Source organism: Ascaphus truei, chromosome 6 (assembly GCF_040206685.1).
Source record: "Ascaphus truei isolate aAscTru1 chromosome 6, aAscTru1.hap1, whole genome shotgun sequence".
Classification (NCBI taxonomy): Eukaryota; Metazoa; Chordata; class Amphibia; order Anura; family Ascaphidae; genus Ascaphus; species Ascaphus truei.
This window is the reverse complement of record NC_134488.1, coordinates 131,751,123-131,894,906: the sequence shown is the minus strand read 5'-3', so window position 1 is coordinate 131,894,906 and position 143,784 is coordinate 131,751,123. Positions and strand designations below refer to the sequence as shown.

Sequence of the window (143,784 nt, the reverse complement as noted above, 5' to 3'; positions counted from 1 at the left end):
GGGGGGGGGTGAAGGGCAGGGCCGGGGGGGGGGGCAGGGCCGGGGGGGGGGGGGGTGAAGGGCAGGGGGGGGGGGGGGGGTGAAGGGCAGGGGGGGGGGTGAAGGGCAGGATCCGTGCAGCTCCCGACAGAGACAGCTAGGCCTGAGAGCCGGAGCAGCGCGCGCGGGGATGGGGAGCTGGGGGCGCGGCCTCTAGGCCTGAAGGTGAGAGCGGCGACAGCGTGCTCTGGGGGGGGGAGCACCGGGGAGAGCGGGGTGAGCACCGGGAGAGAGGGTGCTCTGGGGGGGGAGGGAGGGTGCTCTGGGGGGGCGAGGGGGGGGAGGGAGGGAGCACCGGGGGAGCACCGGGAGAGAGGGTGCTCTGGGGGGGGGGGGGAGGGGGGGAGCACCGGGGGAGAGGGTGATGTTGAGGTCCCGCGAAGTGGTGTGTGTACACGTGTGTGTGTGTGTGTACACGTGTGTGTGTGTGTGTACACGTGTGTGTGTGTGTACACGTGCGTGTGTGTCTACGTATACGTGTGTGTACGTGTCTACGTGTGTCTACGTGTCTACGTGTGCCTGCGTGTCTACGTGTGCCTGCGTGTCTACGTGTGCCTGCGTGTCTACGTGTGCCTGCGTGTCTACGTGTGCCTGCGTGTCTACGTGTGCCTGCGTGTCTGCGTGTCTACGTGTGCCTGCGTGTCTGCGTGTCTACGTGTGCCTGCGTGTCTGCGTGTCTACGTGTGCCTGCGTGTCTACGTGTGCCTGCGTGTCTACGTGTGCCTGCGTGTCTACGTGTGCCTGCGTGTCTACGTGTGCAGGGCCGGGGGGGGGGGGGTGAAGGGCAGGGCCGGGGGGGGGGGGTGAAGGGCAGGGCCGGGGGGGGGGGGTGAAGGGCAGGGCCGGGGGGGGGGGGTGAAGGGCAGGGACGGAGGGGGGGGGGGTGAAGGGCAGGGACGGGGGGGGGTGAAGGGCAGGGCCGGGGGGGGGGGGTGAAGGGCAGGGCCGGGGGGGGGGGTGAAGGGCAGGGCATGGGGGGGGGGTGAAGGGCAGGGCCGGGGGGGGGGGTGAAGGGCAAGGCCGGGGGGGGGGGTGAAGGGCAGGGCCGGGGGGGGGGGGGGTGAAGGGCAGGGGCGGGGAGGGGGGGGGGGTGAAGGGCAGGGGCGGGGAGGGGGGGGGTGAAGGGCAGGGCCGGGGAGGGGGGGGTGAAGGGCAGGGACGGGGGGGGGGGTGAAGGGCAGGGCCGGGGGGGGGTGAAGGGCAGGGCCGGGGGGGGGGGGTGAAGGGCCGGGGGGGGGGGTGAAGGGCAGGGCCGGGGGGGGGGGTGAAGGGCAGGGCCGGGGGGGGGTGAAGGGCAGGGCCCGGGGGGGGGGGGTGAAGGGCAGGGGTGGGGGGCAGATCCAGAGGGGGTGAAGGGCAGGGGGGGGGGGGTGAAGGACAGGGCCGGGGGGAGGAGGGTGAAGGGCAGGGCCGGGGGGGGGTGAAGGGCAGGGGGGGGGTGAAGGGCAGGACCGGGGGGGGGGGGTGAAGGACAGGGCCGGGGGGGGAGGGTGAAGGGCAGGGCCGGGGGGGGGGCAGGGCCGGGGGGGGGTGAAGGGCAGGGGGGGGTGAAGGGCAGGACCGGGGGGGGGGGGGTGAAGGGCAGGACCGGGGGGGGGGGTGAAGGGCAGGGCCGGGGGGGGGGGATGGTGAAGGGCAGGGCCGGGGGGATGGTGAAGGGCAGGGCCGGGGGGGGGTGAAGGGCAGGGGGGGGGGGGTGAAGGGCAGGGGGGGGGTGAAGGGCAGGGCCGGGGGGGGGGGGCAGGGCCGGGGGGGGGGGTGAAGGGCAGGGGGGGGGGGTGAAGGGCAGGACCCGTGCAGCTCCCGACAGAGACAGCTAGGCCTGAGAGCCGGAGCAGCTCGCGCGGGGATGGGGAGCTGGGGGCGCGGCCTCTAGGCCTGAAGGTGAGAGCGGCGACAGCGTGCTCTGGGGGGGGGAGCACCGGGAGAGCGGGTGAGCACCGGGAGAGAGGGTGCTCTGGGGGGGGAGGGAGGGTGCTCTGGGGGGGGGAGGGGGGGAGGGAGGGAGCACCGGGGGAGCACCGGGAGAGAGGGTGCTCTGGGGGGGGGGGGAGGGGGGGGAGCACCGGGGGAGAGGGTGATGTTGAGGTCCCGCGAAGTGGTGATAGGGGGTAGTTCCGTTGTTGCGGGCCAGCGGCCAGGAAAGGGGGGGGGGGCGGACAGAGGGTGAGGAGGGGGGTGAGGGGCTCCGGAGCAGCATCGTGCGGTGGATGGTGGGGGGTGAGGGGCTCCGGAGGAGCATCGTGCGGTGGATGTATGGGTGAGGGTGGTGGGGTAGTTTTGGGTGTGCTCCGGGGAAGTTCGGGTGAGGGGGGGGGGGTGTGATGGAGCATCGTGCGTTGTATGTTTGGGTGAGGGGGGTTGGTGATGGGCTGCAGTAGCGGGAGAGCTGTGGCGTGCGTTTGTAGTGTGCATGAGGTTGGGGGGGGTGATGGTGGAGGGGGGTGCATGAGGTTGAGGGGGGTGGAGGGGGGTGCATGAGGTTGGGGGGGTGGTGGTGGAGGGGGGTGTTTGCAAGAGGCAGTGCGGTGAGTGTTAGGTGCTTAGAAGCATTCCCAAAGGTCACTGAGGGGTGGGACAATGTGGCAGTGGTGTTGGCCAAAGGCCAATGAGAGTCAGTGAGGGGTGGGACAGTGGGGTGAGGGGTGGGACAGTGTGGCAGTGGTGTTGGCCAAAGGCCAATGAGAGTCAGTGAGGGGTGGGACATTGGGGTGAGGGGTGGGACAGTGTGGCAGTGGTGTTGGCCGAAGGCCAATGAGAGTCAGTGAGGGGTGGGACAGTGTGGTGAGGGGTGGGACAGTGTTGAGGTGGAGTGACAGGCCAAAGGTGCAATGCGATTGGCCCTAGGGACACAGGGCATGCAGACAAACATACAGACATTTCAGAAATATATAGTAGATATACACACCACACATACATATATACACACCACACATTATATATATATATATATATACATACACATATATACATATATACACACACACACACACACACCACACATATATACACACACACCACACATATATACACACACACACACACCCTGCAGCCCGTTTTTCTCTCACACACACACACACACACACACACACACACACTGCAGCCCGTTTTTCACACACACACACACACACACACACACACACACACACAACACACACACACCCTGCAGCCCGTTTTTCACACACACCCTGCAGCCCGTTTTACACACACACACACACACACACACACACACACACTGCAGCCCGTTTTTCACACACACACACACACACACACACACACACACACACACACACACACACACACACACACACACACACACACACACACACACACACACACACACACCTTACACACACCTTACACACACACACACACACACCTTGGTGCTGTCTGGTGGCTCTGCAGTTGCAATGCCGGGCAGGCTGCAGCCCCATTGGATGGGAGCGGTCACGTGACCGCTCCTCTGCTTCCCCTCAGAGGTTTTTTTTTTTTTTTTTTAAATGAGCTAGCAGCCCTTGTTTCCCGCTGCTGGCGGCCCTGATCGCGGCGCCCCTCTAGCCAAGCCGCGGCGCACCAGGGCGCCGCGGCGCACAGTTTGGGAAACACTGCTGTACCTGATTCGGCAGTCTGTGGTAGCAGACGTGAAGGTTTTGATAGCTGTGAAGCGTGGCCCCAGAGCAGGTTGAGGATTAGAGGATTAGGTGTTGCAAAAGCAAAGCGTGAGGGGTGGGACAGTGTGGAAGTATTAGGGCATTGGTGTTGGACGCAGGCCAATGAGAGGTGTGCGGGGGCGGGCATTGGACGCAGGCAATGAGAGTTAGTGAGGGGTGGGACGCAGGCCAATGAGAGGTGTGCGGGGGGCGGGCATTGGACGCAGGCCAATGAGAGTCAGTGAGGGGTGGGACGCAGGCCAATGAGAGGTGTGCGGGGGCGGGCATTGGACGCAGGCCAATGAGAGTCAGTGAGGGGTGGGACGCAGGCCAATGAGAGGTGTGCGGGGGCGGGCATTGGACGCAGGCCAATGAGAGTCAGTGAGGGGTGGGACAGTGTGGCATTGGTGTTGGACGTAGGCCAATGAGAGGTGTGCGGGGGCGGGCATGGCCTGAGCAGGAGTGACAGGCCCAAGGTCCAATGCGATTGACCCTTGGGACGCAGACATACAGTGATTTCACAAATATATAGTAGATATGTATGTGTGATATATATATATATATATATATATATATATATATATATATGTGTGTGTGTGTGTGTGTGTGTGTGTATATATGTATGTGTGGTGTATATGGATGTGTGTGATGTGTGTGTGGTGTGTGTGTGTGAATATATTTATCAAAGTTGCACAATGTTAATAAATAATTTATTCTCACATGTCTTTTTTTTTTTTCATTTTTAAATATTATATTATGTACACACACACACACACACACACACACACACACACACACACACACACACACACACACACACACACACACACACACACACACACACACACACACACACACACACACACTGACAGCTACCAAGTGACAAACACACACACACACACTGACAGCTACCAAGTGACAAACACACACAGTGATACCCGCCTACCAAGCGCGCTTTCTGTCTCCTCTGCCAGGCAGCGCTGATTACAGATGCAGGGGCTTTGTGCATCTGTTCAGCCCGGCTCAGCGACGCTGAGAGAGGGAGGCCTGGCGCGCACGCTGGAGGAGCAGCACCGGGAGACTGAGAGAGAGAGTGAGGTCAGAGAGAGAGTGATGTCAGAGAGAGAGAGAGAGTGAGGTCAGAGAGAGAGAGAGTGAGGTCAGAGAGAGAGAGTGAGGTCAGAGAGAGAGAGAGAGGTCAGAGAGAGAGAGTGAGGTCAGAGAGAGAGAGAGAGAGTGAGGTCAGAGAGAGAGTGAGGTCAGAGAGAGAGAGTGAGGTCAGAGAGAGAGAGAGTGAGGTCAGAGAGAGAGTGAGGTCAGAGAGAGAGAGAGGGAGGTCAGAGAGAGTGTGAGGTCAGAGAGAGAGAGAGAGGTCTGAGAGAGAGTGAGAGAGAGAGTGAGGTCAGAGAGAGAGACAGTGAGGTCAGAGAGAGAGTGAGGTCAGAGAGAGTGAGGTCAGAGAGAGAGAGTGAGGTCAGAGAGAGTGAGAGTGTGTGAGGGAGACACCAACTGCGCACTGCAACTGTTAGGTATGTATATACACCTTTGTTTTTACTTTGGGCGCCGCGTAAAAATCCTGATCGCCTTGGGGAGCCTTGAAAAAATTCTGATTGCCTTGGGGAGCCTTGAACCGAAAAAGTTTGGGAACCACTGAGGTACAGAATCTACACACAACGCACAAACAGAGCACACACACACATTCACACAACACCAAACACTGCAGACTGCCTCTTCAAACCCCCCCTCCCCTCCACGCCACACATCTCCCTCCCGCAACCGGACCGCGAGGCCGCGGCCTCCACTCACACACCATGGCAACGATGTCCCTCCCCCTATCCCGCTACCTCACACAGTGTAGCTCCCGCGAACCGCACAGCACGCCACATCTCCTGCACCTCACACAGCTCCCTACCGCAACCGGACCGCGAGGCCCCCTACCCCGCTACACCATGCCACCAATGTCCCTCCCCCTATCCCGCTACCTCACACAGTGTAGCTCCCGCGGACCGCACAGCACGCCTCACATCTCCTGCACCTCACACATCTCCCTCCGCAACCGGACCGCGAGGCCCCCTACCCCGCTACACCATGCCACCAATGTCCCTCCCCCTATCCCGCTACCTCACACAGTGTAGCTCCCGCGGACCGCACAGCACGCCTCACATCTCCTGCACCTCACACATCTCCCTCCGCAACCGGACCGCGAGGCCCCCTACCCCGCTACACCATGCCACCAATGTCCCTCCCCCTATCCCGCTACCTCACACAGTGTAGTTCCCGCGGACCGCACAGCACGCCTCACATCTCCTGCACCTCACACATCTCCCTCCGCAACCGGACCGCGAGGCCCCCTACCCCGCTACACCATGCCACCAATGTCCCTCCCCCTATCCCGCTACCTCACACAGTGTAGCTCCCGCGAACCGCACAGCACGCCTCACATCTCCTGCACCTCACACATCTCCCTACCGCAACCGGACCGCGAGGCCCCCTACCCCGCTACACCATGCCACCAATGTCCCTATCCCGCTACCTCACACAGTGTAGCTCCTGCGGACCGCACAGCACGCCTCACATCTCCTGCACCTCACACATCTCCCTCCGCAACCGGACCGCGAGGCCCCCTACCCCGCTACACCATGCCACCAATGTCCCTCCCCCTATCCCGCTACCTCACACAGTGTAGCTCCCGCGGACCGCACAGCACGCCTCACATCTCCTGCACCTCACACATCTCCCTACCGCAACCGGACCGCGAGGCCCCCTACCCCGCTACACCATGCCACCAATGTCCCTCCCCCTATCCCGCTACCTCACACAGTGTAGCTCCCGCGGACCGCACAGCACGCCTCACATCTCCTGCACCTCACACATCTCCCTCCGCAACCGGACCGCGAGGCCCCCTACCCCGCTACACCATGCCACCAATGTCCCTCCCCCTATCCCGCTACCTCACACAGTGTAGCTCCCGCGGACCGCACAGCACGCCTCACATCTCCTGCACCTCACACATCTCCCTCCGCAACCGGACCGCGAGGCCCCCTACCCCGCTACACCATGCCACCAATGTCCCTCCCCCTATCCCGCTACCTCACACAGTGTAGCTCCCGCGGACCGCACAGCACGCCTCACATCTCCTGCACCTCACACATCTCCCTCCGCAACCGGACCGCGAGGCCCCCTACCCCGCTACACCATGCCACCAATGTCCCTCCCCCTATCCCGCTACCTCACACAGTGTAGTTCCCGCGGACCGCACAGCACGCCTCACATCTCCTGCACCTCACACATCTCCCTCCGCAACCGGACCGCGAGGCCCCCTACCCCGCTACACCATGCCACCAATGTCCCTCCCCCTATCCCGCTACCTCACACAGTGTAGCTCCCGCGAACCGCACAGCACGCCTCACATCTCCTGCACCTCACACATCTCCCTACCGCAACCGGACCGCGAGGCCCCCTACCCCGCTACACCATGCCACCAATGTCCCTATCCCGCTACCTCACACAGTGTAGCTCCCGCGGACCGCACAGCACGCCTCACATCTCCTGCACCTCACACATCTCCCTCCGCAACCGGACCGCGAGGCCCCCTACCCCGCTACACCATGCCACCAATGTCCCTCCCCCTATCCCGCTACCTCACACAGTGTAGCTCCCGCGGACCGCACAGCACGCCTCACATCTCCTGCACCTCACACATCTCCCTACCGCAACCGGACCGCGAGGCCCCCTACCCCGCTACACCATGCCACCAATGTCCCTCCCCCTATCCCGCTACCTCACACAGTGTAGCTCCCGCGGACCGCACAGCACGCCTCACATCTCCTGCACCTCACACATCTCCCTCCGCAACCGGACCGCGAGGCCCCCTACCCCGCTACACCATGCCACCAATGTCCCTCCCCCTATCCCGCTAGCTCACACAGTGTAGCTCCCGCGAACCGCACAGCACGCCTCACATCTCCTGCACCTCACACATCTCCCTACCGCAACCGGACCGCGAGGCCCCCTACCCCGCTACACCATGCCACCAATGTCCCTCCCCCTATCCCGCTACCTCACACAGTGTAGCTCCCGCGGACCGCACAGCACGCCTCACATCTCCTGCACCTCACACATCTCCCTCCGCAACCGGACCGCGAGGCCCCCTACCCCGCTACACCATGCCACCAATGTCCCTCCCCCTATCCCGCTACCTCACACAGTGTAGCTCCCGCGAACCGCACAGCACGCCTCACATCTCCTGCACCTCACACATCTCCCTACCGCAACCGGACCGCGAGGCCCCCTACCCCGCTACACCATGCCACCAATGTCCCTCCCCCTATCCCGCTACCTCACACAGTGTAGCTCCCGCGGACCGCACAGCACGCCTCACATCTCCTGCACCTCACACATCTCCCTCCGCAACCGGACCGCGAGGCCCCCTACCCCGCTACACCATGCCACCAATGTCCCTCCCCCTATCCCGCTACCTCACACAGTGTAGCTCCCGCGAACCGCACAGCACGCCTCATCTCCTGCACCTCACACAGCTCCCTACCGCAACCAGACCGCGACGCCGCGGACTACAGTCAAACAGCATGCCACCAATGTCACTCCCGCTACCTCACACACTGTATGACAACACCTACCACTGAAACTCAGCTGTTCCTTACAATAAAATATGTTTTCCTAACAATTTCACTGTCTGTATAATTTATTCTAAAACACTTCTCACACCACCACTCACACACAACACTCACCCACACAAAACCCCCTCATACACACACACACACACACGCAAACATCCTGTCATTCTATGCCACACATAACAACAAATCACACCTCACCTTCACCCTCATAATACACACACTACACTCAAAAACATGCAATTTACAACATGTCTATGACCAACAACACGCACTCACACACGTCACACACACAACATGCGTCATACACACACACATGCCATCACACACGCCACATACACACATGCTCTCACACACACCACACACCATCACACACAACACACACACAAATACACAAACACATGCACACACACACGCACTCAGCAACGCCACACGCACTCAGCAACGCCACACGCCCTCAACCACGCAACACACGTACTCACACACACACACCAACCTCCTCTGCTGATACAACACACAAAACAACACTTCAACATAACCTTAACTACCACACACAACACAACCACCACTAAACAAACACACACACCCAACCCACTGTTCCAATTACCTACCCTTCACATACACACTACACTGAATACAATGCACATTTACACGTCTCACCACCCACTCCCATTGCACATCAACATCCCACCACACACAAACATTAACAACAACACAACACCTCCGCTACTAACACACCTAGCACAATAAATCACCTCTTCCTTTCAATAACATATTTTACACAAAACATTACTATTTACACATCTGTCTAATTTATTGCACACAAACACTCAACTAACCAACACTGACACACACACTCACACACCACACACTCACTATCACATCACACACTCACTCATCCACACACACACCCCACACAATCAACAATCACACACAATAATTACATACACACACTATTCTGCCACACACACAGCCAACATTAACACAAAACAAAAACACACACAACATTTCAACACCTACACAAACGCACACCAAACACAAATAAATACCCCTCACCTCACACAGTGTAGCTCCCGCGAACCGCACAGCACGCCTCACATCTCCTGCACCTCACACATCTCCCTACCGCAACCGGACCGCGAGGCCCCCTACCCCGCTACACCATGCCACCAATGTCCCTCCCCCTATCCCGCTACCTCACATGAGTGAAGATATACTTCACAAAGCACAGAGACACAACCCATCACTCAATGTTACCTTTTCACCTGACATTTTCAACGAGGTACTCATATTGTTAGAAGATACATGTCTCTCTATCAATAACAAAACACTACTTCAATTAGGTCTAGAAGCTCCCCAACGTCATCATCACGATGTACTCAATACAGACCTTATGCGAGAGAAACAATACAATATTTCCATACTACAAGAATATGTTGCCACAAGAAAACCAATGTTAATTCCACAACAACTTAACACCTATGACAACATCATGCAGCACATAAACAACGAACAAGGTGCAATCCTGTTTCTTGATGCTCCAGGTGGAACTGGCAAAACATTTCTCATAAATTTACTCCTTGCAGAAATAAGAATGCACAATCATGTTGCACTTGCACTTGCATCATCTGGCATTGCAGCCACTCTTATGGATGGAGGAAGAACTGTGCACTCAGCTCTTAAATTACCACTAAACATTGCTCATGAAGAAAACCCAACATGTAATATTACCAAGACATCTGGCCAAGCCCTTGTTCTTCAAATTTGCAAACTTACACTGGCGACACATTTAATTGCACTGCGGCCAGATCCGCAAGCCGGGAGATTTCCCGGCTTGCTAGTGGCCGCCCCTCGGCGTGCCGCGCGTCATAGACGCGCGGTCACGCGTCTTCGGGAGCGTGCGCCCCCTGCACGCACGTCCAGGGGCTCCCCGAGGGAGCCCTGGTGTCCCGCGATCGCGGGACAGCGGCAGGGGGTTCCGGGGGACCCGGCGGACCCGGCAGCGGGAGGGAGAGCGCCCCGATCGGAGGGCGCTCTTCCGCTGCTTCGGCGCGCGCCCGTCACACTCGGGCGCGCGCCAGGCTACTGCTGCGGCACAGAACGGGCAAATGCTCGAATAAACTGTGCCGCAGCAGTATTGTTTGGGATGAGTGTACCATGGCGCATAAAAAAGCACTTCAAGCCCTTAATAGAACCTTGCAAGACTTGCGTAACAATAAACAAATAATGGGTGGTGCTGTCATTCTTTTAGCTGGTGATTTCAGACAAACACTTCCAGTCATACCACGATCCACACCAGCAGACGAACTTCATGCATGCCTTAAATCCTCTATTTTATGGCGACATGTCAAACATTTTCCATTAACAACCAATATGCGAGTCCAACTTCTCGGCCACTCAAATGAACAACTTTTTGCACACACACTTCTTAAAATAGGTGAAGGCACTTTACCTACTGACTTAACATCAGGTGAAATTGCTTTTCCCACACATTTTTGTCACATGATGACATCACTTGAAGATCTCATACATCACGTCTATCCAAATCTCTTACACAATTACACAAACCACCAGTGGCTCTGTGAAAGAGCCATCCTTGCTGCCAAAAATACTTCTGTCAATGACATCAATCATCAAATTCAAGACATTATTCCAAACACAATTACTCAATACAACTCAATCGATACAGTTGTGGATTGCGATGAAGCCGTTAACTATCCACCTGAATTCCTACACTCCCTCGAACCATCAGGGATGCCACCACATCATCTTCGCCTCAAAGTTGGAGCACCCATCATGCTACTTCGCAACCTACACACACCTAACCTTTGTAATGGAACCAGACTGTGCATAAAAACATTGATGCCCAACCTAATTGAAGCTACTATCTTAACTGGCAACGCCAAAGGCCAAGATGTCTTCATCCCCCGCATTCCACTCATTCCTACAGACATGCCTTTTACTTTCAAACGGCTACAGTTCCCCATCAAACTAGCTTTTGCTATCACCATTAACAAAGCACAAGGACAATCTATAAAGTGCACTGGTATCAACTTAGAATCACCATGTTTCTCCCACGGCCAGTTATATGTTGCGTGCTCTAGAGTTGGATCCCCCCAACAATTGTACATCTTTGCTCCAACTGGAACTACCAAAAATGTCGTTTACAAACAAGCATTACAATGAACATTGACTTTCCTCAATTTCCATGAACTCTACATATTGCCATAAGAAATTACAAAAAAATGAAAGACACTCAATACACTACTGTCATCTTTTATTACAACATTATTTTACAACACACACTTTAACATTACATCAAATACACTCCTCTCAACAATGGACATTCACATCTTTCAAGAAGCATTTCCAACAATAACATTTTCAAAAATAACTACCGTAACAACTAACATACACTTCAAACATTTGCTCTCATATACATGTGCTTTCTACTACTGTTGATTTACAAACACAATTCTAACTAATATTACATAACATTGGCATCACATTACAACTTTCACATACAACATTTACACATACTTATTCACACTTCACATCCCGGGCAACGCCGGGTTTCTCAGCTAGTATACTATATTATAAAATACTGCAATATGTATTTAATACTTGGCCTTTGTAAAGCAAAAGAAGTGCATGTAATTTTACACTTAATTTGTGCAAATAATGTTATTACAGATCAATACTGATACAATAATCTAATACAATAATGTATAACAGCATCAAATAGAAATGTAATCGCTGGGAAACAGGAATCCCAGCTGTAAGCTCAGATTCCCACTAATCATTAGAGATGTGCGAATGTCTTCAATTTTACTTTGCAAACTGTGTAGGATTTTGTTTTCATTTTGCATTTATGAAAAATGTTATGTTAGTTCACATTGCTCAGAATTTAACCAATATCACAAATGTTTTCATATTTTGCCAATGCCATAAAATTTTGCCACTTCTCACCAGAATATGGCAGTGAAAGGCAGGATATAAAAGACCCTGTGACCTCACTCATTAAACTTTAATACTTGGGGATTCTTTGCAATGATTGTCATTTTTGCACATTTTGTACAAAAAATAAACTGCAAATTATGCAGAAATGTTACCTATATCTGTACTAACCAAGCTCATCCTCTGTGATTATCATAATTCCTACAGTATCTCCAAGTACAGAAAAGTCACCGTGTATTCAAGTGCGTCCTGTGGGAAAATGAGTTTGTCGCTGCGTGGCCAGGGGGGGACCTGTACAGAACAACTGGGGTTGTCATCTGTCTCTAACCAGAAATTGTGTTTGCACAATCAGTCAAGCAAAATATAAACTATTTATCCTGATTTTTGCCATCTAATCTGTAAATGGCAATCATGATAAATACACTGCTTCAGCACAAACCAGGGCAGCAAGACCGGGCAGGGAACTGGGTTACATTACAGGTCCCGGGGTATCCATACCTCTCTCACCAGCTATAAGGTGAAGAGAGTTATAGGGTTTTTTAAGTTAACATGTAGAGTGTCAGCTCTGCAGCCCGGTATTGGCTGCAGTGCTGTAAATGTATTATAATTTGTCTATGTGTGTCCCGCTAGGTATAAGGGGACCACATTAATACCCTGAGTGAAATTGTATAAGTGTTGTAACAAGTAATGTATCAGTTATGTGTGTGCATTGAAAAAGTGTTTCGCTGCCAACCACAGAAAGAAAAAAAAGTTTTTAAAACACGGCAGCCTGCTGCATAGCATATAAGCAGTGAGCTAACTTTGGCTGGGAACATCCTAGAGCGCTGGGTTTTGGAGGTGAGCGCTGCTGAGGTAAAACCATTAAAAATTTTATCACTCAATTTTTAAAAAGCCTTATAAAAAATTGATGAATTAAAGTTAAAACATACAAGACACCTACAATCTCATATTGAACTACCAAAGTAACCACAACATATATATAAGCATATAAGTGTCACAGAGGAGTGCTACTGAGCACGGCAATATATATTTAAAATCAGAGACAGAACACGAAACACAGACAGAGCTCAGCGCACATCCAATGAAACATATACACGGTACAGTGCATAAACATATATGTACAGATATCTTTTGAATAAAATGGTCTTTTAGTTTAACATTTTGGCCAAAGTGTTGTAAGCCCTTGAGCCACTACACTGCAGACCACATCTCTAGGGTCCCTACACTAATATAGATTCTTAATAACCTGTGCATTGCCAGGAAGAATGATTTATAATAAATCTGTCAATATTAATTGCAAAAGTTCTAAGTCTAATTGAAGCTCTTATTAACCTGTACATTACCAGGAAAAACACTCTGTATTAGATTTGTCACAATCAAACTGCAAGCAAGCAAGTTCCCCTGAGAGTGGGAGATGCAATGGAGTGAGCTTTTAACCATTTAAAAGTGGGAGGGGGTGAGCTTCAAACTAGGAAGGAGGAGCCGCCCTCCAATCAGCTAAGACCAGCTGAACAAGAATTGTAAAATATACAGGACACCTACAAGCTCATATTGAACCCCCAAAATAACCACAACATATATAAGCATATAAGGGTCACAGAGGAGTGCTACTGAGCATGGCAATATATTTTTAAAACCAGAAACAGAACACGAAACACAGACAGAGCTCAGCGCATATCCAATGAAACTTATACACGGTACAGTGCCTATAGCTGCATAGCGTATAAGCAGTGAGCTAACTTTGGCTGGGAACATCCTAGAGCGCTGAGTTTTGGAGGTGAGCGCTGCTGAGGTAAAACCATTTAAATGGTTATCACTTAATTTTTATAAAGCCTTATAAAAAATTGATGAATTAAAGTTACCCTAGTTTAACTGTTTTAACATTATAGACATAAGGGGATTTTCCTTCATGTGTCCAGAACAGGAGGTAACACTTAAGGTGTTAGTAATATGCTTTAAAATGCATGGAGGGAAATCCCAGTGAGTAAGCAATGCATAATTTAGACTCAAGCTTCAAAGGTCATCCAGAACATAGAGGTGTTGAACCTTTTGTTAGCAAAGAGGGGTGAAGGAAGAGAAGTTCAATAAGCCATCCTGGCAAATGGCTACTCGGTCCAGACTCTCGCGCGCTGAGCCGGAAGGGGGTCTCGCGTGACAAGTGGGGGAAGATGGCGGTTCGCACATGCTCAGTTGCTATACTGAAGCTCTCTGCCAGGTTCTGTAAGAGACTGGCAAAACCTGACGACAGGTAGCTTATTTAGTTCCCACGCAGCGGTTGGCTGCAGACTGTACAGATAGGGATTTGGAAGGTTTAAAAATATGTGCAGCCCTCAGTTAACAGTTCCATCATGTAACAAGTTCCATCTGAGATTTACATAAGATCCATCTAAGATTCATCATGCGGTAAAGAGTTCCATCTAAGATCTTTCCTGTAACCAGATTTAACATCATAACTAGAAAGTGTATTTTCATGGTATTTTGTAAATCAAGCTGTGTGTGTTCATTGTGTAAATAAATTACCATTTATTTTATCTTCTGCTTTGCTCAGTCAAAGGATCCGGGCAGTTAGGTGTTAAAAGCATTGGTCTACCGTGACATCCATTCCCCCATGATGGTACATATGAGAGACTCAGTGATGAAATCCTTCACACTGGTTTTGGCCCTAAGATAGGCCTAAGCATGTCTTGCTTGAGCCAATCATGCCTATTCTCCTCTATCGTCTGCATGATTGGTTCAGGTACATATGGGAAATTGTACCCATGAGACTGACAGTACCTGTTCTTAATTGCTCGGTCAGCTCTGCTAAGCCTTATTATCTTGCGGCTGGCTCCTGGTCAGTGAAGACCCAAAATGTAGGTTCATTTGGGTCCACCTCCTGGTATAGAATGATGGGGCCCTTAGGGACTCTTACTCCCAAATTTATTTCTCCTAGCTGGTGACGTATGGCCTCATCTGTATCCTCTATGGAATAACGGCCTTCTCTTCACCAGTGATCCACTATGGGACCACCTACCAGCAATTATCTGGTTCTATCCATGCTGGTACATAGCCATGGAACATAGGGTTCCACCACTTAAGGGGTTCCCCAGACTTAGGTTCAGGCCTTGGGCTACTTGGTCTGGTACACACCTGGGATGATACTCCAGAGGTATTAGACTGCTGAGATTGTGATCTTGACGATTACCTTAAAGATCTGAAAGATCCCCTAGACATAGACCTTTTTATAAAACGTGACTTACGTATATCACCCTCAGATTCATCAGAGTTACTATCCCCCTTTCCAAAAGACCAACCCCGTATATCAGGGGATAACCCAGGGGCCACAGTATCATCTTGGAACCTGGATAGCACAAATGTGGAGGTGGTAGGGTCAATGGTAGTGGCCTGGGCAGGAACAGGAGTGGGCAGGGCCAGTTACTGGGGCTTACCACTGTCTATGAGCTGTCCATGTATTGTGGGCATGCCGCTACGCCATGGAGATGGTATTGGGGTGGGCTCAGGGGTCTGGTGACCCCTTCCCTTGCATTCGGCCACATAGCAGGGGGCATCGGCAGGTAACAGTCCTGGACTCATCACTGTCAAAGCCAGCAGTGACTCAGTAGGTATAGTAAGTTCCGCGGACGCCATCTTGATGATGTCAGTCATATGCAACAGTCTCGCAAGACCACCGGGCTGGCTCGAGTTCGGTGGTGATGATGACGTCACATCCGGTTGAACCGGACGTTCGTCACCCTGCGGCAGACTGACCAAGGCCCGAGAAGCCAAGAAGAAGTAGGAGATGGGAACCTCACCTGTCTGAAGGTAAGAGATGTATTTCGTCAATGTGGAGCAATTTCTCCAAAGTCACAGATATTGGTCATTTGGTATAGCTTTAATAATGTGACTAAAATGATGGCTGTCGGCCCACAATAGACTATTTGTCGCTGTACTTTTACAGACCTGGAAATCTATACTAGTCATATAGAATTATGGGTAAGGTTCATTGACGACATCCTAGTGTTATGGAGGGGTACTCAAGGACTTTTGTGAATTTATTGAAAAGTTTAATTTCAACACATATAATCTAAAACTCACACATACTGTCAGTGAAACCAGTATTGACTTCTTGGATATTACCATTTTTAAGAGCCCTAGTGGGAGACTAGATACCACAATATTCCGTAAAAGTACAGCGACTAATAGTCATTGCATATATTGCATCGCCCGGGCATTAAGTCCTGGCGGAGGTGTCCCCCCTTGCCCCAGAAAAAGATGAACCGGATGGGACCTGCGGAGAAGAACCCATCACTTACCTGCCGTCCAAAGAAGAGTTCCGGCCTAGACGCATCCATCCTGGAGACATCGGAGGAGCTCCAGGCCTAAAGACGATGCCGGCGCTGCCAAGGATGAGCCTGTGGAGGAATCAGATGACAAACATCAATCAGAGGGAATGACAAATAGATTTCTGGAATGTGGGCTTTCCAAAAAAGATATTGGAACGGCATATAGCAGAGCGGCTATGCCAACAAGGACTGAATTACTAGCAAGTGGGACTCCGTTGGTACCCCGTTTAAGTAATAAGAAACCTATACGGTTTATAGGCACATTTAGTGATCAATGGGGGACAATATACTGGATTCTGAATAAACACTGGCATATTCTAATGAATGACTATGATCTTAGTAATGTTCTAAATCCATCTCCAAATCTTACCAGTAGACGGAGTAGCAACTTAAAGGATATTTTGGCACAAAGCCATTATTCGGCTAAAAGAACAAGGTCCTAGTTGGGGCCGATACCGATGGGCTCATACCCATGTGGCAGGTGCAAAGCCTGTAAATATGTGCCAAAGATGAAGGAGTTTGCTGATTCAACTCAAAAGCAAAAATGTAACATCCTTACATTTTATAAACTGTAACACCACAGTCATAATATATTTGATTGTGTGCGAATGTGGGAAATTATATATCAGAAAAACACATCGGCAGTTTAAAATCAGGGTACTGGAGCATTTAGGAATGATTCGGAATGCCTCCGGCACACCAGTAGCTCGGCATATAATTGAGGAACACAGCGTAGACAGTGATAAACTGGCCATCGAAAAGGCGATTGGGAAAGGAAGTTACTTCAGATGGAATGTGTATGTGGATTTATACTTTAAAAACACTTAGCCCTCAGGGCTTGAATGATGGATTCATTTTCTCCCCATATCTGTAAATGTTAGGAACTATAGATAACAGTATTTTTCATCATGAGGAGGGGACTCAGGAATACAATGTACACCTAGATTTCCGTTTTGACCTGAGGGGCGTACACAATAAGCTAGTACACTCCCATAAGTTAACATCTATATTATTTGGTCTGTAGTTCCATAACTATTTCTCATCCACCTTCTCCATTTGTACTCCACTCCATCCCAATTTAGCAGGTTGATATCCAATGTTAGAAACGATATCTATTTAGTATCCTTATTTTGGGGTCGGGCGTGTGCCAATGTAAAACCATCTGATATTGACAACATGTCACCATCTATAAGCGAGAGCCACCTTCACTTCTATTAATATATCTTAGTTGTAGGAGATGAGATACTGTTGAACTTAAACAGAGATAACAACAGCAGACCTTATTCTCCTTGATCACTTCTATGTGGAGGGGATCCAGGGATACAGTGTAAATTTAGATGTCCGTTTTGACCTGCGGGGCGGACAGAGTAGGTTAGCACACACCTACAAACTTTCACTGTATCTGCTTGGTCTGCTGTTGTTAGCCTGTGTTTGTATCTGATCTACCTCTATTTTCTGTCTATTTAATGATTTTCACCAATCATGCTGCGATCTGAGTCAGGCAACAATTTAACCTTTATATGTTACTGACTGCCTGTTTTTAGGTATACACAGTAAGTCATGTGCTGTGTTTAACACTCCTGCATAACACCATCCTTTATCAGTGTGCCTTTTAATTCTAATGGGACAGCATAGGGTTTACTATTGAATTCCCTGTTTACATGATCTTAAATTAAGACTGTCAGGCTTGTTCATTGGTGCACGTCCACTAGCTACTCCCTCGTTGGAGGTATAAAGGACGCTGACGATACACTGCAGTGGAAACAAAAAGAAAACAGCGCACAACGCCAAATAGTGAAGCAGGTAATAAATGTGTATTACAATATGTGAGGGGTATAAAATCTGCGTACATCAATTTGGAAAATCATAAGCATTTAGTGTGTATCACACTCAGTTACCACTCCATGGTTGTAGACAGGGGAGTCTGGTACTCAGCTTTCTCTACAGGAACCTCTGTGATGATATTCCTTAACAGCAGTCTGGCTCCACTGCAGGTTCAGGTACTCAGTGGAACCGAGTCTCAAGCGTCAATATGCCTCTTTCAGGGTTTTTTTTCCCCTTTTACAGTCCTTCGTTTCTCCTATGGAGATATCACCTTTTAGACAGCTGCTGCAGTAGCCGGGCAGTTCAGAGCCGGTGGAGAGGCTCAACAAACACTTCCGCAATTGTGTGCGCCTGCACAGCGTGCCACGATGCCGCTAGCTCACGTGATATGGCGGAGTGACGTCACAATTCCCGTGGCAATAGTGAAGGAGCAGGAGAAAAGTCCCTTAGAGTCTCTGAAGCGGCGCAAAAGCCGCTCGGTCAGCGCAATGACTCAAAAAATATATCATGGATTTAGTGCAGATCCAGGGAACAATAAAACAATATAGTGGCATAACCCTGAAAGAGGCATATTGACGCTTGAGACTCGGTTCCACTGAGTACCTGAACCTGCAGTGGAGCCAGACTGCTGTTAAGGAATATCATCACAGAGGTTCCTGTAGAGAAAGCTGAGTACCAGACTCCCCTGTCTACAACCATGGAGTGGTAACTGAGTGTGATACACACTAAATGCTTATGATTTTCCAAATTGATGTACGCAGATTTTATACCCCTCACATATTGTAATACACATTTATTACCTGCTTCACTATTTGGCGTTGTGCGCTGTTTTCTTTTTGTTTCCATTTCTTAGAGTGTGTGGGGTGCTGAGCCACCCCCAATGTTTATAGCAGCAGACGCCCTTATCTACCACACGGTTATGATATAATTTATTTAATCACTTAATCACTTGGTATTGTGGTTTATCCAGTACATGTATGGTTTAGTCACTGCACTTCATTTATTTATAAGTAGGAGTTAGATAGTAGCGCATAGTTTATTTTTGTGATACACTGCAGTGCCTCCTACCTTGACAAAGCGCCCATTCCTAGTGCGAAACGTTCATTGGTGGTCATGACTTCATCGCGTTGACATCTGCGGAGGAACGTGATGAACCGCCCCATCCCTCGTGGAACGGGTTGTATACCGCCGTGTTGCGATACTATGTGATACAATTGTTATTAGCTACTAAGTGTTTCCATCACGGAGGGTTACATATCCTTATATCTTACTTGTCTTAGTGTAGTTGGCTGATATTGCATAGACACCAGAGGTTATTGTTATGACGCTGCTGAGAGTATTTAACATTACTATGCATATGTTACGCTGCTGCAGCTAATCTGACTATCTTGCAGGATGCTCCAGGGCCAATACATACTATGCTATTATCCATATAGCTGTATGTGCATTATTATTGGTGTGGACTCTGGGCTGCGGTTATAGCTTCCTGCCTTCAAGTCATAGAGTCTAACTGCTATCCATGTGCACACTCTATAGGCATAACCTTTTTGAGGTAGTTATTACTATACACACAATTAAGATATAAGTTGGATATGAGGGCGAGTTGGGGTATCATGAGCTTTATTATCTGCTACTACACACTATCTAGTGTTTAATGACTCATTGATATCTCATTATCACTGTTTTTAACATATGGTATTTTTATTTACACTGTATATTAATACACACATTGCATCTTCATCTCACTATTTTTCATTAAAGAATGTATTATTTTCTAGCAATTATATGCTTTTAGTAGTGTCTGTCCTTCCACAATGATGAGAGCAGTTGCTATATGTGATTGATGCCTAATGATTACCTGACATGTTATAATTAGGACCACTGAGCCTCACCATTTATGTGCCAATACACCGTGTGCAGGAAATAGGGTACCTGGGGAGATGTCTGTTATCACCCCTCTTTTGTTGCATACCGGTACACTGTCACCTAGGTGAGACAGCATCAGGGCACATGGTTGGCCCCGTGGCATACAATTCGGGATAGGCCATACCATAGCGCTGGAGGGCCTGGCTGTCAGCAGAATTAGATACATGTGGCACAGGACCACTTGGGCAATCGGGCGCGATGGTCAGGTCACACGGCCCCACGAGGTCCGCGAAAGGAGAACTTGTAGTTGGTGTAGAGACTCTGGAGATGGGTACGAATAGAGCAGGTGGTTCGGGGCTGGCAGGAGGCATATAAAAGGCGGCACAGTGTTGGTACTGCGCTTCAAGACTGACATGACCTCCGGGTAACTGAAAGTCAGGGGAAGGGAAGAGAAGGGGGAAAGGGAAGGGATAAGGAAGGCTCCCGCATCAGCTAAAGTAGAGAAAGTAATAGATAAATCGTAAGGACCATATACAGGTGCAAAAGGGGACAGGGAATAATGCAAACAAACAAACAAACAAAAGATTCCCCCTTGAATGCACTCGGATAGATCAATGTGTAATGATAAGGTATATACTTATATTGTTATATTGTTTGCATTATGACCTCCGGGTAGCCGGCAGTGCGGACAAACGCACCGCAGGTGGGTCTGGCCATTCACCTGGATGATGTGGTAACCTCTTGGAAGGTTATAGTTGGTAACCTCCAAGTCATCAGAAGCTCTGCTGGTAGCTATTGAAAAAGGTTAGCAGAGAGGCTGTATAGTTGCTCTTCACTCAGCTCCTAGTGAATGAAGTGGATGCAGCAGGATGCCGACTCCTCCCAGAGCAGAGGCAGGCTCTGAGTGGCTTGTTGCTGGCTGCCCCTCCCATGGGTGGAACTTGAGGCAGGGCAGTGTGGATTGCAGGATGACATGGCTCTGGCTGAACCAGTCACTTTAGGGGGCGGTACCAGGCTTACTTGAGGTTTGCAAAAGCTTGCAACTTGACTGAGCATCAAATGCGGTCCCGATTCCAGTCAGTAGCGCCATTTTGGAAACACAAAACAGGCAGACAGGTGGTGGCCACCATTTTGAAAACCGTGACTGTGGCGGTGAAGGGGTCCCCTGGCCATAAATAAAGGTATTTGGCCTGGCTGGGTGCCCCTGAACCAGGTTGGGAATTGTAGAGTGTCAGCTCTGCAACCCAACTAGGTTAATAATACTGCAAATGTATTTCAACAACATATTCCAGCCTTCAAACCACCAACAGCCAAGTAATATCACTAAGGGCGATATTACTCTGACAAACCCCACCGACATTGCAAATGCATTCAATGATTACTTTGTGGGGTGTGCTACTAACCTATTAGCGAAACACAGCCCAAACCACAAACCTGAATCTCATCCTGGGAGTAACTCTATAGTCCCACCACCTCCCAACAGTGCCCACAATTTTCAATTTGGCCCAGTATCCGAAGAGGAGATTACACAAGCGCTCCTCAAATTAAAACTAAGCAGCCAATGTGGACTTGACTCACTACAATCTAGGTTCCTAAGACTTGGTGCCCCAGCAATTGCCAAACCAATTGCTTCCATAGTAAACTCTATCCTGTCTGCAGGCCATATCCCTAAGACCTGGCAAGCTGCCAGAGTTGTCCCAATCTTCAAAAGTGGGGACAAAAACACTGTCTCAAAATACAGGCCAATTTCCCTTCTCCCAATCCTATTCAAAGTCATGGAAAAATGTTTCCACTCCCAATTAAGCGATTACTATAACAAGACAAATTTCCCTAGCCAATTCCAATCTGGCTTTTGCCCCAAATACTCTACAGTAACTACCCTGCTAAAAGTTTGCAATGAAATCCAGTGTGGAATGGAATGGGGTCAATTCACTGGTGCAGTATTCCTAGATTTTGCAAAGGCTTTTGATACTGTTGATCATGCTATCCTGCTTAACAAACTCCAGAGCTCTGGAATAGGGAAACATGCTTTAAACTGGTTTCAGTCCTACCCATCAGGTAGATCCCTAAATGTGTCCATCTCTGGCTCTAACTTTAACCCCCTGGATATCACCTGTGGCATCCCGCAAGGCTCTGTTCTGGGGCCCCTACTCTTCTCAGTGTTCATCAATGATCTTCCCACAGCTTGTCAGGAAGCCTCAATACACATGTATGCAGATGACACAGTCCTATATGCACACAGCCATAGCCTCTCTGACCTTCAACACATACTTCAGTCTGACTTTTTGAGACTCGAAAACTGGATTTCCCAAAACAAACTGTTTTAAAACACTGACAAGACTGTAACAATGGTATTTGGGACCAAGACTAATTTTTTTAAGCTTCCAGCGACTGAGCACCAGATTAGAATCAACACTAACACCACCCTAACTCCTGTTACTAGTTTTAAATACCTGGGCATATGGTTTGACTCCCACTTAACATTCGGGATGCACATTGATACCCTGACAACCAAGACCTATGCCAAACTATGGGTACTTTACAGGAACAAATCCTCCCTAAGTCTCCTGGTCATAAAACGTATCGCACAGCAGATGCTAATGCCAATTATTGACTATGGAGATATAGTATATGGCTCGGCACCTCAAACCCACCTTAGCAAACTTGACACCCTCTACAATTCAATTAGTCATTTTGTTCTCCAATGCAACTATAACACACATCACTGCGAAATGCTCAAAGAACTAGATTGGTCATCACACAAGTATAGGCGCAAAGTTCACCTTTCCTGTCTTGCTTTCAAATTCTTTATGGGCAAGCTACCCAGCTACCTGAACAAGCGCCTCAGCCCTACCACATGCAGCACCTATCACCTGAGATCAGACTCCAAAAGACTGTTCATGGTCCCAAGGCTCAACAAAGTATCCGGCCGCTCCTCCTCTTACCGTGCACCCCAAAACTGGAACAACCTACCAGAGACTCTCACATCCACCACCAGTTTAAGTTCTTTCAAATCTAAGGCTATCACACATTTTAATCTGGCCTGTAACTGTTTCATACGCCCATAATATATATTATCTTTAACTGTGCATGCAATGTCTTGTATATAATGTATACCCTGTTCATTTATGTAACTGTATTTGTAACCATGTATTATTTGTCTTAACTCTGTGCCCAGGACATACTTGAAAACGAGAGGTAACTCTCAATGTATTACTTTCTGGTAAAATATTTTATAAATAAATTGAAATGCCTGTGTCTCTCCCCCAGGAATAAGGGGGCGAGATTAATACCATGTAACGACTGTATAAGCCATGTAGCAGGGTCCCCTGTGTCATATTATAAATGTGAAGTGTCAGCTCTGCAGCCCACTGCGAGTTGAGAGCCTTTACATGCATTAGAATTGTCTGTGTGCGTCCAGCTAGAGATAAGCGGACCACATGCGCTACATTGGCAGGCTGCTGTTATATTAAGATGTGATAATATTTCTAAAAGGCGCCCACTAGGAATAAGGGGCCTCTAGCCCTGTTTAAAGGGTTAATTGGATAAGCGTGCCTGTGGTTATGTGGTCGGGCCCGGCATTACAACACTGTATCACTGTGTAACCGCAGACAAGCAAGGGAAGCCTTAACCGCAAGCTAAATTGGTTAAGTGGTCTGTAGTCAGGAAAAGATGCAGGATTGCAACATTGTCTAATGTGGTTCATCATTCAATTAAGGTCAATTGGTAAAGTATGTCTGCGGTTATCGATTGAGGCCGGGCGTTGCAACATTGTATCCCGACCCCAAACCGCAGACCGGGGAAAAATTTAACCACAAACCACAAACCACATCATAGTCCTCACATAATTAAGCAGCTAACTTTGGATAGGAACGTCCTAGCTTTCTAATTTGTGGTATTCAGAGTGCTAGGGGCTAGACATGTAATCAGGTAAAGTTATGAAACTCTAACATTTATTTAAAGGCATAAATGAGAAGTAGCCCTGAGTTTAGAATTTTAACGTTACAGGGACTAGAACATTTACATTTCAGTCAGACAAGACAGCGGATACATTAAGCATACACTATTGTTATTTATGTTCAAACATCCCCAGAGATGAGTCATGCATAGTGTAAGTCCAGACTTCTGAGACTCCCTGTGGAGATGACTCCAGAGTGTCTGCAGAAGTCCAGGGCTTCAAAAAAGTACCGACCTGGTGAAAGTGTTAAATGTCAGGAAATGTGTATAAACAGTAGACTTTCTGCTACCGTGGAAGGGGGTTTGGTCAGGTATGCTAAGCGGGTTAAGTGTGAGGTTAGCGCATGACCCTTAGCATAAAGTACACCTATTTTGGCATAAGATTTGGATGTCAGGGTATCAATGTGCATCCCAAATGTTAAATGGGAATCAAACCATTTGCCCAAGTATTTAAAACTAGTAACAGGAGTTAGGATGGAATTAGCGTTGGTTCTGATCTGGAGCTCAGTCATTGGAAGCTTTAAAAAGTTAGCCTTGGTCCCAAATACCACTGTTACAGTTATGTCAGTGTTTAAAAACAGTTTGTTTTGGGAAATCCAATTTTCGTCACAAAAAGTCAGATTGAAGTATATGTTCAAGGTTGAAGAGGCTATGGCTGTGTGCATATAAGATTGTGTCATCTGCATACATGTGTATTGAAGCTCCCTTACAAGCTGTAAGAAGATGATTGGTGAACACTGAGAAGAGAAGGGGCCCCAGAACAGAGCTTTGTGGGACACCACAGGTGATACCCAAGAGGTTGGAGTTAAAACCTGAGATAGACACATGTTGGGATCTACCTGACAGGTAGGAATGGAACCAGATATGATCACGGGAGGCAGGGGGCTTAAAGTTAAAGTGCAGGAATTAAAGTAGGATGACGTGTAATATATTAATGTCCCCGGAAGCAAAACTGGGGAACAAAGTGTGGCAGAAATAGCAAATTAAATAATAAGAACTTGTTTTTTTTTTTTTATAAATCTGGTTCTCATTTTTGCCCCAATTTTACAGCCAGAAGACTTTAATACATAACCCCCCATGTGAAGTTCTGCACAAGATACTGACCCATACATGGGAAACAGCTGTTAGATAGATACGGGTCCATGCTTACAGTAGGAGATAGCTGTTAGATATGACAATGTCCATGTTTGGTTAAAGCAGTTATTATATCTCAGAATAAAATCACGTTGTCCTGTAGACCAATCAGAATCATTCACATAAAAAGTTCTCCCCTTGTGAGGATCATTGAAGCTTTCGGCTGCGGCTCTGAGAGACACAACAGAGCAAAGCCACAGAGGTCAGCAGGTCCCGCAGAGTTACCTGGTAAGGAGGGGTATGGAACCAGAGAGAAGTGCTCATGGGAAAGGGGAACTGCAGAGTAAGGGGGGGGGGGTCTCCTGTTATTCCATTTTAACAGTAAAGGGAACAGGTCTTCTAAGTTTGACTCTGTGGGTATGAGTGCGGGGATGCAGAGATTATTGGGAATCACTCACCTATCCTATCACTTGTATCTCCAGTTGGGAGTTTGCAGCCAGTATGTGAGTGTAGAGATACATAGCTTGTGACACGTAATGCTGCGTGACATAAGAGATATCCTCAATGTCCTGATCTGCAGTATAAACATGCTATGGTGTAATGAAGTACTGACAGTGTGCACCTCTAGGTAATAAATCCTCAGATACACAGGGGGTTATTTATTAAACTGCAATAGTGCCAATCAGGAATCGGGACACTATTGCATGGAAGGTACAATTGAGCTCAGTGGTAGGTTCCCTGTGTTAGTGCCACGATGGGCACTATTACAGTTAAATGAATAACCCCCTTTGAATCTTAATTTTTATTCAACCAAACAATGCTGCATATGGCCCTTCCCCAGAGATATTACATTGGAGGTTTCTGCATCACCCAACATGACAGAATAAGTGCTGCAGATATAAAGGTTTCAGTCTTTAATGCTGAAATCCTTATAACGCAGAGAAGTGGCACAAGAATAAAAGGATCTTCTTTCTATCGTCTCCCAGCTACAAAACTGGGGCAAAACCAGTGCAAAAAATAGCACCAGATTAACACAGAAAATACATTCATCTGAGAGTCGGAGTTTTACTTTTGATATATCGGGTACAGTTATTTCCCGCTGCTCATGCCCCAGTTTTGCCGCTGTGAGACTTTCATGTACAATAATAATAATAATAATAATAATAACCGGTTATTCTTGTATAGCGCTGCAAAGACATTTTGCAGACACAGCCCCTGTCCCTTGGAGCTTACAATCTATGTTTTGGTGCCTGAGGCACAGGGAGAAAAAGTGACTTGCCCAAGTTCACAAGGAGCTGACACTAGCATTTGAATCAGGTTCCCCTGCTTCACACTTAGTGCCAGAGTTGGTGTCTTTACTCACTGAGCTGCTCCTTCTCTCTGTTTTATCCATAAAGAGCCCAGAACGGTACGACTGACAGAATATGCCACGGGAACATGTAATATGGCTTAAAAATAACAATGTACACTGCTGATGTTTCCCCAGTCTGAGAGTAGGTAGGGTACATTCCTGTATCCCTCAATTATGAGTACAGTAGATCAAAGCCTGGCATCTCAGTAATGTTCGGTGAGGGGGGCACAGTGTGCGGATCCTGGTACCTTAATAGTAAGCATGAAATGAGAAGGGCACAAGAATGAGAGACCCAGCATTGCCAGTCTGTGCATTCAAGCATCTAATTATCGGTATCAGAAAGTCAGCTGTAATGGGGTTAGTTTTATACATGCCTAACAGGACAGAGTGCCAGCTCTTCAGGTTAATATCCCATATATAGAGGCCCTCTGATCTCAGGGAGGCGTATTAAACTTGTGTTACATGTACGTGCTGTTGTTCTTCTCATCTCGTGTTACCAACTATCTCTCAATCTAACATATAACTGCCCTTTCTTACCATAGTTTGCAGAGGAATGTGACAAACATCTCTTAGTCCCCTTTATTCCCCTAGGGCCCTATGGTCTAAATTCACTAATGATCTATAAATGAAAAATTGGCAATATTAGTGTTTAATGTCAATTTTATTTATTAACCTATTCACTAATTGTCGTGTTATCAACTATCTGTCAATCTAACATATAACTGTCCTTTCTTATCATACAGTACTTTGCTGAGGAATGTGATTTAGCTTTCAGCAAAACATCTCTTAATCCCCTTTATTCCCTAGGGCAATGTGGTCTAAATTCCCTAATGGTTGATAAATGGAAAATTGGGAATATCAATGTTTAACGCCAAGATTATTTATCAACCTATTCCCTAATTCTGTATCACCAGGGGTAAAGCAGTGAGAATGAGAATTTTACTGCTGCAATATTTTTTTAAATAGTGTATGCAAATGAGCACGCAAATTAGTTCAAATTTGTTACCTGTTCCCCCACAAATAAAAAATTATCTTTTATATAGTAACGATTTCATTTATTTGATGTGTTTTTCCGGCAGAAGGCAAATAGAATAAAGAAAACAGATACATACTTTTCCTGGCATCTCTACTGTGCCAAAAGTTTAATAATACAACATCCATTCAAAGTCCCCCCAGTTCTGTATTATAGATAACATTTTAGTTTCATAATATTAATCTCTGTATTTTCTTGCACATGACAGGACGCTGTTAGAAATGGAGACTTCTGTTCATCCTGTTCCCTTCACCGTCAGTAGCCCTGAGACCGATGTTCCAGAGGAGGATCTGGAGGATGAGATTCTGTCTGATTATATCGTGCACATGATGAAAGTAATATGCATAATTTGCTTCAGCATAACATTCATCCTAGGGATTATAGGGAATGGTTTGGTCATCTGGATTGCTGGTTTCAAGATGAAGAAGACGGTCAATACCATATGGTTTCTCAACCTGGGTGTGGCCGACTTTGTATTTGACATTTTCCTTCCACTTCAGATAACTGAGATTGCTATGGATGGTCACTGGCCCTTTGGTCAGATAATGTGCAAGGTCATCACTACTGCAATTCATCTAAACATGCTTGTCAGTGTCTCTTTCCTTATGGTCATCAGTGTTGATCGTTGCACCTCTGTCCTTTGCCCGGTATGGTCAAAAAATCATAGGACACCCAGGTTAGCTTCAATCATTTCAATAGTTATCTGGCTGTTGTGTCTGATTCTCAGTTCCCCGTACCTCGCTTTCAATGATACTGAGCATGACCCTTTTGAGAATATCTCCTACTGTTATACTGCATATGTATCTTGGAATAACGGGACTACATTTGACTATCACACATGGAATCTGAGGAATAATGCTATGTCCATCACCCAATTTGTGTCCATGTTCCTGATCCCCTTCATCATCATTCTGATCTGTTATGGTCTCATCGCACGCAGGCTGAGGAGAAGTAAAAGTCTTTCCAGGTCTTGGCGACCTTTCAAGGTTATGATTTCCATTGTACTTTGCTTCTTCTGCTGCTGGTTCCCGTTAAACCTCTGGCCTCTATTGGACATCATGGACATTGAACCTGGCTGGATTTTCAATTTCATTGTGTTTGACATTTCCAGTTGCCTGGCTTTCTTCAACAGCTGCCTCAATCCCCTACTCTATGTCTTTATCGGTCGTGACTTCAAGGAGACCTTAAAGAAGTCTATTCCATTTCTTCTGGAAAATACCTTTAGTGAGAGGTGTAACCATGATTTTGAGGGTCAAGATGATCAGACCAGGATTGAAACCGAACTGGAGACTTTCCAGCCATGAGTTCTTGTAGAGATCCCCCATCATGCTGGGCACTTCCACATTAGTCAGTGTGTTTAAACCTCGATGCACTGACTGTCCCGTGTGTGCTTTTTACTAAACAGAAATAAATAAATCAGGAATAACAATGAGAGGGAGATAACTATAAAACATCATTTAGTTTGTGTCAATCATTATCTGCTTTTAGTATTTAAGATGTTATTTTATTATGGGTATACTTTATATATAAAATAGTGCAATATGTATTTAATATGTAAGCAAAAGAAGTGCATGTAATTTTACACTTAATTTGTGTAAATAATGTTATTACAGATCAATACTGATACAATAATCTAATACAATAATGTATAAGAGCATCAAATAGAAATGTAATCGCTGGGAAACAGGAATCCCAGCTGTAAGATCAGATTCCCACTAATCATTAGAGATGTGCGAATGTCTTCAATTTTACTTTGCAAATTTTGATGGATTTTGTTTTCATTTTGCGTTAAAGTTCACATTGCTCAGAACTTCACCAATATCACCATATTTTGCCAATTCCATTGAATGTTGCCACTTCTCACCAGAATATGGCAGTGAAAGGCAGGATATAAAAGACACTGTGACCTCACTCGTTGAATTTTAATACTTGGGGATTTTTTGCAAAGATTGCCATTTGTGCACATTTTGTGCAAAAAATAAACTGCAAATGATGCACAAATGTTACCGATATCTGTACTAACCAAGCTAATCTTCTGTAATTATCATCATTCCTACAGCATCTCCAAGTACAGCAAAGTCACTGTGTATTCATGTGCGTCCTGTTGGGGAACATGAGTTTGTGCGCTGCTTGGCCAGGGGGGACCTGCACAGAACAACTGGGGTTGTCATCTAACTGTAACTAGAAATTGTGTTTGCACAATCAGTCACGCAAAATATAAACTATTTATCCTGATTTTTCCTTTGACTTTGCCGATGGGGATTAATAAATCAGCTGTTTGTATGAATAAAGTTCCTGGCGCCCATCGTTGCAGTACCAACGCCCGCCCTGCACGGATCCAGCACCCTGACAAGATAACCGGGGCCGCCAACATAAATCATGGGGCCCGGGACAAATGAAAGGAGTAGCCCCCCCCCCCTAACCCATTGCGCACCTACCACGGAAAAAAACATTTTAGCGCGCAACTTTAACTTAGCCCCCCAATACATATAAAAATACACCCCACCCCCCGATTACATATAAAAATATAGCCCACCAATACATATAAAAATACATAACCACCCTGGTGGTGGCTGCTACATGGAGGTGGGGGGTGGGTGCCGTGGCTGCTAATGGGCGGGGGGTGGTGGATGCTACATGGAGGTGGGGGGGGGGGTGCCGTGGCTGCTAATGGGCGGGGGGTGGTGGCTGCTACATGGAGGTGCGGGGTGGGTGCCGTGGCTGCTAATGGGCGGGGGGTGGTGGCTGCTACATGGAGGTGGGGGGTGGGTGCCGTGGCTGCTAATGGGCGGGGGGCGGTGGATGCTACATGGAGGTGGGGGGGGGGGGTGCCGTGGCTGCTAATGGGCGGGGGGTGGTGGCTGCTACATGGAGGTGGGGGGTGGGTGCCGTGGCTGCTAATGGGCGGGGGGTGGTGGATGCTACATGGAGGTGGGGGGGGGGTGCCGTGGCTGCTAATGGGCGGGGTGGTGGCTGCTACATGGAGGTGGGGGGTGGGTGCCGTGGCTGCTAATGGGCTGGGGGCGGTGGATGCTACATGGAGGTGTGGGGGGGGGGGGGTGCCGTGGCTGCTAATGGGGGGGTGCGGGGGCGGTGGCTGCTACTGACACATTTCCCAAGCACATTTCAATAAGAACTATATTGATAAGCTAAAGCACCATGTGAGGAGGGGTACTGGTGTCTGGCCCAACAGGATCTGAACTCACAACCTCTGCTATTCTGGGGAGCCACATATTCAGCAGTCATTTTTCAGTACGTGACCGTCCACGTGTGGATCTGATGTATGTAGAAAATCTGTGGATCGTATGTCTCTACATGGATCCCATGATCAACAGAAAGGATTATACAGATAACATTAAATAACTGTCACACCATATACGGTTAGAGAAGTTACTCTGTCTCAGAATGTGATCATCCTGTATTCTGAGTCACATCACATCAGCCAATCAGGATTATTAGCACAGAACTTTAATGCCCAATGTGATGAAGCTGTAATTATAACATTGCAGTTCTGTGAGAACAGAAACAGAGCCAGCCCAGAGGAGACCGCAGGTCCCAGCAGCCGGTCCTAGCAGCCTGTCCCAGCAGCCTGTCCCAGCAGCCGGTCCCAGCAGAGCGTCCCAGTAGACGGTCCCAGCAGCCGGTCCCAGCAGATCGTCCCAGCAGACCGTCCCAGCTGCCTGTCCCAGCAGACGGTCCCAGCAGACGGTCCCAGCAGCCTGTCCCAGCAGACGGTCCATGCAGTGGGTTCCAGCAGACTGTCCCAGCAGACGGTCCCAGAAGAGTGTCCCAGCAGACGGTCCCAGCAGACGGTCCATGCAGCCGGTCCCAGCAGCGGGTTCCAGCAGCGGGTTCCAGCAGCCTGTCTTAGCACTGTCCCAGCAAGGATTTTTGGTAGAGTCAACCAAGTTACAGGAGCAGAAAGGAGCTTGTTTCACAGAGTGGGATATCCACAGTGAGACGATCTGATCTCCTCAGCTGAAGGAGAAGAGGGGAACAGATCTAAATGAGAAGACACAAGGTATTCAAATTAATTTATTTTATATTTGGGGTGCGATAGAGATATTCAGTATTTGAGATCTACCCTATGTTGTGATTTGTAACATTCAGGACCGGGAAGCAATGCGGAGATGTGCAGGCTTTAGTAGATTGAACTGATTATTGTAATATGGTGAAAGGGTTAAAATAATGTGATTAATGGTTAAAAAACGTGCATAATTATTTTATCAGTCATTTTTTATAGCTTAACCTGTAAATGTTAATAAAAATAAGAAATGTAGTCTAATTATGTTACATCTAACTAATAAATCCTGCAGTGTTATTACTAAAACATATTCAAATATTTATACACACACAGAGACACAGAGACACAGAGACACACACACACACACACACACACACACACACACACACACACACACACACACACACACACACACGAACACACACACACACACGGACACACACACACACACGGACACTACCAATCTCGCCAGTCTGAGGTACAGTACGCTAGACACATTTGTGAGATTTGAGCTGTCAGACAGTTTATTTAATAGTTGGGGAATACTTAATATGATGATAGTTGTTCCTTTGCATACCAAATATCATGTGCATATTGCACAGAGCTGACACAGTGACTGTTTGGGGGGTTGCTGTAGGTTATCTGATACATTCCCAATCTCACAGATTATTAGTTCTTTCTTCTCACAGTTTGCAGGAACTGGCTGTATATTACTGGTAGGTACAGGTAAGGCGTTAATACATCTTAAAGGGCTAATGCGTATCTTCCAATCTCACTAACACAGAGTTACTGATGTCCGTTACTGATTTTGATAACATAACCGTATAATCCCTGAGATAATGACGTTTTAAGGTTCTGGCCCTATAAGGATTTTCCATAATTTAATTAAATCGCAAACACATTTTTAGCATCAAAACCGAAGTGAAAGTTCTCCCCCTTCCTCTGTGTGCTCCAGAGACACATTTCTTTGCATGTGAAAGATCCATATTGTTCTTTACGTTGCAAACCAATGTCACTCTCTGTATTACAAACCCATTGCTACAGATGAAGCAGACTTTGCTGCCCCTGTTAAGCCTGAATATCATATGAATACCATACAACTATATACATTCCCGTTGCATTAAAGGGCACGAACATACAAGTTATGATAGTTCCAATGGCGTACGTGGTAACGCGTCATTAATACAACTCCTCATGTTAAAGGGTTTAATAATGTCTGCTGCTGCTGCGCCAGCCTTTATTTTAACACTTCTCGGGGGCGTAGCGGTTGCATCTTCTGAATTCCACGTGCAATAAATTGGGCATCCCCGCATTCATGCCGCATTCGCGCCGCCCAGCACCCGCGGTTGATCTGTTTAATTATAATGGTTTGGATTTAATTGGGGGAAATTCTTCGCGTAACCGCCAGGTGGCAGATATTCATGAATTGCAGTTAATTCTAATGTGTACACTACTGTATATCTGTATGACTGTGACAGACACACATTGTTGGTTTGATGCACACATGTGTTTACACAAATTACACTATTCTCTACATCATATTAAGGAAGCAGGTCAGAGGTTTTTCTGGTGATGGAAAGTTGAAAAATAGTTACAGGTTGTGATACATTTTAATGGGATAACATGATAACTGTTAAGTGATGGAATGAATGTACAGAGATTCCAGGAACCTTGAAGGTCTCATCTACTAGTAACTAGTGTACTGCCACGCGCACTGTCTCCAAGGTACTAAGCAATACTACAGTACATGTGCCATGTGCAAACCCGAGGGAGCAGTGGGAGCTTGGGGATTAATGCATTGCTGAAGATTTGGTGTAGGAACAGATGTTGGGGGGGGGGAGGGTAGAGAACTGGGGGATCCTTCTCTAAGAAGTGCTGTCCTTTTATAAGAGATTGTACACGCCTGAAGAAAGAGAGATCTGCTGTGTTGGTTGGGATGATGACTATAAGGTTGGAGACGATCTTAAACTGGGGGGTTGGTGGGTGGGAGCCAAGCAAGAAATAATGGGAAAGACCTAATTGATTGGAATTTGGAGATAGTTATGGGTCATGGTACTGAGGTTGGGGGTGGGATCGTTCAGCAAGGGGGTGATTCACCAAGGTCTGATGGCAGATAATTTACCTGATCCAGAATGAACATTTTTTAGTTGATCCTCAACAGACATTAGTCATTTACATCGGGGCATTAACCCTCAACAGTCTCAATGTAATATAGGTTGAACTTGATGGACATACAGTATGTCTTTTTTCAACCTCATCTACTATGTAGCTATTTACCTAAGTGACAGCTCTATGGAAACATGATGACACTCACCATAATTGCTCCCATGAGGCCTTACGATGCATTGGAATAAAGCAGAGGTGGTACACTCCAGTTCTCAAGGGCCACCACAGGTTCAGGTATTCAGGATATATCTGCTTCAGCACAGGTGGCGTAATTAATGTCTCAATCAAAGATTGAGCCACCTGTGCTGAAGCAGGGAAATCCTGACTACCTGACCTGTTGGTGGTGGCCCTTGAGGACTGGAGTTGGCCACTCTTGCAGTAGATGTTTGGTGACCTACGGTAATGTGAATGGCTGCGTTGAGCTTGATACTGAGCACAGTGTGAGTGCTGCGCTGAGAGCACAGAAACGAGGAAGTCATCACATGTGCTGTATATAATCTTCCAGTCTCACTCCCAACCCACCCAGCCACCAGCTGCTGCATAACATCTGCTCTCATAGTGTGCACCTCAATAGTTACTGGGGATCTCACTCCTGCATTTAGTTTGTTTTCAGTACAAGAGCAGTGTGTTCTATTTAGTGACCATTATAATGTACTGAGTAGTTAGCATGCTCCTTCCTACACATTATACATTTTTCTATTGAGATACATTTATTTGTGTTAAAAATGCTATTTTGCCATTGGTCAATGTTTGTATTGTTGCAGTTTCTTAATGTGGCGTTATTAATAGTCTTGTATGTGATGAAGTGATTATGTTTTCTCTTTTTGTGCAATATTGTTGGGGGAGTATTTGATATTATTTTATAAAGTGAAAGCTCAATCAGTTCTGAGTACTCACCATTTTCTTCTTTGTACTTTATATTCCTTGTGTGTGGCAGGAGAGCAGCCAGCATGGAGACGCCTGTTCCGCCTGTTTATCCCACCAAGAACAGCACAGAGTACAGATTTAGGGATATGGAGACTTATGTATTCATTTTATATGTCATACCAATCCTAAACATCACTTGTTACAGTATCACATTCATCCTGGGGACTATAGGTAATGGTTTAGTCATCTGGATTCCCGGCTTCAAGATGAAGACAGTTAGTGCCGTGTGGTTCCTCAACCTAGCCGTGGCTGACTTTATATTTAATATCTTTCTTCCCTTCGAGATCACTAAGTATTATATGTGGTACCACTGGCCCTTTGGCCAAATACTATGCAAGGTCAGCATCACCATACTGTTCCTAAACATGCTTGCTAGTGTCTCTTTCTTAACGGTCATCAGCATTGACCGCTGTGTGTCTATCTTGTGGCCGTTTTGGGCCAAAATACACCGGACACCCAGGTTAGCATCCACCATTGCAGTATTTATTTGGGTGTTCTCTCTGATCATCAGTGCCCCAAATCTGGCTTTTTATAATGTCCATAAGTATTATTACAATTATTCTAGGTGTTATCTGGACTATGCAGTTCCTCCCTCTGATGATAGAACAATTGACTATAACAAATGGAATAAATGGAATGTAACGAACCAGGCTATGATTATCACAAGGTTTGTCTGCATGTTTGTGATCCCCTTTACCATTATCCTGGTCTGTTATGGTTTTATAGTTTTCAAAATAAATAGAATTAAAAGGCCTACTAGGTCTCGGCGACCTTTCAAGGTTATCAGTGCCATTGTGGTCTGCTTCTTTTGCTGCTGGTTTCCATATCACATACACTGGCGACACACTTTATTCGAGCACGGCTAGTCCCGCGAATTCGGGTATACTCGGGTGTATTCAGGTTTCTGATAGTTTTCTGCCAGAGTGCATTGCGTTATTTTCCGGCAGGGATTTAAGCTTTTTATTCCGGCTTGCTGAAATACTGCAATGTCGTGAAAATACACATGGTGGCGCTTGCGAGCTGTTCTCTGTGAAGCCGTCCCCTATAATGAATTGTAATGCAGTATATATACTGTATATATATATATACTGTATAACAACAACCCCTATAAGCCCTAACATACAGTACTGTACACATACAGTACTGTATACTGTATGCATATACATAAATGATACTACTGTATGGGCGGCGGGGGCGTGATGTGTTTGCAGCAGAGAGAGATCCGCTGCTCTCTCTCTGCGCAAACTTCGGCACAATAAAAATTATTTGAAATACATTTTTATTGATAGTGTAGATGTGCAGGGGGTCTCCGGAGCTGAATCGCGTTGGTTTTAGGTCTGGGGACCCCGTGCCCCCCGAGATACAGGCCCCTTTAGGGGGTGCCGGTATCCCTCTGCATTTAAACGTCCCGATCATGTGACCGCGGCCTGTAAACCAAGCAGAGCAGAGGGATACCGGCACCCCCTAAAGGGGCCTGTATCTCGGGGGGCACGGGGTCCCCAGACCTGAAACCTGTGCGCTTCTGCTCTGGAGACCCTCTGCACATGTACAGTATCAATAAAACACATACAATATACAGTATAAATAAACACTCGTTCTTTACCTTAGCGTCTAAGCGCTATGGTAAAGAAGCATCATTTGTGTATTTTAATAATATTGTACAGTGAGCAGGGGGTTCCCTGAGCCAGAAATTAATGCTCAGACAACCCCCCCCCCCTGCTCCTGATCAATATTATTAAAAATACGGAAAATGCTGCGTCATTACCATAGCGGATAGCCGCTAAGGCAATGAAGGGGTTAACCCACCGTGCCCGCTTTATTGTGTAGTGGGGATGGGTGAGGGGGGTATTTGGCCCTTGGTGTGAGTTTAGGACTTGCGGGAGGGGGGGGGGGTTGCGGGTGCACTTAACCCCTTCACGACCGTAGCAGTTAATACCGCTACGGTCATGAAGGGGTTAAGCCCTCCCGCTACCCCCCCCCCCGCAAGCCCTCCCCAACCATCGTTGGGGCTAATACCCCATTCACCCACCCTCCCGCTACCCACAATAAAAAAATACACACACACACAGCAGCCGCCAAAAAATAAATAAATAAATATAAATAAATAAATAAATAAATGACAATAAATACATTTGAAATACATTTTTATTGATAGTGTAGATGTGCAGGGGGTCTCTGGAGCTGAATCGCGTTGGTTTTAGGTCTGGGGACCCCGTGCCCCCCGAGATACAGGCCCCTTTAGGGGGTGCCGGTATCCCTCTGCGTTTAAAGGTCCCGATCACGTGACCGCGGCCTGTAAACCAAGCAGAGCAGAGGGATACCGGCACCCCCTAAAGGGGCCTGTATCTCGGGGGGCACGGGGTCCCCAGACCTGAAACCTGTGTGCTTCTGCTCTGGAGACCCTCTGCACATGTACAGTATCAATAAAGCACATACAATATACAGTATAAATAAACACTCGTTCTTTACCTTAGCGTCTATGCGCTATGGTAAAGAAGCATCATTTGTGTATTTTAATAATATTGTACAGTGAGCAGGGGGTTCCCTGAGCCAGAAATTAATGCTCAGGGACCCCCCCCTTGCTCCTGATCAATATTATTAAAAATGCGGAAAATGCTGCGTCATTACCATAGCGGATAGCCACTAAGGCAATGAAGGGGTTAAGGCATAATAAACAATTAATACATTCAATACATATTTTTCACGTCTGTGTTAAAACTCCCTGCCTTCTCTCTAATCTATGTAAAAAAAACCTCCCCCTATTCTCGCTTTTAAAACACCCTGCCTTCTCTCTAATCTATGTAAAAACCCCTCCCCGTATCCCCCTATTGTGTGTGTGCGTTAAGCTTCCCTGCAATCTATGTAAAAAAACCTCCCCCTATTGTGTGTGTGTGTTAAATCTGCCTGGCCTGTGTTTCTGAGTGCTGAGTGCTCTGCGTTAAAGGCCCCGATCACGTGATCGCGGCCTGTAAACCAAGCAGAGCAGAGGGATACCGGCACCCCCTAAAGGGGCCTGTATCTCGGGGGGCACGGGGTCCCCAGACCTGAAACCTGTGCGCTTCAGCTCTGGAGACCCCCTGCACATCTACACTGTGAATAAAACACACACATCATTAAAGAATCATTCTTTAGCTTAGCGGCTATGCGCTATGGTAAAGAAGCAGCATTTCTGTATTTTTAATAATATTGTACAGTGAGCAGGGGGTTCCCTGAGACAGAAATCTAATCTCAGGGGTCCCCCTGCTCCTGCACAATATTATTAAAAGTTCAGAAATGATGCTTCATTAGCATAGCATATAGCCGCTAAGGTAATGAAGGGGTTAAGGCATAATAACCAATAAATACATTCAATACACTACCCACTACCCATGGCAACCTCCGCTGCTGTACATTAAAACAGAGAAAAAAATTAACACTTTCAAAGTAATGTCCCCTAACCCCTTAATCACCATAGCGGTTATTAACCGCTACAGTCATGAAGGGGTTAACCCACCCTCACCCACCACTCGGGACGCCTACTGTACATACCCTCCCACTCTAACCCCCCACCCCGTGAGGCCTAACCACCCTCAACCCTCACCCACTAACTACCCACAAGGGAGGCCTACCCACATACCGTTGGGGAACCCCCACCCCCCACCCCCAGTCCCCGCAATCAAAACAATGCACAGCCCCACAATAAACAGCATTCTATTTATTAAATACATTACCCACCCCCTGTGCCCCCCCCCATAAATACAAGATTTATTCTTTTACATTCAGGGTCCATAATGCAGCCCCACGCTAGTCCCCGGTGGGCTGGCAGGGCACCTGGACAGACCTACAGTTTACCAGCAGCATTCCACAGGTTCTGGAGGCCTGCTGGTGGATCCTGCCAGCACCATGGCGCCCAGGTGGTCTCCTTGGGTCACCGTGAGCCACAATTGGGTCCCCACGGTAGGCCCAAGGATGTCTGGGAGCCCCGGGTCAAACCCACAGGTGTCTGTGGGGCCTCGGATGGTTCCCATGGTGGTCTGGGGAACTCACGGGTGCTCACTACGGGTCCGCGGTGCCCCCACAGAAGTGGGACCACACATCATCATCCCCGCACCTACGGGTCGGAGGTGCCCCCACAGAAGTGGGACCACACATCGTCATGCCCGCAGACTATGGGTCGGAGGTGCCCCCACAGAAGTGGGACCACACATCGTCATCCCCGCATGTGTCACCCGTGGAACCACCAGCCTGCTACCCTTTAGGATACCCGAGGATACCCACAGGGGGTCTCCATAGGCCCCACGCAAAACCACGGAATCAAACCCTGAATGTAAAAAAAATAAACCTGGTAAACTGTATGTCTGTCCAGGTGCCCTGCCAGCCCACCGGGGACTAGCGTGGGGCTGCGTTATGGACCCTGAATGTAAAAGAATAAATCTTGTATTTATGGGGGGGGCACAGGGGGTGGGTAATGTATTTAATAAATAGAATGCTGTTTATTGTGGGGCTGTGCATTGTTTTGATTGCGGGGACTGGGGGTGGGGGGGGGGAATGTTCCCCAACGGTATGTGGGTAGGCCTCCCTTGTGGGTAGTTAGTGGGTGAGGGTTGAGGGTGGTTAGGCCTCACGGGGTGGGGGGTTAGAGTGGGAGGGTATGTACAGTAGGCGTCCCGAGTGGTGGGTGAGGGTGGGTTAACCCCTTCATGACTGTAGCGGTTAATAACCGCTATGGTGATTAAGGGGTTAGGGGACATTACTTTGAAAGTGTTAATTTTTTTCTCTGTTTTAATGTACAGCAGCGGAGGTTGCCATGGGTAGTGGGTAGTGTATTGAATGTATTTATTTGTTATTATGCCTTAACCCCTTCATTACCTTAGCGGCTATACGCTATGCTAATGAAGCATCATTTCTGAACTTTTAATAATATTGTGCAGGAGCAGGGGGTCCCCTGAGATTAGATTTCTGTCTCAGGGAACCCCCTGCTCACTGTACAATATTATTAAAAATACAGAAATGCTGCTTCTTTACCATAGCGCATAGCCGCTAAGCTAAAGAATGATTCTTTAATGATGTGTGTGTTTTATTCACAGTGTAGATGTGCAGGGGGTCTCCAGATTTCAGGTTTCAGGTCTGGGGACCCCGTGCCCCCCGAGATACAGGCCCCTTTAGGGGGTGCCGGTATCCCTCTGCTCTGCTTGGTTTAACAGGCCGCGGTCACGTGATCGGGGCCTTCAACGCAGAGGGATACCGGCACCCCCTAAAGGGGCCTGTATCTCGGGGGGCAGGAGGTCCCCCGACCTGAAACCAGTGCGGTTCAGCTCCCGAGACCCCCTGCACATCTACACTATAAATAAAAATGTATTTCAAATGTATTTATTTGTATTTATTTATTTAGTTATTTATTGCGGGGATGCTGTGTGTGATAATTTTTTATTGTGTGTAGCGGCGGTGGGTGACGGGGTTTATAAATGTGAGTTTATAAATAAAATAAAGAATATTATTTCTAGGGGCCTTAGAACAGAAGTTCCCACGCCAATTGCGCGCTCATTGCTCTTTTGTTACAATGTTGCTGGTCTTGCGGGTTTGCAGTCTGGCAGCAAAAAGCAGTTTGTACTGTAGTACTGAGTGTGAGATAAAGTAACCAGTTCTTTTATTGCTGAAGTCGCCACCAAAAACTTTTATTTACAAATACAGTACAAAAACCGTACAACACACAACAACATACAGTATCCTTTGTTTAAGTACAGCAGGTACTATAGGGTAAAACATGTACTGTACAGTACAGCACAATATTACAGTAGGGTCTCACTGAAAGTCCTCCCCATTTTCCATCCATGGCCGATTCCTTGCATGGCGCAAAACGCCATTAATGCAGTTTCTAACGCCTCTCATTACAGGATCTGTAACAGGGTAATAGCGCTGCATTTCTTCCACAATCTTTTTCCTTAAATTAGAAGGAAGGGCCTTTTTATGGCGATTCCCATCGTAATTTACTTTGAACACCCACTCGCAGTACAATGTGTAGGGAACATGGTGTTTAAATATGATCAAGGCATACTTGTGTGGTATACCAGCACTCCTCACCCTATACTTCTCCCTCAGCGCCGGTGGCAGATCGCACAGGGAGATGTCGAGCTCTGTTTGTATGCGAGCGGGTGTAGGAGGTCTTTTGGGAGCGGGTGTACTTGAGGCGATGGGCAATGATAGGGTGTCTGGGAGGAAGCTTTCCTCCGGTAGTGGTCGCCGGGTTGTCTCCTGGCGGGGTCTTGACGGGGTTGTCATGTCCTCCTCAATAGCATAGTACACTGCATCTTCTGGTGGAGGGGGTGTGCTTGGTGATGGAAGGGGGTCGAAGGTACCATGCATCACATCCATGTCACCCCCCTGCTCCAGCGTCGGGGAAACAGGGGCATTAACACCGAGCAAATAATGTATGCCCGCTATGTCAGCCTCTATCTTGTCCATCCGTTGATCCATCCGTTGCTCCATATGTAGCATCCGTTGATCCAGCCGTTGCTCCATTTGTAGCATCCGTTGCTCCATATGTAGCACCGACTCCAGAAGCAGATCTAGCTTTGCCAGCACACTAGAATTCCCGGGGAGATCCACACTTAGCCCATTCAGGATCCGGTCTAACGAGCTGCTTGTGCATGGCATCTGGAGATCTGGGGGGATGGGTGCAACGGAGGATGAGATGGGTGTTCTCTGGAGAGAAGCGGCATCGATGGAGAGTGGAAGAGGTGACCTGGGGATGCCCGGTACAGGAGAAGCTGCAGCGTCGTCGAAGAGGGATGGAGAAGGTGACCGCTGGATTTCCGGGAGAGAAGCAGAGTCGTCCAAGAGCAAAGGAGACAGTGACCCGTGGATTTCAGAGGCAGCAGCATCTTCAGATGGAACCGGAGAAGATGGGGGTGGAGAAGCCGGGCTGAAGATTTCCGGGACAGCTACAGCAGAGTCGTCGAAGCTTATGGGAAGTGGTCTGCGGATTCGGTGAGTTGGCTGCCATTCGTCTTGCGTACCGAGCACAGTACCGTATTTCTTCTTCACATAATAAGGCTGACGTGTTTTAAAAGCCTTAGCCTTTGGGGTCAGCAGAAGGTTTTCTTTGTTGGCCTTAGCCTGTCGCTTTGCCTTTGGCTTGGAAACGGTAACTGCCTTTCTCTTTTTCAGTGTGGCAGGCACAGCAGAGGTGAGATGGTTCTTTCGTCCATAGAACCGGGGATGCTCCATGTAAGCGGGAGGCACAATGCAGTATCTGGACAATGGCTCAGATAAAGATCAGCAAGTGGTGGGCTATGCAACGTGTACAACCTTTTATGCATGGCGGCCAGGTACAGGTGTTGAAAGTGGGTGGTCTGTAATGTGAGTCATTAACATATAAATACACCATCCATTTTGTGGATTCACTGCACATTGAATACACATCGACTAAACATCGAATACACATTCTTGTGTTTGTATTTCTTTCTACAGTACTCGCAGCAATGCCTGTTAAGAAGATTTCAAAGGATCTCAGCATGAGAATGAAGGAGATGTACACGAGCGGACAACGAATTGCAGATATCCAGCGCTGGTTAACTGCTTCTGGCCTCGTTGTGCCATCAAGCACCGTGTGCTATCATGCACAAGGAAAAAACAGAGACCGCAAAAAGGCACCAAAGATAACAAATGCGTAAGTATACTGTATTTATAAAACTTAACCAAAAAAAATATAGAAAACTGTAGTGTACATCTACAGTATACCGTATTTATATAGTATATTTATATTACAACAGTATATACTGTAGTGTACTGTATGTGTGGTCAATTTATATTTGTTGTGCAGCAGTATACACTTTTGGTATATTGCAATTCATCTTACAACGGAATATACAGTATATGATGTGTATTTATAATGATATAACAACAGTATACCGTATTTATATAGTATATTTATTATATTACAACAGTATATACTGTAGTGTACTGTATGTGTGGTCAATTTATATTTTTTGTGCAGCAGTATACACTTTTGGTATATTGCAATTCATCTTACAACGGAATATACAGTATATGATGTGTATTTATTATGATATAACAACAGTATACCGTATTTATATAGTATATTTATTATATTACAACAGTATATACTGTAGTGTACTGTATGTGTGGTCAATTTATATTTTTTGTGCAGCAGTATACACTTTTGGTATATTGCAATTCATCTTACAACGGAATATACAGTATATGATGTGTATTTATTATGATATAACAACAGTATACCGTATTTATATAGTATATTTATTATATTACAACAGTATATACTGTAGTGTATGTGTGGTCAATTTATATTTTTTGTGCAGCAGTATACACTTTTGGTATATTGCAATTCATCTTACAACGGAATATACAGTATATGATGTGTATTTATAATGATATAACAACAGTATACCGTATTTATATAGTATATTTATTATATTACAACAGTATATACTGTAGTGTACTGTATGTGTGGTCAATTTATATTTTTTGTGCAGCAGTATACACTTTTGGTATATTGCAATTCATCTTACAACGGAATATACAGTATATGATGTGTATTTATTATGATATAACAACAGTATATTTATATAGTATATTTATATTACAACAGTACTGTATACTGTATATTTTGTCTATTTATATTTATAGTACAGCAGTATACATTTTTTGTATATTTATATTTAATGTATATTACAACATTACATGTACAGTATACATTTTATATTGCTGCATATTAATAACACAATATAATTTCTTTGCATTGTAGGGAGACTACTCTTCTGGTGGACAGAATAAGTGAGGAGAATGATGAGAGGAGCGCATTAAGGGTTAAAAACACTCTTCAGGAAAACCACAATCTGACTGTATCCGAGAGCAGCATAAAGAAGATGAGACGCAGAATTGGATGGAAATATGGACGTGTGAGGTTAGTACTGGACAGTACAGGAGGTACTGTAAAGTAAAAGTGTTGTTTTACAAACTGTACTGCGCTGTGACGCTAACATTTTTTATTCATTGTCATTACAGAGCGTACCCCATGATACGGGACGCAAACAAAATCAAAAGAGTGCTCCAGGCACAGGCATGGATCGACAGCGGTGAGACTTTCCAGGATTGCATCTTCACTGATGAGTCTACTGTGTCGCTGGAGAGATTTGCAAGATTTGCGTTCCACAAAAAAGGCCGCATAACTTTGAAGCCGCGGCCAAAACACCCTGTGAAGCTGCATGTGTGGGGTGCCATCTCTAGGCGTGGACCGGGATGCATTGTCGTCTTTGAAGGTACAATTTCTCAAATATAATGCCGCCTAATGCACTGTACTTGACTAGTGTTGCCTTACCGTATGCACTGTACTGTACTACATGTATTGAGCACTTTTCTTTTCTTGCTATAGGAATCATGAATAAAGATTTCTTCCAAGACAACATTGTGCTCGTGATAGTGCGATACATCACACAAGACTTTCCCAATGGTCATCACTTTTACCAGGACAATGATCCCAAGCACACCGCGTCGACGGCGCATATCCTTGAGCGCGGCATCAACTGGGTGAAGACGCCAGCGGAGTAAGTGCAGTAGACCGTGTCCCATTTATGTTCCCCACTGTTTTTACTGTGTACTATATCTCTTAAACTAATTGTCCTTTCTTTCCAATCACAGATCGCCAGACTTCAATCCGATCGAAATGGTCTGGCATCAGCTGAAGGACCACATCCGTAAAGTGGCGAAACCCTCCAAGAAGGACGAGTTGTATAAAGCCATAATGAGTTTTTGGAACGATGTACTCACCGTGGAACGATGCAATAAATATATAGACCATATTGCCACTGTGTTGCCCATTGTCATCGCGCGCAATGGGCAAGCATCAGGAAAGTAGTACAGTGCTGTAGTATTGTACAGTAAGTACAGTATGATACAGGTAAGTATGGCACAGATTTTTTCTTTCCCAATAGTCAGAGTATACAGTAGTTCCAGTATACAATACAGTAGACTAGTTTGACAGTACTACAGTAACTGCCTACTAACTGCTCCATTTTTTTTCTTTCCAGAGAAAGCTGCACCAGCCACCTACTGTACAGTAGTTCTACCATAATACAGTACGCACATACAGTACAGTACAGTAACTGAACAAAGTTTTTGTTTTCTTGTCGTTCCAGGAAAAAGGGTGCCCAAGGGGGAGGGGGGGCCTTGTGTTCGTCAAATCTGCTTGTGCAGTCAAATGTACAGTATATAAACAGCAGTAATGATGTACACAAAACCTCTCCTCTCTCAATGAACTACTGTACCGCAGACACAATGAGGATACTGTTACAGTATGAAGGGAAAAAGAACAGGATGGGTTATTTAACATTACAGTATACTGTGCAATATTTATACTGTACATTTATATATACTGTATTTTTATTCTAAAGGTAATCGAGAATGTACTGTACTGTATGAGGACCTGGTGACTTTCAACCCTCTCAGACCCACAGAACGGATTATTTCACATTACTGTATATTTATCCTGTATATTTTCAGTAATTTAGAAGCAGTGGCTGTTCTGAACAGAACAGTTACTGTAAGCAAACGGATGCACATCAGATTTACATTTCAAATTCGAGAGGGGATTTTTCCAAAGCAGGCAGGCCTCCCTCTAAGGAAGGTGGATGGTGGGATGATACAGTACTCTGGCTGGCCTCCTGCTGAATCTTGTTACCGTAGCCAGCCGAGGGCCAGATTAACAAAACAATGGCTTGGATTGGATTAGCCAGACGATTGATGCTTGGCCAGGGAGGGATTAAAAACTCTAAGGGAGGGGGTGGGTGGTGTAGCTGTAGGATTGTACTGTGTCAGTATTTCCAACGGCAGGTCACCCTAATAATTGCATGAATAAACCCCCAAAGACAAGGCCCAAATATAGTACAGTATACTGTATACTGCATATACAGTACAGAGCTGTATACTGTATTATAAATAAATAATCATACAGTACTGTACAGTATGTATTATTGTGTGTTGATGTTTTGAATTGCTGTTAACTTGAAATGTTTCACCATTGTATTGTACTGTATTTGTAAATAAAAGTATTTTGTGGCGACTTCAGCAATAAAAGAACTGGTTAATTTATCTCACATAAAGTACGTGAATACGACCGCAATCACCATTGTACAGTAAATGGGTGCATAGGATGGAACGACAGGTGCTAAAGGGGTATAAATATGATACTGTATTTATCAGTATTGATCAAAGAGAGTTGATCAGAAGGATTCCCCTTATAAAGTATACAGTACAGCACTCTATTGTCATTCATACAGTACTGTATACTGTAGTAAAGGGTAGACAACACATGGTCTTGCAGTATACTGTATTACTAAAAATCTGTCAGGTTGACCAGAATCACTGCGGATATCGGAAAATAATACAATTTTATTAATTCTACGTTGTCTACCCTTTACTACAGTATACAGTACTGTATGAATGACAATAGAGTGCTGTATATAAGGGGAATCCTTCTGATCAACTCTCTTTGATCAACACTGATAAATACAGTAATTTATCTCACACTCAGTACTACAAACTGCTTTTTGCTTGCAGTAAACAAACAAACAGGGAAGCGCTATACTGTATGAGTTAGGATCAGGCCCAGCAGCCACTTTATGTTGAAAACCACATATGAAATGAGCATAAAATTGCATGAATAATTACACCAAAATATATAAAATAAATAGCGCAAGTCTCTGACAGAGAGAAATTGTCCAGGTGGTGTGGATACAGGTTAATGCCCCTGTCTGATAGGACAGACTCGGGCAAGAATGGCCTGTGAGAGGTGAATATCCAGAATGGTAGCTGGGATGGAAAGCGCTACCAACTGTGCAGGTATTGAAGTGTGTAGAAATGGGAAGGTGCCGTAGGCATCAAATGTGGAAAGCGCTCACCCAGACTTCATACACTTTGCGCTTTTTGCTTGCAGACTGCAAAGCCGCAAGACCAGCAACATTGTAAAAAAAGAGCAAAAAAAGAGCAATGAGCGCGAAATTGGCGTGGGAACTTCTGTTCTAGGGCCCCTAGAAATAATATTCTTTATTTTATTTATAAACTCACATTTATAAACCCAGTCACCCACCGCCGCTACACACAATAAAGCGGGCACTTACAGTACAGTATATATTTATTTCTCTTCATGTATTTATTTAGATTTATTTATTAATTGTGGAGCTGCTGTGCGTGAGGGGCCATGGCCAGGATGGGGGGGGGGGGGTAACGGTACAGTATGTGGGTAGGGGGTGAGGGTGGTTAGACCTCACAGTACATTATGCACATTGGGCTCCCCCCCTCCCCACATTTACATACACTGCACGACATAAATGCAGGGAGGGTTTACCAATGCAGGGAGGGTTTACCAATGCAGGTAAGGCTTTAGGCCTTTATATCTCTCTCCCTTCATTGTAATCTGTTTAACAGAAACATTAGGGGGGAAGGGGCTTTAGGCCTTTATATCTCTCTCCCTTCATTGTAATCTGTTTAACAGAAACATTAGGGGGGAAGGGGCTTTAGGCCTTTATATCTCTCGCCCTTCATTGTAATCTGTTTAACACAAACATTAGGGGGGAAGGGGCTTTAGGCCTTTATATCTCTCTCCCTTCATTGTAATCTGTTTAACACAAACATTAGGGGGGAAGGGGCTTTAGGCCTTTATATCTCTCTCCCTTCAGTGTAATCTGCTTAACAGAAACATATGGGGGGAGGGGGCTTTAAACAATGCTGTGTATAATGTATAAGGTTTTTTACAATTAGATAGATGTAATCCTTGGTACTGTATTGTAAGGGTTAGCTTTGGTTTTAAATAGTGTTTTCTGGTTGGTACTTACAGTATATATTGATTTTGGTTTACTTGATTGGTTAAAATACTGTAGTTGACTTGTTTGGAAGTGTTTGTATTTACTGGTAGAGTAGCTTGCAATTATATTGTTAACATTCATTTGCAGAATGTACAGTACTGTATATGGTGCATAGATTTAATGCTATGCATCATTTACAGTATACAATGTAAATGCAATGTACTGTGTGGATTGGAATGTTATGTTTTATATTGTAAAATCAGTTAGGATTATTAAATGGATTATTATTATTATTGTCTGTACTGTATGGAGATGCGTTATTTGTAGGACAGTATGATTTTGATAACCATTCTACATGTACTGTATTTGTATATTGGTTCATCATCTGTGTGTATATACTGTATACTATACAGTATATATATATATATATATATATATATATATATATATATATATATATATATATATATATATATATATATATACTGTACACAGTATATACTGTATATGTACTGTATAGGGATTGTTATTATATATACTGTATAATGTATATATATATATCCAGTATATATACAGTATATACTGTACAGTATATATTTATTTCTCTTCATGTATTTATTTATTTATTTATTTAGATTTATTTATTAATTGTGGGGCTGCTGTGCGTGAATTTTTTTTATTGGGGGTGAGGGGGGTGTTTGGCCCTTGGTGTGAGTTTAGGACTTGCAGCAGCAGCACAATTAATAAATAAATGTAAATAAATAAATAAATAAATGACAATAAATAAATTTGAAATATATTTTTATTGATAGTGTAGATGTGCATGGGGTCTCCGGAGCTGAAGCGCACAGGTTTCAGGTCTGGGGACCCCGTGCCCCCCGAGATACAGGCCCCTTTAGGGGGTGCCGGTATCCCTCTGCTCTGCTTGGTTTACAGGCCGCGATCACGTGATCGGGGCCTTTAACGCAGAGCACTCAGCACTCAGAAACACAGGCCAGGCAGATTTAACACACACACACAATAGGGGGAGGTTTTTTTTACATAGATTGCAGGGAAGCTTAACGCACACACACAATAGGGGGATAGGGGGAGGGGGTTTTACATAGATTACAGAGAAGGCAGGGTGTTTTAAAAGCGAGAATAGGGGGAGGGGTTTTTACATAGATTAGAGAGAAATTGTCTGTGTGTCCTGCAATCCTCAAACCCTGCTGTCTATTTAGCTAATTTTACTTCAATTTAGGTAAAACATCTCAAATTGTCTGTGTGTCCTGCAATCCTCATACCCTGCTGTCTATTTAGCTAATTTTACTTCAATTTAGGTAAAACATCTCAAATTGTCTGTGTGTCCTGCAATCCTCATACCCTGCTGTCTATTTAGCTAATTTTACTTCAATTTAGGTAAAACATCTCAAATTGTCTGTGTGGAAATCATCCCCCTATTGCCTTAATTTAATTCATCTTTCACACTTGTGCAAGACAACACCCACCTTTGAAAAACAATTTGGTTTAACATCCCTCACATGTGCTAATTATGTTTGTTGTACCAACCAGGTGATTTTCTAAATGTATATAAGTAAACTTACAACAGCCATTGCTGCTTGCAGCCTTTGCTCTTAAGCAGAAATGCTTTTAAGTAGAAATCTTTCAAGTAGTGGAAGTTTAAAAAAGGAAGTTCAAAAAGAAGTGGAAAAAGTGGACACACTCTACTGCTTCTGATTCCTGCATTTGAACTACGCTGGAAAGAAGGTTATCATCCCACACTGCACATCTCAACACATTACTATTGCTGTGATGCCACCTTTACTTTTTATATTTACTGTAACCTCACTTATTTTCAAATTATGCACTTCCTTCCACCAGCCTCATGTCTCTAACTCTATTCATATTTCGCCATCTCTCCTTACTTCACCACTTCTCAGTTCACATGAACTCCTCTCTTACCTGCGCCCTCTGTCACCACACAGCTATACCTCCTGCACTAAAACACACCCCTACAAATCATCCTCACACATTCTCTTTCTGTCCATGCTTCTCCTCCTTGCTTCTGGGGATATCTCTCCCAATCCTGGTCCCTGCCTTATTTCTACTTGCTCTCGTCCTCGCCTCCCACATACAACTTCTACTCCTTCTGGTGTTAACCCCTCCAACCTCATACCCATCCCCTGCCACCCTCCCTCCTCTCTCCCTTTCTCCTGTGCCCTTTGGAATGCTCGCTCCCTCTCTAACAAGTTCCTCTCTGTGCATGACTTCTTTCTCTCTCACTCCCTGCTTCTCTTTGCTATAACTGAGACCTGGCTCACTCAGTCTGACTCTGCTCTGGAAGCTGCCCTCTCCTACGGTGGCCTTTCCTTCTCCCACACTCCACGCCCTGATGGCAGGGGTGGAGGCGTGGGGCTCCTGCTCTCCTCTCTCTGCCGTTACAGAACAGTTTCTATTCCCCCCTCTCTTGCTTTTCCCTCCTTCGAGGCTCACACAGTCCAGATCTTCTCTCCTCTCCCGGTCCATGTGGCGGTCATCTATCGCCCACCTTCCTCTACTCATCCTCCTTCTGCCTTTCTCTCTCACTTTGAATCCTGGCTCTCTTTCTTCCTCTCCTCAGACTCCCCTGTTCTTCTCCTTGGGGACTTCAATTGCCACATTGATGACCCCTCTCTCCCCTGGGCTTCCCGCTTTCTTTCTCTAACCTCTTCTTTTGGCCTTCAACAGTGGACTGCAGCCAGCACCCACAAGGATGGCCACTACTTAGACCTGGTTTTCACTAAAAACTTCTCTCTCTCCGACTTCTCCATTTCCCCTTTTCCTCTCTCTGACCATCACCTCATCTCATTTTCTCTCTCTCGCTTCTCTCCATCTCCATCTCCATCTCGCCCTCGTTTTTGCAGAAACCTGCACTCTATTAACCTACCAGCTCTTGATTCCACTTTACGCTCCTCCCTCTCCTCTCTCAGTTCCGCTTCAGACCCTGACAACCTGGTCAGGAACTACAACTCTGCCTTATCTTCCTCTCTTGATCTTCATGCCCCACTTTCTCTCTGCCGTCCTCGCCCTTCTAACCCCAGACCCTGGCTAAACTCCCACACACGCATGCTGCGTTCCTCCACTCGTTCCTCTGAACGCCTCTGGAGGAAATCTCATACGCTCGCAGACTTCATTCACTACAAATTTATGCTATCCTGTTTCAACTCTGCCCTCTTTCAGGCTAAACAAACCTACTTTTCATCACTAATCAACACACACAAGTCTAACCCACGCCGTCTCTTTTCTGTCTTTGACTCTCTACTCAGACCACCCTCAGCTGCCTCCTCTTCTTCATCCATCTCACCTCAGGACTTTGCTGACTTTTTTAAGAAAAAGGTGGAGTCCATACGGCAGAACATCCCATCTGTTGCCTCCTCCCATCCCACAATGCTTCCCAACTCTCCTCCTGTCTTTCTTGACTCTTTTTCTGCTATCTCGGAGGAGGATGTATCACTGCTGATCTCCTCTTCGCCCTCTACCACTTGCCCACTTGACCCCATTCCCTCCCATCTCCTAAAACCTCTTGCTCCTTCTATAATCCCTATGCTCACACAGATCTTTAACTCTTCCCTCTACTCTGGTACCTTTCCTTCATCCTTCAAGCATGCAACCGTTATACCATTACTCAAAAACAGCAAGCTTGACCCTACCTGTCCTTCTAACTATCGACCTGTCTCCCTCCTGCCTTTTGCCTCCAAACTCCTTGAACGTCTTGTATTCTCTCGATTGCTACACTTTCTCAACACCTATTCTGTACTAGACCCTCTACAATCTGGCTTCCGCACTGCTCACTCTACTGAAACAGCCCTCACTAAAATAACTGACGACCTCCACGCTGCCAAAGACAGAGGTCATTACACTCTGCTCATATTACTCGACCTCTCTGCAGCATTCGACACCGTGGACCACCCTCTTCTCCTTCACATTCTCCATACTCTTGGTATTCGGAACAAAGCTTTATCCTGGATCTCCTCTTACCTCTCCCATCGTACCTTCAGTGTCTCTTTTGCTAACACCTCCTCCTCCTCTATTGATCTCTCTGTGGGGGTACCCCAGGGCTCTGTCCTGGGACCCCTTCTCTTTTCTCTCTACACACTCTCTCTAGGTGACCTAATCACATCTTTTGGGTTTAAATATCACCTCTATGCTGACGACACACAAATTTACCTTTCAACCCCTGACCTTACACCTGCTATACAGACCAAAGTTTCTGAATGCCTCTCTGGAATATCATCCTGGATGGCCATCCGCCGACTGAAACTTAACATGGCAAAAACAGAGCTCCTTATACTACCTCCCAAACCTGGCCCTACTACATCCTTCCACATTGCTATTGGAAATACGATCATTCACCCAGTAGCCCAAGCACGCTGCCTAGGGGTCACACTTGATTCCTCTCTCTCACATTCTCCTCTCATATTCAAAACGTTTCTAAAACTTGTCGCTTTTTCCTCCGCAATATCACAAAGATACGCCCTTTCCTCTGTTACTCAACTGCTAAAACTCTGACTCAGGCCCTCATTCTCTCACGTCTCGATTACTGCAACCTCCTGCTGTCCGGCCTTCCTACCTCTCACCTGTCTCCCCTACAATCTATCCTAAACACTGCTGCCAGAATCACTCTACTCTTTCCTAAATCTGTCTCAGCGTCTCCCCTGCTGAAATCCCTCTCCTGGCTTCCGATTAAATCGCGTATCTCACACTCAATTCTCCTGCTCACTTTTAAAGCTTTACATTCTTCTGCCCCTCATTACATCTCAGCCCTAATTTCTCGCTATGCACCATCACGACTCTTGCGTTCTTCTCAAGGATGTCTTCTTTCTACCCCCTTTGTATCTAAAGCTCTCTCCCGCCTTAAACCTTTCTCACTTTCTGCCCCACACCTCTGGAATGCTCTTCCCCTCAATACCCGACTAGCCCCCTCGCTATCCACCTTTAAGACCCACCTTAAGACACATCTGCTTAAAGAAGCATATGAGTAGCACTGGATAATCATGGACACATGACACAAAGCTTGGCCTCCTGCAGACGCACTTACTAGTATTCCCTCCTACTGTCTCTGTACGTTCTCCCTACCTACCAATTAGATTGTAAGCTCCTCGGAGCAGGGACTCCTTCCTTAATGTTACTTTTACAGTATGTCTGAAGCACTTATTCCCATGATGTGTTATTTATATTTGTTATTTGTTATTTATATGACATGTATTACTACTGTGAAGCGCTATGTACATTTTATGGCGCTATACAAATAAAGACATACATACATACATAGAAGGCAGGGAGTTTTAACACAGACGTGAAAAATATGTATTGAATGTATTAATTGTTTATTATGCCTTAACCCCTTCATTGCCTTAGCGGCTATCCGCTATGGTAATGACGCAGCATTTTCCGTATTTTTAATAATATTGATCAGGAGCAGGGGGGGGGGGTCCCTGAGCATTAATTTCTGGCTCAGGGAACCCCCTGCTCACTGTACAATATTATTAAAATACACAAATGATGCTTCTTTACCATAGCGCATAGACGCTAAGGTAAAGAACGAGTGTTTATTTATACTGTATATTGTATGTGTTTTATTGATACTGTACATGTGCAGAGGGTCTCCAGAGCAGAAGCGCACAGGTTTCAGGTCTGGGGACCCCGTGCCCCCCGAGATACAGGCCCCTTTAGGGGGTGCCGGTATCCCTCTGCTCTGCTTGGTTTACAGGCCGCGGTCACGTGATCGGGACCTTTAAACGCAGAGGGATACCGGCACCCCCTAAAGGGGCCTGTATCTCGGGGGGCACGGGGTCCCCAGACCTAAAACCAACGCGATTCAGCTCCAGAGACCCCCTGCACATCTACACTATCAATAAAAATGTATTTCAAATGTATTTATTATCATTTATTTATTTATTTATTTATATTTATTTATTTATTATTTGGCGGCTGCTGTGTGTGTGTGTATTTTTTTATTGTGGGTAGCGGGAGGGTGGGTGAATGGGGTATTAGCCCCAACGATGGTTGGGGAGGGCTTGCGGGGGGGGGGGGTAGCGGGAGGGCTTAACCCCTTCATGACTGTAGCGGTATTAACTGCTACGGTCGTGAAGGGGTTAAGTGCACCCGCAACCCCCCCCCCCCCTCCCGCAAGTCCTAAACTCACACCAAGGGCCAAATACCCCCCTCACCCATCCCCACTACACACAATAAAGCGGGCACGGTGGGTTAACCCCTTCATTGCCTTAGCGGCTATCCGCTATGGTAATGACGCAGCATTTTCCGTATTTTTAATAATATTGATCAGGAGCAGGGGGGGGGTCCCTGAGCATTAATTTCTGGCTCAGGGAACCCCCTGCTCACTGTACAATATTATTAAAATACACAAATGATGCTTCTTTACCATAGCGCATAGACGCTAAGGTAAAGAACGAGTGTTTATTTATACTGTATATTGTATGTGTTTTATTGATACTGTACATGTGCAGAGGGTCTCCAGAGCAGAAGCGCACAGGTTTCAGGTCTGGGGACCCCGTGCTGCCCGAGATACAGGCCCCTTTAGGGGGTGCCGGTATCCCTCTGCTCTGCTTGGTTTACAGGCCGCGGTCACGTGATCGGGACCTTTAAACGCAGAGGGATACCGGCACCCCCTAAAGGGGCCTGTATCTCGGGGGGCACGGGGTCCCCAGACCTAAAACCAACGCGATTCAGCTCCAGAGACCCCCTGCACATCTACACTATCAATAAAAATGTATTTCAAATGTATTTATTGTCATTTATTTATTTATATTTATTTATTTATTTTTTGGCGGCTGCTGTGTGTGTGTGTATTTTTTTATTGTGGGTAGCGGGAGGGTGGGTGAATGGGGTATTAGCCCCAACGATGGTTGGGGAGGGCTTGCGGGGGAGGGGGGTTAGCGGGAGGGCTTAACCCCTTCATGACCGTAGCGGTATTAACTGCTACGGTCGTGAAGGGGTTAAGTGCACCCGCAAACCCCCCCCCCCTCCCGCAAGTCCTAAACTCACACCAAGGGCCAAATACCCCCCTCACCCATCCCCACTACACACAATAAAGCGGGCACGGTGGGTTAACCCCTTCATTGCCTTAGCGGCTATCCGCTATGGTAATGACGCAGCATTTTCCGTATTTTTAATAATATTGATCAGGAGCAGGGGGGGGGGTCCCTGAGCATTAATTTCTGGCTCAGGGAACCCCCTGCTCACTGTACAATATTATTAAATCTCTCTCTCTCTGCTGCAAACACATCTCGCCCCCAGTATGTGCAGTATTTTACTGAACATGTAATGTAGAATAAATGCATAGTTTTATTTATTCGGGTTTATTACACAGTATACTGTTCGTATGGAAAACATCAGCATACTGTACAGCACAATATTACTGTATCCATCGAAATCCCCCCATTAGCCGTTTTCTTTTCTGAGGAAAAACAAAATGAAAAGTTTTAATGTACAGTAATGGTCAGCCCCCTAAAGAAGTACCCAGCCTGCTCCACCAAAATAATACGGCAACAATACAGTACTCACCATACTGTATTACTGAATTTCCCATTCAGCTTGCGCCGGCGCCGGGACACTGCCAGTCCAGCTTTCATCATCATCACCCACGTCGATAGTTTGCAGAGGGACTAGCCCACCTGTAGTCAGCAGGAAATCGCTTAAGTACATGCAAGCTTCATCAAAACTGGCTGCGAAATCCATCTCAGGGTTGTCACCGACGGCTGGACCACCATGATAAGCTGGTGCTGGTGCTGGTTCTGGTTCTGGCGCATTGCTTGGCAGGGACTGTCGCTTCTTATTTGGTTTTAACACGACCCTTCGCCTTTTGCCGCCTCCATTATCATAGATACGGGAAAAACCCTGTGACACACACCAATACCCTCCAACAAATTGGGGCTCAATACGGTGAAAACAGGGGTCACTACATAACCTTTTCCTTATTGCCCGCTTCCACAAATGAGGAGTTGGCGAAAATCTGTAAAAGTCATAGTTTTCGATAAAATACTGATAAATTTGAACAACTGTTGCCATCTTATCCTCTGTTGCATTAATAGCGGCCCATATCAAATAAGCATAACTTCTGTCAGGTTTTTGGAACACGGGCTGCATTTGAACACTCATGTCTCTGTAGAATAGTGTAAGCGAAAATGGTCTTTCTCTTTATTTAATACAGTATGTAAAGCCTAAATTGATACATTTTTTGCAACTCTTCCTTCAGTCTCAAGGACAAGTTACAATAGCATACTGTACTGGGATAAAGTATCTTTTTTTAAACGAAACAACTTGCAAAGCCCACACATTACTTAAGTCATGAGTTTATGCCATCTGATGGACAAGCGAAACATTGCAGCCTAGTAAACCCTTCTCATTATCATTTAACAGATCAGGCCCCCGTCAGCCAGGCATGAACCGTGGCTGGGAAGGCAAACGCAACGAAGCATGCAAGAGGTGAGCAGCGGCGGATTCCAGGTATCTGCCAGGTACAAACTGGGCATTTGCTCGAATAAAGTGTGTCGGTGCAGTATGCCCAATTATATTATCCCTGAATAACACAGATTTTTTTGTTTCTATGGCACCTGTCTCCATTTTTACTTGCCTGGCTTACTCCAACAGTTGCCTCAATCCCATCCTCTATGTCTTCTTGGGCAAAGACTTTAAGGACCACTTTAGGAAGTCCATACCGGCCATGTTGGAAAATGCCTTTAATGAGCGGTATGACCAGGGCAACAAGGAAGGAGATAATGCCGCTGATATCAAGGTGGAGCTGGATACTTCATGTTGACCTTGAGTATCTTTCTTACTCTCTGATCAACTATGTAGTCCAGTGACTTATAAACCTGTATCTTGAATTCTAATCAAAAGATCAACTCACCAAACAATGAACCGCAAAGTAAAACAGTGATTACATTACAAGTGTTATGCACGTTACAACTGAGCGTCTCCTTGTCAAGCTGCTGTCCCCATTTAACGCAGGCACTGGTTTGGGAGACATTGTCTGTGCAGCTAGTGTTAAAAAGTGCAGAGACAAAGAGAGAAAGCACTGAACAAAGGCACAGAGGGGTCTATGTATCAAGGCAAATGTGGGGCAATTCGGGGGCATTAACATATCTGCAGCAGATGAATGAGAGTTCTAGTCATGTGAATGTGGGATTGTTCTCTGTTATACACGTAGCACAGATTTCCCCCCAGAATTGCACCACTTTTGCCTTGATAAATAGACATTAGAGCAGTGTTTCCCAACCAGGGTTCCACGCACCTTGGGGTTCTGTTAGAGGATGAGAAGGTTCCACGCACCTTGGGGTTCTGTTAGAGGATGAGAAGGTTCCACACACCTTGGGGTTCTGTTAGAGGATGAGAAGGTTCCATGCACCTTGGGATTCTGTTAGAGGATGAGAAGGTTCCACGCACCTTGGGGTTCTGTTAGAGGATGAGAAGGTTCCACGCACCTTGGGGTTCTGTTAGAGGATGAGAAGGTTCTGCTGCACCTTGGGGTTCTGTTAGAGGATGAGAATGTTCTGCTGCACCCTGGGGTTCTGTTAGAGAATGAGAAGGTTCCACACACCTTGGGATTCTGTTAGAGGATGAGAAGGTTCCACGCACCTTGGGGTTCTGTTAGAGGATGAGAAGGTTCCACGCACCGTGGGGTTCTGTTAGAGGATGAGAAGGTTCTGCTGCACCCTGGGGTTCCATGATAGAATCAAAATGGGTCATGGAAATTCCCCATTCTCCCAGGACAGGGAGAGAGCAGGGCAGCTGCTAGTGCGCTGAGCAGTTTCCTCAATCCTCATTGGCTGGAAAATGCAGCCAAACAGGAGGAGGTGTCAGGAACTTGAGTTGTGGCCAACCAGAGGATGAAGCAGCATGGGCAGGAGAGAGGCCATGTGTCTGTGTGTCCTGTATGTATTTGTTCTGTGACTGTCTTTGTGTGTGTGTATTCTGTCACTTTCTCTGCCCTGTGGCTTATTTTACTCTCTGTCTAGCTCTGCCCTGTGTCTCTGTGACTGTCTGTGTCTCTTTCCTGTGTCTCCTGTGATTGTCTTTCTGTCTCTATCCTTTACCTGTCTCTCTCTGTCCTGTGTCTCCTGTGATTGTGTATATGTCTCTGTCCTCTACCTGTCTGTCTCTGTCCTGTGTCTCCTGTGTCAGTGTGTCTCTGTGACTGTCTGTCTCTGTCCTGTGTCCTGTGTCTCTTTCTACACTGTGTCACTGGGACTGTCTGTCCCTGTCCTCTGTCTCCCATGTCTGTCTGTCTCTATCCTCTGCCTGTCTGTCTCTGCACGGTGTCTCTGTGACTGTCTGTCTCTGTCCTGTGTCTCCTGTGTCTGTCTCTGTCCTGTGTCTCCTGTGACTGTCTCTGTCATGTGTCTCTAGAAAACCCTGACCTACTGTATTAGGAGAAGGGAAACATGACCCTTGGCCCGAGGGGCTGTCGCCCAGTGGCTTACCTCTCTCATCCTTTGGCCACATCCCCAAAAGGTTCCCACCCACCCACACATGTGGTGTAAGGTTTATGTGTAATGTTATGTTTATGAGTAATGTTATGATTGTGTTGTAAATCTTTTCTTTGAAAAAAATAAAATACAAAATGATTTAGAAAGGTTAGGGTTAAAGGTGTTGGTGGTGTTATTACATTTCATGTCACAGCTGGAGGGGTGTGGACTGGTCAGCTTTGCCCGGGTGGTAAATTTGGTGGAATGTGAGAGGTCCAACAGGATGCGGTCTTGGGTCAGAGCCAGTTGTATTGGGCCCAAGGGTGTGTTCATACGCTGGGGAAACTGAACTTTGGCCTAGGAAACCCCTATCCTTTATATTGCTGCCCTGACTTTTGCTGCACCTTGGCTGAGGAAAAGCCTGTGTTTTCTGTTTATTGCACTTTGGCAAAAAAAAAGCCTACATTCATTTTCCCAACGCAGGTCTCCTGTCTTCACCTCTGCAAACATCGCCCACACGTTGGTTGCATTACATTTACAGACAATAACATTAAGCACAATGTTTTGTAGGTCATAGCCCCTTCATCAGGGTGGGTGATGGCTGGGATACCTTGATGTGCACAAAAGACACAAGATGATTTAACATGACCGTTTGTAGAGGGCTTGTCATATCATTGTCTTGAAATTGTAACGTTGCTCTTCTCTGAGTAGGAAGCGGACCCGCAGGGCTGAGTTAGGGGTATAAAATTACCGACCAGAGCCAGGGGAAATAGTCCTGTTAGAGTAGTTGTGATCAGGCAGAGGTCAAGGCAGGCGACAAAGGTGCAAGTCCGGGTGCAGGCGGCAAAGGTGCAAGTCCGGGTACAGGCTGGGGTCAAGGCAGGCGGCACAGGCGCAATGGTCGGGGTAACAGCTGAGGTCGGCAAAAGGGAATCCAAAAGAACAGGGTTTTAATCAGGAACAGGGCAGGCTCAGGAATCAGAACACAAGGGGCCAGGCACACAGGGAAATAAATGTATATTATGCTCAGGCAGTTGTTGGGAGTCACTGACAGCTATTTTAGCTCTGGGTCAGGTTTAGCCAATTCAGGAAGTTCAGGAAAAGACTTGCCAGGATCCAAGATGGCCACGACAGCCATGTAAGCTCAAGATACAGTCAAACCCTGGACTGGAACCCTTACAGAAATCAGTCCCAATAAAAACTGTGAATCACAGTCTCCCAATTTGAAATCTGGGGGAAAAATCAGGACCTGAAAGATTAAACAATGTGGTTGGGCCTCATAGTATTACAGATAATGGGACTAAATGTAGACATCTGAAGAAGAGACATCTGCAACCATGCTAACCTATGCCCAAGACGACCATCTATGATTTAAATGAAGGTCCATTAAAAGGTATGAAAGCCAACAAATGATCTTATTCTTTCTGGGACAAATACAGTTACAAGCACCCTTCAATGAACTTTGTTTGTAAATAAAAAAATATTGATACTCTAAGTGTCTAGATCAAAATGTATTGTTACTCCATAGCAGCTATTATCATCCCACTTTGACAAGGAATTACAGGAAGTATTGAATGACCATGTTGCATGGGAGGAGAAACTTAACCCACCAATAGGAAGCAGTAATATCCAATGGGACTAGACTTTCCTGGCCTGCTCACTTTCCAAGTTCTAATGTCGGGAAACACCATTGCTTCCATCTATGTGGAATCCACCTCAATCTGCATTATCAGATATATTAGATCAGCGGTGCGCAAACTGTGGGGCGCGACCCCCAGGGGGGGCGCGACACTGCCGACGGGGGGCGCGGGGTTTACAGAGGCCCCGCGCGCTTCCCGAAGGCACTTGAATTAAGTGCCGGGGGAGCTGCAGGGCCTCTGTAAACCTAACTTACCATGGCTCCGGCGGCTTCCTCCCTGTGTCGCCATGGCAATGCGGCGTCAAAATGACGCTGCGAGGTCATGTGACGTCACGTTGCTATGGCAACGTGACGTCATTACGCCGGAGCGCGGGTAAGTTGGGGTTGGGAGGGGGGCGCGGTAGTGAGGGGACAGCCGGCAGGGGGGCGCAGGGAAAAAAGTTTGCGCCCCCCTGTATTAGATACTATACACACACACACAAATAAAGAATAAAGAGAAAAAGTGCCCAAACCTACAGTAGTGCATTGCTGTTATAAAACCAAATACAATTTATTCCAAAAAGCTCACAAATGAACACTCACAAACAAAGTAAAAATAAAGGCATCTTATGAGATACTGTATACTCATGCTCCAGCCGGCCCAACAGGATCAGAACTCACAACCTCTGCTATTCTGGGCAGTATTTTTTTAGTGTACAATAGTTCTTCAGATTTCCACGTGTGGATCGGATATAGGTACCAAATCTGTGGATCCTATGTGTAGCACCCTGCTACATTTCTATGGCCTGGCACGTCAGTCCTGGTACAGTAACAGCAGGCAGTGCCAGGGTTAATAAGCCACAAGCTGCTGAGATCACATCACCTCATATTTCAATTATATAGCAGCTTATAGGCACATGTCTGGGCCTGTGAGCTGCTGGGACCACATGACAGCATGAGGGCCTGGCTACAGTTGATTCTGCCCAGTTACTGGGGCAGACTAGCCTGGCTCCTCCTACTGTATAAAGATGTGGGTTCCTCCAAATGAAGTGCAGTGCAGTGCTCCTTAGGGAGTATGTGTTCATTCCTATCTAGGGGTGAGGCCCTGTCCTCTCCAATGGGAGGAGGGGAGTAGATGTGTCCAGTCTACCTAGAAGCCTCTGGCTTCAAGGGTAAAGAACACCACACATATCCAGGGAGAGGGGGATCCCAAAGGAGTTTCCTGCGTGGGGTCTTTCTCTAAGAGAGGGACCCCAGGTAATACACCCGCAGTTCCAGGTGAAGCTGAGCAGACCAGGCAGGCTAGAACCTAGAACAACCCTCCTGACCTTGGTTAACAGACGGGGATGAGATTCCGGAAGATGCAGGGTCCTAGAACATAGGTAACCATCAGACGCTTACAGGGAGGGACCATAGGTGGAACCATACTCCCTGTGCAATATAGGTCTGGAGGTTCTAGTGTTCCCATGTCTGAATGGATCTCCTGTCTGGAGGGGGAGAGGTTACTCTGGTGTTAGTCCCTATTAAGGTTCCCCTGAAAGCCTGTCCTGATGCTGCTGTCTTGTCCTGTGCTATTTGCTTTAACTAAATACGTATTCATTGATTCAGTGTGTGGGTTCCTAGAGACGTTCAATAAACATCATCAAGTTGCAAAGTTCCTGGCACCCTTTTCCTATTCTTGTACCTGCAACTGCAATTTCCTCCTAAACAGCCCTGGTCTGACCCCACTAGGAAAAGATGACCCTGAGATAAGAGAGAACCACTGAGCTAAACAAAATATGAGCAGGTCTAACCCTGTCATAAAGATATATGTATGTATGGACTGTTATGCATGTACACGCTATCTCTATGCAGCCGGGTGGGACAGCGGTGTTACATATGTCTCTACATGGATCCCATGATCAACAGAGAAAGGATTATACCGATAACATTAAATAACTGTCACACCATATACGGTTAGAGCAGTTACTCTATCTCAGAATGTGATCCTCCTGTATTCTGAGTCACATCACATCAGCCAATCAGGATTATTAGCCCAGAACTTTAATGCCCAATGTGATGGATCTGTAATTATAAGATTGCAGTTCTGTGAGAGCAGTAACAGTGCCAGCCCAGAGGAGACCGCAGGTCCCAGCAGCCGGTCCCAGCAGCCGGTCCCAGCTGCCGGTCCCAGCAGCCTGTCCCAGCCGCCTGTCCCAGCAGAGTGTCCCAGCAGCCTGTCCCAGCAGCCAGTCGCAGCAGAGTGTCCCAGCAGCCGGTCCCAGCCGACTGTCCCAGCCGCCTGTCCCAGCAGCCGGTCCCAGCAGAGTGTCCCAGCCGCCTGTCCCAGCCGCCTGTCCCAGCAGACGGTCCCAGCAGCCTGTCCCAGCAGCCTGTCCCAGCAGACGGTCCCAGCAGCCGGTCCCAGCAGACGGTCCCAGCAGCCGGTCCCAGCAGACTGTCCCAGCAGCCGGTCCCAGCAGAGTGTCCCAGGAAACTGTCCCAGAAGATTGTCCCAGTAGACTGTCCAAGCAGCGGGTTCCATGCAGCCTATCTCAGCACTGTCCCAGCAAGGATTTTTGGTAGAGTCAACCAAGTTACAGGAGCAGAAAGGAGCCTGTTTCACAGAGGGGGTATATCCACAGTGAGACGATCTGATCTCCTCAGCTGAAGGAGAAGAGGGGAGCAGATCTAAATGAGAAGACACAAGGTATTCCAATTAATTCATTTTATATTTGGGGTGCGATAGAGATATTCAGTATTTGAGATCTACCCTATGTTGTGATTTGTAACATTCAGGACCGGGAAGCAATGCGGAGATGTGCAGGCTTTAGTAGATTGAACTGATTATTGTAATATGGTGAAAGGGTTAAAATAATGTGATTAATGGTTAAAAAAGCGCATAATTATTTTATCAGTCATTTTTGATAGCGTAACCTGTAAATGTTAATAAAAATAAGAAATGTAGTCTAATTATGTTACATCTAACTAATAAATCCCGCAGTGTTATTATTAAAATATATTCAAATATTTATACACACACAGAGACACAGAGACACAGAGACACACACACACACACACACACACACGGACACACACACACACACACACACACACACACACACACACACACACACACACACACACACACACACACACACACACACACACACACACACACACACACACACACACACACACACACACACACTACCAATCTCGCCAGGCTGAGGTACAGTACACTGGACACATTTGTGAGATTTGAGCTGTCTGACACTTTATTTAATAGTTGGGGAATACTTAATATGATGATAGTTGTTCCTTTGCATACCAAATAGCATGTGCATATTGCACAGAGCTGACACAGTGACTGTTTGGGGGGTTGCTGTAGGCTATCAGATACATTCCTTATCTCATAGACTATTAGTTTTTTCTTCTCACAGTTTGCAGGTACTGACTGTATGTTACTGGTAGGTACAGGTAAGGCGTTAATACATCTTAAAGGGCTAATGGGTATATTCCAATCTCAATAACACAGTGTTACTGACGTCCGTTACTGATTTTGATAACATAACCGTATAATCCCTGAGATAATGACGTTTTGAGGTTCTGGCTCTTTAAGGTTTTTCCATAATTTGATTAAATCACAAACACATTTTTAGCACCAAAACCCGAGTGGAAGTTCTCCCCCTTCCTCTGCATGCTCCAGAGACACATTTCTCTGTGTGTGAAAGATACATATTGTTCTGTACGTTGCAAACCAATGTCACTCTCTGTATTAGTAACACACTGCTACAGATGTAGTAGACTTTACTGAACCTGTTAAGCCTGAATACCATACAAATATATACATTCACATCGCATTAAAGGGCACGAACATACAAGTTATGATAGTTCCTATGGCGCACGTGGTAACGCGTCATTAATACAACTCCTCATGTTAAAGGGTTAATAATGTCTGCTGCTGCTGCGCCAGCCTTTATTTTAACACTTCTCGGGGGCGTAGCGGTTGCATCTTCTGAATTCCACGCGCAATAAATTGGGCATCCCCGCATTCGCGCCGCCCAGCACCCGCGGTTGATCTGTTTAATTATAATGGTTTGGATTTAATTGGGGGAAATTCTTCGCGTAACCGCCAGGTGGCAGATATTCATGAATTGCAATTAATTCTAATGTGTACACTACTGTATATCTGTATGACTGTTACAGACACACATTGTTGGTTTGATGCACACATGTGTTTACACAAATGACACTATTCTGTACATCATATTAAAGAAGCAGGTCAGAGGTTTTTCTGGTGCTGGAAGTTGAAGAATAGGTGGGGTGGCGGTGAGGGTAGAGAACTGTGGGATCCTTTTCTAAGAGGTGCTGACCTTTTAGTACACGCCTGAAGAAAGAGAGATCTGCTGTGTTGGTTGGGATGATGACTATAAGGTTGGAGACGATCTTAAACTGGGGGGTTGGTGGGTGGGAGCCAAGCAAGAAATAATGGGAAAGACTTAATTGATTGGAATTGGGAGATAGTTATGGGTCATGGTACTGAGGTTGGGGGTGGGATAGTTCAGCAAGAGTGTTATTCACCAAGGTCTGATGGCAGATAATTTACCTGATCCAGAATGAACATTTTTTAGTTGATCCTCAACAGACATTAGTCATTTACATCGGGGCATTAACCCTCAACTGTCTAAATTTAATATAGGTTGTACTTGATGGACATACCGTAAGTCTTTTTTCAACCTCATCTACTATGTAGCTATTTACCTAAGTGACAGCTCTATGGAAACATGATTACAATCACAGTAATTGCTCCCATGAGGCCTTAAGATGCATTGGAATAAAGCAGAGGTGGTAAACTCCAGTCCTCAAGGGCCACCACAAGTTCAGGTATTCAGGATATATCTGCTTCAGCACAGGTGGCGTAATTAATGTCTCAATCAAAGATTGAGCCACCTGTGCTGAAGCAGGGATATCCTGAATTCCTGACCTTTGGTGGTGGCCCTTGAGGACTGGAGTTGGCCACTCCTGCAGTAGATGTTTGGTGACCTACGGTAATGGGAATGACTGCGTTGAGCTTGATACTGAACACAGTGTGAGTGCTGCGCTGAGAGCACAGAAACGAGGAAGTCATCACATGTGCTGTATATAATCTTCCAGTCTCACTCCCACCCACCCACCCACCCACCCACCCACCCACCACCCAGCCACCAGCTGCTGCATAATATCTACTCTCATTGTGTGCACCTCAATAGTTACTGGGGATCTCACTCCTGCATTTAGTTTGTTTTCAGTACAAGGGCAGTGAGTTCTATTTAGTGACCATTATAATGTACTGAGTAGTTAGCATGCTCCTGCCTACACGTTATATATTTTTCTATTGAGATACATTTATTTGTGTTAAAAATGCTATTTTGCCATTGGTCAATGTATCTATTGTTGCACTTTTTTAATGTGGCTTTATTAATATGTGATGAGTTTGTATGTGATGGAGTGATAGGGTTATTTATGTATTCTCGTTTTGTGCAATATTGTTGGGGGAGTATTTGATATTATTTTATAAAGTGAAAGCTCAATCAGTTCTGAGTACTCACCATATTCTTCTTTGTATTTTATATTCCTTGTGTGTGGCAGGAGAGCAGCCAGCATGGAGACGCCAGTTCCACCTGTTTATCCCACCAACAACAGCACTGAGGACAGATTTATGTATATAGAGACATATTTATTCATTATATATGTCATACCATACCTAAACATCACTTGTTTCAGTATCACATTCATCCTGGGGACTATAGGTAATGGTTTAGTCATCTGGATTGCTGGCTTCAAGATGAAGACAGTCAGTGCCGTGTGGTTCCTCAACCTAGCCGTGGCTGACTTTATATTTAATATCTTTCTTCCCTTTGAGATCACAAAGTATTATATGAGGCACCACTGGCCCTTTGGTCAAATACTATGCAAGGTCAGCATCACCATACTGTTCCTAAACATGCTTTCTAGTGTCTCTTTCTTAACAGTCATCAGCATTGACCGCTGTGTGTCAATCTTGTGGCCGTTTTGGGCCAAAATACACCGGACACCCAGGTTAGCGTCCACCATTGCAGTATTTATTTGGGTGTTCTCTCTGATCATCAGTGCCCCAAATCTGGCTTTTTATAATGTCCATAACTACTATAACAATTATTCTAGGTGTTATCTGGACTATGCAGTTCCTCCCTCTGATGATAGAACAATTGACTATAACAAATTGAATAAATGGAATGTAAGGAACCAGGCTATGATTATCACAAGGTTTGTCTCCATGTTTGTGATCCCCTTTACCATTATCCTGGTCTGTTATGGTTTTATAGTTTTCAAAATAAATAGAATTAAAAGGCCTACTAGGTCTCGGCGACCTTTCAAGGTTATCAGTGCCATTGTGGTCTGCTTCTTTTGCTGCTGGTTTCCATATCACATATGCCCAATTATATTATCCCTGAATAACACATATTTTTTTGTTTCTATGGCACCTGTCTCCATTTGTACTTGCCTGGCTTACTCCAACAGTTGCCTCAATCCCATCCTCTATGTCTTCTTGGGCAAAGACTTTAAGGACCACTTTAGGAAGTCCATACCGGCCATGTTGGAAAATGCCTTTAATGAGCGGTATGACCAGGGCTGTAAGGAAGGAGATGATGACGCTGATACTAAGGTGGAGCTGGATACTTCATGTTGACCTTGAGTATCTTTCTTCCTCTCTGTTCAACTAGTCCAGTGACTTATAAACCTGTATCTTGAATTTTAATCAAAAGATCAAGTCACCAAACAATGAACCGCAAAGTAAAACAGTGATTACATTACCAGTGTTATGCACGTTACCACTGAGCGACTCCTTGTCAGGCTGCTGTCCCAAATTAACGCAGGCACTGGTTTGGGAGACATTGTCTGTGCAGCTAGTGTTAAAAAGTGCAGAGACAAAGAGAGAAAGCACTGAACAAAGGCACAGAGGGGTCTATGTATCAAGGGAAATGTGGGGCAATTCTGGGACATTAACATATCTGCAGCAGATGAATGAGAGTTCTAGTCATGTGAATGTGGGGATTGTTCTCTGTTATACATGTAGCACAGATTCCCCCCCCCCCCCCCAGAATTGCACCACTTTTGCCTTGATAAATAGACATTAGAGCAATGTTTCCCAACCAGGGTTCCACGCAGCTTGGGGTTCTGTAAGAGGATGGGAAGGTTCCGCTGCACCCTGGGGTTCCATGATAGAATCAAAATGGGTCATGGAAATTCCCCATTCTCCCAGGATAGGGAGAGAACAGGGCAGTTGCTAGTGTGCTGAGCAGTTTCCTAAATCTTCATTGGCTGGGAAATGCAGCCAAACAGGAGGAGGTGTCAGGAACTTGAGTTGTGGCTGCCAGAGGATGAAGCAGCATGGGCAGGAGAGAGGCTGTGTGTCTGTATGGCCTGTGTGTATTTGTTCTGTGACTGTCTTTGTGTGTGTGTATTCTGTCACTTTCTCTGCCCTGTGGCTTATTTTACTCACTGTCTAGCTCTGCCCTGTGTCTCTGTGACTGTCTGTGTCTCTGTCCTGTGTCTCCTGTGTCAGTTTGTCTCTGTGACTGTCTGTCTTTGTCCTGTGTCCTGTGTCTCTTTCTGCACTGTCACTGTGACTGTCTGTCCCTGTCCTCTGTCTCCCATGTCTGTCTGTCTCTATCCTCTGCCTGTCTGTCTCTGCACTGTGTCTCTGTGACTGTCTGTCTCTGTTCTGTGTCTCCTGTGTCTGTCTCTGTCCTGTGTCTCCTGTCATGTGTCTCTAGAAAACCCTGACCTACTGTATTAGGAGAAGGGAAACATGACCCTTGGCCCGAGGGGCTGTCGCCCAGTGGCTTACCTCTCTCATCCTTTGGCCACATCCCCAAAAGGTTCCCACCCACCCACACATGTGGTGTAAGGTTTATGTGTAATGTTATGTTTATGAGTAATGTTATGATTGTGTTGTAAATCTTTTCTTTGAAAAAAATAAAATACAAAATGAGTTAGAATCGTTAGGGTTAAAGGTGTTGGTGGTGTTATTACATTTCATGTCACAGCTGGAGGGGTGTGGACTGGTCAGCTTTGCCCGGGTGGTAAATGTGGTGGAATGTGAGAGGTCCAACAGGATGCGGTCTTGGGTCAGGGCCAGTTGTGTTGGGCCCAATGGTGTATTCATACGCTGGGGAAACTGAACTTTGGCCTAGGAAAACCCTATCCTTTATATTGCTGCCCTGACTTTTGCTGCACCTTGGCTGAGGAAAAGCCTGTGTTTTCTGTTTATTGCACTTTGGCAAAATAAAAGCCTACATTTATTTTCCCAAAGCAGGTCTCCTGTCTTCACATCTGCACACATCGCCCACACGTTGGTTGCATTAATAGGGAATGTGATGTAGTCATTGGGACATTTCTATGTTTCTCTTTTTACATTTACAGAGAAAGCACAATGTTTTGTAGGTCATAGCCCCTTCATCAGGGTGGGTGATGGCTGGGATACCTTGATGTGCACAAAAGACACAAGATGATTTAACATGACCGTTTGTAGAGGGCTTGTCATACCATTGTCTTGAAATTGTAACGTTGCTCTTCTCTGAGTAGGAAGCGGACCCGCAGGGCTGAGGTAGGGGTATAAAATTACCGGCCAGAGCCAGGGGAAATAGTCCTGTTAGAGTAGTTGTGATCAGGCAGAGGTCAAGGCAGGCGACAAAGGTGCAAGTCCGGGTGCAGGCGGCAAAGGTGCAAGTCCGGGTACAGGCTGGGGTCAAGGCAGGCGGCACAGGCGCAATGGTCGGGGTAACAGCTGAGGTCGGCAAAAGGGAATCCAAAAGAACAGGGTTTTAATCAGGAACAGCAAAGGAGACAATTAGGAAAAAGCAGGCACCAGCAAAACAGGAGAAAAAAAATGAAAGAACATCCAAAGAGCGTGTGCCCATTAAAAGAATGATTTAATGGATTCCAGCAAAAGTTACAACAACATTATGGGGTACATAGCCCCCCCACCAACGCGTTTCGAGTGTAAGCTCTTTTTCAGTTACAAGCACCCTTCAATGAACTTTGTTTGTAAATAAAAAAATATTGATACTCTAAGTGTCGAGATCAAAATGTATTGTTACTCCATAGCAGCTACTATCATCCCACTTTGACAAGGAATTACAGGAAGTATCAAATGACGATGTTGCATGGGAGGAGAAACTTAACCCACCAATAGGAAGCAGTAATATCCAATGGGAATAGACTTTCCTGGGCTGCTCACTTTCCAAGTTCTGATGTCGGGAAACACCATTGCTTCCATCTTGTGGAATCCACCTCAATCTGCATTATCAGATATATTAGATACTCTATACACACACACACACACACACACACACACACACGCACGCACGCACGCACGCACGCACGCACACACACACACACACACACACATCAAGAAAAAAGAGAAAAAGCGCCCAAACCTAGTGCGTTGCTGTTATTAAAACAAATACAATATATTCCAAAAAGCTCACAAATGAACACTCACAAACAAACTAAAAATAAAGGCATCTTATGAGATACTGTATACTCATGCTCCAGCCGGCCCAACAGGATCAGAACTTACAACCTCTGCTATTCTGGGCAGTATTTTTTTAGTGTACAATAGTTCTTCAGATTTCCACGTGTGGATCGGATTTAGGTACCAAATCCGTGGATCCTATGTGTAGCACCCTGCTACATTTCTATGGCCTGGCACGTCAGTCCTGGTAACAGCAGGCAGAGCCAGGGTAAATAAGTCAGAAGCTGCTGAGATCCCATCCCCTCATGTTTCAATTATATAGCAGCTTATAGGCACATGTCTGGGCCTGTGAGCTGCTGGGACCACATGACAGGATGAGGGTCTGGCTACAGTTGATTCTGCCCAGTTACTGGGGCAGACTAGCCTGGCTGCTCCTACTGTATAAAGATGTGGGTTCCTCCAAATGAAGTGCAGTGCAGTGCTCCTTAGGGAGTATGTGTTCATTCCTATCTAGGGGTGAGGCCCTGTCCTCTCCAATGGGAGGAGGGGAGTAGATGTGTCCAGTCTACCTAGAAGCCTCTGGCTTCAAGGGTAAAGAACACCACACATATCCAGGGAGAGGGGGATCCCAAAGGAGTTTCCTGCGTGGGGTCTTTCTCTAAGAGAGGGACCCCAGGTAATACACCCGCAGTTCCAGGTGAAGCTGAGCAGACCAGGCAGGCTAGAACCTAGAACAACCCTCCTGACCTTGGTTAACAGACGGGGATGAGATTCCGGAAGATGCAGGGTCCTAGAACATAGGTAACCATCAGAGGCTTACAGGGAGGAACCATAGGTGGAACCATACTCCCTGTGCAATATAGGTCTTGAGCTTCTAGTGTTCCCATGTCTGAATGGATCACCTGTCTGGAGGGGGAGAGGTTACTCTGGTGTAAGGCCCTATTAAGGTTCCCCTGAAAGCCTGTCCTGATGCTGCTGTCTTGTCCTGTGCTATTTGCTTTAACTAAATACGTATTCATTGATTCAGTGTGTGGGTTCCTAGAGACGTTCAATAAACATCAACAAGTTGCAAAGTTCTTGGCACCCTTTTCCTATTCTTGTACCTGCAACTGCAATTTCCTCCTAAACAGCCCTGGTCTGACCCCACTAGGAAAAGATGACCCTGAGATAAGAGAGAACCACTGAGCTAAACAAAATATGAGCAGGTCTAACCCTGTCATAAAGATATATGTATGTATGGACTGTTATGCATGTACACGCTATCTCTATGCAGCCGGGTGGGACAGCGGTGTTACATATGTCTCTACATGGATCCCATGATCAACAGAAAGGATTATACCGATAACATTAAATAACTGTCACACCACATACGGTTAGCGCAGTTACTCTATCTCACAATGTGATCATCCTGTATTCTGAGTCACATCACATTAGCCAATCAGGATTATTAGCCCAGAGCTTTAATGCCCAATGTGATGGAGCTGTAATTATAAGATTGCAGTTCTGTGAGAGCAGTAACAGTGCCAGCCCAGAGGAGACCGCAGGTCCCAGCAGCCGGTCCCAGCAGAGTGTCCCAGCAGAGTGTCCCAGCAGACGGTCCCAGCAGCCTGTCCCAGCAGCCTGTCCCAGCAGCCGGTCCCAGCAGCCGGTCCCAGCAGACGGTCCCAGCAGCCGGTCCCAGCAGCCGGTCCCAGCAGCCGGTCCCAGCAGCCGGTCCCAGCAGAGTGTCCCAGCAGAGTGTCCCAGCAGCCGGTCCCAGCAGACTGTCCCAGCAGCCAGTCCCAGCAGCCAGTCCCAGCAGCCTGTCCCAGCAGACTGTCCCAGCAGCCTGTCCCAGCAGACGGTCCCAGCAGCCTGTCCCAGCAGCCAGTCCCAGCAGCCAGTCCCAGCAGACTGTCCCAGCAGAGTGTCCCAGCAGCCGGTCCCAGCAGAGTGTCCCAGCAGCCAGTCCCAGCAGCCGGTCCCAGCAGCCAGTCCCAGCAGCCAGTCCCAGCAGAGTGTCCCAGCAGACGGTCCCAGCAGACGGTCCCAGCAGCCTGTCCCAGCAGCCTGTCCCAGCAGACGGTCCCAGCAGACGGTCCCAGCAGACTGTCCCAGCAGCCTGTCCCAGCAGCCGGTCCCAGCAGCCAGTCCCAGCAGCCTGTCCCAGCAGCCTGTCCCAGCAGACGGTCCCAGCAGCCAGTCCCAGCAGAGTGTCCCAGCAGACGGTCCCAGCAGACGGTCCCAGCAGACGGTCCCAGCAGACGGTCCCAGCAGACTGTCCCAGCAGAGTGTCCCAGCAGCCTGTCCCAGCAGACGGTCCCAGCAGACGGTCCCAGCAGAGTGTCCCAGCAGCTTGTCCCAGCAGCCAGTCCCAGCAGACGGTCCAAGCAGCCAGTCCCAGCAGCCTGTCCCAGCAGCCCGTCCCAGCAGAGTGTCCCAGCAGAGTGTCCCAGCTGACTGTCCCAGCAGCCTGTCCCAGTAGACGGTCCCAGCAGCCTGTCCCAGTAGACGGTCCCAGCGGCCGGTCCCAGCAGCCTGTCCCAGCAGAGTGTCCCAGCAGCTTGTCCCAGCAGACTGTCCCAGCAGCCTGTCCAAGCAGCTAGTCCCAGCAGAGTGTCTCAGCAGCCGGTCCCAGCAGAGTGTCCCAGCAGCTTGTCCCAGGAAACTGTCCCAGAAGAGTGTCCCAGCAGACTGTCCCAGGAAACTGTCCCAGAAGAGTGTCCCAGCAGACTGTCCCAGAAGAGTGTCCCAGTAGACTGTCCAAGCAGCGGGTCCAAGCAGCCGGTCCCAGCAGCGGGTCCAAGCAGCCTATCTCAGCACTATCCCAGCAAGGATTTTTGGTAGAGTCAACCAAGTTACAGGAGCAGAAAGGAGCCTGTTTCACCGAGGGGGATATCCACAGTGAGATGATCTGATCTCTTCAGCTGAAGGAGAAGAGGGGAACAGATCTAAATGAGAAGACACAAGGTATTCAAATTAATTTGTTTTATATTTGGGGTGCGATAGAGATATTCAGTATTTGAGATCTACCCTATGTTGTGATTTGTAACATTCAGGACCAGGGAAGCAATGCGGTGATGTGCAGGCTTTAGTAGATAAAACTGATTATTGTAATATGGTGAAAGGGTTAAAATAATGTGATTAATGGTTAAAAAAGCGCATAATTATTTTATCAGTCATTTTTGATAGCGTATCCTGTAAATGTTAATAAAAATAAGAAATGTAGTCTAATTATGTTACATCTAACTAATAAATCCCGCAGTGTTATTATTAAAATATATTCAAATATTTATACACAGACACAGACACAGACACACACACACACACACACACACACACACACACACACACACACACACACACACACACACACACACACACACACACACACACACACACACACACACACACACACACACACACACACACACACAAACACACACACACACACACACACACACACACACACACACACACACACACACACACACTGCTGTAGGCTATCAGATACATTCCTTATCTCATAGATTATTAGTTCTTTCTTCTCACAGTTTGCAGGAACTGACTGTATGTTACTGGTAGGTACAGGTAAGGCATTAATACATCTTAAAGGGCTAATGCGTTTCGTCCAATCTCACTAACACAGTGTTACTGACGCCCGTTACTGATTTTGATAACATAACCGTATACAGTAATCCCTGAGATAATGACGTTTTGAGGTTCTGGCCCTTTAAGGTTTTTCCATAATTTGATTAAATCACAAACACATTTTTAGCACCAAAACCCGAGTGAAAGTTCTCCCCCTTCCTCTGCATGCTCCAGAGACACATTTCTCTGCCTGTGAAAGATACATATTGTTCTGTATGTTGCAAACCAATGTCACTCTCTGTATTAGTAACCCATTGCTACAGATGTAGCAGACTTTACTGCCCCTGTTAAGCCTGAATATCATATGAATACCATACAAATATATACATTCCCATTGCATTAAAGGGCACGAACATACAAGTTATGATAGTTCCAATGGCGCACGTGGTAACGCGTCATTAATACAATGCCTCATAATAAAGGGTTTAATAATGTCTGCTACTGCTGCGCCAGCCTTTATTTTAACACTTCTCGGGGGCATAGCGGTTGCATCTTCTGAATTCCACGTGCAATAAATTGGGCATCCCCGCATTCATGCCGCATTCGCGCCGCCCAGCACCCGCGGTTGATCTGTTTAATTATAATAGTTTGGATTTAATTGGGGGCAATTCTTCGCGTAACCGCCAGGTGGCAGATATTCATGATTTGCAATTAATTCTAATGTGTACACTACTGTATATCTGTATGTCTGTTACAGACACACATTGTTGGTTTGATGCACACATGTGTTTACACAAATTACACTATTCTGTACATCATATGAAAGAAGCAGGTCAGAGGTTTTTCTGGTGATGGAAAGTTGAAGAATAGTTACAGGTTGTGATACATTTTAATGGGATAACATGACAATTGTTAAGTGATGGAATGGATGTAGAGAGATTCCAGAAACCTTGCAGGTCTCATCTACTAGTAACTAGTGTACTGTCACGCGCACTGTCTCCAAGGTACAGTACTAAGCAATACTACAGTACATGTGCCATGTGCAAACTCGACGGAGCAGTGGGAGCTTGGGGATTAATGTATTGCTGAATATTTGGTGTAGGAACATAAGGTTGGTCGGGGGGGAGCGGTGAGGGTAGAGAACTGTGGGATCTTTTTCTAAGACGTGCTGCCCTTTTAGTACACGCCTGAAAAAAGAGAGATCTGCTGTGTTGGTTGGGATGATGACTATAAGGTTGGACACAATCTTAAACTGGGGGGTTGGTGGGTGGGTTGGAGCCAAGCAAGAAATAATGGGAAAGACCTAATTGATTGGAATTGGGAGATAGTTATGGGTCATGGTACTGAGGTTCGGGGGGTGGGATAGTTCAGCCAGGGGGTGATTCACCAAGGTCTGATGGCAGATAATTTACCTGATCCAGAATGAACATTTTTTAGTTGATCCTCAACAGACATTAGTCATTTACATTGGGGCATTAACCCTCAACTGTCTAAATGTAATATAGGTTGAACTTGATGGACATACAGTATGTCTTTTTCAACCTCATCTACTATGTAGCTATTTACCTAAGTGACAGCTCTATGGAAACATGATTACACTCACCATAATTGCTCCCATGAGGCCTTAAGATGCATTGGAATAAAGCAGAGGTGGTAAACGCCAGTCTTCAAGGGCCACCACAAGTTCAGGTATTCAGGATATATCTGCTTCAGCACAGGTGGCTTGGTTAATGTCTCAATCAAAGATTGAGCCACCTGTGCTGAAACATGGATATCCTGAATTCCTGACCTGTTGGTGGTGGCCCTTGAGGACTAGAGTTGGCCGCCCCTGCAGTAGATGTTTGGTGACCTACGGTAATGTGAATGGCTGCGTTGAGCTTGATACTGAGCACAGTGTGAGTGCTGCACTGAGAGCACAGAAACGAGGAAGTCATCACATGTGCTGTATATAATATTCCAGTCTCACTCCCACCCACCCAGCCACCAGCTGCTGCATAACATCTGCTCTCATAGTGTGCACTTCAATAGTTACTGGGGATCTCACTCCTGCATTTAGTTTGTTTTCAGTACAAGAGCAGTGTGTTCTATTTAGTGACGATTATAATGTACTGAGTAGTTAGCATGCTCCTGTCTACACATTATACATTTTTCTATTGAGATACATTTATTTGTGTTAAAAATGCTATTTTGCCATTGTTCAATGTTTGTATTTGTCACGAGAGCTTGCGACAGGCTGTAATTTACACCAAAACTATATATATAAATATATATATATACCTGGGTTTGAACTGGGACGAGACTTAGATATGATAAATATAATTTATTCCTTGATAAAGGTGAACACAACAGATTATACAATAACAGCAAAATATAGACACTTACTTAAAGATTAGGACAGAAGGCCATCAGGATACAGATTTGGCCACTTCTTCCATAATTCCAGTTGACATCACAGCAAAACAGGCAGGTCATAAATGACACAGGCCTGATGACATGCAGACATGAAGACATTTGCATGAAGAACAATGAACAACATGAACAACATGGGTAAAGGGTGGCTTTGACTTATATACTATGTCAAACTCATCTCTTTAACCCTAGGTGCCGCGACGGCTAGCAAAAGTCTTTGAAGCTCTTTTGGCTTCCATTGAAGTGTGAATTACCACATTTACAAAAACATCTACTTCCCTTGGTCCCTAGGCCCAGCATAACAATTAGCAATTTGGTCTTTGATGACCAGGCTTGTAAATTCTCCTTTCCTGCTCATCACAACAGGGGTTCCTCTGAACTCAACCAAAGTTTCATATTTACTGCAAATCATTGCATAACTTCCGTTCCGTAATACACACAGTCAGGTGAGATATATTAATACAGTCTGTGACACCTGACGTTCGCAGAGATACCCAACATTACAGTGTAATATGAAAATTAATAGAGATATTAATATCTGGCATTTAGCAGCAGGTACATATACAGTGTTTAGACTCCCAAAGATATGCTAAATCCCACGATTACAAATATGTAACTCTTATCCTTTTCAGCCAAGGACATCTCATAATATTCTTATATTTAATAAGGACACCAATTCAGATATCCTGCTTGGGGTTGCCCACCCTGGCCCCATCAATAAAACCTTTTGAAGTAGGCTTGTAGCTTTTCGCATAACCAATTAGGTCATTACCTGTTGATCACTAGGTGTCACACCTCTCTGTTGATATACACTTCCAGTGAATATCACACGTGAATAGACTCATATGAGGCACCATTTGGTTCCTCATGCATTACAAAGGCAGGCTGAGGTTATTAGCATTTGGCCTGTACATTTTAAAAACCCGTCTGCATTTCACCTTCCACTTCAATTAAGCCCCTTGAAGTCCAGGTTTCCTGAAAAGACACAATACAATGGAATTTCCTTAAACTGTAGCTTATTATCCCCGTTATGATCCAGGGTGTGGGTTATGTAGTTTTAAAACACAGAGAAGCAATATTTAGGCACAAGCTTGCATTCCCCCATCTGCATCTATCATGTGGGGTTCTAAAACCTCCTCTTCTCTAAGACACCAGCTAAGAATACCTTGCTGGCAGGCAAGACAGGTTAAAATATCGCCCCCCTTTCCCCTCATGTTCCAGACATCCCTGCCCTGCAGCTATTTCTCATAAGAGGCCACCCATACAAGGCAATCCACTTACAAGCTGACACAGGCAGTTGCAGGCCCATGAGGCAAAGGGAATACACAGATAATGCATTAACTAGCCCACTGGGCTTACACAGTTAACCCCACATACACAGTTCCTAGTTTATATCCCTCTGGGGGGACAGTATAAAAGGAGAACAAAAATTACAGGCAACACAGTAAGGTACAATATTAGACCCAAGAGCTGACACTCTGAGCCCATATCATATGGTTTCAGGGGCAGCCAGCCGGGCTCCACCTTTATTAAGGCAGGCCGGCTACGCCTACCGCCACAGTATTGTTGCACTTTTTTAATGTGGCGTTATTAATAGTCTTGTATGTGATGAGTTTGTATGTGATGGAGTGATAGGGTCATTTATGTATTCTCTTTTTGTGCAATATTGTTGGGGGAGTATTTGATATTATTTTATAAAGTGAAAGCTCAATCAGTTCTGAGTACTCACCATATTCTTCTTTGTACTTTATATTCCTTGTGTTTGGCAGGAGAGCAGCCAGCATGGAGACGCCTGTTCCGCCTGTTTATCCCACCAACAACAGCACTGAGTACAGATTTAAGTATATGGAGACTTATTTATTCATTATATATGTCATAACAATCCTAAACATCACTTGTTTCAGTATCACATTCATCCTGGGGACTATAGGTAATGGTTTAGTCATCTGGATTGCCGGCTTCAAGATGAAGACAGTTAGTGCCGTGTGGTTCCTCAACCTAGCCATGGCTGACTTTATATTTAATATCTTTCTTCCCTTTGAGATCACAAAGTATTATATGAGACACCACTGGCCCTTTGGCCAAATACTATGCAAGGTCAGCATCACCATACTGTTCTTAAACATGCTTGCTAGTGTCTCTTTCTTAACAGTCATCAGCGTTGACCGCTGTGTTTCCATCTTGTGGACATTTTGGGCCAAAATACACCGGACACCCAGGTTAGCATCCACCATTGCAGTATTTATTTGGGTGTTCTCTCTGATCATCAGTGCCCCAAATCTGGCTTTTTATAATGTCCATAACTACTATAATAATTATTCTAGGTGTTATCTGCAGTTTCTCCCTCTGATGATGGTACAATTGACGATAACAAATGGATTCTAAGGAACTGGGCTATGATTATCACACGGTTTGTCTGCATGTTTGTGATCCCCTTTACCATTATCCTGGTCTGTTATGGTTTTATAGTTTTCACAATAAATAGAATTAAAAGGCCTACTAGGTCTCGGCGACCTTTCAAGGTTATCAGTGCTATTGTGATCTGCTTCTTTTGCTGCTGGTTTCCATATCACATATGCCCAATTATATTATCCTGAATAACACAGATTATTTTGTTTCTATGGCACCTGTCTCCATTTTTACTTGCCTGGCTTACTCCAACAGTTGCCTCAATCCCATCATCTATGTCTTCTTGGGCAAAGACTTTAAGGACCACTTTAGGAAGTCCATACCGGCCACGCTGGAAAATGCCTTTAATGAGCGGTATGACCAGGGCTACAAGGAAGGAGATAATGCTGCTGAAATCAAGGTGGAGCTGCTTTCTTCATATTGACCTTGAGTATCTTTCTTCCTCTCTGATCAACTATGTAGTCCAGTGACTTATAAACCTGTATCTTGAATTCTAATCAAAAGATCAACTCACCAAACAATGAACCGCAAAGTGAAACAGTGATTACATTACCAGTGTTATGCACGTTACAACTGAGCTTCTCCTTGTCAGGCTGCTGTCCCCATTTAACACAGGTACTGGTTTGGGAGACATTTTCTGTGCAGCTAGTGTTTAAAAGTGCAGAGACAAAGAGAGAAAGCTCTGAACAAAGGCACAGAGGGGTCTATGTATCAAGGCAAATGTGGGGCAATTCTGGGGCATTAACATATCTGCAGCAGATGAATGAGAGTTCTAGTCATGTGAATGTGGGATTGTTCTGTTATACATGTAGCACAGATTTCCCCCCAGAATTGCACCACTATTGCCTTGATAAATAGACATTAGAGCAGTGTTTCCCAACCAGGGTTCCACGCACCTTGGGGTTCTGTTAGAGGATGAGATGGTTCTGCTGCACCCTGGGTTTCCATGATAGAATCAAAATGGGTCATGGAAATTCCCCATTCTCCCAGAGAGAGAGCAGGGCAGTTCCTAGTGTGCTGAGCAGTTTCCTCAATCCACATTGGCTGGGAAATGCAGCCAAACAGTAGGAGGTGTCAGGAACTTGAGTTGTGGCCAACCAGAGGATGAAGCTGCTAGGGCAAGAGAGAGGCCGTGTGTCTGTGTGTCCTGTATGTATTTGTTCTGTGACTGTCTTTGTGTGTGGGTATTCTGTCACTTTCTCTGACCTGTGGCTTCTTTTAATCTCTGTCTAGCTCTGCCTTGTGTCTCTGTGACTGTCTGTGTCTCTGTCCTGTGTCTCCTGTGATTGTCTTTCTGTCTCTATCCTTTACCTGTCTGTCTCTATCCTGTGTCTCCTGTGATTGTGTATATGTCTCTGTCCTCTACCTGTCTGTCTCTGTCCTGTGTCTCCTTTGTCAGTTTGTCTCTGTGACTGTCTGTTTTTGTCCTGTGTCCTGTGTCTCTTTCTGCACTGTGTCACTGTGACTGTCTGTCCCTGTCCTTTGTCTCCCATGTCTGTCTGTCTCTGTCCTCTGCCTGTCTGTCTCATCCTGTGTCTCCTGTGTCTGCCTGTCTCTGCACTGTGTCGCTGTGACTGTCTGTCTATGCCCTGTATCTCCTGTGACTGTCTCTGTCATGTGTCGCCAGAAAACCCTGACCTATTAGGAGAAGGAAAACATGACCCTTGGCCCGAGGGGCTGTCTCCCAGTGGCTTACCTCTCTCATCCTTTGGCCACATCCCCAAAAGGTTCCCACCCACCCACACATGTGGTGTAAGGTTTATGTGTAATGTTATGTTTATGAGTAATGTTATGATTGTGTTGTAAATCTTTTCTTTGAAAAAAATAAAATACAAAATGATTTAGAAAGGTTAGGGTTAAAGGTGTTGGTGGTATTATTACATTTCATGTCACAGCTGGAGGGGTGTGGACTGGTCAGCTTTGCCCGGGTGGTAAATTTGGTGGAATGTGAGAGGTCCAACAGGATGCGGTCTTTGGTCAGGGCCAGTTGTGTTGGGCCCAAGGGTGTGTTCATACGCTGGGGAAACTGAACTTTGGCCTAGGAAACCCCTATCCTTTATATTGCTGCCCTGACTTTTGCTGCACCTTGGCTGAGGAAAAGCCTGTGTTTTCTGTTTATTGCACTTTGGCAAAATAAAAGCCTACATTCACTTTCCCAAAGCAGGTCTCCTGTCTTCACCTCTGCACACATCGCCAACACGTTGGTTGCATTAATAGGGAATGTGATGTAGTCATTGGGACATTTCTATGTTTCTCTTTTTACATTTACAGAGAAAGCACAATGTTTTGTAGGTCATAGCCCCTTCATCAGGCAAGTGATGGCTAGGATACCTTGATGTGCACAAAAGACACAAGATGATTTAACATTACCTTTTTTAGAGATCTTGTCATACCATTGTCTTGAAATTGTAATGTTGCTCGTCTCTGAGTAGGAAGCGGACCCACAGGGCTGATGTAGGGGTATAAAATTACCGACCAGAGTCAGGGGAAATAGTCTTGTTAGAGTAGTTGTGATCAAGCAGAGGTCAAGGCAGGCGGCAAAGGTTCAAGTAGCAGACTTTACTGCCCATGTTAAGCCTGAATACCATACAAATATATTCATTCACATTGAATTAAAGGGCACGAACATACAAATTATGATAGTTCCAATGGCGCACGTGGTAACGCGTCATTAATACAATGCCTCATGATAAAGGGGTTAATAATGTCTGCTACTGCTGCGCCAGCCTTTATTTTAACACTTCTCGGGGGCGTAACTGTTGCATCTTCTGAATTCCACGCGCAATAAATTGGGCATCCCCGCATTCATGCCGCATTTGCGCCGCCCAGCACCCGCGGTTGATCTGTTTAATTATAAAGGTTCGGATTTAATTGGGGGCAATTCTTCGCGTAACCGCCAGGTGGCAGATATTCATGAATTGCAATTAATTCTAATGTGTACACTATTGTATATCTGTTTGACTGTTACAGACACACATTGTTGGTTTGATGCACACATGTGTTTACACAAATTACACTATTCTGTACATCATATTAAAGAAGCAGGTCAGAGGTTTTTCTGGTGCTGGAAAGTTGAAAAATAGTTGCCGGTTGTGATACATTTGTATGGGATAACATGATAATTGTTAAGTAATGGAATGAATGTACAGAGATTCCAGGAACCTTGCAGTTCTCATCTACAAGTAACTAGTGTACTGTCACGCGCACTGTCTCCAAGGTACTAAGCAATACTACAGTACATATGCCATGTAACCACCTCAAACCCACCGTAGCAAACTTAACACCCTCTACAATTCAATTTGTCGTTTTGATCTCCAATGCAACTACAACACACATCACTGCGAAATGCTCAAAGAACTAGATTGGTCATTACACAAGTACAGTATAGGCGCAAAGTTTACCTTTCCTGTCTTGCCTTTAAATTCTTTATGGGCAAGCTACCCAGCTACCTGAACAAGCTCCTCACCCATACCACATGCAGCACTTATCACCTAAGATCAGACTCCAAAAGACTGTTCATGGTCCCAAGGCTCAACAAAGTATCCGGCCGTTCCTCCTTCTCTTACCGTGCACCCCAAAACTGGAACAACCTACCAGAGACTCTCACATCCACCACCAGTTTAAGCTCTTTCAAATCTAAGGCGGTCTCACATTTTAATCTGGTCTGTAACTGTTTCATACGCTCATAATATATATTTTCTTTAACTGTGCATGCAATGTCTTGTATATAATGTATACCCTGTTCATTTATGTCACTGTATTTGTAAACATGTATTATTTGTCTTAACTCTGTGCCCAGGAAATACTTGAAAACGAGAGGTAACTCGCAATGTATTACTTCCTGGTAAAATACTTAATAAATAAATAAATAATGTGCAAACCCGAGGGAGCAGTGGGAGCTTGGGGATTAATGCATTGCTGAGGAATTGGTGTAGGAACAGAAGGTTGGGGGGTGGGGGAAAGTAGAGAACTGTGGGATCCTTTTCTAAGAGGTGCTGTCCTTTTATTAGAGATTGTACATGCCTGAAGAGAGATCTGCTGTGTTGGTTGGGATGATGACTATAAAGTTGGACATGATCTTAAACTGGGGGGTTGGTGGGTGGGAGACAAGCAAAAAATACTGGGAAAGACCTAATTGATTGGAATTAGGAGATAGTTATGGGTAATGGTACTGAGGTTGGGGGTGGGATAGTTCAGCAAGGGGGTGATTCACCAAGGTCTGATGGCAGATCATTTACCTGATCCAGAATGAACATTTTTTAGTTGATCCTCAACAGACATTAGTCATTTACATCGGGGCATTAACCCTCAGCAGTCTCAATGTGATATAGTTTGAACTTTATGGACATACAGTATGTCTTTTTTCAACCTCATCTACTATGTAGCTATTTACCTAAGTGACAGCTCTATGGAAACATGATGACACTCACCATAATTGCTCCCATGAGGCTTTAAGATGCATTGGAATAAAGCAGAGGTGGTAAACTCCAGTCCTCAAGGGCCACCACAAGTTCAGGTATTCAGGATATATCTGCTTCAGCACAGGTGGCGTAATTAATGTCTCAATCAAAGATTGAGTCACCTGTGCTGAAGCAGGGATATCCTGAATTCCTGACCTGTTGGTGGTGGCCCTTGAGGACTGGAGTTGGCCACTCCTGCAGTAGATGTTTGGTGACCTACGGTAATGTGAATGGTTGCATTGAGCTTGATACTGAGCACAGTGTGAGTGCTGCACTGAGAGCACAGAAACGAGGAAGTCATCACATGTGCTGTATATAATCTTCCAGTCTCACTCCCAGCCACCCAGCCACCGGCTGCTGCATAACATCTGCTCTCAGAGTGTGCACCTCAATAGTTACTGGGGATCTCACTCCTGCATTTAGTTTGTTTTCAGAACAAGGGCAGTGAGTTCTATTTAGTGACCATTATAATGTACTGAGTAGTTAGCATGCTCCTGCCTACGCATTATACATTTTTTCTATTCAGATACATTTATTTGTGTTAAAAATGCTATTTTGGAATTTGTCAATGTTTGTATTGTTGCACTTTCTTAATGTGGCTTTAAGCCTTTTAATATGTCTTGTATGTGATGAGTTTGTATATGATGGAGTGATAGGGTCATTTATGTTTTCTCTTTTTGTGCAATTTGGTTGCGGGAGTATTTGATATTATTTTATAAAGTGAAAGCTCAATCAGTTCTGAGTACTCACCATATTCTTCTTTGTACTTTATATTCCTTGTGTGTGGCAGGAGAGCAGCCAGCATGGAGACACCTGTTCCCCCTGTTTATCCCACCAACAACATCACGGAGGACATATTTACATATGAAGATCTGGAGACTTTGTTATTGAAAATATTTCACATACCAAACCTATACATCACTTGTTACAGTATCACATTCATCCTGGGGACTATAGGTAATGGTTTAGTCATCTGGATTGCCGGCTTCAAGATGAAGACAGTCAGTGCCATGTGGTTCCTCAACCTAGCCATGGCTGACTTTATATTTAATATCTTTCTTCCCTTTGAGATCACAAAGTATTATATGTGGTACCACTGGCCATTTGGCCAAATACTATGCAAGGTCAGCATCACCATGCTGTTCCTAAACATGCTTGCTAGTGTCTCTTTCTTAACGGTCATCAGCATTGACCACTGTGTTTTCATCCTGTGGCCTTTTTGGGCCAAAATACACCGGACTCCCAGGTTAGCGTCCACCATTGCAGTATTTATTTGGGTGTTCTCTCTGATAATCAGTGCCCCAAATCTGGCTTTTTATGATGTCCAGCATGACATCACTAACAATGTTTCTACTTGTTTTCCTGACTATGCAGTTTCTTCCTTTGATGATGAAACATTTGACGATAATAAATGGAATCTAAGGAACTGGGCTATGATTATTACAAGGTTTGTCTGCATGTTTGTGATCCCCTTTACCATTTCCTGGTCTGTTATGGCCCCATAGTTTTCAAAATAAGAAGAATTAAAAGGCCTACTCCGTCTCGGCGACCTTTCAAGGTTATCAGTGCCATTGTGGTCTGCTTCTTTTGCTGCTGGTTTCCATATCACATATGCATGATTAGAAACTCCATAATTGGCATAGATTCCGAAATTACTGTTATACTTTACTCCATTTCTATGATATTGGCTTACTCCAACAGTTGCCTCAATCCCATCCTCTATGTCTTCTTGGGCAAAGACTTTAAGGAACGCTTTAGGAAGTCCATACCCACTATGCTGGAAAATGCCTTTAACGAGCGGTCGGACCAGTCCTACAAGGAAGGAGATGATGACGCTGATATTAAGGTGGAGCTGGATGCTTCCTGTGTAGCGTGAGTATCTTTCTTCCTCTCTGATCAACTGGTCCAGTGACTTATAAACCTGTATCTTGAATTCTAATCAAAAGATCAAGTCACCAAACAATGAACCGCAAAGTAAAACAGTGATTACATTACCAGTGTTATGCACGTTACAACTGAGCGTCTCCTTGTCAGGCTGCTATAAAGATTAACACGGGTACTGGTTTGGGAGACATTTGCTGTGCAGCTAGTGTTAAAAAGTGCAGAGACAAAGAGAGAAAGCACTGAACAACGACACAGGTGCCTATTCTAGTAGCCTCGATAACCAACTCATCGAGGTTTTTGAGCTGTTCTCACAAGGTAGTTATTCAGAAAGCCTCGATAAGTTGATTAAATCGTGCGGTGAAAGCATTTAATCAGGATTTCTGGCTTCTGGCCAAACACTTGGCGCGGTAGCCGGCGAGAAGCACCAAATCGCAATGTTTAGAAAATCGTGCAATTCTATTAGCCTTGATAAATGAAACCCCTAACAAACATAACAATTAAATTAAATGCCTAAACATCCGAAAATGTAATTAAAAAAAGCCATAAAAATACATATTGTTTTATTTTGAATGGGCAAATGCACTATTATCCATATCTGGATAATAGGTATTTTGCCATTACTGTATGTGTTGGGGGGGTTGTTGGGGGTAGAGGAGGTGGATATTATGGTCGTTGTATTTTTTAATGATTCTTGGGGGTATACGGATTGGGTGAAGGGGGTAGTTCCCTATGGGTGGGAGATTATGTGTACCGGGTGGGTAGCAGGAGTGGTTATCCCCTTCATTACCATAGGCGTTCCCACTGCTAGGAAGTGAAAGGGGTTAACCACTGCCGGAACCTTCCCGGCAGGCCTAACCACCCACCCAGGGCAACTACACCCTTCATCCACCCCCTCAGCCTCCAATTAACACGCTATTCAGGTTTCACCCCTTCATTGCCTTAGCGGTTATCTGCTATTTTTATTTTATATTCATTGGTTATAGCTGTTTTAATTAAAATTTTAAAAGTAGTGTCGCGTTGATTTGAGGTCCATGGTCCCCCTGCTTCCTGAGATACAGGCCCCATTATGGGGTGCCGGTATCCCTTGCAACATTTTAAAATCCCGCGTCACGTGACCGGGACCTTAAAACGGTTGGGAGATACCTGCACCCCATACCATCCTGACTCTTGCGTTCCGTTCAAGGGTGTCTTCTCGCTACTCCCTTTGTTTCTAAAGCCCTCTCACACCTTAAACCTTTCTCACTGACTGCCCCACACCTCTGGAATGCCCTTCCCCTCAATACCCAACTAGCACCCTCTCTATCCACCTTTAAGACCCACCTTAAAACACACCTGCTTTACGAAGCATATGAGTAAAAATTTAGATTTGGTCCCAAATACCATTGATACAGTCTTGTCAGTGTTTAAAAACAGTTTGTTTTGGGAAATCCAATTTTCAAGTCTCAAAACTCAGATTGAAGTATGAACACTGGAGTTTGTTAAGCAAGATAAAATGACCAACAGTATCAAAAGCCTTTGCAAAATCTATGAATATTGCACCAGTGAGTTTTCCCCCGTTCCATTTCAATATGGATTTCATTGTAAACTTTTAGCAGGGTAGTTACGGTGGAGTGTTTGGGGCGAAAGCCAGATTGGAATTGGCTAGGGAAATTTGTCTTGGTATAGTAATCGCTTAATTGGGAGTGAACACATTTTCCCATGACTTTGGATAGTATTGGGAGAAGAGAGATTGGCCTCTAGTTTGAGACAGTGTTTTTGTCCCCACTTCTGAAGATTGGGACAACTTTGTCAGTTTTCCAGGTATTAGGGATATGGCCTGCAGACAGAATACACTAAGGAAGCAATTAGTTTGGCAATGGCTGGGGCACCGAGTCTTAGGAACCTAGATTGTAGTGTCAGGTCCACATTGGCTGCTTAGTTATTAGTAATTTGAGGAGCGATTGTGTAATCTTCTCTTCGGATAATGGGACAAATTGAAAATGGTGGGCGGTGACGGGAGGGGGTGGGGCTATGGAGGTACTCACAGAATGAGATTTATGTTTGTGGTTTGGGTTACGTTTAGCTAATAAGTTAGTGGCACACCCACAAAGTAATCATTGAATGCATTTGCAATGTCAGTGGAATTTCACAGATTAATGCCCTCCTTAGTGATATACCTTGGGTGTTGATGGCTAGAAGGCTGGAATTGTTGATAACTTTCCAGAAGTTAGCTGGGTTTGATGTATTCTGGTGAAGATTGTCAGAGTAATATTGTGCTTTTGCAATAATGCCGCTATATAAATAAAGACATTCATACATATATACAATAAAAAACCACTGCGATCGCTGGTGAGATATGCACAGGGAGAGGCAGCTCTTTCTGTGCAGCTCTGCAGCCAGATTGCACGGAAGAGAACTTTGTGGGAGTCTGCGATCTCATGGCTGCTGTCCCGAGCGGTTTAGGCATTCGCCTGCTGCACGGTTTGAGAGGGTTTCAGATTTTTTCTGATTACCGTGATAACTCAACTGACAAACCGTTCGGCGGGAACATGCCAAACCTTCCGAGGCGGCAGCAAACTCATTGATGATACTAGAATAGGCCCCACAGATGGGTCTATGTATCAAGGCAAATGTGGGGCAATTCTGGGGCAATAACATATCTGCAGCCGATGAATGTGAATGTGGGGATTGTTCTCTGTTGTACATGTAGCACAGATTTCCCCCCAGAATTGCACCACTTTTTCCTTGATAAACCGATACTAGGGCAATTTTCCCAACCAGGGTTTCACAAACCCTGGGGTTCTGACAGAGGATGAGAAGGTTCCGTTGCACCCTGGGGTTCTGACAGAGGATGAGAAGGTTCCGCTGCACCCTGGGGTTCTGACAGAGGATGAGAAGGTTCCGCTGCTCCCTGGGGTTCTGTCAGAGGATGAGAAGGTTCCGCTGCACCCTGGGGTTCTGTCAGAGCATGAGAAGGTTCCGTTGCACCCTGGGGTTCTGTCAGAGGATGAGAAGTTTCCGCTGCTCCTTGGTGTTCTGTCAGAGGATGAGAAGGTTCCGCTGCACCCTGGGGTTCTGTCAGAGGATGAGAAGGTTCCAATGCACCCTGGGGTTCTGTCAGAGGATGAGATGGTTCCGCTGCACCCTGGGGGTTCTGTCAGAGGATGAGAAGTTTCTGCTGCACCCTGGGGTTCTCTCAGAGGATGAGAAGGTTCCGCTGCTCCCTGGGGTTCTGTCAGAGGATGAAAAGGTTTTGCTCCTCCCTGGGGTTCTGTCAGAGGATGAGAAGGTTCCGCTGCACCCTGGGGTTCTGTCAGAGGATGAGAAGGTTCCGCTGCACCCTGGGGTTCTGTCAGAGGATGAAAAGGTTTCGCTGCACCCTGGGGTTCTGTCAGAGGATGAGATGGTTCCGCTGCACCCTGGGGTTCTGTCAGAGGATGAAAAGGTTTCGCTGCACCCTGGGGTTCTGTCAGAGGATGAGATGGTTCCGCTACACCCTGGGGTTGTGCCAGAGGATGAGAAGGTTCCGCTGCACCCTGGGGTTGTGCCAGAGGATGAGAAGGTTCCGCTGCACCCTGGGGTTCTGTCAGAGGAGGAGAAAGTTCTGCTGCACCCTGTGGTTCTATGAGAGGAACAAAAGGGGTCACATAATTTCTCCATTCTCCCAGGACAGAGATTAGAGCAGGGCAGTTGCTATTGTAAAAAAACAGTGATAGTGCAGCTAATAACGTGATAATAGTGATAAAATTATATTGTAATATAGTGAATATATAAATATGTAAACAATAATGGTGACCTTATAGGTGTAGCTTCACATTAAGTGCGTCTGCAGCCCTTCTAGAGAGGTGGCTCAGCAAACAGCAAACGCTTGTTTTTACATTTATTGATGTACGCAGAACTTATTCTCTTTTAGTAAAACTGACATTTTAAACTGTATTTCACCAGTTGCTATTGTGCTTGGCAGTTTCCTCCATTCTGTTAGCTGCTGCTGGGTAATGCGGCCAATCAGGAGGATGTGCCTGGAGCTTAGGGTGTTGCCAAGCAGAGTATGAAGTAGCATTGACAGGAGAGAGAAGCTGTGTGTGTGTGTGTGTGTGTGTGTGTGCGTGTGCGTGTGCGTGTGTGTGTCCTGTGTGTATTTGTTCGGTGACTGTCTCTTTCCTGTGGCTTCTTTTACTCTCTGTCCGTCTCTGCCTTGTGTCTCATGTAACTCTGTCTGTCTCTGTCTTGTGTCTCCTGTCTCTGTCTCTGTCCTGTGTCTCCAGAAACCCCTGACCTATTAGGAGAAGGGAAACATGACCTTTGGCCCGAGGGGCTGTTGCCCAGTGGCTTACCTCTCTCTTCCTCTTTCCACATCCCCAAAGGTTCCCCCCCCCCTTTTGGGGTGTCAGGTTTATGTGTAAGGCTAAGGCCCCGGTCACGGCGCTCTAATGCGCGCCCGCGCTTTCGGCTGCTCGTTCCGGCGATTCCCCGGTCTGCAGCTCACTGCAGGAGCAGAGACCGGGGGGGGCGTGCCGGAGGAGTGACGGGGGCGCGGCCATGACATCACCCGGCAGGTTCGCCCTCATTGGCTGATCCGCCGGGGGGCGTGCCTAGCCGCTCGACGCGAGTTCCTGCTCTCAATTCTATTGAGAGCAGGAGTAGCTCTCGCGCGAGCGCTGCGGCCCCCCCTCGCAGCGGGCCCGGCGTCGTTGCGGGGAGGGCTCTGGTGAGCGCAGCGTCCGTCACAGCGGACGCTGCAGCATGCAGCGGGGGCAAGGCCTAATGCTATGTTTATGCGTATTGTTATGATTGTGTTGTAAATCTTTTCTTATTAAAAGAAAACGAGGAAGAAAGGTTAGTGTGACGGGAAAGGGTAACCAGGCTACACAAATAAAGATTAAGCCCTCTGGTTGCCCGTGGGTCCCTGGCAGCTACCTAGCCCTATAAGCCAGGGGCCAGGTACAGTATCATTGCATGAAAAGTTAAAGTGACCCCGCTTTCCCACTTCCCATGTTCCCTTTACCCCAGACTCATGAAACTTGCTGTGAGTAAGTTTTAGGTGGGATATTTGGGTAAGAATGCAATTATTTTGTTTGCAGGCGTTCGGGGTCTGGAGCTACCGATAGTACCTTCATTCTACCCGGCGAGCAGGCACTATTTGCCGGTAGACGAGTAGAATTACATCGGGGCTGTCCAGCATTCCCCAGACTCCTGCTTTTCGAGCCCCGATATCCCAGTCCTAAGTTCCTTACAGACATGAGTCTCCCCAATGTCCCTCATGTATTAAAGTATGTTTTATTATGTTTAATCCATTTCTTATAAGGTTCCATACAGGTTGCCCGGGCATCCAGTTAAGGTGCCAGCAAGCAGTAATCTGCATAGAGTCCGTAGTTACAGAGTTACATAGTAGATGAGGTTCAACACATGCTAAATTTAGACAACAGATACTTTAACCTATATCTATACCTATACTTATATTTATTATCTTTAACTGTGCATGCAATGTCTTGTATATAATGTATAACCTGCTCATTTATGTAACTGTATTTGTAACCATGTATTATTTGTCTTAACTCTGTGCCCAGGACATACTTGAAAACGAGAGGTAACTCTCAATGTATTACTTCCTGGTAAAATATTTTATAAATAAAAAAATATTGATCAAGAGGAAGGTAACAAAAAACCACAGTGTCATATCATCCAATGATATCTCATAAAGGGAAAATAAATTCCTTCCTGACTCCAAAAATTGGCAATCGGATTAATCCCTGGATCAACATCCTTCCCATGTATACTTATTTGGTACAGTATATCCCTGTATACACCTTTCCTTTCTAAAAAGATGTTGAACAAATTTATTGTATCTGCCATCACAGTCTCCATGGGTAATGAATTCCACATTTTAACTGCCCTTACTATAAACAACCCTTTCCTTTGTTGCTGGTGAAATCTCATTTCCTCCAACCTAAAGGGATGGCCCGAGTCCTTAGTACTGCCCGTGGGATGAATAGTTCTTTTGAAAGCTCCTTGTATTGTCCCTGAATATATTTGTATATAGTTATCATATCCCCTCTTAGACGCCTCTTTGCTAAGGTAAATAAATCTAATTTAGCTAGCCTCTCCTTATAAGATAGATTGTCCATCCCCTTTATTAATTTGGTGGCTCATCTCTGCACTCTCTCTAGTTCCACAATGTCTTTTCTAAGGATTGGTGCCCAAAATTGTACTCCATATTCAAGGTGTGGTCTTACTAATGCTTTGTAAAGGGGCATAATTATGTTTACTTCCGTTCCATCCATTGCCCGTTTAATGCAAGAAAAGATCTTGTTTGCCTTTGCAGCTACTGCATGACATTGGGCACTATTGCTAAGCCTGCTGTCTATCAAGGATTCCCCCAATTTATCCCCATTTTATTTTCAAAGAGGAGAGGATGTCCAGAGGTTTGAAAACATTTGGTGGGCGAGGGAAGGGTGAATGGAGAGGTCCGGACTACAAAGGGCACCCTGTGGGGACACCTTTTGTAGTTTCCAGACTTGGTGGAGCCAGCCCCGCAGGTGGCAAAGAGTTAACCAGCGAGGATGCAGCCATAGAGTCTGCTGTCACTTTGGCTAAAATCATATTTCCCGCTCACCCAGCTTTTCGAACCTGCTGGGTACGCCTACTCCTCTTACGTCAGCTGGGGACAAGCCCCTCTTTCTATTGGCTGACGGGGAGGAATTCCCATGCTCCGATTGGCTGCTCCTTCCCCCTCTATTCTGGCGATAGCCCAGCGGAGTGTATGTAAGGTGCTGACAAGAGAGGGAAACAGTCCATCCAAGCCAACCAATGAGGTGAGTCAATGAAGCTAAGGCGGGCTTTTCAAAACTGCTCTGTTCGAAATAACAGATCAACCGGCTTCGTTTTGAAGTCTGAAAAGTTTGCCTCGCAGAGACTAAGTCCCGTCTTTTACGCCCAAGTTCTCAGAATTGAACGGAGAGGTCGGGGCTAGGAATTGTAGCCGAAAAGAGGACTGGGAGAACCAGGGGTATATCCCGGTCAGGGTAAGCACATCCAAGCTTGCGCCTTGCACCTAGGAAAGCCTAGCTTTTTCCCCCAGACCCCCAGTAAGTGTATTTTTAACGTTTTTTGTGTATTTTTTCTTGTTGTACATGGGTCTACCTAAATAAACGCAATCTATTTTTACTATCATGTTTTGCCTAATGAATGATCCCGGTAATCTATAAATGGGGTAAAAAGTACCTGGTCACATGTGACAGTTAGGGTTTAAGGTGTTGGTGGTGTTATTAAATTTCATGTCACAGCTGGAGGGGTGTGGACTGGTTAGTTTTGCACGGGTGGTAAATTTTGGGGAATCTTGAGAGGTCCAACAGGATGTACTCTGGTCGAATACCGGTGGCTGCATTTGTACTCTTGGGTCAGGGCCAGGTGTGTTGGGCAATGTACTGTTAGAAATGCCCCATTAGATACCCCAGTAGCCAGACACACCATTGTGCCCATAAAAGGGATACTAGTGTTCTGCACTTTACTGCACTTTACATATCTGCCAAGGTTCCCGCAAAGAAGATTGGGAAAAACACCTTCTACAGCCTGACTGCACGTGGATTTTCGACTTAGAGACATTGAACACATTAGGTTTAAATGAGGGATTAATTTATTCACCAAATCTGTAAAGATCTGGACGATTAAGATATGTATCGGTCAATAATATGCATCTTTCTTTAAGCATAAGGGATCAGCCATTAAGAACTAACATCAAGCAACTAGGTTGGTAGAAACTTTTAGTGATGGGTTTGGGATCCAGGTATATAGGATTAAATGCAGTTATGGACCGTATTGTCTGTAGAGGCGGTTCACCTAGACGCAGTTCATGCCTACACCCTACATATAACACTGTCGTGAAAAGTGTAGACATTTTAAGATGCGTGTAAGCAAATAGAAGCCTTCACATCAATATGAGAGAACCAAATAGGCTATTCTGCCTCAGAAATACATGCAAGGGTGTATATATGTTACCCACATAATGATTGATATGGCTGCACAAATTCCCTGGCATACTTGTTCCACACAGGGCATTAGCTGTTTTTGATCTAATTCGTTATTTTAATACGGATGAGATTGTATCTGCTATCTTTCCTTTACTATGGGTCTTATTTGACCACGGGTAGTGGGCATGGCAGGAGTCTCCTATGATTATGACGCTCTTTGATGCATCCTTAACACGCCCCCTATTTTGGCTATTTAGGAGGAGACTGTACTGACGGTAGTTACTCTTCCCCTGAAGAAGCGTACCTAGTTACATGAAACGGCGTTGGGATTTATGGATGTCACGACGGTGGCGTCTGGTGGTGGGACGTGATGCGGAGGCAGAGGAGTAACATGCTGCAGCTTGTAATCTGGTTGTATAGCAATGATCCACTTGATTTTTAATGGCAGGAAGTATTAGGCTGCTGATCTGGCAAAAGTACTCTAATATTATCTGGCGCAAACTCTGGTTGAATGCAGCCACTGTGGCTAATTATGGCAAAATATTGATGCATGCATTTATTAGGCAGGAAACAAATATGATACAGTGCTGTTATCATACGCTGCACTATTTACTGCCAAGACGACAGGGTTTGTTCTTTCCCTATGTACCTTTAATTAGGATACTCCTCGTGACACTGCCAGGGATAGCCTGAATACTAAGGCTGTGGACTCCGCTTACTGTCTCTACAAAGGTTTAGAACAAACACCATGGCTAAAATAGCATATACAAAGGCAGTATTTATGCATGCATAGGGAACACACTTGACACACCCATGCTGTTATGCTGCACTAACTACAGCTGGGACTGCAGAGTGTGCTGTCTTTCTATACAACTGGATTTGTGATAACACTGGAACTGTCTGAACCCCAGGGCTCTTCCTTATGTTAAATGTGAGTGTCATATAGTGAACCTGTATTCAATTGGTTATACATTTGTTCACTGTTTTCCTTATCAGGTTTACCATACCAGCAGTTGATAGAGTTAATGGCTGTGTAACATCAAAATGTAACATTTAAGTGTGTGGAGTTAATCTTGGAGTTGAAATTGGAGATGAAGATTGGAGATAGATCTGGACTCCGAACAACAACTTTACAACTGTGAGAATTTTACTTTCTAAAAGCTGTGATTAATTGTACTCTGCCTATCCTCCAATAACTGGGAAGCCTCTCCTCCTGCATCTCACTATGCCCTCCTTATTGCTTTTTCTGTTTACTGTTTCCTCACTCCTTGGTGAATGTCCCTGTTCTCTCCACCTTCCCCACTCCCCACTGTCCCATTATTTATACACCTCTTTCCCAACAACTTCTTTACCCCTCAATAAAAAACACCAACACAAATCCTCTATTCACACCCTCTATCTACTCCTTCCTGCTGCTGGGGATCTCCCCTAGGCCTGAAGCCAGACATACACACCTGATCTCACTCATGCCTCCCTGCCATCTCTTCCCCTGTAAATGGTGTTAACCTTTTCATTTAACACTAACCAACCTTAAAACTCACCCCACAAATCAAGCATCCCAATAGCCTGCACTCATGGCTATTGTCCCACAGTCACTTATACCACCCATTGTGGCCAAGCACACCCATCTACAGCATTCTACATTCCCTCACCTGCTGTCTCTGTAAGTTTCCCCTCAAACCTCTTAGATTGTAAGCTCTTAGGGGCAGGGATTTCCTTTCCTATTGTCTGATTTTGCTGCACTTATTGTATTATTATAATTCCCTGTACTGTATTCTTTGTGAAGTGCTGAGTACACTTTTGGTGCTATATAAATAAAGACATACAATACAATGGATTACATTTTAAATGGGTTCAATGTAAAAGCCTGTGCATTTCCATTACAGCTGAGTATCCGGTTCTCACCACCGGGGTTCTTAAAGACTCACACACTTATTGTATAACACACCCAGTGATGTTAATAACATTGTATTATTTTTGTTGTAACCTTGAGGGGAAGTTTTCATGACCAGTCTCTTATTAATTTATCCTGATATACCCTAGGCATAAATGTGACCTCCATATCTTTATACAATCTGTTGGTTCCCATATTAGACTCTACCAACTCTGTTAGGAGTCTATGAATCCCCCGCCCTTTGCATGAAGAATATTTCCTCACATTTACCCGCAACATTCAGAGCAGGGCCTCTTGTTCTCTCACACGTCTCTATTTCCCACCTTGGTGAAACCCCTGATATATGTCATGGTTTCTACCATAATATTAATGTGCATCTGATCCTAGAGACTTAGCTACCCGAAACAGTGGTGATAAAAAGTGTCCATATATAAAGTGCACATAGAAGTTTGTTTTGACACATTTTTCTATTTTCTGTTTGCATAAAATGAATGTACGGTTTCCTACATTTTGCACCTCAGACATGGCTGATTTTTTTTTTTTTTTTTACCTCAAACACAAGATATAAAAATGACGAATAAAGACACAAAGTTTGATACATCTCAGTACAATCTGTGCATCAGTTAACTCCTCCCGATCTCCTATTGACACTTCCCAGATTGCAAACGGAGACACATGGCACTAAACTTGGAGCAATGACCTTTGTACATAGATGCAAAGAGGCAAGGGATGAAAATGATGCAAGTTTGCGGTGAAACATCACTCCGCCTGTGTGTTTCTGTCCTGGACCTGCAGGTTCTTGTTTCTGAAGATGGGAAAGAAAAGCCATCACTTTGTGTGTTACACGTCTTGTGCTGGACAGCTTATGAAACTACTGCAGGAATACGGGTGCTACACAGCTCAAGGAATGGCAGCAGCCGCCTCCATGATGCACAGGTCAGGAATCAGATAGGGATATAGGGGACTGTGTATCAAAGTCTCTCACCTGCAAAATATCTGCAGCATATTTATAACATGCTTTATCACACTTAAGCAATATCTTTTGTACAAACAGTTACCAGATCATCTCTTGTTTTATATAGGGACACAAAGCCCATCAGTCATAGGACTGACGTGATCCAGCATAGGCTGAGGGGTTTGCAGTAAGATATGATCACGTGAGGCAGGGGGCTTGAAGTTAAACTGCAGGAATTAGGAAGGTGTGTAATGTAGTAATGTCCCCGGCAGCAAATCAAAGGTTTATAAATAAAGGGGAACAAAGTGTGGCAGAAATAGAAATTAAACAGTAATTGAAAGAAATAGGGTTTCTTTTATCTTTGATAAATCTGGTTCTTATTTGTGCCCCACATTTGCTACCAGAGTACTTTAATATATAACCTCCCATGTGAAGTTCAGCACCAGATACTGATCCATGTTTGGGAGATAGTGCAGCTGTTAGATAGATACGGGTCCAAGCTTACAGCAGGAGATAGCTGTTTGTTATGACAATGTCCATGTTTGGTTAAAGCAGTTATTATATCTCAGAATAAAATCACGTTGTCCTGTAGACCAATCAGAATCATTCACATAAAAAGTTCTCCCCTTGTGAGGATCATTGAAGCTTTCGGCTGCGGCTCTGAGAGACACAACAGAGCAAAGCCACAGAGGTGAGCAGGTCCCACAGAGTTACCTGGTAAGGAGGGGTATGGAACCAGAGAGAAGTGCTCATGGGAAAGGGGAACTGCAGAGTAAGGGGGGTCTCCTGTTATTCCATTTTAACAGTAAAGGGAACAGGTCTTCTAAGGGTGACTCTGTGGGTATGAGTGCGGGGATGCAGAGATTATTGGGAATCACTCACCTATCCTATCACTTGTATCTCCAGTTGGGAGTTTGCAGCCAGTATGTGAGTGTAGAGATACATAGCTTGTGACACGTAATGCTGCGTGACATAAGAGATATCATCAATGTCTTGATCTGCAGTATGAACATGCTATGGTGTAATAAAGTACTGACAGTGTCACCTCTAGGTAATAAATCCTCAGACACATAGGGAGTTATGCAATAAACTGCAATAGTGCCAATCAGGAATCGGGACACTATTGCATGGAAGGTACAATTGAGCTCAATAGTAGGTTCTCTGTGTTAGTGCACCGATGGGCACTATTACAGTTTAATGAATAAACCCCTTTTAATCTTAATTTGTATTCATCCAAACAATGCTGCATATGGCCCTTCCCCAGAGAATATTACATTGAAGGTTTCTGCATCACCCAACATGACAGAATAAGTGCTGCAGATATAAAGGTTTCAGTCCTTAATGCTGAGATTCTATTAACTCAGAGAAGTGGCACAAGAATAAAAGGATCTTCTTTCTATCGTCTCCCAGCTACACAACTGGGGCAAAACCAGTGCAAAAAATAGCACCAGATTAAGCACAGAAAATACATTCATCTGAGAGTCAGAGTTTTACTTTTGATATATCGGGTGCAGTTATTTCCCGCTGCTCATGCCCCAGTTTTGCAGCTGTGAGACTTTCATGTATAATCCTCCAGCACTGATAGGACTGACAGAATATGCCACGGGAACATGCAATATGCCATAAAAATAACAATGTACCCTGCTGATGTTTCCCCAGTCGGAGAGTAGGTAGGGTACATTCCTGTATCCCTCAATTATGAGTGCAGTAGATCAAAGCCTGGCATCTCAGTAATGTTCGGTGAGGGGGGCACAGTGTGCGGATCCTGGTACCTTAATAGTAAGCATGAAATGAGAAGGGCACAAGAATGAGAGACCCAGCATTGCCAGTCTGTGCATTCAAGCATCTAATTATCGGTATCAGAAAGTCAGCTGTAATGGGGTTAGTTTTATACATGCCTAACAGGACAGAGTGCCAGCTCTTCAGGTTAATATCCCATATATAGAGGCCCTCTGATCTCAGGGAGGCGTATTAAACTTGTGTTACATGGACGTGCTGTTGTTCTTCTCATCTCGTGTTACCAACTATCTCTCAATCTAACATAAAACTGCCCTTTCTTATCATTGCTTGCAGAGGAATGTGATAAACATCTCTTAATCCCCTTTATTCCCCTAGGGCACGATGGTCTAAATTCACTAATGATCAATAAATGAAAAATTGGCAATATTAGTGTTTAATGTCAATTTTATTTATTAACCTATTCACTAATTGTCGTGTTATCAACTATCTCTCAATCTAACATGTAACTGCCCTTTCTTATCATACAGTACTTTGCTGAGGAATGTGATTTAGCTTTCAGCAAAACATCTCTTAATCCCCTTTATTCCCTAGGGCACTGTGGTCTAAATTCCCTAATGGTTGATAAATGGAAAATTGGGAATATCAATGTTTAATACCAGGTTTATTTATCAACATATTCACTAATTCTGTATCACCAGGGGTCAAGCAGTGAGAATGAGAATTTTACTGCTGCAATATTTTTTTAAATTGTGTATGCAAATGAGCACGCAAATTAGTTCAAATGTGTTACCTGTTCCCCCATAAATAAAAAATTATCTTTTATATAGTAAAGATTTCATTTATTTGATGAGTTTTTCAGGCAGAAGGCAAATAGAATAAAGAAAACAGAAACATACTTTTCCTGGCATCTCTACTGTGCCAAAAGTTTAATAATACAACATCCATTCAAAGTTCCGCCAGTTCTGTATTATAGATTACATTTTAGTTTCATAATATTAATCTGTATTTTTCTTGCACACTGCTAGAAATGGAGACTTCTGTTCATCCTGTTCCCTTCACCGTCAGTAGCCCTGAGACCGATGTTCCAGAGGAGGATCTGGAGAATGATATTCTGTTTGATGATATCGTGCACATGATGAAAGTAATATGCATAATTTGCTTCAGCATAACAATCATCCTAGGGATTATAGGAAATGGTTTGGTCATCTGGATTGCTGGTTTCAAGATGAAGAAGATGGTCAATACCATATGGTTTCTCAACCTGGGTGTGGCCGACTTTGTATTCGACATCTTCCTTCCACTTCAGATAACTGAGATTGCTATGGATGGTCACTGGCCCTTTGGTCAGATAATGTGCAAGGTCATCCCTACTGCAATTCATCTAAACATGCTCGTCAGTGTCTCTTTCTTAATGGTCATCAGTGTTGACCGTTGCACCTCTGTCCTTTGCCCGGTATGGTCAAAAAATCATAGGACACCCAGGTTAGCTTCAATCATTTCAATAGTTATCTGGCTGTTGTGTCTGATTCTCAGTTCCCCGTACCTCGCTTTCAATGATACTGGGCATGACCCTTTTGAGAATATCTCCTACTGTTATACTGCATATGTCTCCTGGAATAACGGGACCACATTTGACTATCACACATGGAATCTGAGAGATACTGCTATGTCCATCACTCAATTTGTGTTCATGTTCCTCATCCCTTTCATCATCATTCTGGTCTGTTATGGTCTCATCGCACTCAGGCTGAGGAGAAGTAAAAGACTTTCCAGGTCTTGGCGACCTTTCAAGGTTATGATTTCAATTGTACTTTGCTTCTTCTGCTGCTGGTTCCCCTTATCCCTCTGGCCTCTATTGGAAATCATGGACATTGAACCTGGCTGGATTTTCTATTTCATTGTGTTTGACATTTCCAGTTGCTTGGCTTTCTTCAACAGTTGCCTCAATCCCCTGCTCTATGTCTTTATCGGTCGTGACTTCAAGGAGACCTTAAAGAAGTCTATTCCATTTCTTCTGGAAAATACCTTTAGTGAGAGGTGTAACCTTGATTTTGAGGGTCAAGATGATCAGACCAGGGTTGAAACCGAACTGGAGACTTTCCAGCCATAATTTCCTGTAGAGATCCCCCATCATACTGGGCACTTCCACATTAGTAAGTGTGTTTAAACCTAGATTCACTGACTGTCCCGTGTGTGCCTTTTAATAAACAGAAATAAATAAATCAGGAATAACAATGAGAGGAGATAACTATAAAACATCATTTAGTTTATGTCAATCATTATCTGCTTTTATTATTTAAGATGTTCTTTTATTATGGGTATACTTTATATATAAAATAGTGCAATATGTATTTAATATGTAAGCAAAAGAAGTGCATGTAATTTTACACTTAATTTGTACAAATAATGTTATTACAGATAATTACTGATACAATAATCTAATACAATAATGTATAAGAGCATCAAATAGAAATGTAATCGCTGGGAAACAGGAATCCCAGCTGTAAGCTCAGATTCCCACTAATCATTAGAGATGTGCGAATGTCTTCAATTTTACTTTGCAAACTGGGTTGGATTTTGTTTTAATTTTGCATTTATGAAGGTTTTTTCTGAGAGTTCACATTGCTCAGAACTTCACCAATATCACCATATTTTGCCAATTCCATATAATGTTGCCACTTCTCACCAGAATATGGCAGTGAAAGGCAGGGTATAAGAGACCCTGTGACCTCACTCATTGAACTTTAATACTTGGGGATTTTTTGCAAAGATTGCCATTTGTGCATATTTTGTACAAAAAATAAACTGCAAATGATGCACAAATGTTACCTATATCTGTACTAACCAAGCTCATCCTCTGTGATTATCATCATTCCTACAGTATCTCCAAGTACAGCAAAGTCACCGTGTATTCATGTGCGTCCTGTTGGGGAACATGAGTTTGTCGCTGCTTGGCCAGGGGGGACCTGCGCAGAACAACTGGGGTTGTCATCTGACTGTAACCAGAAATTGTGTTTGCACAATCAGTCACGCAAAATATAAACTATTTATCCTGATTTTTCCTTTGACTTTGCCGATGGGGATTAATAAATCAGCTGTTTGTATGAATAAAGTTCCTGTCGCCCATCGTTGCAGTACCAACGCCCGCCCTGCACGGATCCAGCACCCTGACAAGATAACCGGGGCTGCCAACATAAAGCATGGGGCCCAGGACAAATGAAAGGAGTAGCCCCCCCCCCCCCAACCCATAGCGCACCTACCACGGGAAAAAACATTTTAGAGCGCAACTTTTACTTAGCCCCCCAATACATATAAAAATACACCCCACCCCCCGATTACATATAAAAATACACCCCACCCCCCGATTACATATAAAAATACACCCCACCCCCCGATTACATATAAAAATAAACCCCACCCCCCGATTACATATAAAAATACACCCCACCCCCCGATTACATATAAAAATTTAGCCCCCCAATACAAATAAAAATCTGACCTATCTTGTGGATGGTCTCAGGTCAGGCCCGGTGGCTGTGGTGGGGGGAGGGTGAGGGGGGGCGGCGGATGGGCACTGGGCCGGTGGCTTAGGGAGGACCGGTGACTGCTACTGGGGGGCCGGTGGCGGTGGATGCTACATGGAGGTGTAGGGGGGGGGGCATGCCTGCTAATGGGGGGGCGGTGGCTGCTACATGGAGGTGGGGGGGTGCCGTGGCTACTAATGGGGGGGGGGGGGGGGCGGTGGCTGCTACTGACACATTTCCCAAGCACATTTCAATAAGAACTATATTGATAAGCTAAAGCACCGTGTGAGGAGGGGGTACTGGTGTCTGGCCCAACAGGATCTGAACTCACAACCTCTGCTATTCTGGGGAGCCACATATTCAGCAGTGATTTTTCAGTACGTGATCGTCCACGTGTGGAGCGGATATATGTACAAAATCTGTGGATCGTATGTCTCTACATGTATCCCATGATCAACAGAAAGGATTATACAGATAACATTAAATAGCTGTCACACCATATACGGTTAAAGCAGTTACTCTATCTCAGAATGTGATCATCCTGTATTCTGAGTCACATCACATTAGCCAATCAGGATTATTAGCCCAGAGCTTTAATGCCCAATGTGATGGAGCTGTAATTATAAGATTGCAGTTCTGTGAGAGCAGAAACAGTGCCAGCCCAGAGGAGACCGCAGGTCCCAGCAGCCAGTCCCAGCAGACTGTCCCAGCAGACTGTCCCAGCAGCCGGTCCCAGCAGCCGTCCCAGCAGCCGGTCTCAGCTGCCTGTCCCAGGAGCCTGTCCCAGCAGCCTGTCCCAGCAGCCTGTCCCAGCAGCCGGTCCCAGCAGCCGGTCCCAGGAGAGTGTCCCAACAGCCTGTCCCAGCAGCTGGTCTCAGCTGCCTGTCCCAGCAGAGTGTCCCTGCAGCCGGTCCCAGCAGAGTGTCCCAGCAGCCTGTCCCAGCAGCCTGTCCCTGCAGCCTGTCCCAGCAGCCTGTCCCAGCAGCCTGTCCCAGCAGCCTGTCCCAGCAGACGGTCCCAGCAGAGTGTCCCAGCAGAGTGTCCAGCAGCCGGTCCCAGCAGAGTGTCCCAGCAGCCTGTCCCAGCAGACGGTCCCAGCAGCCTGTCCCAGCAGACGGTCCCAGCAGCCTGTCCCAGTAGACGGTCCCAGCAGCGGGTCCCAGCAGAGTGTCCCAGCAGAGTGTCCCAGCAGAGTGTCCCAGCAGAGTGTCCCAGCAGCCTGTCCCTGCAGCCTGTCCCAGCAGCCTGTCCCAGCAGCCTGTCCCAGCAGACGGTCCCAGCAGCCTGTCCCAGCAGCCTGTCCCAGCAGACGGTCCCAGCAGACGGTCCCAGCAGACTGTCCCTGCAGCCGATCCCAGCAGAGGGTCCCAGCAGACGGTCCCAGCAGCTGGTACCAGCAAAGTGTCCCAGCAGCCGGTCCCAGCAAAGTGTCCCAGCAGCCGGTCCCAGCAGCCTGTCCCAGCAGCCTGTCCCAGCAGCCGGTCCCAGCAGAGTGTCCCAGCAGAGTGTCCCAGCAGCCGGTCCCAGCAGACGGTCCCAGCAGACGGTCCCAGCAGCCGGTCCCAGCAGAGTGTCCCAGCAGAGTGTCCCAGCAGAGTGTCCCAGCAGAGTGTCCCAGCAGCCTGTCCCAGCAGACGGTCCCAGTAGACGGTCCCAGCAGCCGGTCCCAGCAGCCGGTCCCAGCAGACGGTCCCAGCAGACGGTCCCAGCAGCCGGTCCCAGCAGCGTGTCCCAGCAGACGGTCCCAGCAGCCTGTCCCAGCAGCCTGTCCCAGCAGAGTGTCCCAGCAGACGGTCCCAGCAGACGGTCCCAGTAGACGGTCCCAGCAGCCGGTCCCAGCAGCGTGTCCCAGCAGAGTGTCCCAGCAGACGGTCCCAGCAGACGGTCCCAGCAGAGTGTCCCAGCAGCCTGTCCCAGCAGCCTGTCCCAGCAGAGTGTCCCAGCAGACGGTCCCAGCAGACGGTCCCAGCAGACGGTCCCAGCAGCCGGTCCCAGCAGCCGGTCCCAGCAGAGTGTCCCAGCAGACGGTCCCAGCAGACGGTCCCAGCAGCCGGTCCCAGCAGACGGTCCCAGCAGCGTGTCCCTGCAGCCTGTCCCAGCAGACTGTCCCAGCAGCGTGTCCCTGCAGCCTGTCCCAGCAGACTGTCCCAGCAGAGTGTCCCAGCAGAGTGTCCCAGCAGCTTGTCCCAGCAGCCTGTCCCAGCAGACGGTCCCAGCAGCCGGTCCCAGCAGCCGGTCCCAGCAGACTGTCCCAGCAGCCGGTCCCAGCAGACGGTCCCAGCAGTCGGTCCCAGCAGACTGTCCCAGCAGCCGGTCCCAGCAGCTGGTCCCAGCAGAGTGTCCCAGCAGACGGTCCCAGCAGACGGTCCCAGCAGACGGTCCCAGCAGCCTGTCCCAGCAGAGTATCCCAGCAGAGTGTCCCAGCAGCCTGTCCCAGCAGACGGTCCCAGCAGACGGTCCCAGCAGCCTGTCCCAGCAGAGTGTCCCAGCACAGTGTCCCAGCAGCCAATCACAGCAGACCATCCCAGCAGACGGTCCCAGCAGACGGTCCCAGCAGACGGTCCCAGCAGACGGTCCCAGCAGACTGTCCCAGCAGCCGGTCCCAGCAGAGTGTCCCAGCAGCCTGTCCCAGCAGCCTTTCCCTGCAGCCTGTCCCAGCAGCCTGTCCCAGCAGCCTGTCCCAGCAGCCTGTCCCAGCAGACGGTCCCAGCAGAGTGTCCCAGCAGAGTGTCCCAGCAGCCGGTCCCAGCAGAGTGTCCCAGCAGCCTGTCCCAGCAGAGTGTCCCAGCAGACGGTCCCAGCAGCCTGTCCCAGGAGAGTGTCCCAGCAGCGGGTCCCAGCAGAGTGTCCCAGCAGCCTATCCCAGCAGAGTGTCCCAGCAGAGTGTCCCAGCAGCCTGTCCCAGCAGAGTGTCCCAGCAGCCTGTCCCTGCAGCCTGTCCCAGCAGCCTGTCCCAGCAGCCTGTCCCAGCAGACGGTCCCAGCAGCCTGTCCCAGCAGCCTGTCCCAGCAGACGGTCCCAGCAGACTGTCCCTGCAGCCGATCCCAGCAGAGGGTCCCAGCAGCCGGTCCCAGCAAAGTGTCCCAGCAGCCTGTCCCAGCAGAGTGTCCCAGCAGACGGTCCCAGCAGACGGTCCCAGCAGAGTGTCCCAGCAGCCGGTCCCAGCAAAGTGTCCCAGCAGCCGGTCCCAGCAGCCGGTCCCAGCAAAGTGTCCCAGCAGCCGGTCCCAGCAGCCGGTCCCAGCAGCCTGTCCCAGCAGCCGGTCCCAGCAGAGTGTCCCAGCAGAGTGTCCCAGCAGAGTGTCCCAGCAGCCTGTCCCAGCAGCCGGTCCCAGCAGAGTGTCCCAGCAGAGTGTCCCAGCAGACGGTCCCAGCAGACGGTCCCAGCAGACGGTCCCAGCAGCCGGTCCCAGCAGACTGTCCCAGCAGACTGTCCCAGCAGACGGTCCCAGCAGAGTGTCCCAGCAGCCTGTCCCAGCAGCCGGTCCCAGCAGAGTGTCCCAGCAGAGTGTCCCAGCAGAGTGTCCCAGCAGCCTGTCCCAGCAGCCGGTCCCAGCAGAGTGTCCCAGCAGAGTGTCCCAGCAGACGGTCCCAGCAGACGGTCCCAGCAGACGGTCCCAGCAGCCGGTCCCAGCAGACTGTCCCAGCAGACTGTCCCAGCAGACGGTCCCAGCAGACGGTCCCAGCAGCCGGTCCCAGCAGACGGTCCCAGCAGACGGTCCCAGCAGAGTGTCCCACCAGACAGTCCCAGCAGATGGTCCCAGCAGCCGGTCCCAGCAGACGGTCCCAGCAGACGGTCCCAGCAGAGTGTCCCAGCAGACGGTCCCAGCAGCTTGTCCCAGCAGCCTGTCCCAGCAGACGGTCCCAGCAGCCGGTCCCAGCAGCCGGTCCCAGCAGACTGTCCCAGCAGCCGGTCCCAGCAGACGGTCCCAGCAGCCGGTCCCAGCAGACTGTCCCAGCAGCCGGTCCCAGCAGCTGGTCCCAGCAGACGGTCCCAGCAGCCTGTCCCAGCAGATTGTCCCAGCAGCCTGTCCCAGCAGACGGTCCCAGCAGACGGTCCCAGCAGACGGTCCCAGCAGACAGTCCCAGCAGACGGTCCCAGCAGACGGTCCCAGCAGACGGTCCCAGCAGCCTGACCCAGCAGCCGGTCCCAGCAGACTGTCCCAGCAGCCGGTCCCAGCAGACGGTCCCAGTAAACGGTCCCAGCAGCCAGTCCCAGCAGACGGTCCCAGCAGCCGGTCCCAGCAGACGGTCCCAGCAGACGGTCCCAGTAGACGGTCCCAGCAGACGGTCCAAGCAGCCTGTCCCAGCAGACGGTCCCAGCAGACGGTCCCAGCAGAGTGTCCCAGCAGACGGTCCCAGTAAACGGTCCCAGCAGCCGGTCCCAGTAGACGGTCCAAGCAGCCCGTCCCAGCAGACGGTCCCAGTAAACGGTCCCAGCAGACGGTCCCAGCAGCCGGTCCCAGCAGACGGTCCCAGCAGACGGTCCCAGCAGACGGTCCCAGCAGAGTGTCCCAGCAGCCTGTCCCAGCAGCCTGTCCCAGCAGCCTGTCCCAGCAGCCTGTCCCAGCAGCCTGTCCCAGCAGAGTGTCCCAGCAGAGTGTCCCAGCAGTCTATCCCAGCAGACTGTCCCAGCAGCCGGTCCCAGTAGACGGTCCCAGCAGAGTGTCCCAGCAGAGTGTCCCAGCAGACGGTCCCAGTAAACGGTCCCAGCAGCCGGTCCCAGCAGACGGTCCCAGTAGACGGTCCAAGCAGCCCGTCCCAGCAGACGGTCCCAGTAAACGGTCCCAGCAGACGGTCCCAGCAGCCGGTCCCAGCAGACGGTCCCAGCAGACGGTCCCAGCAGCCTGTCCCAGCAGCCTGTCCCAGCAGCCTGTCCCAGCAGCCTGTCCCAGCAGCCTGTCCCAGCAGAGTGTCCCAGCAGTCTATCCCAGCAGACTGTCCCAGCAGCCGGTCCCAGTAGACGGTCCCAGCAGAGTGTCCCAGCAGAGTGTCCCAGCAGACGGTCCCAGCAGACGGTCCCAGCAGACGGTCCCAGCAGACGGTCCCAGCAGCCGGTCCTAGCAGACGGTCCCAGCAGACGGTCCCAGCAGCCGGTCCATGCAGCCGGTCCCAGCAGCGGGTTCCAGCAGCCAGTCCCAGCAGCCGGTCCCAGCAGCCGGTCCCAGCAGCCAGTCCCAGCAGCGGGTTCCATGCAGCCTGTCTCAGCACTGTCCCAGCAAGGATTTTTGGTAGAGACAACCAAGTTACAGGAGCAGAAAGGAGCCTGTTTCACAGAAGGGGGTATATCCACAGTGAGACGATCTGATCTCCTCAGCTGAAGGAGAAGAGGGGAGCAGATCTAAATGAGAAGACACAAGGTATTCCAATTAATTCATTTTATATTTGGGGTGCGATAGAGATAATCAGTATTTGAGATCTACCCTATGTTGTGATTTGTAACATTCAGGACCAGGGAAGCAATGCGGAGATGTGCAGGCTTTAGTAGAATGAACTGATTATTGTAATATGGTGAAAGGGTTAAAATAATGTGATTAATGGTTAAAAACGTGCATCGGTTTTTTTATCAGTCATTTTTGATAGCGTAACCTGTAAATGTTTATAAAAAAATAAGAAATGAAGGTTCATTATGTTACATTTAACTAATAAATCCTGCAGTGTTATTACTAAAATATATTCAAATATTTATATACACACACACACACACACACACACACACACACACACACACACACACACACACACACACACACACACACACACACACACACACACACACACACACACACACACACACACACACACACACACACACGGACACTATCAATCTCGCCAGTCTGAGGTACAGTACACTGGACGCATTTGTGAGATTTGAGCTGTCTGACACTTTATTTAATAGTTGGGGAATACTTAATATGATGATAGTTGTTCCTTTGCATACCAAATATCATGTGCATATTGCACAGAGCTGACACAGTGACTGTTTGGGGGGTTGCTGTAGGTTATCAGATACATTCCTTAACTCACAGATTATTAGTTCTTTCTTCTCACAGTTTGCAGGAACTGACTGTATGTTACTGGTAGGTACTGGTAAGGCGTTAATACATCTTAAAGGGCTAATGCGTATCGTCCAGTCTCACTAACACAGTGTTACTGACGCCCGTTACTGATTTTGAGAACATAACCGTATAATCCCTGAGATAATGACGTTTTGAGGTTCTGGCCCTTCAAGGTTTTTCCATAATTTGATTAAATCACAAAAACATTTTTAGCACCAAAACCCAGAAGAAAGTTCTCCCCTTCCTCTGTGTGCTCCAGAGACACATTTCTTTGCATGTGAAAGATCCATATTGTTCTGTACGTTGCAAACCAATGTCACTCTGTATTAGAAACCCATTGCTACAGATGTAGCAGACTTTACTGCCCCTGTTAAGCCTGAATACCATAGAAATATATTAATTCACATTGCATTAAAGGGCACGAACATACAAATTATGATAGTTCCAATGGCGCACCTGGTAACGCGTCATTAATACAACGCCTCATGTAAAAGGGTTTAATAATGTCTGCTATATCTGTATGACTGTTACACACACACATTGTTGGTATGTTACACATATGTTGTTCTGTTTGTTGTGTAGCAGACTTTACTGCCGGCAGTGGATATTCCCAGTCGAGTGTAAATAGCTGCTTGGCTATTCGCCAAGCGAGTAATTAGCCAAGCGGCTATTTACACTCGACTGTGAATAAAATGGGGGAAAAAAACACCCGAGCCAAGAATCGAACCCTGGTTCACTCAACTCATGGGCAGCAGCACTACCAATGAGCTATAATACATGCTGATGTGTTGTAGTGAATAAAGGCATTTAAGGTAGACAAAGGTAGACATAGATGTGAAGGGGGGGTGTAAAACTGAGAGATGTGAACAGTGGGGGGGGGGGGGCGGTGTGGTGGGGGATGGGGGGAGAAAGAGAAGGGGGAGGGGGGGGACAGGAGAGAAGGGGGGAGAGGAGGGACAGGAGAGAAGGGGGAGAGAGGGGACAGGAGAGAAGGGGGGAGAGAGGGAAAGGAGAGAAGTGGGGGAGAGGGAGGGAAGGGGGAGGAAAGGGGGGAGAGAGAGGAGGGAAGGGGGGAGAGAGAGGAGGGGAGGGAAGGGGGGAGGGGAGAGAGGAGGGAATGGGGAGGGGAGGGAGGAGGGAAGGGGGAGGGAAGGGGGAGGGGAGAGAGGAGGGGAGGGAGGAGGGAAGGGGGAGGGGAGAGAGGAGGGCGGGCGGGGGGGGGGGGAGAGAGGAGAGAAAGGTGGAGGGGAGAGAGGAGGGAAGGGGGGGAGAGGAGAGACGGGGGGAGGGGGGGGAGGAGGTAAGGGGGGAGGCAAGGGGGATGGGAGAGAGGAGGGAAGGGGAGGAGGGAAGGGGGGAGAGAGGAGGGAAGGGGGGGAGAGAGGAGGGAAGGGGGGGGGAAAGAGGGGGGGGAGAGAGGGGGGGAAGGGGGGGGGGCTGTTAAGCCTGAATACCATACAAATATATGGGGGAGAGAGGAGGGAAGGGGAGGAGGGAAGGGGAGGAGGGAAGGGGAGGAGGGAAGGGGGGAGAGAGGAGGGAAGGGGGGGAGAGAGGGGGGAAGGGTGGGGAGCCTGTTAAGCCTGAATACCATACAAATATATACATACACATTGCATTAATGGGCCTTAATGGGCACATACATACAAGTTATGATTGATTTCAATGGCGCACGTGGTAATACGTCATTAATACAACGCCTCATGTTAAAGGGTTTAATAATGTCTGCTATATCTGTATGACTGTTACAGACACACATTGTTGGTATGTTACACACATGTTGTTCTGTTTGTTAATATGGAAACACATGACATTGTTTTACAGAAATTACACTATACCGTATATCATATTAAAGAAGCAGGTCAGAGGTCTTTCCGGTGATGGAAAGTTGAACAATAGTTGCTGGTTGTGATACATTTTAATGGGATAACATGATAATTGTTAAGTGATGGAATGAATGTACAGAGATTCCAGGAACCTTGCAGGTCTCATCTACTAGTAACTAGTGTACTGCCACGCGCACTCTCTCCAAGGTACAGTACTAAGCAATACTACAGTACATGTGCCATGTGCAAACCCGAGGGAGCAGTGGGAGCTTGGGGTTTAATGCATTGCTGAAGATTTGGTGTAGGAACAGAAGGTTGGGGGGTGGGGGAGGGTAGAGAACTGGGGGATCCTTCTCTAAGAGGTGCTGTCCTTTTATAAGAGATTGTACACGCCTGAAGAAAGAGAGATCTGCTGTGTTGGTTGGGATGATGACTATAAGGTTGGAGACGATCTTAAACTGGGGGGTTGGTGGATGGGAAAGACCTAATAGAATAGATTGGAATTGGGAGATAGTTATGGGTCATGGTCAGGGGCATCTTAACAACATTAGGGCCCCACGGGCAAAGCAGTGCACGGGGCCCGGCCTACACTGCCGCTCCCAGCCTCCCGCGCGCTCACTAGCCGCAGCAGGCACCGGAAGTGCTGCACTGCTAGGCTGCGAGCTGGGGTGCCGGGTGGGCGGAGAGCGAGCGGAGCCGGGGTGCCAGGCTGGGGGGAGAGCGAGCAGAGCCGGGGTGCCGGGCAGGGGGAGAGCGAGCGGAGCCGAGGTGCCGGGCAGGGGGAGAGCGAGTAGGGTTGCGACGCACGCGGGAATCGTTGGTGGGGAAGAATGTTATTTATAAATGACCTGACTATTATGTCATTTGTTCTAAATTTCACTCCAAGTATTCACCAATTTGCACCAATTTATATTCTATTTCGTAAAAAAACCGGGGAGGAGTCTCGGGAGGGAGCGGCCTTCCGAGGATTGTTTTAGGAAATAGAATATGAAATAGTGCAAATTGGTGCAAATTGGTGCATGGTTGGAGTGAAATTTAGAACAAATGACGTAATGGTCAGATCATTTATAAATAACTGACCTGCAGTCATACTGTACATGGCGTGCAATACTGATCTTACTGCTCCTCCCACAAATTCCAAGATTGTTGCACCCCCTCCTCATCCTCTCTCCCCCCTTGTCCTCACCCTCCCACCCCCTTTGTCCTCTCACCCCCTTTTGATCTCTCACCCTCCCACCCCCCTTTGTCCTCTCACCCTCCCACCCCCCGTTGTCCTCTCACCCCCTCCCTTCATCCTCACACCCCTACCCCCCCCGTCATTATCAGTACAGTAGCTTTCAAATTTAGACTTCAAAATCCATCTTTAAATTGCATATTGAATCATGCCATTGGATAAGTAACCTGCTCTGCCTTCTTGGGGGTGATCTGTAAGTAAGAGTGCTGCAGAGATTGCAATGCTGCTGTGATGAGAGCTGAGTTATGGAGCCTTTCTGAGAATTTACAATGCTTGTTATTTTTAATAGATCTTGAAAATGAGAAGACGTTAGTATAGTAAAAGAAAAGTGAGGGTGAGTGAGCAATTAAACAAAGTTGCTAGTACTGTATGTACTCTGTCACCACACACACACACACACACACACACACACACACACACACACACACACACACACACACACACACACACACACACTGAGACATTCACTCACTCGCACACTCACTCAAACACACACACACTGAGGCACAAACATATACAGACAGGACACAGACAGAAAGACAGACACACTGAGACACACACATACACATTCACACACAGATATAGACACACACATACACACAGACAGACACACACATACCTGTATACAGACAGGACACAGATAGACAGACACACACTGAGACACACACACACACACACACACAGATAGACAGACACACACATATACAGACAGGACACAGATAGGCAGACACACACTGAGACACACACAGGCATGACACTGAGATCCACTGAGATACACACACATACACTCACACTGAGACACACACATACACACTCAGACACACACTGAGACACACACTGAGACACCCACATACACTCACACACAGATACACACACACTGAGATACACACACACATACGCACACGCACATATACAGACATGACACAGATACAGTAGACAGACACACACCTAGACAGGACACAGATAGACAGACACACTGAGACACACTCTGAGACACACACACACACACAGGCAGAACACTGAGACACGCACACACACACACAGCCTCACCTCTCTGCTGCATGCTTTTCCTCCGCTCTTTGGCCCCACCCACTAGGCTCCTACCACCTCCCGATTGGCTGAATTACACTGCAGCAACCAATCAGAAGCTGCCCAGCCCCCTAGCTGCAGCAGCCCTGCTCTATCCCATGTCCGGTATTATCTCTCATATACCGGACACCGGGCAACCCTAAGAGCGAGTGGAGCCGGGGTGCCGGGCGGGGGGAGAGCGAGCGGAGCCGGGGTGCCGGGCGGGGGGAGAGGGAGCGGAGCAGGGGAGCCGGGCGGGGGGAGAGCGAGCGGAGCCGGGGTGCCGGGCGGGCGGAGAGCGAGCGGAGCCGGGGTGCCGGGTGGGGGGAGAGCGAGCGGAGCCGGGGTGCCGGGGCGAGGGGAGAGCGAGCGGAGCCGGGGTGCCGGGCGGGGGGAGAGAGAGCGGAGCCGGGGTGCCGGGCGGGGGGAGAGCGAGCGGAGCTGAGGTGCCGGGCAGGGGGAGAGCGAGTAGGGTTGCGACGCACGCGGGAATCGTTGGTGAGGAAGAATGTTATTTATAAATGACCTGACTGTTGTCATTTGTTCTAAATCTCACTCCAAGTATTCACCAATTTGCACCAATTTATATTCTATTTCGTAAAAAATCTGGGGAGGAGTCTCGGGAGGGAGCGGCCTTCCGAGGATTGTTTTAGGAAATAGAATATGGAATAGTGCAAATTGGGGCAAATTGGTGCAAATTGGTGCATGCTTGGAGTGAAATTTAGAACAAATGACGTAATGGTCAGATCATTTATAAATAACTGACCTGCAGTCACACTGTACATGGCGAGCAATACTGATCTTACTGCTCCTCCCACAAACTCCAAGATTGTTGCACCCCCTCCTCATCCTCTCTCCCCCTTTGTCCTCTTACCCTCGTCCTCTCACCCTTCCACCTCCCTTTGTCCTCTCACCCCTCCCTTCATCCTCCCATCCCCCCATCCCCCCTCCCTTCATCCTCTCTCACCCTTCCTTTCATCCTCTGTCACCCCCTCCCTTCATCCTCTCACACAACTCCCCCCCTCCCTTCATCCTTTCACACAACTCCCCCCCCCCCCTCCCCGTCATTATCAGTACAGTAGCTTTCACATTTAGACTTCAAAATCCATCTTTAAATTGCATATTGAATTATGCCATTGGATAAGTAACCTGCTCTGCCTTCTTGGGGGTGATCTGTAAGTAAGAAGGTGCTGCAGAGATTGCAATGCTGCTGTGATGAGAGCTGGGTTATGGAGCCTTTCTGAGAATTTACAATGGTGGTTATTTTTAATAGATCTTGAAAATGGGAAGACGTTAGTATAGTAAAAGAAAAGTAAGGGTGAGTGAGCAATTAAACAAAGTTGCCAGTACTGTATGTACTCTGTCACCCCCCCCCCCCCCCCACACACACACACACACACACACACACACACACATACATTGAGACATTCACTCACTCATACACTCACTCAAACACACACACACACTGAGGCACAAACATATACAGACAGGACACAGACAGAAAGACAGACACACTGAGACACACCCATACACTCACACACAGATATAGACACACACATACACACAGCAGACACACACATAACTGTATACAGACAGGACACAGATAGACAGACACACACTCAGACACACACACAGATAGACAGACACACACATATACAGACAGCACACAGAGAGGCAGACACACACTGAGACACACACACAGGCAGGACACTGAGGCCCACTGAGATACACACACACACACACTCACACTGAGACTCACACATACACACTCAGACACACACTGAGACACCCACATACACCCACACACAGATACACACACACTGAGATACACACACACACACACACACACACACACACACACACACACACACACACACACAGACATGACACAGATAGACAGACACACACCTAGACAGGACACAGATAGACAGACACACTGAGACACACTCTGAGACACACACACAGGCAGAACACTGAGACACACACACAGGCAGGACACTGAGACAGACACACACACACACAGACAGGACACTGAGACACACACACACACACACACACATAGGCAGGACACTGACACACACACACACACACACACACTGGCAGGACACTGAGACACACACACACACACAGGCAGGACACTGAGACACACACACACACACACACACACCTCTTTGGCCCCACCCCCTAGGCACCTACCACCTCCTGATTGGCTGAATTACACTGCAGCAACCAATCAGAAGCAGCCCAGCCCCTAGCTGCAGCAGCCCTGCTCTATCCCATGTCCGGTATTATCTCTCTTATACCGGACACCGGGCAACCCGAAGTAAGAGCGGAGCCGGGCGGGGGAGAGGCCGGGGTGCTGGGCGGGGGAGAGGCCGGGGTGCTGGGCGGGGGAGAGGCCGGGGTGCTGGGCGGGGGAGAGGCCGGGGTGCTGGGCGGGGGAGAGGCCGGGGTGCTGGGCGGGGGAGAGGCCGGGGTGCTGGGCGGGGGGAGAGCATTGGTGGGCACACATGGACCGGGCGTGTCGGTCCCCCCTATGCTGTGGGGCCCCCGGGCAACTGCCCATCATGCCCAAACGTTAAGAAGGCCCTGGTCGTGGTACTGAGGTTGGGGGTGGGATAGTTCAGCAGGGGGTGATTCACCAAGGTCTGATGGCAGATAATTTACCTGATCCAGAATGAACATTTTTTAGTTGATCCTCATCAGACATTAGTCATTTACATCGGGGCATTAACCCTCAACAGTCTCAATGTAATATAGGTTGAACTTGATGGACATACCGTATGTCTTTTTTCAACCTCATCTACTATGTAGCTATTTACCTAAGTGACAGCTCTATGGAAACATGATGACACTCACCATAATTGCTCCCATGAGGCCTTAAGATGCATTGGAATAAAGCAGAGGTGGTAAACTCCAGTCCTCAAGGGCCACCACAAGTTCAGGTATTCAGGATATATCTGCTTCAGCATAGGTGGCTTAATTAATGTCTCAATCAAAGATTTAGCCACATGTGCTGAAGCAGGGATATCCTGACTACCTGACCTGTTGGTGGTGGCCCTTGAGGACTGGAGTTGGCCACTCCTGCAGTAGATGTTTGGTGACCTACGGTAATGTGAATGGCTGCGTTGAGCTTGATACTGAGCACAGTGTGAGTGCTGCGCTGAGAGCACAGAAATGAGGAAGTCATCACATGTGCTGTATATAATCTTCCAGTCTCACTCCCACCCACCCAGCCACCGGCTGCTGCATAACATCTGCTCTCATAGTGTGCACCTCAATAGTTACTGGCGATCTCACTCCTGCATTTAGTTTGTTTTCAGTACAAGGGCAGTGAGTTCTATTTAGTGACCATTATAATGAATTGAGTAGTTACTGTAGCATGCTCCTTCCTACACATTATACATTTTTCTATTGAGATACATTTATTTGTGTTAAAAATGCTATTTTTCCATTGGTCAATGTTTGTATTGTTGCACTTTTTTTTAATGTGGCTTTATTAATATGTCCTGTATGTGAGGAGTTTGTATGTGATGAAGTGATAGGGTTATTTATGTTTTCTCTTTTTGTGCAATATTGTTGGTGAGTATTTGATCTTATTTTATAAAGTGAAAGCTCAATCAGTTCTGAGTACTCACCATATTCTTCTTTGTACTTTATATTCCTTGTGTTTGGCAGGAGAGCAGCCAGCATGGAGACGCCTGTTCCGCCTGTTTATCCCACCAACAACATCACTGAGGACAGATTTACAGATGAATTACTGGACAGAATTTCACTTTATTATTTTTTGATAACAATCCTATACATCACTTGTTTCAGTATCACATTCATCCTGGGGACTATAGGTAATGGTTTAGTCATCTGGATTGCCGGCTTCAAGATGAAGACAGTCAGTGCCGTGTGGTTCCTCAACCTAGCCGTGGCTGACTTTATATTTAATATCTTTCTTCCCTTTGAGATTACAAAGTATTATATGTGGTACCACTGGCCCTTTGGCCAAATACTATGCAAGGTCAGCATCACCATACTGTTCCTAAACATGCTTGCTAGTGTCTCTTTCTTAACGGTCATCAGCATTGACCGCTGTGTTTCCATCTTATGGCCGTTTTGGGCCAAAATACACCGGACACCAAGGTTAGCGTCCACCATTGCAGTATTTATTTGGGTGTTCTCTCTGATCATCAGTGCCCCAAATCTGGCTTTTTATGATGTCCAGCATGACATCACTAACAATGTTTCTACTTGTTTTGCTGACTATGCAGTTTCTTCCTCTGATGATGAAACATTTGACTATAACAAATGGAATCTAAGGAACCAGGCTATGATTATCACAAGGTTTGTCTCCATGTTTGTGATCCCCTTTACCATTATCCTGGTCTGTTATGGTCTCATAGTTTTCAAAATAAATAGAATTAAAAGGCCTACTAGGTCTCGGCGACCTTTCAAGGTTATCAGTGCCATTGTGGTCTGCTTCTTTTGCTGCTGGTTTCCATATCACATATGCCTAATTATAATATCCCTGAATAACACAGATTATTTTGTTTCTTTGGCACCTGTCTCCATTTTTACTTGCCTGGCTTACTCCAACAGTTGCCTCAATCCCATCCTCTATGTCTTCTTGGGCAAAGACTTTAAGGACCACTTTAGGAAGTCCATACCGGCCATGTTGGAAAATGCCTTTAATGAGCGGTATGACCAGGGCAACAAGGAAGGAGATGATGACGCTGATATCAAGGTGGAGCTGGATACTTCATGTTGACCTTGAGTATCTTTCTTCCTCTCTGATCAACTATGTAGTCCAGTGACTTATAAACCTCTATCTTGAATTCTAATCAAAAGATCAACTCACCAAACAATGAACCGCAAAGTAAAACAGTGATTACATTACCAGTGTTATGCACGTTACAACTGAGCTTCTCCTTGTCAGGCTGCTGTCCCCATTTAACGCAGGTACTGGTTTGGGAGACATTTTCTGTACAGCTAGTGTTAAAAAGTGCAGAGACAAAGAGAGAAAGCACTGAACAAAGGCACAGAGGGGTCTATGTATCAAGGCAAATGTGGGGCAATTCTGGGGCATTAACATATCTGCAGCAGATGAATGAGAGTTCTAGTCATGTGAATGTGGGGTTGTTCTCTGTTATACATGTAGCACAGATTTCCCCCCAGAATTGCACCACTTTTGCCTTGATAAATAGACATTAGAGCAGTGTTACCCAACCAGGGTTCCACGCACCTTGGGGTTCTGTTAGAGGATGAGAAGGTTCCACGCACCTTGGGGTTCTGTTAGAGGATGAGAAGGTTCCACGCACCTTGGGGTTCTGTTAGAGGATGAGAAGGTTCCACACACCTTGGGGTTCTGTCAGAGGATGAGAAGGTTCTGCTGCACCTTGGGGTTCTGTTAGAGGATGAGAAGGTTCCACGCACCTTGGGGTTCTGTTAGAGGATGAGAAGGTTCCACGCACCTTGGGGTTCTGTTAGAGGATGAGAAGGTTCTGCTGCACCCTGGGGTTCCATGATAGAATCAAAATGGGTCATGGAAATTCCCCATTCTCCCAGGATAGGGAGAGAGCAGGGCAGTTGCTAGTGTGCTGAGCAGTTTCCTCAATCCTCATTAGCTGGGAAATGCAGCCAAACAGGAGGAGGTGTCAGGAACTTGAGTTGTGGCCAACCAGAGGATGAAGCAGCATGGGCAGGAGAAAGGCCGTGTGTCTGTATGTCCTGTGTGTATTTGTTCTGTGACTGTCTTTGTGCGTGTGTATTCTGTCACTTTCTCTGCCCTGTGGCTTATTTTACTCTCTGTCTAGCTCTGCCCTGTGTCTCTGTGACTGTCTGTGTCTCTGTCCTCTGTCTCCTGTGATTGTCTTTCTGTCTCTATCCTTTACCTGTCTCTTTCTGTCCTGTGTCTCCTGTGATTGTGTATATGTCTCTGTCCTCTACCTGTCTGTCTCTGTCCTGTGTCTCCTGTGTCAGTTTGTGTCTGTGACTGTCTGTCTCTGTCCTGTGTCCTGTGTCTCTTTCTACACTGTGTCACTGGGACTGTCTGTCCCTGTCCTCTGTCTCCATGTCTGTCTGTCTCTATCCTCTGCCTGTCTGTCTCTGCACGGTGTCTCTGTGACTGTCTGTCTCTGTCCTGTGTCTCCTGTGTCTGTCTCTGTCCTGTGTCTCCTGTGACTGTCTCTGTCATGTGTCTCTAGAAAACCCTGACCTACTGTATTAGGAGAAGGGAAACATGACCCTTGGCCCGAGGGGCTGTCGCCCAGTGGCTTACCTCTCTCATCCTTTGGCCACATCCCCAAAAGGTTCCCACCCACCCACACATGTGGTGTAAGGTTTATGTGTAATGTTATGTTTATGAGTAATGTTATGATTGTGTTGTAAATCTTTTCTTTGAAAAAAATAAAATACAAAATGATTTAGAAAGGTTAGGGTTAAAGGTGTTGGTGGTGTCATTACATTTCATGTCACAGCAGGAGGGGTGTGGACTGGTCAGCTTTGCCCGGTGGTAAATTTGGTGGAATGTGAGAGGTCCAACAGGATGCGGTCTTGGGTCAGAGACAGTTGTGTTGGGCCCAAGGGTGTATTCATACGCTGGGGAAACTGAACTTTGGCCTAGGAAACCCCTATCCTTTATATTGCTGCCCTGACTTTTGCTGCACCTTGGCTGAGGAAAAGCCTGTGTTTTCTGTTTATTGCACTTTGGCAAAATAAAAGCCTACATTCATTTTCCCAACGCAGATCTCCTGTCTTCACCTCTGCACACATCGCCCACATGTTGGTTGCATTACATTTACAGAGAAAGTTTGGGGGTCATAGCCCCTTCATCAGGTGGGTGATGGCTGGGATACCTTGATGTGCACAAAAGACACAAGATGATTTAACATGACCGTTTGTAGAGGGCTTGTCATACCATTGTCTTGAAATTGTAACGTTGCTCGTCTCTGAGTAGGAAGCGGACCCGCAGGGCTGAGTTAGGGGTATAAAATTACCGGCCAGAGCCAGGGGAAATAGTCCTGTTAGAGTAGTTGTGATCAGGCAGAGGTCAAGGCAGGCGACAAAGGTGCAAGTCCGGGTGCAGGCGGCAAAGGTGCAAGTCCGGGTACAGGCGGCAAAGGTGCAAGTCCGGGTACAGGCGGCAAAGGTGCAAGTCCGGGTACAGGCGGCAAAGGTGCAAGTCCGGGTACAGGCTGGGGTCAAGGCAGGCGGCACAGGCGCAATGGTCGGGGTAACAGCTGAGGTCGGCAAAAGGGAATCCAAAAGACCAGGGTTTTAATCAGGAACAGGGCAGGCTCAGGAATCAGAACACAAGGGGCCAGGCACACAGGGAAATAAATGCATATAATGCTCAGGCAGGTGTTGGGAGTCACTGACAGCTATTTTAGCTCTGGGTCAGGTGTAGCCAACTCAGGAAGTTCAGGAAGAGACTTGCCAGGATCCAAGATGGCCACGACAGCCATGTAAGCTCAAGATACAGTCAGACCCTGGACTGGAACCCTTACAGAAATCAGTCCCAATAAAAACTGTGAATCACAGTCTCCCAATTTGAAATCTGGGGAAAAAATCAGGACCTGAAAGATTAAACAATGTGATTGGGCCTCATAGTATTACAGATAATGGGACTAAATGTAGACATCTGAGGAAGAGACATCTGCAACCATGCTAGCCTATGCCCAAGACGACCATCTATGATTTAAATGAAGGTCCATTAAAAGGTATGAAAGCCAACAAATGATCTTATTCTTTCTGGGACAAATACAGTTACAAGCACCCTTCAATGAACTTTGTTTGTAAATAAAAAAATATTGATACTCTAGGTGTCGAGATAAAAATGTATTGTTCCTCCATACCAGCTACTATCATCCCACTTTGACAAGGAATTACAGGAAGTATTGAATGACCATGTTGCATGGGAGGAGAAACTTAACCCACCAATAGGAAGCAATAATACCCAATGGGAATAGACTTTCCTGGGCTGCTCACTTTCCAAGTTCTGATGTCGGGAAACACCATTGCTTCCATCTATGTGGAATCCACCTCAATCTGCATTATCAGATATATTAGATACTGTATACACACACACACACACACACACACACACACACACACACACACACACACACACACACACACACACACACACACACACACACACACACACATAGTAAGTGAAACTTCTTTGACTTTTGTCACAGAAATTGTATTTGTGTTGGTGATGTTTTAATTAAAAATCAAAATACAATTTCATTGACAAAACGCAAATAAATTTGACTTATAATGCGCGTGCTCGGCACACATCGCCTGTATTAGCTATTTGCACTAAGTGTGAATTCCTCGTGTGTGCGGGTGACTGAGTGTGTGGGTGACTGAGTGTGACTGCGACTGCGTGTGACTGCGACTGCGTGTGACTGCGACTGCGTGTGACTGTGACTGCGTGTGACTGCGACTGCGGGTGAGTGTGCGGGTGAGTGTGCGGGTGACTGCGTGTGCGGGTGAATGCGTGTGCGGGTGAGTGTGCGGGTGACTGAGTGTGCAAGTGAGTGTGCGGGTTACTGTGAGTGTGCGGGTGAGTGTGCGGGTGACTGTGAGTGTGCGGGTGACCGTGAGTGTGAGTGTGCGGGTGACTGTGAGTGTGAGTGTGTGGGTGACTGTGTGTGACTGCGTGTGACTGAGTGTGCGGGTGACTGTGAGTGTGCGGGTGACTGTGAGTGTGACTGCGTGTGAGTGTGCGTGAGTGTGCGGGTGCGTGTGACTGTGCAGGTGACTGTGTGTGCGTGTGACTGTGCGTGTCCCGCCCTCTTGCAGAGAGTCAATGGGTGACTGCGCAGTCACAATTAAGCTAAGGGCCCGGTGGTGCACTTATGATGTATATACCTGCCGAGCACTCCGGTGCTCGGGTCAGCAACACTTCGCAAAGGGTCAGACGTGCGATGCATCCGTCTGATCCTATCCTGGCGATATTCTCTGTGGACCCCAACGTGGATCCGAACTCCTTCACTGGGACCGCAGCATCCACTGAGTCCCTCACTAACACAATAGCAACGTGACACACACTGCACTATAGGCCATCCCTATAACACAGCATCCTTAAGTGGCTTAAGGGTCAATTCCTAGGGCATTCGGGGTTGCCTATCCTATATAGGTAGGTCTTGGGGGTTCAATTTGAGCTTGTAGGTGTTCTGTATGTTTTATAGGTCTTGTACCCACCCTACTCATAATACGGGCCCTGGCTCCCCGGATTGGTTACCGCTATGAACCCCCCCAGTTGCCTCGTACTACGCGCAACGCCGACCTGGGCTATGGCTCCCCGGATTGGGTACCACTATGAACCCCCCCAGCACCTCGCCACTCGCAACACGGACCCTGGGCTATGGCTCCCCGGACTGGTTACCGCTATGAACCCCCCAGCTGTCTCGTGTCACTAATTCACTGAAAGCCTGCCGCAATGCGTCTGCAGACTAACCTCAGCCCCCTTTATCCCTGGCTATTCCCCAGCTCTACTACAATGAGTGACAGGGTCCCTAACCTGAGACTATCTCTGGCAACACTCACTATCATGGTGGGGAATCAGGGCTAACTAGGGCCTTATCTTGGGCCAAGGGGGTGCTGGCCTAGTACAGGGTCCCTCTCTATGGTACCCTACCTCCTTCCCTTGTCTGCCCCTTCCTCTAACTGACAAGCAGGCTCTCTGCCCGCGAAATGTATCCACTTGCTCTCCTGACCATCCTGCAGCCCTATTGGCTCCTATGAGGCACCTGGTGCCTCCCTCGCTAAGCACTATGGGAATTGTAGTCCCTGGGCACCTGCAATAACATTGGGGCTGCATGCGTGCCTTCCCTGTGCCTGCACTAACCCCTAATGGCCGCCGCAACTTCTCCCTATCTCTCGCGCGACTCTCCTGGCTTGCTCCTACACTCGCGCGATCACTGCGCATGCGCGAGTGGTGGAGTAATGGCGGCGCCCTCTTCGCCGGCCGCCGGGACCTTAGAGACGCGACCGCGGCCTTAGCAACAGCCCGATCGCGTCCCCGGCAACCGGCCCGCTCGCGGAGACAGAGCACCGCTCCCTGCCACGGCCCCCACCCTTGGGATGGCCGTCGGGTCTGCCGCTGGCCTCCGGCAGTACCCGACATCTCTCCTGGCCACGGAGGCTCCCTAGGAGGTCGCAGGGGGAAACAGGTGACCTGGCTACAGTTATATTTCATTTGGGTTGACAGTTGAGATTTGTCATACAGATACCTTGCTATTTCCTTATCCCTGAGTATTTACTAGCACTGAGATTTCCAGTGTTTAGTGTGTCCTGTTTTGACAGTCTTTAATTGTTCTGCTGAAGGCCCATGCCAGTCTGGATGGTTCCTTCAGTGCATATTAGCAGAGAGCACAGAACACCAGGAGCTGCATGCAGCTATATCTCACCATCAGAAGCAGCATCGGCAGCATTTGACACTGACTGTACCTTATTCATACACACACACAGGCACTGAACGGCTGGCTGCAAGGGCAGGGAATGCACACCCACTTCTGCCCTGTCCTGCTACTCGCTGCACACACACAGAATCACTAGGACTGTGATGTTTTCAATGTGATGTCCCTCTCCCCAGCCTATTCTTCCTTTTGATAGTCTTTAATGTGGACATCGTTGCCAGGTCCGATCTCCTTCCTCCTTCCTCCTCCCTCCTCCCTCCTCCCTTCCTGTCCATTGGCAATTCAGCATGTCAGCGACACACTGCTCTGCTTCCTCCCGGTTACCCTCCATGATCCCTGGGCTCCTCTCCTCTGGCCCCGGCAGCGCTCAGTCAGCGGGACACAGGGAAGGGGAGGGAGGAGAGAGGCTGAGCAGCGGCTCACTGAGTCTGATTTAAAATCCCCACGTCTGCCTTCTTGCTACACCTTTCACTCTAGCACCGGAAGATCTGCGGCAGCCATCTTGCTATACCCATGGCAGCTGACGTGTGGGGGTAACGGCGGCCGTTAGGAGCGGCGCCGGCGGTTATCGCCGCCGCCGCATGTCACAGCGGGTGTGGGGGGGGGGGGAGCGGTGGCTGTTAGGAGCGGCGGCGGCCGCCGCAGGTCACAATAGATGCGGGGGGAGGATGGGGGAGCCGTGACGTCACTTCCGTTTCACATTTCGCCCCCAACTCTCCCGTTTTACTCCATCAGAATAGGTGCCACTAAAGAAGTTTCACTTCAAAAAGAGAAAAAGCGCCCAAACATAGTGCGTTGCTGTTATAAAACCAAATACAATTTATTCCAAAAAGCTCACAAATGAACACTCACAAACAAAGTAAAAATAAAGGCATCTTATGAGATACTGTATACTCATGCTCCAGCCGGCCCAACAGGATCAGAACTCACAACCTCTGCTATTCTGGGCAGTATTTTTTTAGTGTACAATAGTTCTTCAGATTTCCACGTGTGGATCGGATATAGGTACCAAATCTGTGGATCCTATGTGTAGCACCCTGCTACATTTCTATGGCCTGGCACGTCAGTCCTGGTACAGTAACAGCAGGCAGTGCCAGGGTTAATAAGCCACAAGCTGCTGAGATCACATCACCTCATATTTCAATTATATAGCAGCTTATAGGCACATGTCTGGGCCTGTGAGCTGCTGGGACCACATGACAGCATGAGGGCCTGGCTACAGTTGATTCTGCCCAGTTACTGGGGCAGACTAGCCTGGCTCCTCCTACTGTATAAAGATGTGGGTTCCTCCAAATGAAGTGCAGTGCAGTGCTCCTTAGGGAGTATGTGTTCATTCCTATCTAGGGGTGAGGCCCTGTCCTCTCCAATGGGAGGAGGGGAGTAGATGTGTCCAGTCTACCTAGAAGCCTCTGGCTTCAAGGGTAAAGAACACCACACATATCCAGGGAGAGGGGGATCCCAAAGGAGTTTCCTGCGTGGGGTCTTTCTCTAAGAGAGGGACCCCAGGTAATACACCCGCAGTTCCAGGTGAAGCTGAGCAGACCAGGCAGGCTAGAACCTAGAACAACCCTCCTGACCTTGGTTAACAGACGGGGATGAGATTCCGGAAGATGCAGGGTCCTAGAACATAGGTAACCATCAGAGGCTTACAGGGAGGAACCATAGGTGGAACCATACTCCCTGTGCAATATAGGTCTGGAGGTTCTAGTGTTCCCATGTCTGAATGGATCTCCTGTCTGGAGGGGGAGAGGTTACTCTGGTGTTAGTCCCTATTAAGGTTCCCCTGAAAGCCTGTCCTGATGCTGCTGTCTTGTCCTGTGCTATTTGCTTTAACTAAATACGTATTCATTGATTCAGTGTTTGGGTTCCTAGAGACGTTCAATAAACATCATCAAGTTGCAAAGTTCCTGGCACCCTTTTCCTATTCTTGTACCTGCAACTGCAATTTCCTCCTAAACAGCCCTGGTCTGACCCCACTGAGCTACTCAAAATATGAGCAGGTCTAACCCTGTCATAAAGATATATGTATGTATGGACTGTTATGCATGTACACGCTCTCTCTATGCAGCCGGGTGGGACAGGGGTGTTACATATGTCTCTACATGTATCCCATGATCAACAGAAAGGATTATACAGAGAACATTAAATAACTGTCACACCACATACGGTTATAGCAGTTACTCTATCTCAGAATGTGATCATCCTGTATTCTGAGTCACATCACATCAGCCAATCAGGATTATTAGCCCAGAGCTTTAATGCCCAATGTGAGGGTGCTGTAGTTATAAGATTGCAGTTCTGTGAGAGCAGTAACAGAGCCAGCCCAGAGGAGACCGCAGGTCCCAGCAGCCGGTCCCAGCAGCCGGTCCCAGCAGACCGTCCCAGCAGCCCGTTCCAGCAGCCGGTCCCAGCAGAGTGTCCCTGCAGAGTGTCCCTGCAGAGTGTCCCAGTAGACCGTCCCAGCAGCCTGTCCCAGTAGACTGTCTCAGCAGCCAGTCACAGCAGCGGGTCCAAGCAGCCTATCTCAGCACTGTCCCAGCAAGGATTTTTGGTAGAGTCAACCAAGTTACAGGAGCAGAAAGGAGCCTGTTTCACAGAGGGGGGTATATCCACAGTGAGACAGTCTGATCTCTTCAGCTGAAGGAGAAGAGGGGAGCAGATCTAAATGAGAAGACACAAGGTATTCCAATTAATTCATTTTATATTTGGGGTGCGATAGAGATATTCAGTATTTGAGATCTACCCTATGTTGTGATTTGTAACATTCAGGACCAGGGAAGCAATGCTGAGATGTGCAGGCTTTAGTAGATTGAACTGATTATTGTAATATGGTGAAAGGGTTAAAATAATGTGATTAATGGTTAAAAAAGCGCATAATTATTTTATCAGTCATTTTTGATAGCGTAACCTGTAAATGTTAATAAAAATAAGAAATGTAGTCTAATTTTGTTACATCTAACTAATAAATCCCGCAGTGTTATTATTAAAATATATTCAAATATTTATACACAGACACAGACACAGACACACACACACACACACACACGGACACACGGACACACGGACACACACACACACGGACACTACCAATCTCGCCAGGCTGAGGTACAGTACACTGGACACATTTGTGAGATTTGAGCTGTCTGACACTTTATTTAATAGTTGGGGAATACTTAATATGATGATAGTTGTTCCTTTGCATACCAAATAGCATGTGCATATTGCACAGAGCTGACACAGTGACTGTTTGGGGGGTTGCTGTAGGTTATCAGATACATTCCCAATCTCACAGATTATTAGTTCTTTCTTCTCACAGTTTGCAGGAACTGGCTGTATGTTACTGGTAGGTACTGGTAAGGCGTTAATACATCTTAAAGGGCTAATGCGTATCTTCCAATCTCACTAACACAGAGTTACTGACGTCCGTTACTTATTTTGATAACATAACCGTATAATCCCTGAGATAATGACGTTTTGAGGTTCTGGCCATATAAGGTTTTTCCATAATTTGATTAAACCGCAAATACAGTTTTAGCACCAAAACCGAAGTGAAAGTTCTCCCCCTTCCTCTGCGTGCTCCAGAGACACATTTCTCTGTGTGTGAAAGATGCATATTGTTCTGTATGTTGCAAACCAATGTCACTCTCTGTATTAGTAACCCATTGCTACAGATGTAGCAGACTTTACTGCCCCTGTTAAGCCTGAATATCATATGAATATCATATAAATATATACATTCCCGTTGCATTAAAGGGCATGAACATACAAGTTATGATAGTTCCAATGGCGCACGTGGTAACGCGTCATTAATACAACTCCTCATGTTAAAGGGTTTAATAATGTCTGTTACTGCTGCGCCAGCCTTTATTTTAACACTTCTCGGGGGCGTAGCGGTTGCATCCTCTGAATTCCACGTGCAATAAATTGGACATCCCCGCATTCATGCCACATTCGCGCCGCCCAGCACCCGCGGTTGATCTGTTTAATTATAATGGTTCGGATTTAATTGGGGGAAAATCTTCGCGTAACCGCCAGGTGGCAGATATTCACGAATTGCAATTCATTCTAATGTGTACACTACTGTATATCTGTATGTCTGTTACAGACACACATTGTTGGTTTGATGCACACATATGTTTACACAAATTACACTATTCTGTACATCATATTAAAGAAGCAGGTCAGAGGTCTTTCTGGTGATGGAAAGTTGAACAATAGTTGCAGGTTGTGATACATTTTAATGGGATAACATGATAACTGTTAAGTGATGGAATGAATGTACAGAGATTCCAGGAACCTTGCAGGTCTCATCTACTAGTAACTAGTGTACTGCCACGCGCACTGTCTCCAAGGTACTAAGCAATACTACAGTACATGTGCCATGTGCAAACTCGAGGGAGCAGTGGGAGCTTGGGATTAATGCATTGTTGAAGATTTGGTGTAGGAACAGAAGGTTAGGGGGGGGGGCGGTGAGGGTAGAGAACTGTGGGATCCTTTTCTAAGAGGTGCTGCCCTTTTAGTACACGCCTGAAGAAAGAGAGATCAACTGTGTTGGTTGGGATGATGACTATAAGGTTGGAGACGATCTTAAACTGGTGGGTGGGAGCCAAGCAAGAAATAATGGGAAAGACCTAATTGATTGGAATTAGGAGATAGTTATGGGTCGTGGTACTGAGGTTGGGGGTGGGATAGTTCAGCCAGGGGGTGATTCACCAAGGTCTGATGGCAGATCATTTACCTGATCCAGAATGAACATTTTTTAGTTGATCCTCAACAGACATTAGTCATTTACATCGGGGCATTAACCCTCAACTGTCTAAATGTAATATAGGTTGAACTTGATGGACATACAGTATGGGGCCTATGCAGAGAGCAGCGAATTTTAAAATTGGCGAATTTATTAAAAAGTAGCTTTTTTGGAGAGTTTTAATCTCCATATGCAGAAAAGTGCGAATTCTGCTATGTTTAACATGGATGCGTGTGGCGAGTTTAAATTGGCGAGATGCGCGCTTCAGAAATGTGTTAAAACAAATTCGCGGTTTTTTTTTCCCCTTTGCAATGGCCGCGAGCGGCAGTTTTTTCTGGCGAGTTAAAACTGAGACAATCGCGCCATTTTATTGGCGCGAACAGCCGCTAGATGCCGTTCGCGCCTCTGTGCATACGGATATTTTTAAAACTGGCGAGATTGAGGTTCTCGCCAGCCGCGAGGCGAGTTTTATAACTAGAAAAGAAAAATTGGCGCGTTTTTCGGAACTCGCCATTTTCTGCTGCTTTCTGCGCGATTTTCTCCAAAAAATGGCGAATTTCGAAATAGCGCTGCTCTCTGCATAGGCCCCTATGTCTTTTTTCAACCTCATCTACTATGTAGCTATTTACCTAAGTGACAGCTCTATGGAAACATGATGACACTCGCCATAATTTCTCTCATGAGGCCTTAAGATGCATTGGAATAAAGCAGAGGTGGTAAACTCCAGTCCTCAAGGGCCACCACAAGTTCAGGTATTCAGGATATATCTGCTTCAGCACAGGTGGCGTAATTAATGTCTCAATCAAAGATTGAGCCACCTGTGCTGAAGCAGGGATATCCTGAATTCCTGACCTTTGGTGGTGGCCCTTGAGGACTGGAGTTGGCCACTCCTGCAATAGATGCTTGGTGACCTACGGTAATGTGAATGGCTGCGTTGAGCTTGATACTGAGCACAGTGTGAGTGCTGCACTGAGAGCACAGAAACGAGGAAGTCATCACATGTGCTGTATATAATCTTCCAGTCTCACTCCCACCCACCCAGCCATCGGCTGCTGCATAACATCTGCTCTCATAGTGTGCACCTCAATAGTTACTGGGGATCTCACTCCTGCATTTAGTTTGTTTTCAGTACAAGGGCAGTGTGTTCTATTTAGTGACCATTATAATATACTGAGTAGTTAGCAGGCTCCTGCCTACGCATTATACATTTTTCTATTGAGATACATTTATTGTGTTAAAAATGCTATTTTTCCATTGTTCAATGTTTGTATTGTTGCACTTTCTTAATGTGGCTTTATTAATATGTCCTGTATGTGATGAGTTTGTATGTGATGGAGTGATAGGGTTATTTATGTATTCTCTTTTGTGCAATTTTGTTGGGGGAGTATTTGATATTATTTTATAAAGGGAAAGCTCAATCAGTTCTGAGTACTCACCATATTCTTCTTTATACTTTATATTCCTTGTGTGTGGCAGGAGAGCAGCCAGCATGGAGACGCCTGTTCCACCTGTTTATCCCACCAACAACAGCACGGAGGACAGATTTACAGATGAATTACTGGACAGAATTTCACCTTATTATTTTTTGAAACCAAACCTAAACATCACTTGTTTCAGTATCACATTCATCCTGGGGACTATAGGTAATGGTTTAGTCATCTGGATTGCCGGCTTCAAGATGAAGACAGTCAGTGCCGTGTGGTTCCTCAACCTAGCCATGGCTGACTTTATATTTAATATCTTTCTTCCCTTTGAGATCACAAAGTATTATATGAGGCACCACTGGCCCTTTGGCCAAATACTATGCAAGGTCAGCATCATGATACTGTTCCTAAACATGCTTGCTAGTGTCTCTTTCTTAACAGTCATCAGTATTGACCGCTGTGTTTCCATCTTATGGCCGTTTTGGGCCAAAATACACCGGACACCCAGGTTAGCGTCCACCATTGCAGTATTTATTTGGGTGTTCTCTCTGATCATCAGTGCCCCAAATCTGGCTTTTTATGATGTCCATCATGACATCAATAACAGTGTTTCTATTTGTTTTCCTGTCTATGCAGTTTCTTCCTCTGATGATGAAACAATTGACGATAACAAATGGAATCTAAGGGACTGGGCTATGATTATCACAAGGTTTGTCTCCATGTTTGTGATCCCCTTTACCATTATCCTGGTCTGTTATGGTTTTATAGTTTTCAAAATAAATAGAATTAAAAGGCCTACTAGGTCTCGGCGACCTTTCAAGGTTATCAGTGCCATTGTGGTCTGCTTCTTTTGCTGCTGGTTTCCATATCACATATGCATGATTATAATATCCCTGAATAACATAGATTATTTTTTTTCTTTGGCACCTGTCTCCATTTGTACTTGCCTGGCTTACTCCAACAGTTGCCTCAATCCCATCCTCTATGTCTTCTTGGGCAAAGACTTTAAGGACCACTTTAGGAAGTCCATACCGGCCATGCTGGAAAATGCCTTTAATGAGCGGTCTGACCAGGGCTACAAGGAAGGAGATGATGATGCTGATATTAAGGTGGAGCTGGATGCTTCCTGTGTAGCTTGAGTATCTTTCTTCCTCTCTGATCAACTGGTTCAGTGACTTATAAACCTGTATCTTGAATTCTAATCAAAAGATCAAGTCACCAAACAATGAACCACAAAGAAAAACAGTGATTACATTACAAGTGTTATGCACGTTACAACTGAGCGTCTCCTTGTCAGGCTGATGTCCCAAATTAACGCAGGTACTGGTTTGGGAGACATTTTCTGTGCAGCTAGTGTTAAAAAGTGCAGAGACAAAGAGAGAAAGCACTGAACAAAGGCACAGAGGGGTCTATGTATCAAGGCAAATGTGGGGCAATTCTGGGGCTTTAACATATCTGCAGCAGATGAATGAGAGTTCTAGTCATGTGAATGTGGGGATTGTTCTCTGTTATACACGTAGCACAGATTTCCCCCCAGAATTGCACCACTTTTGCCTTGATAAATAGACGTTAGAGCAGTGTTTCCCAACCAGGGTTCCACGCACCTTGGGGTTCTGTTAGAGGATGAGAAGGTTCCACGCACATTGGGGTTCTGTTAGAGGATGAGGAGGTTCCACGCACCTTGGGGTTCTGTTAGAGGATGAGAAGGTTCCACGCACCTTGGGGTTCTGTTAGAGGATGAGAAGGTTCCACGCACCTTGGGGTTCTGTTAGAGGATGAGAAGGTTCCACGCACCTTGGGGTTCTGTTAGAGGATGAGAAGGTTCCATGCACCTTGGGGTTCTGTTAGAGGATGAGAAGGTTCCACGCACCTTGGGGTTCTGTTAGAGGATGAGAAGGTTCCACGCACCTTGGGGTTCTGTTAGAGGATGAGAAGGTTCCACGCACCTTGGGGTTCTGTTAGAGGATGAGAATGTTCTGCTGCACCCTGGGGTTCCATGATAGAATCAAAATGGGTCATGGAAATTCCCCATTCCCCCAGGACAGGGAGAGAGCAGGGCAGTTGTTAGTGTGCTGAGCAGTTTCCTCAATCCTCATTATCTGGGAAATGCAGCTAAACAGGAGGAGGTGTCAGTTGTGGCCAACCAGAGGATGAAGCAGCATGGGCAGGAGAGAGGCCGTATGTCTGTATGTCCTGTGTGTATTTGTTCTGTGACTGTCTTTGTGTGTGTGTATTCTGTCACTTTCTCTGCCCTGTGGCTTATTTTACTCACTGTCTAGCTCTGCCCTGTGTCTCTGTGACTGTCTGTGTCTCTTTCCTGTGTCTCCTGTGATTGTCTTTCTGTCTCTATCCTTTACCTGTCTCTCTCTGTCCTGTGTCTCCTGTGATTGTGTATATGTCTCTGTCCTCTACCTGTCTGTCTCTGTCCTGTGTCCTGTGTCTCTTTCTACACTCCACTACACTACTCACTCCACCGAAACAGCCCTCACTAAAATAACTGACGACCTCCATGCTGCCAAAGACAGAGGTCATTACACTCTGCTCATATTACTCGACCTCTCTGCAGCATTTGACACAGTGGACCACCCTCTTCTCCTCCACATTCTCCATACTCTAGGTATTCGGAACAAAGCTCTATCCTGGATCTCATCCTACCTCTCCCATCGTACTTTTAGTGTCTCTTCTGCTAACACCTCCTCTATTGATCTCTCTGTGGGGGTACCCCAGGGCTCTGTCCTGGGACCTCTTCTCTTTTCTCTGTACACACTCTCTCTAGGTGACCTAATAACATCTTTTGGGTTTAATTATCACCTCTATGCCGACGACACACAAATATACTTTTCAACACCTGACCTTACACCTGCTGTACAAACCAAAGTTTCTGAATGTCTCTCTGCTATATCATCCTGGATGGCCCTCCGACGCCTTAAACTCAACATGGCTAAAACAGAGCTCCTCATACTTCCTCCCAAACCTGGCCCTACTACCTCCTTCCACATTACTACAATCATTCACACAGTAGCCCAAGCACGCTGCCTAGGGGTCACATTCGACTCCTCTCTCACATTCGCCCCTCACATTCAAAACATTTCTAAAACTTGTCGCTTTTTCCTCCGCAATATAACTTAGATACGCCCTTTCCTCTGTTGTTCGACTGCTAAAACTCTGACTCAGGCCCTCATTCTCTCCCGTCTTGATTACTGTAACCTCCTGCTGTCCGGCCTTCCTGCCTCTCACCTGTCTCCCCTACAATCTATCCTAAATGCTGCTGCCAGAATCACTCTACTCTTTCCTAGATCTGTCTCAGCATCTCCCCTCATGAAATCCCTCTCCTGGCTTCTGATCAAATCCCGCATCTCACACTCCATTCTTCTCCTCACTTTTAAAGCTTTACATTCTTCTTCCCCTCCTTACATCTCATCCCTAATTTCTCGGTATGCACCATCCAGACTCTTGCGTTCTTCTCAAGGATGTCTTCTTTCTACCCCCTTTGTATCTAAAGCCCTCTCCCGCCTTAAACCTTTTTCACTGACTGCCCCACACCTCTGGAATGCCCTTCCCCTCAGTACCCGACTAGCACCCTCTCTATACACCTTTAAGACCCACCTTAAGACACACTTGCTTAAAGAAGCATATGAATAGCACTGTGGATATTCTAAACACGATACATAATGCTTGGCCCCCTGCAGACGCACTTACCAGAACTCCCTCCTACTGTCTCTGTACGTTCTCCCTACCTACCAATTAGACTGTAAGCTCCTCGGGGCAGGGACTCTTCTTCCGAAATGTTACTTTTATGTCTAAAGCACTTATTCCCATGATCTGTTATTTATATTATCTGTTATTTATTTGATTACCACATGTATTACTACTGTGAAGCGCTATGTACACTAATGGCGCTATATAAATAAAGACATACAATACAATACACTGTGTCACTGGGACTGTCTGTCCCTGTCCTCTGTCTCCCATGTCTGTCTGTCTCTATCCTCTGCCTGTCTGTCTCTGCACGGTGTCTCTGTGACTGTCTGTCTCTGTCCTGTGTCTCCTGTGTCTGTCTCTGTCCTGTGTCTCCTGTGACTGTCTCTGTCATGTGTCTCTAGAAAACCCTGACCTACTGTATTAGGAGAAGGGAAACATGACCCTTGGCCCGAGGGGCTGTCGCCCAGTGGCTTACCTCTCTCATCCTTTGGCCACATCCCCAAAAGGTTCCCACCCACCCACACATGTGGTGTAAGGTTTATGTGTAATGTTATGTTTATGAGTAATGTTATGATTGTGTTGTAAATCTTTTCTTTGAAAAAAATAAAATACAAAATGAGTTATAATGGTTAGGGTTAAAGGTGTTGGAGGTGTTATTACATTTCATGTCACAGCTGGAGGGTTGTGGACTGGTCAGCTTTGCCCAGGTGGTAAATTTGGTGGAATGTGAGAGGTCCAACAGGATGCGGTCTTGGGTCAGAGCCAGTTGTATTGGGCCCAAGGGTGTTTTCATACGCTGGGGAAACTGAACTTTGGCCTAGGAAACCCCTATCCTTTATATTGCTGCCCTGACTTTTGCTGCACCTTGGCTGAGGAAAAGCCTGTGTTTTCTGTTTATTGCACTTTGGCAAAATAAAAGCCTACATTCATTTTCCCAAAGCAGGTCTCCTGTCTTCACCTCTGCACACATCGCCCACACGTTGGTTGCATTACATTTACAGAGAAAGCACAATGTTTTGTAGGTCATAGCCCCTTCATCAGGTGGGTGATGGCTGGGATACCTTGATGTGCACAAAAGACACAAGATGATTTAACATGACCGTTTGTAGAGGGCTTGTCATACCATTGTCTTGAAATTGTAACGTTGCTCTTCTCTGAGTAGGAAGCGGACCTGCAGGGCTGAGTTAGGGGTATAAAATTACCGACCAGAGCCAGGGGAAATAGTCCTGTTAGAGTAGTTGTGATCAGGCAGAGGTCAAGGCAGGTGACATAGGTGCAAGTCCGGGTGCAGGCGGCAAAGGTGCAAGTCCGGGTACAGGCTGGGGTCAAGGCAGGCGGCACAGGCGCAATGGTCGGGGTAACAGCTGAGGTCGGCAAAAGGGAATCCAAAAGAACAGGGTTTTACTCAGGAACAGCAAAGGAGACAATTAGGAAAAAGCAGGCACCAGCAAAACAGGAGCAAAAAAATGAAAGAACATCCAAAGAGCGTGTGCCCATTAAAAGAATGATTTAATGGATTCCAGCAAAAGTTACAACAACATTATGGGGTACATAGCCCCCCCAACTACGCATTTCGAGCGTAAGCTCTTTTTCAGTTACAAGCACCCTTCAATGAACTTTGTTTGTAAATAAAAAAATATTGATACTCTAAGTGTTGAGATCAAAATGTATTGTTACTCCATACCAGCTACTATCATCACACTTTGACAAGGAATTACAGGAAGTATCAAATGACGATGTTGCATGGGAGGAGAAACTAAACCCACCAATAGGAAGCAATAATACCCAATGAGAATAGACTTTCCTGGCCTGCTCACTTTCCAAGTTCTGATGTCGGGAAACACCATTGCTTCCATCTATGTGGAATCCACCTCAATCTGCATTATCAGATATATTAGATACTCTATACACACACACACACACACACACACACACACACACACACACACACATCAAGAAAAAAGAGAAAAAGCGCCCAAACATAGTGCGTTGCTGTTATAAAACCAAATACAATATATTCCAAAAAGCTCACAAATGAACACTCACAAACAAAGTAAAAATAAAAGCATCTTATGAGATACTGTATACTCATGCTCCAGCCGGCCCAACAGGATCAGAACTCACAACCTCTGCTATTCTGGGCAGTAATTTTTTAGTGTACAATAGTTCTTCAGATTTCCACGTGTGGATCGGATTTAGGTACAAAATCCGTGGATCCTATGTGTAGCACCCTGCTACATTTCTATGGCCTGGCACGTCAGTCCTGGTACAGTAAAAGCAGGCAGTGCCAGGGTTAATAAGCCACAAGCTGCTGAGATCACATCACCTCATATTTCAATTATATAGCAGCTTATAGGCACATGTCTGGGCCTGTCAGGTGCTGGGACCACATGACAGCATGAGGGCCTGGCTACAGTTGATTCTGCCCAGTTACTGGGGCAGACTAGCCTGGCTCCTCCTACTGTATAAAGATGTGGGTTCCTCCAAATGAAGTGCAGTGCAGTGCTCCTTAGGGAGTATGTGTTCATTCCTATCTAGGGGTGAGGCCCTGTCCTCTCCAATGGGAGGAGGGGAGTAGATGTGTCCAGTCTACCTAGAAGCCTCTGGCTTCAAGGGTAAAGAACACCACACATATCCAGGGAGAGGGGGATCCCAAAGGAGTTTCCTGCGTGGGGTCTTTCTCTAAGAGAGGGACCCCAGGTAATACACCCGCAGTTCCAGGTGAAGCTGAGCAGACCAGGCAGGCTAGAACCTAGAACAACCCTCCTGACCTTGGTTAACAGACGGGGATGAGATTCCGGAAGATGCAGGGTCCTAGAACATAGGTAACCATCAGACGCTTACAGGGAGGGACCATAGGTGGAACCATACTCCCTGTGCAATATAGGTCTGGAGGTTCTAGTGTTCCCATGTCTGAATGGATCTCCTGTCTGGAGGGGGAGAGGTTACTCTGGTGTAAGGCCCTATTAAGGTTCCCCTGAAAGCCTGTCCTGATGCTGCTGTCTTGTCCTGTGCTATTTGCTTTAACTAAATACTTATTCATTGATTCAGTGTGTGGGTTCCTAGAGACGTTCAATAAACATCAACAAGTTGCAAAGTTCCTGGCACCCTTTTCCTATTCTTATATATTTCCTATTCCTACTCACAACCTCTGCTATTCTGGGGAGCCACAAATTCAGCAGTGATTTTTCAGTACGTGATCGTCCACGTGTAGAGCGGATATATGTACAAAATCTGTGGATCGTATGTCTCTACATGTGTCCCATGATCAACAGAAAGGATTATACCGATAACATTAAATAACTGTCACACCATATACGGTTAGCGCAGTTACTCTATCTCACAATGTGATCCTCCTGTATTCTGAGTCACATCACATTAGCCAATCAGGATTATTAGCCCAGAGCTTTAATGCACAATGTGATGGAGCTGTAATTATAAGATTGCAGTTCTGTGAGAGCAGTAACAGTGCCAGCCCAGAGGAGACTGCAGATCCCAGCAGAGTGTCCCAACAGCCGGTCACAGCAGAGTGTCCCAGCAGCCGGTCCCAGCAGCCGGTCCCAGCAGCCTGTCCCAGCAGCCTGTCCCAGCAGAGTGTCCCAGCAGCCTGTCCCAGCAGCCTGTCCCAGCAGAGTGTCCCAGCAGAGTATCCCAGCCGCCTGTCCCAGCAGCCTGTCCCAGCAGCCTGTCCCAACAGCCTGTCCCAACAGCCTGTCCCAGCAGCCGGTCCCAGCAGCCTGTCCCAGCAGCCTGTCCCAGCAGAGTGTCCCAGCAGAGTGTCCCAGCAGAGTGTCCCAGCAGCCGGTCCCAGCAGCCTGTCCCAGCAGACTGTCCCAGCAGAGTGTCCCAGCAGCCTGTCCCAGCAGCCAGTCCCAGCAGACGGTCCCAGCAGAGTGTCCCAGCAGAGTGTCCCAGCAGCCTGTCCCAGCAGCCAGTCCCAGCAGACGGTACCAGCAGAGTGTCCCAGCAGCCTGTCCCAGTAGACGGTCCCAGCAGCCAGTCCCAGCAGACGGTCCCAGCAGCCTGTCCCAGCAGAGTGTCCCAGCAGAGTGTCCCAGCAGCCTGTCCCAGCAGAGTGTCCCAGCAGCCTGTCCCAGCAGCCTGTCCCAGCAGAGTGTCCCAGCAGAGTGTCCCAGCAGCCTGTCCCAGCAGAGTGTCCCAGCAGAGTGTCCCAGCAGCCAGTCCCAGCAGACGGTCCCAGCAGAGTGTCCCAGCAGAGTGTCCCAGCAGCCTGTCCCAGCAGCCAGTCCCAGCAGACGGTACCAGCAGCCTGTCCCAGCAGACTGTCCCAGCAGACTGTCCCAGCAGCCTGTCCCAGCAGCCAGTCCCAGCAGACGGTCCCAGCAGCCAGTCCCAGCAGACTGTCCCAGCAGCCGGTCCCAGCAGACGGTCCCAGCAGAGTGTCCCAGCAGCCTGTCCCAGCAGCCAGTCCCAGCAGACGGTACCAGCAGAGTGTCCCAGCAGCCTGTCCCAGTAGACGGTCCCAGCAGCCAGTCACAGCAGACTGTCCCAGCAGAGTGTCCCAGCAGCCTGTTCCAGCAGCCTGTCCCAGCAGAGTGTCCCAGCAGAGTGTCCCAGCAGCCTGTCCCAGCAGAGTGTCCCAGCAGAGTGTCCCAGCGGCCGGTCCCAGCAGCCTGTCCCAGCAGAGTGTCTCAGCAGAGTGTCCCAGCAGCCTGTCCCAGCAGAGTGTCCCAGCAGCCTGTCCCAGCAGAGTGTCCCAGCAGAGTGTCCCAACAGCCTGTCCCAGCAGCCTGTCCCAGCAGCCAGTCCCAGCAGAGTGTCCCAGCAGCCTGTCCCAGCAGACGGTACCAGCAGAGTGTCCCAGCAGCCTGTCCCAGTAGACGGTCCCAGCAGCCTGTCCCAGTAGACGGTCCCAGCAGCCTGTCCCAGCAGCCTGTCCCAGTAGACGGTCCCAGCAGCCAGTCCCAGCAGACGGTACCAGCAGAGTGTCCCAGCAGCCTGTCCCAGTAGACGGTCCCAGCAGCCTGTCCCAGTAGACGGTCCCAGCAGCCAGTCCCAGCAGACGGTCCCAGCAGCCAGTCCCAGCAGACTGTCCCAGCAGCCGGTCCCAGCAGAGTGTCCCAGCAGAGTATCCCAGCCGCCTGTCCCAGCAGCCTGTCCCAGCAGCCGGTCCCAGCAGCCTGTCCCAGCAGCCTGTCCCAGCAGAGTGTCCCAGCAGAGTGTCCCAGCAGAGTGTCCCAGCAGCCGGTCCCAGCAGCCTGTCCCAGCAGACTGTCCCAGCAGAGTGTCCCAGCAGCCTGTCCCAGCAGCCAGTACCAGCAGACGGTCCCAGCAGAGTGTCCCAGCAGAGTGTCCCAGCAGCCTGTCCCAGCAGCCAGTCCCAGCAGACGGTACCAGCAGAGTGTCCCAGCAGCCTGTCCCAGTAGACGGTCCCAGCAGCCAGTCCCAGCAGACGGTCCCAGCAGCTTGTCCCAGCAGAGTGTCCCAGCAGAGTATCCCAGCCGCCTGTCCCAGCAGCCTGTCCCAGCAGCCTGTCCCAACAGCCTGTCCCAACAGCCTGCCCCAACAGCCTGTCCCAGCAGCCGGTCCCAGCAGCCTGTCCCAGCAGCTTGTCCCAACAGCCTGTCCCAACAGCCTGTCCCAGCAGCCGGTCCCAGCAGCCTGTCCCAGCAGCCTGTCCCAGCAGAGTGTCCCAGCAGAGTGTCCCAGCAGAGTGTCCCAGCAGCCTGTCCCAGCAGACTGTCCCAGCAGAGTGTCCCAGCAGCCTGTCCCAGCAGCCAGTCCCAGCAGACGGTCCCAGCAGAGTGTCCCAGCAGAGTGTCCCAGCAGCCTGTCCCAGCAGCCAGTCCCAGCAGACGGTACCAGCAGAGTGTCCCAGCAGCCTGTCCCAGTAGACGGTCCCAGCAGCCAGTCCCAGCAGACGGTCCCAGCAGCCTGTCCCAGCAGAGTGTCCCAGCAGAGTGTCCCAGCAGCCTGTCCCAGCAGAGTGTCCCAGCAGCCTGTCCCAGCAGAGTGTCCCAGCAGCCTGTCCCAGCAGCCTGTCCCAGCAGAGTGTCCCAGCAGAGTGTCCCAGCAGCCTGTCCCAGCAGAGTGTCCCAGCAGAGTGTCCCAGCAGCCAGTCCCAGCAGACGGTCCCAGCAGAGTGTCCCAGCAGAGTGTCCCAGCAGCCTGTCCCAGCAGCCAGTCCCAGCAGACGGTACCAGCAGAGTGTCCCAGCAGCCTGTCCCAGTAGACGGTCCCAGCAGCCAGTCCCAGCAGACGGTCCCAGCAGCCGGTCCCAGCAGAGTGTCCCAGCAGAGTGTCCCAGCAGCCTGTCCCAGCAGCCTGTCCCAGCAGAGTGTCCCAGCAGAGTGTCCCAGCAGAGTGTCCCAGCAGCCTGTCCCAGCAGAGTGTCCCAGCAGAGTGTCCCAGCAGAGTGTCCCAGCAGCCGGTCCCAGCAGAGTGTCCCAGCAGAGTGTCCCAGCAGAGTGTCCCAGCAGCCTGTCCCAGCAGAGTGTCTCAGCAGAGTGTCCCAGCAGCCTGTCCCAGCAGAGTGTCCCAGCAGCCTGTCCCAGCAGAGTGTCCCAGCAGAGTGTCCCAACAGCCTGTCCCAGCAGCCTGTCCCAGCAGCCAGTCCCAGCAGAGTGTCCCAGCAGCCTGTCCCAGCAGACGGTACCAGCAGAGTGTCCCAGCAGCCTGTCCCAGCAGAGTGTCCCAGCAGACGGTCCCAGCAGCCAGTCCCAGCAGACGGTACCAGCAGAGTGTCCCAGTAGACGGTCCCAGCAGCCTGTCCCAGTAGACGGTCCCAGCAGCCAGTCCCAGCAGACGGTCCCAGCAGCCAGTCCCAGCAGACTGTCCCAGCAGCCGGTCCCAGCAGAGTGTCCCAGCAGAGTATCCCAGCCGCCTGTCCCAGCAGCCTATCCCAGCAGCCTGTCCCAGCAGCCTGTCCCAACAGCCTGTCCCAGCAGCCGGTCCCAGCAGCTAGTCCCAGGAGACTGTCCCAGGAAACTGTCCCAGAAGAGTGTCCCAGTAGACTGTCCAAGCAGCGGGTCCAAGCAGACGGTCCCAGCAGCCAGTCACAGCAGCGGGTCCAAGCAGCCTATCTCAGCAGCCTGTCTTAGCACTGTCCCAGCAAGGATTTTTGGTAGAGTCAACCAAGTTACAGGAGCAGAAAGGAGCCTGTTTCACAGAGGGGGTATATCCACAGTGAGATGATCTGATCTCCTCAGCTGAAGGAGAAGAGGGGAACAGATCTAAATGAGAAGACACAAGGTATTCAAATTAATTTGTTTTATATTTGGGGTGCGATAGAGATAATCAGTATTTGAGATCTACCCTACTGTATGTTGTGATTTGTAACATTCAGGACCAGGGAAGCAATGCTGAGATGTGCAGGCTTTAGTAGATTAAACTGATTATTGTAATATGGTGAAAGGGTTAAAATAATGTGATTAATGGTTAAAAAAGCGCATAATTATTTTATCAGTCATTTTTGATAGCGTATCCTGTAAATGTTTATAAAAATAAGAAATGTAGTCTAATTATGTTACATCTAACTAATAAATCCCGCAGTGTTATTATTAAAATATATTAAAATATTTATACACAGACACACACACACACACACACACACACACACACACACACACACACACACACACACACACACACACACACACACGGACACACACGGACACACACGGACACACGCACACACACACACACACACGGACACACACACACACGCACACACACACACACACACGGACACACACACACACGGACACACACACACACGGACACACACACACACACACACACACACACACACACACACACACAGACACTACCAATCTCGCCAGTCTGAGATACAGTGCACATTTGTGAGATTTGAGCTGTCTGACACTTTATTTAATAGTTGGGGAATACTTAATATGATGATAGTTGTTTCTTTGCATACCAAATATCATGTGCATATTGCACAGAGCTGACACAGTGACTGTTTGGGGGGTTGCTGTAGGTTATCTGATACATTCCCAATCTCACAGATTATTTGTTCTTTCTTCTCACAGTTTGCAGGAACTGACTGTATATTACTGGTAGCTACAGGTAAGGCATTAATACATCTTAAAGGGCTAATGCGTATCGTCCAATCTCACTAACACAGTGTTACTGACGCCCGTTACTGATTTTGATAACATAACCGTATACAGTAATCCCTGAGATAATGACGTTTTGAGATTCTGGCCCTTTAAGGATTTTCCATAATTTGATTAAATTACAAACACATTTTTAACACCAAAACCCAAGTGGAAGTTCTCCCCTTCCTCTGCATGCTCCAGAGACACATTTCTCTGCCTGTGAAAGATGCATATTGTTCTGTATGTTGCAAACCAATGTCACTCTCTGTATTAGTAACCCATTGCTACAGATGTAGCAGACTTTACTGCCCCTGTTAAGCCTGAATATCATATGAATACCATACAAAAATATACATTCCCGTTGCATTAAAGGGCACGAACATACAAGTTATGATAGTTCCAATGGCGCACGTGGTAACACGTCATTAATACAACTCCTCGTGTTAAAGGGTTTAATAATGTCTGTTACTGCTGCGCCAGCCTTTATTTTAACACTTCTCGGGGGCGTAGCGGTTGCATCTTCTGAATTCCACGCGCAATAAATTGGGCATCCCCGCATTCATGCCGCATTCGCGCCGCCCAGCACCCGCGGTTGATCTGTTTAATTATAAAGGTTCGGATTTAATTGGGGGAAATTCTTCGCGTAACCGCCAGGTGGCAGATATTCATGAATTGCAATTAATTCTAATGTGTACACTACTGTATATCTGTATGTCTGTTACAGACACACATTGTTGGTTTGATGCACACATGTGTTTACACAAATTACACTATTCTGTAAATCATATTAAAGAAGCAGGTCAGAGGTTTTTCTGGTGATGGAAAGTTGAAGAATAGTTGCAGGTTGTGATACATTTTAATGGGATAACATGATAACTGTTAAGTGATGGAATGAATGTACAGAGGTTCCAGGAACCTTGCAGTTCTCATCTACTAGTAACTAGTGTACTGTCACGCGCACTCTCTCCAAGGTACAGTACTAAGCAATACAACAGTACATGTGCCATGTGCAAACCCGAGGGAGCAGTGGGAGCTTGGGGATTAATGCATTGCTGAGGAATTGGTTGTAGGAACAGAAGGTTGGGGGGTGGGGGAAGGTAGAGATCTGTGGGATCCTTTTCTAAGAGGTGCTGTCCTTTTATAAGAGATTGTACACGCCTGAAGAAAGAGAGATCTGCTGTGTTGGTTGATATGATGACTATAAGGTTGTGACGATCCTAAACTGGGGGGTTGGTGGGTGGGAGCCAAGCAAGAAATAATGCGAAAGACCTAATTGATTGGAATTGGGAGATAGTTATGGGTCATGGTACTGCGGTTCGGGCTGGTGGGATAGTTCAGCCAGGGGGTGATTCACCAAGGTCTGATGGCAGATCATTTACCTGATCCAGAATGAACATTTTTTAGTTGATCCTCAACAGACATTAGTCATTTACATCGGGGCATTAACCCTCAACAGTCTCAATGTGATATAGGTTGAACTTGATGGACATACAGTATGTCTTTTTTAAACCTCATCTACTATGTAGCTATTTACCTAAGTGACAGCTCTATGGAAACATGATTACACTCAAGATAATTGCTCCCATGATGCCTTAAGATGCATTGGAATAAAGCAGAGGTGGCAAACTCCAGTCCTCAAGGGCCACCACAAGTTCAGGTATTCAGGATATATCTGCTTCAGCACAGGTGGCGTAATTAATGTCTCAATCAAAGATTTAGCCACATGTGCTGAAGCAGGGATATCCTGAATACCTGACCTGTTGGTGGTGGCCTTGAGGACTGGAGTTGGCCGCCCCTGCAGTAGATGTTTGGTGACCTACGGTAATGTGAATGGTTGCGTTGAGCTTGATACTGAGCACAGTGTGAGTGCTGCGCTGAGAGCACAGAAACGAGGAAGTCATCACATGTGCTGTATATAATCTTACACTCTCACTCCCACCCACCCAGCCACCAGCTGCTGCATAATATCTACTCTCATAGTGTGCACCTCAATAGTTACTGGGGATCTCATTCCTGCATTTAGTTTGTTTTCAGTACAAGGGCAGTGAGTTCTATTTAGTGACCATTATAATGTATTGAGTAGTTAGCATGCTCCTGCCTACACATTATACATTTTTCTATTAAAATATATAATTTGTTGTGTTAGAATTGCTATTTTGGCATTTGTCAATGTTTGTATTGTTGCACTTTCTTAATGTGGCTTTAAGCCTTTTAATATGTCTTGTATGTGATGAATTTGTATGTGATGGAGTGATAGGGTTATTTATGTTTTCTCTTTTGTGCAATTTGGTTGGGGGAGTATTTGATATTATTTTATAAAGTGAAAGCTCAATCAGTTCTGAGTTCTCATCATATTCTTCTTTGTACTTTATATTCCTTGTGTTTGGCAGGAGAGCAGCCAGCATGGAGACGCCTGTTCCACCTGTTTATCCTACCAACAACAGCACTGAGGACAGATTTACAGATGAATTTCTGGAGAAATTGTCATTGGTTATGTATGTCATAACAATCCTACACATCACTTGTTTCAGTATCACATTCATCCTGGGGACTATAGGTAATGGTTTAGTCATCTGGATTGCCGGCTTCAAGATGAAGACAGTCAGTGCCGTGTGGTTCCTCAACCTAGCCATGGCTGACTTTATATTTAATATCACTCTTCCCTTCGAGATCACAAAGTATTATATGGAAAACCACTGGCCCTTTGGCCAAATACTATGCAAGGTCAGCATCACCATACTGTTCCTAAACATGCTTGCTAGTGTCTCTTTCTTAACGGTCATCAGCATTGACCGCTGTGTTTCCATCTTGTGGCCGTTTTGGGCCAAAATACACCGGACACCCAGGTTAGCGTCCACCATTGCTGTATTCATTTGGGTGTTCTCTCTGATCATCAGTGCCCCAAATCTGGCTTTTCATGATGTCCACCATGACATCAGTTACAATGTTTCTATTTGTTTTCCTGACTATGCAGTTTCTTCCTTTGATGATGAAACAATTGACTATAACAAATGGAATCTAAGGAACAGGGCTATGATTATCACAAGGTTTGTCTGCATGTTTGTGATCCCCTTTACCATTATCCTGGTCTGTTATGGTCTCATAGGTTTCAAAATAAGTAGAATTAAAAGGCCTACTCGGTCTCGGCGACCTTTCAAGGTTATCAGTGCCATTGTGGTCTGCTTCTTTTGCTGCTGGTTTCCATATCACATATGCCCAATTATATTGTCCAAAATTAGAATCTCCATAACTGACACAGGTTCCCTTATTGCTATTATACTACACTCCATTTCTTTGATCCTGGGTGGCTCCAACAGCTGCCTCAATCCCATCATCTATGTCTTTTTGGGCAAAGACTTTAAGGACCACTTTAGGAAGTCCATACCGGCCATGCTGGAAAATGCCTTTAATGAGCGGTTTGACCAGGGCTGCAAGGAAGGAGATGATGACGCTGATATTAAGGTGGAGCTGGATGCTTCCTGTGTAGCTTGAGTATCTTTCTTCCTCTCAGATCAACTGGTCATGTGACTTATAAACCTGTATCTTGAAGTCTAATCAAAAGATCAAGTCACCAAACAATGAACCGCAAAGTAAAACAGTGATCACATTACCAGTGTTATGCACGTTACAACTGAGCGTCTCCTTGTCAGGCTGCTGTCCCAAATTAACGCAGGTACTGGTTTGGGAGACATTTGCTGTGCAGCTAGTGTTAAAAAGTGCAGAGACCAAGAGAGAAAGCACTGAACAAAGACACAGGGGGCTCTATATCAGGGCAAATGTGGGGCAATTCTGGGGCAATAACATATCTACAGCAGATGAATGAGAGTTCTAGTCATGTGAATGTGGGGATTGTTCTCTGTTATACATGTAGCACAGATTTCCCCCCGAATTGCACCACTTTTTCCATCATACTGTAAATAGATACTAGGGCAGTGTTTCCCAACCGGTGTTCCACGCACACTGGGGTTCTGTCAGAGGATGAGAAGGTCCCACGTGCCCTGGGGTTCTGTCAGAGGATGAGAAGGTTCCATGCACCCCGGGGTTCTGTCAGAGGATGAGAAGGTTCCACACATCCTGGGGTTCTGTCAGAGGACGAGAAGGTTCCACGCACCCTGGGGTTCTGTCAGAGGATGAGAATGTTCCACGCACCCTGGGGTTCTGTCCGAGGATGAGAAGGTTCCACGTGCCTTCGGGTTCTGTCAGAGGATGGTTCTGTCAGAGGATGAGAAGGTTCCACGCACTCTGGGGTTCCGTGAGAGGATCAAAAGTGGTGACGGAATTTCCCCATTGTACCAGAACATGGAGAGAGCAGGGCAGTTGCAAGGGTGCTGGGCAGTTCCCTCAATCCTGATTGGCTGCATTACCCAGCAGCAGCTAATCAGGTGGAGGTGTCAGGAGCTTGGGTTATGGCCAACCAGAGGATGAATCAGCATGTGCAGGAGAGAGGCCACGTGTCTGTGTGTCCTGTATGTATTTGTTCTGTGACTCTCTTTGTGTCCTTGTATTTTGTCACTGTCTCTTCCCTGTGAATAGAAAAAAGGGGTTGAATGTCCTCGGGCGCGTCACTCTGCTTGCGGCTCCACGGCGTGTATTATATGCAAGGCAAAAGAGAGAGAGAAGGGCCACAGTGAAAAAAGACAGCTCAAAGTTTTGCACACTTTTTCATCAGGGTGGAGGGAAGGGGGGGGGGGTGGTTGCGAGGGGTGAGAAATAAAGACAAGGGATGGCTAATATTAATTCAAACTTGTTGACTGGGGACACACTCACATTAAAACTCTCAAAACTTGAATTGGTATTTCCTTCTCTTTTTGTAGTAGGTGTCTTCAACGGATGTCTTCTCTTCTATGTGCAGGTAGATGGGTTGAGGCCGAGGAGATGCCTTCTAAAATAAGCGACCGATCAATTCGAGCATAGGAAGGAGATGCCGCCAGGTTCCACAATTAATCCCTTTCTGGGCAGTGATGTCCTGTATCGGCTGGTTCCCACTTGGCAGATGTATGCTGTCTGTGGCTTGGGTTGCAGGTAGCCGCAGTGCGGATGTCCAGAGCCCGTGCACAGGCTATGTCCTCCCCCTCCGGCTGCCTATCTTCCCCGTGCAGACAATTCCAGGCTTCCCTGCTCCGCTGTGCATGCGCATGCGCAGACGGCGAGACACTGGGCCAGGGAAATCAGACCTCCTCACTATGGTGGCTTGTAGAGACCAAAAAACGTCAGACGCGTTTCGCCAATGCTTCCTCAGGACGTCACTG

At 47.1% G+C, this 143,784-nt stretch overlaps 8 protein-coding genes and 1 pseudogene across 8 annotated transcripts; all 9 read left to right on the top strand.

The window, feature by feature from the left end:
- The first annotated feature begins 27,919 nt into the window (after nt 1–27,919).
- LOC142496595 (chemerin-like receptor 1) lies at nt 27,920–29,137 on the top strand. Its single transcript, XM_075603262.1, has one exon. The coding sequence runs from the start codon at nt 27,929–27,931 to the stop codon at nt 29,009–29,011; it is 1,083 nt and encodes a 360-aa protein (XP_075459377.1). The 5' UTR covers nt 27,920–27,928; the 3' UTR covers nt 29,012–29,137.
- A 5,710-nt stretch (nt 29,138–34,847) lies between these two features.
- Nucleotides 34,848–56,552, top strand: LOC142498170 (N-formyl peptide receptor 3-like). The gene is made up of 3 exons (XM_075606680.1): nt 34,848–35,662; nt 55,364–55,395; nt 56,213–56,552. The coding sequence occupies exons 1-3, from the start codon at nt 34,848–34,850 to the stop codon at nt 56,437–56,439; spliced, it is 1,074 nt and encodes a 357-aa protein (XP_075462795.1). The 3' UTR covers nt 56,440–56,552.
- A 5,514-nt stretch (nt 56,553–62,066) lies between these two features.
- On the top strand, nt 62,067–66,689 carry LOC142496594 (N-formyl peptide receptor 3-like). The gene is made up of 2 exons (XM_075603261.1): nt 62,067–62,394; nt 65,316–66,689. The coding sequence occupies exon 2, from the start codon at nt 65,329–65,331 to the stop codon at nt 66,394–66,396; it is 1,068 nt and encodes a 355-aa protein (XP_075459376.1). The 5' UTR covers nt 62,067–62,394; nt 65,316–65,328; the 3' UTR covers nt 66,397–66,689.
- A 5,000-nt stretch (nt 66,690–71,689) lies between these two features.
- LOC142496593 (N-formyl peptide receptor 3-like) lies at nt 71,690–78,359 on the top strand (annotated as a pseudogene).
- A 4,478-nt stretch (nt 78,360–82,837) lies between these two features.
- LOC142498169 (chemerin-like receptor 1) lies at nt 82,838–83,910 on the top strand. The gene is given in 2 exon segments (XM_075606679.1): nt 82,838–83,513; nt 83,516–83,910. Coding segments are annotated over 2 exon segments (1,071 nt in total).
- Nucleotides 83,911–97,480: 13,570 nt separating this feature from the next.
- On the top strand, nt 97,481–98,705 carry LOC142498168 (chemerin-like receptor 1). Its single transcript, XM_075606677.1, has one exon. It carries the CDS (start codon nt 97,481–97,483, stop codon nt 98,561–98,563), a length of 1,083 nt encoding a protein of 360 aa, XP_075462792.1. The 3' UTR covers nt 98,564–98,705.
- A 6,225-nt stretch (nt 98,706–104,930) lies between these two features.
- Nucleotides 104,931–116,583, top strand: LOC142497917 (chemerin-like receptor 1). The gene is made up of 2 exons (XM_075606363.1): nt 104,931–105,336; nt 113,842–116,583. Exon 2 carries the CDS (start codon nt 113,855–113,857, stop codon nt 114,920–114,922), a length of 1,068 nt encoding a protein of 355 aa, XP_075462478.1. The 5' UTR covers nt 104,931–105,336; nt 113,842–113,854; the 3' UTR covers nt 114,923–116,583.
- A 6,316-nt stretch (nt 116,584–122,899) lies between these two features.
- Nucleotides 122,900–128,460, top strand: LOC142497916 (chemerin-like receptor 1). The gene is made up of 2 exons (XM_075606362.1): nt 122,900–123,261; nt 126,805–128,460. The coding sequence occupies exon 2, from the start codon at nt 126,818–126,820 to the stop codon at nt 127,889–127,891; it is 1,074 nt and encodes a 357-aa protein (XP_075462477.1). The 5' UTR covers nt 122,900–123,261; nt 126,805–126,817; the 3' UTR covers nt 127,892–128,460.
- A 9,078-nt stretch (nt 128,461–137,538) lies between these two features.
- Nucleotides 137,539–142,386, top strand: LOC142496592 (chemerin-like receptor 1). Its single transcript, XM_075603260.1, has 2 exons — nt 137,539–137,666; nt 140,926–142,386. The coding sequence occupies exon 2, from the start codon at nt 140,939–140,941 to the stop codon at nt 142,025–142,027; it is 1,089 nt and encodes a 362-aa protein (XP_075459375.1). The 5' UTR covers nt 137,539–137,666; nt 140,926–140,938; the 3' UTR covers nt 142,028–142,386.
- Nucleotides 142,387–143,784: the final 1,398 nt, after the last annotated feature.

Coding starts and splice junctions, on each gene's coding strand:
- LOC142496594 (XM_075603261.1), top strand. CDS start 65,329: ATGGAGACGCCAGTTCCACCTGTTTATCCCACCAACAACAGCACTGAG.
- LOC142498168 (XM_075606677.1), top strand. CDS start 97,481: ATGGAGACTTCTGTTCATCCTGTTCCCTTCACCGTCAGTAGCCCTGAG.
- LOC142497916 (XM_075606362.1), top strand. CDS start 126,818: ATGGAGACGCCTGTTCCACCTGTTTATCCCACCAACAACAGCACGGAG.
- LOC142496592 (XM_075603260.1), top strand. CDS start 140,939: ATGGAGACGCCTGTTCCACCTGTTTATCCTACCAACAACAGCACTGAG.
- LOC142498170 (XM_075606680.1), top strand. CDS start 34,848: ATGGAGACGCCTGTTCCGCCTGTTTATCCCACCAAGAACAGCACAGAG. Junction 35,663..55,363: donor TTTCCATATCACATACACTG/GCGACACACTTT, acceptor AATCCATCTCAG/GGTTGTCACCGACGGCTGGA. Junction 55,396..56,212: donor CGGCTGGACCACCATGATAA/GCTGGTGCTGGT, acceptor TGAATAACACAG/ATTTTTTTGTTTCTATGGCA.
- LOC142496595 (XM_075603262.1), top strand. CDS start 27,929: ATGGAGACTTCTGTTCATCCTGTTCCCTTCACCGTCAGTAGCCCTGAG.
- LOC142497917 (XM_075606363.1), top strand. CDS start 113,855: ATGGAGACGCCTGTTCCGCCTGTTTATCCCACCAACAACATCACTGAG.